The 144,179-nt window shown below is 38.2% G+C and overlaps 1 long non-coding RNA gene across 1 annotated transcript; it reads left to right on the forward strand.

Moving 5' to 3' along the window:
* The first annotated feature begins 8,919 nt into the window (after window positions 1-8,919).
* On the forward strand, window positions 8,920-86,977 carry LOC135416227 (uncharacterized). The gene is made up of 7 exons (XR_010431491.1): window positions 8,920-9,123; window positions 50,642-51,006; window positions 51,386-51,462; window positions 63,080-63,234; window positions 73,566-75,407; window positions 79,201-79,291; window positions 86,714-86,977. It is a non-coding gene; the product is annotated as an uncharacterized LOC135416227 (long non-coding RNA).
* Window positions 86,978-144,179: the final 57,202 nt, after the last annotated feature.

Consider the following 144,179-nt stretch of genomic DNA (forward strand, 5'->3'; position numbering starts at 1 on the left):
GATTGAGAATAATATCAGTATGAGCGACTTATTAGAAGAAAACAAGTTTGGACATTTGTTTATAGGTTTGTTTTCTTTGTAAGCTGTTGAGAAACATTTTAAATTAAACACAATTCCCCCACTGGTAAGCAAGAAACAAAAGAAAACTGAAAGTTGTTAATGTCACTCAGTAAAGAACCAGATAATTTTTATTAAAAAGGAAGTGCTAGAAACACTATATAACTTTTTTTTTTTTTTAAATACATTTTCCCACCCTTCTGAGGAAATGGGAGGAATCCTTTGTGATGGTACAGGTGATGCAATAACCTCAGTTCTAGCCACCACATATATTATGTCCCTAATTCTACACTTCTTCCCCTATCCCCACTTGACCTGAGGCAAGTGACAGTGAGGCTGAATTAGGCTGGCTTTCCTTTTCCTCTGCAGACCCTGACAGTGTTGCACATTTCTCAAGTCTGTTTGCATGGTTTAGGACTCTGAGACCACTGCAATAGAAGCAAGAGGAAATCGGCAAGCAAAATGAAAACAAACCAAAAATCTAAACATAGGTGTTTGTGAGCTCAGCTGGGGAAGGTTAAAGCTAACCACTTAACAAGTATTGAAAAGACTATTAAAGTAAAGGGTATTTTTATTTTTAAAATAGAGAAGCAGAAGAGATCACCAAAGACAAGCTCTACCTGGAGACACCTGCAGATGCTGACAATGAGAGCACTATAAAATGGGCTGGGTGCTGCCATAGGAATGGAATCACAAATAGGAAAGGGTCATAGCTGAGAACAGAGATTTCAAGACATACTTGCTCTTCCAAGCAGACAGCATTCAGATCTAATGTAGTTAGCTGGCTCCTACATCTATACTGCACTGGGGTAAACCTCAGACACAGACCAGCTCCAATTTTGAGAAAGTTCAGATCCCCATTTGCCTCCCCAGCTTCAAACCATCTGCAGTAGCAGAGACTGTCACAAGGAAAACTTTTAGTGCACTCTAGCTACAGGAAAGAGAGTTATATGTGCAACAGCTTTCAGAGCTTTGGAAGACCTGAAAATGGAAATGAATATAAAAATTTCTAAGTGTTTTTTTAATTGATAAATGATTAGAACAAGAAGCACATAAAAACCATTGAAAGGTGAGCCTTTAAAACTGTAGAGGTTCCAGAAATTCACATTGGATATGACTCCAAAAATTCAGCTCATGTGAATGGAAGCTCCAAAGTACCTGTATCCCCTCAGAATGGCAGTAGTTTGCAGGACAGGATTATTTTAGGACTCTAGGATAGCAGAAAAATTAGAGCATTTTATGCCTGGACAATATTTTACATCGATAAATTAAAGGGTGTTTATCTGAGCTCTTACAAAGGTTTTGGACTTGGTTTGGTGTTTGGATTAGCTTTTATTTTATCTGGCTTCTCTTAAGAAGGGTACATTTACATTTTGTTCCCTACAATATAGAAATATGTGGCTTCCCTAGGGAGCCTGGTAGCCTGATTGTCTCTGGGCACACTTACTGTGTTTGAAGAGCTTTTCAGGATAGCTGGCAATTGAGGATATTTTTCATGGACAGTAAAATCCTGAAATCAGCAGTGAGTTTTTTATCAAAACCAGATCACCTCTTCAAGACTGTGCCCTCTTCCACTGTGTTGTCCTTCCTTTGGCAGGTTTGTGCTTTACTTTGGGGTGGCAGAGATGTTAGTGTTTGAGCTGAGCTGGCTGTCACCCTGGTAAGACTGAGTTAACAGTTGTGGATGCTTTACTCTTAATGACTGTTGTTTTAATCAGGGGGTAGGAGGGCCATCTTGGTGTGATTTAGGGTTGTTCTTGTGTGCGTGGGTCGCTTCAGCTGCAAAGAATTTCATAAATATGCAATGCAACTGCAGATCTGGACAGTAGAATGTTTCCAAAGAGAATCAATACTGTGTCAACCTATGGCTTAAGCTGGAATCAGCCCTGCTCGTTGAATGAGTTTTTATCTGCTTTTACTGTCCAGTCATGTGACAGTGCAGTATATGTCATTATTTGCAGCTTGCTAATAAAAAGGTAGGAAGGTTGAATTTACTTTCCCATAATTTCCTTCTTCTAATTTACCTTCTTGTAGAGATTAGCCCTATAAAGCTTGGTAACTACAGGAACAGAGTCTACTGAGACCTGTGCAAAGATAATGGGGAAATGCAGAAGAATTCCCATTTAACTTCCACTTCCTGTATACACAGGGTGGACACAAACTTGAGCTGTATTTTTATCTACGAATACCATGTCTGCTACAAAGGAAAATGCCTGGAATAGTTTATTCTGTTCACAATCCTAAATCAGCTTGGTTATGGATTTTTCTCTCCTCAGGAAGTTCCATGGTTAAAAAACAAAACAAAACAAAACAAAACAAAAAACCTGTTTAGTCCCTTAAACCTGAAAGTCAAGATATTCACACACAGCATGGGCCAAATCCTGAAGGGCTTAATGATAGGTTTCTGCTGTACAGGGGTGCCAAACACAGGAGGAATCTCCACACATGCACTGCAGTGAAAATCTCTGTGGCAGCTGTTCACATTGCCTTGTGGAGGGAAGGAGGAGGAAGTAGGTGTTTTGGGGCCCGAATCAGTAGCTTTGGACTGCACACAAAAGCTTTAGAGCCAGTGACAGAGCAGGGAGCAATGAGCAGTGTCCACTAGTCCTCAGCCAACAGCCAGCAGCAGCCCAGCCGCGGGCCAGGTCTGTGGTTTGGAGGCCCCTGAGCTCTTGGGACTGAGGATTCCTTTTCCTCAGGCTGGCAATGCTTCAGGCACTGGAGCTTTTCTGACAGTCTCTACCCCATTTCTCAGGATTTGATTATGAATCAATTAGAAGGCAATTTTCTCTAAGACAGCATCCTTTGATTACATTAAGAAAAAACACTGCAATGTTGGGATTTTTTCCCTTTATGCATAATTTTTGTCTTCCAGTGTATGAAATATCTGCTTGGGGTTTTTCTTGGACATACATTTCAGTGGCATGACAGTAAAGCTGCCTGCAGAAGTCCAGTAACTTTCTTACACTCTGCAGCCTAAGTGGAAGCCTCAGTTGGGCAAGTTTAAAATGAAAAGTTCTGGTGCTCGTTACAATAGCAAAACCTTTTAATAGCACCAGAGAGGCAGGGGAACTTCACCAGATAACTAAATCCATTGATCTCTAATCCTTTGGGCCATACTTACTGTGGAAGACTTGCATGCATGGCTTCAATCCAGAACCACACGCTGCCAAAAAACACTTAGTACGTTAGCAGCCAACAAAAATGTAAGAGGTCTGCTCTGCATGTGGGAAACAACATAAAAAGAAGTGGCTTTTTAGCTTAGTCTGACAAACGTTAGCATATAACACTGATATTAAAATGAAATGGCAGAAATTCTCAATCATATCTTGGATGTAGGGGGACTTATATGTGCTAATTAAAAGGGACTGGGTGGCACTTTAGGCTGCTCTGTTGTAAGTTTCTTCTCAAGTACTCTAGTTCAAAACCTTCCTCAGGGAAGAAGCTGCTATTAATGTGCATCTCTTGCAGGCTGAAACATTAAAAAGAGAGATCTACTAAAGACAGATGCATTTCCTCCTCTATTTAGACACAAATACAGATGTTATGAATTCATATCAAATATATATCATTCTCTGTCTCTGGTGACTGATCTTAAGGAACTATAAAATCTAGCTAAATATATTTATAGCTTTATAGTAGTGCCTATACCCAGATAATTCTTAATGCACTTCTCTATAAATATCAATTAATAATGCACATCAGAGACAGGTCTATGTTAAATAAAAGTTCATGTTATGCCTTCCAGGTACCACTGACAGTCTCAGAGACTCTGTAAACACAGAGATAGTATTTTTTTTAATAATATCACTAAGTCATACTGACCCTTGTGATTTTCACTGCATACTGGTACTTTCCACTTTTCAGCTTACCAATATTTTATTTGTGTATGTACACACACACATGTATTGCATCCCATATATAGCATATAAACTCTGCATAAATTACCTTTCAGAGATTTTTTTAAAAAAATTCTTTGTGTATGTCAAAGGACTTATAAATGCAATTTTTTCTGAGCAAAGAATGGCAGGCACTGCATCAACTGACAAACACTCCAAACAGGACAAACATCGATTTTTTTTTTGTATCAGGGTGACACAAAACCTGCATGGATTACTGCAGTTCTCTGACTATGGCATTCTGATGGCTTACAGGCAAGTTCCAGCTTTTTGAGGGAATAGTCAGAACACGAGGTGAGGATGGCCAAGGTTGAGGTGAGATCATATCTTCCAGAGATACCCCTTAATGTGGGACCTATTCCCATTTGTACCAAGGTGACCTAGCAGAGCCAGGCATATTTTTCAGCAAGTATCTCTGATAGGTCTAGAGCAAAGTGGCTACACCATAATACCCAGAATTTGAGAAAGATTTGGTCTTGAATTTGTACAAATAGTAAGACTGGAATGTTTATAGCTACAAACTGGACATATCTAAATCATATTCTGAGCAAACATTTTTCACTCAAGTTCCAGCCTGTGTTCAGATTCACCTTCTAATCTATCATGTGGACAAAAGTCTTTGACTAGGCTTAAGGTCTAAAGCATACACAGGAATAAGCATGGTCTGAGCTACTCCCTGGCATGTGCCGAAGGCATGCAACAATCCACTCCATGGACGAGCAAGGCACACTCACATGACATGCACAACCTGTGCTTTGTGTCAGCTATTTCATCTCTGATGCCCTTCCACAAATGATTTGGAGGTTGCAGGCTGCAAGGCATGCAGGATTTATGGGTCTCCTGGGCTTGGATCACCCTAAGACAGAGTGATTGCACCATGCTGTGATCAAATGTCCAGTGTCCACTGATAGGAACGCACAGGGCTAAGCTGGAGAAAACACCAGACTTTACCCTGCTGCCTGAGCCAAGTTCTCAGGATGCTTTGTAAGGCCTGCTTCAGGCGCCTCACTTCCCAAATCCAACAAAACACACAAACTCTGTAGAGCTGATGAAATCAGGGGGAGGTAAATCACTTAGATCTTCACAGGAGGCAATCAATATCTCACAAGCTGGGCTTTTCAGTCAGACTTTTGGTAATGTATCCATAGGTTAGAATGGAGCCACTAGACACTGTTGAAAACCATGTCATCTGCCTCAATGTGCTTGGAATTAAAGACAGTTCACAGAGCAAAAGTAAGCTATTAATATCCTGTACTCATAATGGCTACATTTCTTTGCTTTTTTTGTACTTCTGAAAACCCTACAATAATCTCCAGTCCTAATTCTACCAGATCCCTTTCTTCTGGTTCATAATAATGAGATATTACAATATCCTCTGGAAGACAGAGGCACTGACAGAATGCACTCCAGCACTGCATGTTCTACCATACCACAGCACAATGGGACACCATTACTGGGAACCAAGACTGCTCAATCTTGTTATGTCCTTCCAGAGCCAAATCCTGCTTGACTTACTCATGCAAAAATCCTATTGAATTCAGTGGGCATTTTGCCTGAGAGGGGAGCAGTGAAGAGCCCTCTCTGTTGTTTTCCAGGCTTTTCCCTGAAGAAGGGCCTGAGCATTCAAGATGTTGAGTTTTACTGCTGGATGGCCCAGTACCATGTGTCTTCTCAGGAGAGCTCCTAACCCCTCAGACAAATTAATCAGAAACTATGATTTCTGATGAGCTTTGTATTTTAAGTTTTGTTTTGTTAATCCATTAAAGTAAAGCTTCAAACAAATCTTTCAATTATAAACTCTTTTGATATGAGCATGTTTGCACTATAGTCCTTCACATTAATTTCCCCTTCCCAGACTATGATGAGATTTTAGTCCAAACAGGGCATGAGGTAGCTTAGATGGTGGGATAAAAAAAACCAAAAAACCAACCCCAGAAAAACCAACCAACCAAAAAACAAAGCACCAAAACAAAACAAAAAACCAAACAAACAAATAAAAAGCCCACAGAAAAAAAAAAACAAACAAAAAACCAAACCAAACCAAAAACCACCTTTAAAACACATTAATAGCATCTAATTAGAAGGTTCTGACCTGCTGAAAACTCAGGGTATTTTCACTTTCTTCTGATTATTTAATCTAACAAGTTCACGTGTCTTATTTAATCAGTTATTACTTCCTGAAAAAATACAAATGAACCTATTAATACATGAACTGTACCTAGATAATGATCCATCAACCCTTCCTTTTTGAACCCCAAGATCCAGCCTGTCGAATATGTATTGATTTTGTATGATATGATAATTTGTCAGATTTCTGACAGAGCTCCAGATATGAAGCTCCAGATGAGACAATGGACTTGACATATCTGAGTGATAACTTACAACCATCCCTCAAGAACATTTGTATATTTTCACATGTAAGTTTCAGTAAAATTAGTCATAAGATCATATCTTTGATTTTTTTCTCCCACCAAACTTAACCTAAAGACTAAAATGGTAGATTTGTCACTCAGCTACATTTTTTGCAGCTCATCTCTTTTGTGCTTTTACAATGATTTCCAAGCATTTGGTGCCTGTTGCTCACCCAAGAACCTTAACAGTAACAGCCAACCATAAATCTGTTTCTTTTCCCAATAGCCATAAGAGTTTAAAATCTGTAAATTCTCCTTCAAAGATACTAAGGACTCTTTCAGAAGGTCAAGGCACCATCTGTAGACATATTATTGTTGATGCATTTTCCAGTTCACATTACCTAAGAAATAGTCAGTTGTTATCCCCATTTGACTATATCCTTCCCTTCTCCCTCTCCCTTCTCTCCATTAAGACAGGGTACATATATTGGGTTTGAGGGAAAATTTTGACAGAATTTCCTCTAACAGATCAGTTCCTTAGGAGATGAGTCTACCTTTTCCTTAGACTAAATATCCTCCAGCTGGTTCTGTGGAGAATCATGGCACATGTGCAGGGTCAACAGAAGTGTCCTTCTTGGAAGGTTAATGAATAAATTATATTTTTCTCCCTAAAAATTTTTTCTGATGTTTGAGTGAATGATTGCAGAAGTAATAATTAATTAATATGAACTTACATAAAGGAGGTATGTATCATGGCATTATATCTTCATGCCTATAAAATACCCCTTTTTTATGGGAAATGAGGTATTATTGTCAAAGATATTCATAAACAGGGAAAATAAGAGGAGCATGTCCTCTTCCCTCAGATTCCTTAAACCAACTTTGTGACACTCAAACTCCACAGGTAACACAATAGCATCTTACTGTGGCTTTTTTTACATTGTTTTGGATCCCATTTTTTAAGTAACTATACAAAGGGGAGGTATTTACATCAGAATTAGTAAGCAGTGTTTCAGAGAATTTCAAGAACACACAAGAAGTTCTTAACATCACATTTATTTAAGCTGTATCTGTATTTTCTTCCAAAACTGAATGTACTATCTTTCAGCACACTATTGAGAAAAACTGAATTTCCTATGGACTGTTGGACTATAGGATGGATGGGGTTTTGAGTGATCTCAGGCATTGATCAGCATGGCTACCCCATGAGTAACATTAAAGTAACCTTAACTGGTTAGAGGACGAACTCCAGAATACCTATAGACTTACTAAAACACACTTGGCTGGCATGCTTGGCTAGCATAGCTAATTGAAAATTAAGCTGCTGAAGCACCCAAGAATATACTTCCAACAAAAAATGTAGGTGTTACCACAGGACATGTTCACATAATTTTGTTTACGTTAGTTAGCTAGGACAGCAAGGTGTGGTGATACATGCCTTAACCCTGGCTGTATTGTCATGTGCTTGCAAGCCCAACTTCACCGTTGTTGCTCGATGGAAAAAGGTCGGGTATGCTTGAAAACATTGCCTTGATTTTGCTGGGTAGACACTCCCTCACAAACTTAGCAGCGAGAGCACTGTCTGTACCAGGCTATTTCCAGAGCCATTTCTACAGCTCTGTTTCATGCAGTTTTTGGTTCTAACTGGCATAAACAGCTCACTGAAATGATGGGGAAAAAGCAGCTTTGCCTTCATTTTCCTAAGGCGTTTACAGTAACAATGTGTATTGGTGGAGCCCTTAGATATGGTTTAGTCTAATACCCCAATATCTAATGTGTGTACACCTCTTCCATTAAACAGTAAAGTAAATACTAACCCAAAGTTGGTATCCTTAATTTCCACTGGGGAGTGTAATAATAAGTTCTTCATCTTTGGTTTTTTTTTTTCCTTTTTGTTTTTTCTTAAGCTGGTGAACTGTGACAGAGTTATTTTGCAACTTAACAAGTCTCCAAATTATTCTCATTTCCACTTTGGCATTACTCCTTACTGAGCTGATATAACTAGTGTTAAGTACAAAACACTTTAGCAAGGTAGGGTTTGTATATTTAAAAAGATAGACCAATGCACAAAAGTAATTTCTGGCATTGGTTATATATCTCTACCACTGAACTTTGTGAAAGTAGGATTGTTGAGTTGAACTATTAGGTGCTGAAGTGTAGAGCAAGAAGATACAACATCTTTTGTATGATAATTGAAATAATTTCAATTCATTTTCTTCTTGGTTGGGCAGAAACATGTTTTCAATAGTAAAGAAATCTTGAAGGAATCCATTGGCCTAACCAGTCATATAATGCAAGAAGTTAATGGACAAAAATAATATTCATCTTCAGTTTATAATAGCATTTTCTTTTCACAGAACTAAAACCATACAAAGGCAAAGTATATTATAAGAGCAGCTGCTACTCTGGTAGATAAATGACCTTTGTTTTATGTGGCGATTACTGGGTTGGTGGAAAAATAAAATAAAAAAATAGACAAATTTTTATGCTAAGATAATAAATTATAAATTATGAAAGTCTAAGGCACTAAGCAACTTGTAAGCAACAGTCCTGTCTCTTAGCAACGAGCCATGGAAAGCAGCTTGTGGATACGAATAGAGCAGACAGGATTGTTTTGCAATGATTACCACCAAGGAACTAAGAACAACATTTTAACACCTGCCTCAGGGCACTTCTGCACCTAGCTATCCATCTCTCCAGTGGCCCACAAAGCCTGGGCTGGATGCCAAGCGGCTTCTGAGTCCTGCCTCCTTCCCAGCGCTGGCCCACTGCAACAAAAAGGACCCCAGAGGAAAGATCAAAGAGGTAGAGTTCAGGTGTGTTGCACACTTATGCCAGCTTCTATTGCTTTAAATGCCTTTTTACACAAAATGCATGATCATTAGTGTAAATGTTTATTTTTTCCCTCTCTCTCTGCCCCTTTAGTGCTGTGTGTCTAATCTATAGTTAGCGTTATGAATGAATACAGACAAGCATTTGATATGAAGCCAACATTTTTTTTACTGTAGTTTTATTCTTAAATACCCAGCATTAAGAGTTGGAACAATGATGCAATCACCAGCACCTAGTTATTGTTTTGCTGTTGTGCTGGTTTCAAAAACATACAAAGAAAATATTTTCAGAAATAAACTGTCTGCTAAGTCCCTGAACTAACATTAGAGGTGGCTCATTCATTCTCTCAGGTAGAACATTATGACAGTGAAGGGAAGCTGTAGAGAAAGATAGTTAAAGTTAAGGGAAAAAAGGGTGATGTGAAATCCAGGCAGATGAAGCAAAAAATCTTAGGAGAGGAGCAAAAATAAAAGAAAGGAAGGGAAGGAAAGGAAATAAAAATGATGTGAAAGTAAAAAGAGTATGAAAACAAAAGACAGAAATGGGATAGCACAGAAATAGAAAAGAGAAAGAAAATATCATGAAGACATATACACAGCTTTGCTGTTAGCAGAAGTAATTTCCCTTGCAGAAAAGAGTGCAGGGAGAACAGCTAAAAGGAGAATTTAATTCTGATCTGCTGGAAATCCATCATTGACTCATGAGACCTGGCAATTCTTCCAGTCCACTCTAAGCCCTAAGTGAGTTGGAGCACTGATCAAAGCCTACAGGCCAGCTTAGCCTATAACCCCATCTCTCTCCACATTATACCTGAATTTATTAAGCAATGCAACTGTGCTAAGCACGTTTCTATCAACATAGCTTTCCTGCTGTTGGCTGGAATGCACATATGCCAAACTTTTTTTCTTTACTCTGGACCAAACTGCCCTTTACTTACTAAGGATACATGAAGCTAAGTTGAAATATATTTATTTCACATCAGGCATTTATTTGGAGGCCAGAGTCCCATTGCAGAAAGCCAGGTTTTTATTTTATTTTTAATTCCATATCAAGAGCAGACTGATTTAAACTAAATTTGCTAAATATATCTACTGCCTTTGCTTCATAAGCACATTAAATGAATGCTTGCATTGATCCACCTCAAGAAACTCTCTCTTTTCCCTGATGCAAAATCCTGAAGGATTTGGTCATTGTGTCTTATACACCGTTAAGGCTCACCAGGCAAAAGTGGGCATTCTCCTTCACTTTTCTTTTGGGTGATTGAATATGAAGTCCAGCTCACTGCACATCCTTATGTGAGATAGTTTAACACGGTACCTCGAGGCTCTGTGGTCCCAGAATGCAGCGCAGCTCACTGGCAGTAGTTCAGCTGAAGACTAAACATTTGGCTCGGTGACAGCAGAGCTGCCAAGAGTTGGCAACAAGAGACTCACAGGGAAGCAGCAGGCTGCTAAACCCTTTCACATTTTTAATTAGATCCACACACCCATGTCTTTGAGCTATCATAAATATACAGATGACATAGAGAGCATTATTTGGGGTAACGAAAAAAAAAAGAAAGAAAAGAAAACTGTAATGTGGTATCTCTTACCTTATTAAAATAATTTACCTACAGCTAGTCTTTGGAATTGAGGGGGGAAATAAAAGGGGGTTGTGACATTTAACTCAGATAAAAGTCTCTCCCTGCCTGCAGTTGAATTCACCCTGCACATTGAAGATGCAGGGCCCTGAGATGACTGACACGTTGCCTTAGCTGCAATAGCATCACCAGAAGAGGGCATTATTGGCAGCAACTCCAGTGTGTAATTTCCCAGAAGAGCTATACATTCAAGCTCTAAGTATTCTTAAGTGTGTATCTTACTATGATGTTGTTGTTAAAAATATTTGCTTTGTTGGGTTCCTCCCCCAGTCCGCTTGCTCTGTTGTCACTACTTTCTAAGCACACCTTGATATATTCAAAACACTTTCATTTATTTTTTAATAATTTCTGAAAAGACATTTTCCCAGTTCAGTTCTTCCTAACATTTCTTTCTTCCTGATTCTCCTGTTCCACTCCTTCCTTCAAAATAATGACAAGGCTTGGTTGGTTTTTAATTTAATTCAATTCCTTTTTTTATTAACTATTACACAGAACAATTCCCCTGCTGCTCATCACTTTATTCATCTGACACTGTTGAGGTCTACAGCAATAAAGACATATATCAAATACATTTTATATTGGCAATTGACATCATTATATAGGACGGTCCAATCCATAGGGTTAAAAGATCTCTTCTTCTGTCCAGGGACAGTGACATTCAAAGTATTGTCTATTATCTCGTTTGTTGTAATGCCTTAACATTTTATTCAGAGTAAAAACTGTAGCTTTATCATCAACCTGCAGCATAAAAACATGCACAAAGGATCTTTGCAAATGGCCTGGAAGGGCTAGGCTTCTCTTCTTGTATTTCTCCCAATTTTAAAGAAAATCTAATAATAAAACAAAATCCTTGAAATGCTGTAGGGGGAAAAAGGAATCACGTGTTGTCCTGCCTGCTAGCACAAATTTTATAAATAGACACTACAGCAAACATCAAAGAAATTGCTGTGCAGAGAAACCAACAAATCATGTATATTTTACATTGCCCATTTATTCCAAACTGTGTTAGCCACACACTGCTAGTTAACTGTGAATGTACAAACCACGGTCTCTCCATTCTGGATATTTGGAAAATCGTTTGTGTCATCCTTGCTTTCTTCTCCTGTATAAGTTAAACTTAGCCATATCTTACTTACTTTGATTTTTTTTCCTCTGTACTTTACCACAAACTGAGAGGTGGAGAGTGACCCAGTACTCTTGTCTGCTTTTGAGGCCGTGGGAGGTCCCTGGTACACATTTCAGCCCACAAGATCTGTGATCATCACCAGCAAATCTGCTCTGCCATGTCTCCAGGAGCTTTATTTCTCCCTTAGTATGGACTGACTCTGCTCTGCACCAAACAGCTGAATCTATAGGAGGTGCCTCTTTCAAATGGAGACAGGAACAGGGTCTCAGGAGCAGGTTGGCCCTTGGACTATGCAGAAGTGAGTCTACTTGAGGTAGTTCTCACTTCAGTATGTAGGGGAAATGTTCAGTTTTGACCTCTCTTGGCCTTGCTTTCCTTTACTCCTTATGTCCACCAGAGTACTGCAAAAATGCTTTGATGATCTACAGGGTAGCCAAAGGGAAAGGAATTATCCCCACATCTTGCTAGAGCCTCAGTTACTAGGAGGCATTTTATTGGCCAATTTAGTTGAAGGTAGACTGGGCCATTACAGAACTCACACTATACAGTTATGAAGTAAGACATCTCAAGGCTTTTAAATCATTGTGTGGGGCATTTTTTTAATATTTGTAAAATTCTTAGCAAAGTAGTACTACTCTCTTGCTTTGGGCTACCAGCGTACAAGTGAAAAAATAAAAATAAAAAATATATTAATAAAAATAAAAATAATTGATTGTCCTATCAGTTTGCTGTTGCTATTAATAAGGCACCCTTCTTAGGGTCAGATTCTACAAGAACTATTTATGTCAAAGTAAAAAAGAAATTAAAAAAAAAAATTTACAGAAAGATGATTAAAGAACCTGCCCTGAAAATTAACTCCAGATTTTCACCAAACTACCACATGACGGAAACTTGAGAACATTTCACAGGTACAGACACAGAAAAAACATCTGCTAATAATAGCACTAATAATACTGTTTCTCATTATTAACTATGTTATAAAACAGTTTTTTCTGATATCAAAACCATCTTGTTAATATCTTCTGTGTGAGTTGTATTAGGATTAAGTAAGCAAGTTTCAACATAATTAATACAAGTGATCTTGTACCTCAGTTACATGTGTCTCATCTGGAAGAAGGATTTTAACAGAAAGGTATTATTTAATGAAGCCTGGGCTTTAGTTTATCAAACATTCGAAAGAAGGAGTGGTACCTCTTTTCTTCCCTCTCACTCTCTTTCTTCCTTACTTTCCTCTGGAAGGTACCTATCTTGATACTAACCAGCCCCATGCATGTTTAGTATAACTGTCCAACAGTGGTAAATACCTGTGCTGATTCATTAAAATTCTTGTTCAGATCTGATCAAAACCCGGATGTCAAATCTGCCGTCTGCCCATGCAGGCTTCTCCACACCAGCCTTTTTCAGACCTGCCAAGTTACCAGGCCTCCAGCTATTAACAATTTTGTTCACAGGTTTCAGCAGAAAAATGGACAAGTGGGAATCAAGAATGGAAAATCCTGTTTAAATCATCTACTCCATCTCCATGTCACTGCTGGAAACTTTGCTAAATTTACAGACTTTGCTGTCATCAGTGCTAAAAGAGGTTTCTGTGCACAGCCTTTGATGCACCAAATCCGTGCAGCAAGCTGTTAAGAAAGATGGGGTAGATGGGTGTGATTTTGACCTTTCCAGAATGAGTTGTGCCTCTGTGGATATAGAAAGACCTAAACTAGAGTTCATGCACATTGGTGCATGAATATTTCCATGAGTTTCAGTGGACCCTGGGACAACCCTGAGGGGAGGGAACCAAGAATGAGGGTTTGTGTTTGTCCCTAACACCAACGTCCCATTCTTATATACCTAGACTGAAGTAAGACTGTGTAGACCTGGCCTTGGACTGTTTTTTTTGTGAGCAGATGGGAGAGATATTACCCTACTGATGTTTTGAACTGCCTAGGTACAAGATAACCCTCAAAACTGAAGCTGGATAGTGTAGCACAGTGATGCCTCTCAACACCTTTCCCTGCAGAGATCATTCACCTGAGCATGACAGGTAAAATTGTAAGCACATAATATTTGGTTCAGAGCTGGGTACCTATGACACTTGGAAAACTGGCAGAGCACTGTAAGACATTTTCAGCAAACTGTAAGTGAAACATGACCTTCTAATGCCCAAGCACAGCTCAGTTTCAGTGTTCCCCCTTTCCAGCACTGAAAATGAAAGGCAGAGGAAAACAAAGCAAAAATGTCCCTTTGTGCCATCATAAATCTGGTTTAGAGATGCTTTGCTTTGGCTCAGCCACCAATCAGTCCTTCTTGGACTCCTTTACTTACAAATATGGCTAAAGGACAGGTTTGGCACATCCTTCCTCTAGTCCAGTCCACCCTTCATATATCCCAGCCAGGAAGCAACCTAAATGCTAGACATTGTGATGGAAGAACTCAGCAGGGAGCACAGCACAGAGAGCGTGCCTGAGAGCCCATTACCAGGTACTGCTTGGTCCAGTTGCACTGCAGAGGTCAGATTTGTGATCTGACAGACGGTGCAATAGCAAGTGTAACTTATACCTGTCCTCAAAATTTTCGTGGTTGGGCTCAGCCACTGTAATGTTACATTAAATTGTTGGAAAGATTTTTTGGCTCTGAAAAACACGTTTCAATCATGTTTATTCCCCTTTGCTGCTCCACCTAAAGAGGCATGTCCAGGAAGTATTTATTTTAAAGTAAAGAGACAGCTTTCATAGTCTCTTTCATCTTTCAATGAGACACAAAAAATATACTACTAAATCAACAGCACTGAATCCAATTAAAATATATGAAAAATGATATCTGGTTTACTGTCAGACTTTGCAAATGTCTTGCATCTTACAGATAAAAAAAAATCCTATACACTTGCTTGTCAAAATAAAATAATTTAAATATTAACTTTTTTCTGGTTTGTTATTTAAAAAAATTATGTCTTTTAATTGCTAACATATATTCATATTGTCCTCATTTCTGTCAGTAAAATAGTTCTAAAAAACCTCATTTTAGCAAGCAAATTTATTACAGTTATAAATAAAGTGATTATGTTAGCAGCTGTAAAATGTTCCAATATACACTGCAACTGTCCCTCCAGTAAAGGTTCTAAACACATCATTACATGCTAACATTGCATGCTATAAGCATGTGTTAGTCCAGGTTAAGGAAGACTACTTTTCCTCAAACCAGCTTTAACCAAGCCAAAAGCTAAACTTGCTCCCACAGAAGTCACAATAATAAAACTCCACTCAGTTCATTCCTAACTAGACTTAGAGAAGAAAATTTTAAACAAATAAAATGGACACCAGAAGCTTGCTTCTTAATGCATGCAAGCAATACCCTGCTCCATCCTTCTCTAAAAATTCTCTCATCCCTAACGTATTTAAAATCAGGAAAAAAAATCAGGGACTTTCCTGTAACGAGCACATAATTTTGAAAATACAATCTAGGTGGTGTTTTGTTGTTTGTTTTTTTGGGGTTGGGTTTTGTTGTTGTTGTTTTTTTTTTTTTTTATTCCCATTCAGAAGTACTGCAAAGGGTTCATTTAGTATGCCTCGAGTATAACTAGGAATATCTGATTTCAGACTTCCCCTCTATTTTATCCTGAAGATAGTATTGGTACACTGAAGGCTGAGAGGGAAAAATCCCAAAGCCTGGGAATTTTGTCTCTGACTTCAGAGAGGCCAAGATTTGTCTCTCAGTAGTCTCTTGTTTATAGATCACAGTATCACCTTAGACCTTTTGGCCACAAGATTGCACTGGAAACTTTTATTCAGGTTTCATCCCTTTCTTCTCCCCTTGCCCTGCTTAATGCCCTTCTTTTAATCTGAGTTTAGAAGGGTGTAAGAGCACAGTCAGTCACCAAGGACAGGGCTTTGGGGTTCAGAGAAGGGAGCATTGCCCTTTACCAGAAGTATATCTCTGGATTAAATTTTGTGGGGTGCAAAGAATTCTGTCAGGACAAGCTTAGTTTGGCCAGCCTCAGCCTTTTCTCCACTAGAAAAGTTTCTTACAGATACTTCAGCTGCCAGTTCCAGATATCCTATAAAACTAAAGCTGAGCACACGCCTATGCTACCATACAGACACCACTGACTGATGCATGTAACTCATTGCCAAAATGTAGGAGCAGAAGTATGCAAAGTAATCATTGCAACAACTATGCATTTAAAATTTATCCTGTTTTCCACTAACAAACAGGAATAATATCCCATCCCACTTCCATCCAGGAGGTAGTAATACTGCCAGCTTAACTTCCTAAGATTTCTTTTCAGACATGAACCACAGAATGCTGAAACTAACAGGAACTTTTCCTATTCCAGTGTTTCACAAAAGGCAACTGCAAGTCTTCTCTCACCCACACACAGAGCAAGGTTCCCTCGTTTATGAAATGCCCATAACTAGTGAAGATGTTTTCATTCTTTCCTTCCCTGGCAAAGTCCCAGGTGCAAGCAGCAACAAGCGCAAGAAGCCTGATACATAATCTGCCGAGCCTGACTCCAGCATTCTTTGCTCCTCACATGACAGATCAGATACTTGGTCAAAACACCTCTGACAGTGCTATCATCCTGCAAATATCAAGGTAGTACGATTTTGTAGGGAAAAGATGTATCTATTTGCTATTGTCTTATCTATTTGCCCTGAATTGCCTCTAGACATTTACCATATTAATCACCTCTCTTTGCTTCATTTCTACTCAACATTTTCATCTTTAAATAGAAAAAAAAGTGCCTGTCATTGACAGGCACTTTCTCAGAACAAAGTTAACATGATTTTTTTCTATTAAAATTAAGCATGCTGTGTCCAGTTTTCTTAGAAATTGTGCCCTGGCTGAATCTGAGGCAAGAAGCATTAAGGATGCTCCAGCCATCCATTATATCAGTGATTCTGAAATGATTAAACCTGAAGCGAGAGCAGGTTTATGCAGTTTGAGGGTGTCAGCATGGACATTTTGCCTAACTCAAACTATCGTATTTACCCGTGTCATCTTCTAAAGTAACCAGACGCAGTTATATATTCTCATTTGAATTTGAAAGTACCATGCACCATGTTCTGTTTCTTACCCTTCTGTTCTTATTTCCCACATATCTCCAAGGTCCCCGTCTGACCCTTTTGTTTTGTTTTATTACATAAAAACATTACCTTCCTGCCCTTCTGCTTCCAGTCTCACTCCTTACTCACAAACACAGAAAAGATCATATCTTTCACTCCATGTTTGCCTGATGCATCCAAATGGAATGTTGGTGGAGAAGGTAAAACAGCTGCTGTATAATCTCAATGAATTATTTTAACACCCCTAACCCATGTAGTGCCATCAATGTTGGGAGAATATTGAATAAGTCAATGCTCCATTTGTATCAGTGTTCTAATGAGGAGGGAACATTTTCATCTTTCTTATCTGGTTTGTGTGCATGAAATTTAAAAAAAAAGAAAAAAAAAACTAGATATACTCTCATTGCAGTGTGGAAAATTCAGTCAGGAATTTCATTAGGTCCTTTTCCAGGGAAAGAAAGTCACTGGTAACATCATGAAGAAACACAAACAACCCAGCAAGACCTCTTCCTCTCTTTTCTTCCCCAAGGGTTGATGAGCACTTCACAGGCCATTTCAATGTCTGTTTGTGTTGAAAAAAGTGTGTGTACCTGTGACCTAGATGAATAATGGTTGTAGTGCTTTAAACCCGAATGAGAGGCAGCATTGAAAGCATGTGACATGAGGCAGATGACATAATGTTGATGCCACCACCACTGCAGCTGTGGGATGGCAGAGGGGTTGCTCTTTCCATTATTGAGCCAATCATTAACAATAAAGACAGAGAGCAACTGGTCAACACCTTGTATGGCCACCTCCATGGTGAATTCTAATAAGCAAATATTGAATCTGTCTGGTGTCTGCCAGTACTGCACAGCCAGGCCACTCGAATGTGCCAACTTCTGGCATGACTTCAGTATTATTGCCTGCTGACAGAGGGGTGCTGCTGAGACAAGCAAGAACTGGGAAGTAAGGGATAATGAAGATGCCCTGTTTTCGGGAGCTATACCAGTTTCATGGGAAGTTTGTTCTCCCAGGACAAAAGCTACTGTTGCATTGGCTAATAGCAGGAGGAGTATTACATGATGATGGATGTGTGAAAATGACACACCAAACCAAAACAGCACACCATGTTTCTTCCCTTGGGCAGAGAGTGGAAGAACAAACCACATGTGACAATGTCAGTCGTGTTGCTTAATGGACTGCTCTGGGACTTTCAGATATTACAGTGATGTGGACAACATCAGGTCCTGTTTGGGGCTGCATAGCGTAGTAGTAAAATGGTGAAAACTTGGAGGTCATGCCCCAGATTTTAGAAGACAGCCTGAAAAAGCTCTATTTCGTCTTTTTGGCATAGTAATTTTTGTCTGCATGTTGGTTTAAGAGTACCTCAGAGGAGTCCTCTACGTGGTTTCTATAGAAAATCTGTGAAACACGATGGGATTTATGAGGGGGGGAATTAGTCTTGAATTATTTCAACCTGAAAGAAGAAGAAAAAAGTACATTTATTGTCGTAATGTTCCATTTCTTTATTTTCTAAATTAAAACTGAGGTGTCTTATTTAGTGATAATTTTCTGGTTTGGTATCTTAATAATTTTAATATTAGAAAAATAAACAATTCAAGAGATAAAATTAAAGAAAATATCCTGGAATTGTTGAATGAAGAGTGTTGATTAATAGCCACACATTTTTTATCAAAATTATTTGAGAAACCTTTTTATCTTTCTGTTCTTATTCCTTTTTAAATTTTATCTTGATGAGGAAAATTAGTTCTTATCCTATTTGGCTCCAGCCTCTCCATTCTTGAGTCTCTGTGAGATAATGTAGAAAGCCACTGTAAAGATGACTATGTGGAGTCTAAGGTGTTTGAGGTCTTTACTATAGCAGAGCTGTCCTCCACCAGCACGTTTTGATTTGTTAGAGCAGTGTGCTGCATTTAAAATTAGCCTGAAAATTTGACAATTGATTTGGATCAAAGTTTGGACAGTAGACAACAGAATAAAAGGACTAAACAGAATCATGTTTCAGGTCTTTCACAAACACAAGAATTATCTAAGATTCACTTCTACTTTCAGTAAGGAAACTATGTACACAAGTATGTACTGTATTTTTACAGTGATATTCAAAATTTGGGGAAACTTTAGCATAAAACAGAAGACAATATCTAACAGAACATAATATCTAACATAAAACCCTGAACATTTTTCAAGTAGGAAAATCACAAAAGAAAATTCAGCCAAAGCTCAATTCATATATAATATCAATTGCAAATTGTTTTATAACAATTTCATATTGTTCTTTCGTCTTGTTCTTCTAGTCCTCAAACTCAAACCATGAATAGGGAATAAGGGACAAGAATGCAAACCACCAAACAACAGAATACACACATACAGGTACCTATGTATTTTAAAGTCTCTTGAATAAGTCTTTTAAAGGGAAACAATAAGTCAGAGTTCTTTTAGAATAGCATAGCATATGAGTTTCTGTGCACAAAAAGGAGAAGAAAGTGAAAGAAAAGCTTAATATTTGCTGTAAAACATTAACTACATTCCTTCCAGTAAAATATATCAAAAGGAAAATATCTAAGGAACCAAGCTCAGAGATATAACTTGCCTTGAAATTGTAAGGGCCACCTCTCAAAACGCACATTATCTGTTTAAAATACATTGACGTTATCCACCACCTTGATGGTATTTATAAACCCTTTTTCTCTTCTGTCATTTTATTTTGAACTCCTGCTTTTTCCCAGTCTTCAGTACTTGACTAAGGGAAAATAAAGAAATAAATAATTAAAAAAACCCAAACAAAACAAAAAAAACCTCCCAAACAAACAAACAAACAAACAACCCTAAACACAAAAAGCCTCAAAACTTAGAAAGCTGAAAATGCCTATTCAACCACCTTCAGCCTTATATGAACCTTTCAGCAACTTACTGGAAGAATAAAGAGCCAGGCAATCTTTAAAGCATCTTAATTGTTCTCTGAGTGTAATAGAACCCTCAGGAGACATGACCCTAAGTTGGCTGTAAATCACAGTGGATTCCATGGACTTTGCTGTTTCCCCCTGTCTGTGGTACATACATGACATTAAAGTAAATTATTAAATCACATGCATGTTTATTTTTCAAACAGACCTTATAAGTTCCTTCCTTTTTCTTCTGTCTCTTCTTTTCCTAAAGAACGGTAGGAAGTGGATATGAAAATGTCAGGGGAGCAAATGGTTTCTTGAAAATGGAAAGGGAGTGAGAAAACAGTAATTAATCTGCCATGGCTCTTACAATTTTTTTTAAGAAGGTCTAGTCAATCAATCTACTTCCAATCTGTCTACCACCGCCCTTTTACCATCAGTATATCATCCATTCACCCACAAACTCATTTACCAGTTGTCTCCATTCCTTTCCTGAATTAAAACTCTACCATCCTGAAATGGTTCAAAAGCTTTGTCCAAGTTGTGCCAAACAGCTTCTCAGAAACCTCGGGCACACACCTATCCTCCAGGCTGAGAACCGCTTCTCTCCTCGTTTAACCTTGCCAGAGCTCAGCACCACACCCTTGGCTCTGGTCGGGCGCCCTAACCACCTTTCTGTCTCCAACACAAGAGCACACTGGCACACTGTCCTCTAACACTAATAACCAACTCAGATGTTTTTGCTATTATGAGATAGTACTTACTGAACTTTAAAGAATTCATCTGCTGTCAGCCCATAACGATCCTGCTTATGTTTAGTATTGAAAAGTCAGGGAGCACATAGAATATGAAGAAAACACTGAAGGTCCTAGCCTTTGCTCCTATGGGGAAGAAAGAAAACTACTCTACCAAAGCTTATCTCTCCTCTGCCTTGTGTTTGTATCTGTAAGGTGAGGGGCTTTCTTGCCATAAGGTAGATCTTTCAAGGGAGGAATCAGCTCTACCCCCAAAAGTATCAACCAGTTGTACTACCTCCAAAAATATACTAGCAGGGTAAGGGCTGTGACTTAGTTTACTACATCCACAGTAGTTATCTGCCCTTCTTCTACTCTGCAATGCACATACCGTCTCTGTCCAGATCAGTGGGATAGTGAGGCACCAAACAACCAGAACCAGAACAATCAACCAGTCCTAGGTAAAATAATTGTGTTTATAAAGCTGTATGCAAATAGGTTTATGGACAAACCTGGGGCTAAATTTTTCATGCACATTATTGGCTGTAGAAACATTTTCTGGGAAACTGAGTTGGGATTATATGGCGAAAATCTCAGGTACTAATTACAATGCAGGAAATTACATTTAAACATAAGCAGCAGGTTTTCTACCTTTAGGGCAATCAAACACTAGAACCAGCTACCCAGAAGGGTTGTGTAGTCTCTGTCCTTGGAGATATTCAAACCCCAAGTGGACATGGTTCTGGGCGACCTCTTCTATTTGATCCTGTTCTGTGATGGGGTTTGGACTATTTGGCCTCTAGAGATCCCTGCCAACCTCAACCACTCTGTTGTTTTTGGTTCTGTGGGTGACTTTTGTGCTTTTGCACTTTCTCAAGGGCAAATGCATCTGCCATGAGGACAGAACATAGCACCATGCATATACAGTCTCTGCCTCTCCCACTATTACTGTGATGGTCAAAAGCAACCAGTGTAAGACAAAGATATTGAAGGTGTTTCTTTAAAGATTCTTGATGTTGAATGTTGAAAGGACAGATGGAGGTTGAAGGATGCAGGGAAATGTAAATATGCACATGAACTGCAAAGGTGCAAGACACTGTTCATTCCTGAGTCTTACCAGCTCATACCTGGTTTTGAGATCTACACTACAGCATGGAAGAAAGCTGTGACTCCACCTGTTTAGTGCACAGCTGAAGCAGTGAGGAACTGCAGCACGTTAAGCGGGGTAACAACATCCTGAGGCTGACCACCTCCTAAGGTGCCTTGCTCTCTCACCAACTCTGGAGGGAATCTAAGGTAAATTATTTCAATCCCTAAGACAGTTGCCTTACTGAAGTGCCTAAAGGCACTTGAGTAATGTGAACTGATAGGTGGCGCAAATCCTGCTAAAGCTGCCTTAGGGTGCTCAACTGCCACACCACACCGATGCAAGGCTTGCTTTAATGCTGCAACTTTGGCACCCCATTTCAGGAAAACAGTATTCCCATTACACACTCACAAACCAGGTGGCTTATATAGCACTAAAAAGTTTTTCTGCAAGGAAAGCAGAAGGGCGGGAGATGAAAAATAAGTACTGAAGAAGCATAAAGCACCCACCGGAGCTTCCTTAGCAAAGATTAAATGCCAGAGATGCAGTCAACACTAAGAACAGCTATGGAGTAGTATGCCTGCAGTTCCCTTAAAAACTCAGTATGGTCTGTTACAACTTTAATATTAGAATTAATTGAAGAAAATTGAGAAACCGACTCAGATTTGACCTCTGGGTATTCTGCTCAATAAGTCCAAGTGTAGCCCAAAGGCATATAAACCAAGGAAAATTGTTAACCCACTAGGTGCTGTCTTAACATGTGCAAGATACAAAACAAACATCTTACAGTTTTAAGGCAGTTTATTTTGGTCCTAGGAAGCATTTCCAGGAGGACAACGCAGTTCTATGACATGAGGTTATGGTACAGATGGAGTGCTGGTTGATTGCATAATGGTCTGGTGTTGGAGAATTCAAACATGAGCTGTCTTTATAGATTGGAAGTGCCTGTCTTGCACCATTTCCAGGTTTGTTGTCACTCGTCATATTTGAGGGAATGCTTCATGAACCAATAATGCATCTGTGCTGAAAATGTTCCACAGGAGCTGTCAACCATCCTATTAGCACACACACTGACACTGGCCACAGCTGAATCTCTTTAAACATGCCAGTCTTAAAATAAAAAATAGTTTCATTGAAGGATGTATTTGGCATTTTTCAATATAAAATAATAAATAAATAATGGCATGTTTTCTGTTAAAAATTTAAAATGCAGCTATATCTACCTGGACTCACTTTGCAGACATGCATTAATTTGTTTAGATACAATATCTGAAAATCTCTGAACTTCTCAATAATGTGCATCTCTTACTGAAAAGTGGATTTAACATTCTGTATTTTCAGTTGCTATTGACCATTAAAGACACTATAAATACATATTCTATATAAAATTTAAAAACAGATGGATTTTTTTCCCCCTAAATTTAAGCTTATTTCTACTTTGTCATTCATTCTCCAGAATATGGAGTTCTGAAGTGTTCAAGACACACCGTTCTGCTTCTAATAAGGCTAAACACATATAAATGTAACCACTTCAAGGAATGAGAACTGACGATCTTCCGGATTCTGCACTGTAATCTGTGTTCCTTCCTTGGTGCTGTGTTATTTCAAGTATTATCTAAAAATACTTTTATTTAACTGTCTTTACTAGTAAGTCACTGGGAACAGAGAAGACTTCCACTTCGAAGATGCAGAATTTGTGGCTGACCTCAGAGGAAAGGGTAGGAACTCATAGGCCACTCACCAAGCCATCTCTGGTTCCTGACCTAGTCAGTCCTACCCTTGCTATCCCTGGTCCATTATACAGAAGGTGTGTTTCTATCATGGAGAGTCATGATCAATACAGGAAAAGATGTATTTAATCAAGCCTGTGTTCAGAAAGCTAGAAGCTTTGAATAATTAGACTGAAGTTGGGTAGGAAGCTGTATTCCATTTCTGAATGTTCTTATTATATTAATAATTGTTATCTAAATAAAAATTAATGATGTGATGCCATTGCAAAGAGGTAACTTTCTGGGGTGTCTACCCTGTGTAAGGCACAGAAGGTAATTCTTTGATTATACTTCTCAAGCTTTGGGAGTACACTGAAGTATGTAGACTTCAGGAATACACTGGCAGACTAAAGAGATTTTTACCCATGAAGAATGTTAAAAGAAAATAAGTTAGTTTAGTTAAGAGCAGGCAGAAGGGGAACATAATACATTTATTTGATTCCTTAATTCAGTTCATCTTTTGTTCCTAGTTTAAATCAGTCACAAGCATTGTGATTTACAGGGCTTCTCCCACCTAAAGCAAAGCCCCCACCCCAGCATCTGGACACACTAGCTGCCAGACTGTCCTTTCCCTGTGCTTCAGCTAATTGGACCCTCTCTCAACCTACAATAGCTGTAGCTCCAGAATCAGAGATGGGAAAGAAGTAAGCATCTCTTTTTGCAGCTGTTGGGGAGTTGGGGCTTGAATATTAAGACAAAAGCCCCAAACCCAGCAAACTTCAATCTGATGATATATAGCAATAGGTCTCATACTCGTGGTTTACCAACTTCCTTACTGAGAGTCTTTCAGACCAAGTCACAATTAGAGATAGCATAGGCATAGCTGACTGTATGTCAGCTGTCCTCTTGGACAGGACAATCTCATCTGTGATCTTGGATGGGCAATCTCATGAGGAGATAAAGATGTTACTGTAAGCATTAAGTGTTCTTACATGCATTAAATACTCCTCTATCTGTAGTAGATATTCAAATGCATCCATTAAATAATATCTTTCCTCCCAGCGCTCTCAAACTATTTTGCAAACTATGGAATATCACACCATTGAGATGAAAACCCTTTTTAAGCTTTGGAGAACTTATGAAATGTTTCATGAAATGTTGTTTCCACCTTTAACTGAGGGGATGATCTTTGTAAGACCTTCTCTGTCTTGCAAGGATTAAGAACTGGTTTGGTCCAACTGGCATTTAAAGAAGCAGTTATGATCTATTCCCAACTCACTAAACATTCCATTGAGAATTCCAAATAGTTACAGATGACCCACTGCTCCTCTCTGCCCTCACCTTCCTGCATCCTGAGCAATGGTGGAAACTGAGACTCCTGTAACACCAGCCTTTTCCAATGCCTCTTTATATTAAGCCAGGTCAAATGGGGTCACTGGTCTTTGATCTACTCTATTTCTTCATTCTTGTTTGAAACTATCCAACCTTTCTCGCTTTCCCATAACTCATGACAATGAAAGCAGCAGCTGCCTGCTCCACTTTCTAACTAATAACTTCTCTTCAGAGTGGGAGGTAAAACCAGCTTTATTTTAAATGTGGGATTTTCTGTCCGAAAACCAAGCACTAATTGCTTCATGTTGTGCTCATCTCCCCTCTTACTCCAGGAATACCTACAGACCACCTCTGCTTTCCCTTTGCCAGTTTTTACCCCTCTTCATTTCTGTGCAAGAGCAAGAAGCAGAACTTTGCTGCCTTTGTGATTATTAGTGGCCCTGGGTTCATACTGATTAGTCCCAGTGGCACAGGGTTAATGAGTTAAGTGTGCTTATTCAATTAAGCCACCTCTTTGTTTTAGCTCACATAAATTTTAACCTGATCGCTTCAAAATTACCTTTGGCACTATTCAGTAATAGAATAAATTGAATAAATTGAATCAAAAGAAAAATGAAAGCCTTCTTAGTTCTTAAGTATGTGTGTACTTGATTTGCCCTCAGTAAAATAAATGGATAGAAAGCTTAGTAGATGTATTCTGATTCTGAGTTGATATACAATTTACATCATGGAACATGGGGAAACTGGCATCCTTTTGGGTCCTGGCCTAATGTGCGGAAGTATTTGGCACTCTTACAAATTTTAGGTTGTTTTTAGTGAAAATGATTCAGTTATTTATTTTCCTAAAAATGCCCTTGGACTACACCTTACTTACATCAAGCACTTCAATGCATTAACTTGAACAGAGGATAAATGAGTTATTTCACTCATAATACTGGAGCACCTTTTCTAACACAGCTGCAGAATACAGCAATTTAGTTTCCACAAAGTTGCATTTTTGGGACCATAAAAAGTTGTGGATACGACACTGCAGCATGGAAGATGGGCTGACGGTTACAGTGGAAGCACCACAAGATGTAGTGGAACAGTGGAACACAAAGATCTTTTCATCTGTAAATAAGATGCTGAAAGAAATAACACTGGATCCAAGTCCATACTTTCCTGCAATGAGTATTTGGCATATTGAAAAGGTATTTGATTTTGTATGCTGATTACCATTGAGAAGCATCACATTTGAATATCTCTGATTAAATGAAGGACTTTCATAATGGCATTACTAATTACATTTGTATACACACTGACTGCCCTTAAAAATACCCTCTTAAGGTAAGATTCACCTCATCTAACATTAATCATTTAAAAATTAGGCATCTAGTCTAAGCCAATTATCTCAGCTACCTCTGTATGCAGTGAAGAGAGACAGGCACCTCCAGAGCATGATTCATTCCACCAATCTCAGAAGGGGATGAATCTCTTGGTGATTTGTTCCACTTATATCATGATGTCACCAAGCACAACTAGATGAAATTACTTCTGCCCTGAGTACAAATGAGAATTTGGATGAAGAGAAAAAAAACCCAAAAACCAAAAAATAAAACCCACAGAAAAACCACTAAATGAATCAACAAAATCTTTCCAGTAATGCCATATGAAGTGGTGTTTTTTAAGAAAATTAATGTAATGTTATTCATTCATCAGGTTTTTTTTCACATAACAAGGATATTGTCCTTAAAACTGATGATTCTTTGATTATATTCAGTAGCATACAGAGTGCCCCAACCTGAAGAAAAAGTAAAGTTACTGTACTAAGAAACTTTTAGCAGGCAAGAAACTTCAATCTCTCTGCATTAGAATGATTTAAGTCCATTCTCTTGAGGATGACTGCTAAAGATTTCTACTGGATTGCAGTAACTACACCTTTAAAACTGTCTGATATATTTTGATGTCTCTTCTCATATTTGTAGCTAAATTTCCAATTGGAGCATACTCATTTTAGTTAGAAACTTTAGAAAACTTTGTTGTTTGGTGACTTCTGCTATTGGTAATGTCACATAAAGGGACATTTATCTGATTCACTCCCTACACTGCACATAACCAGCTTTTCTTCTGGATTGTGTTCTTCTTAGTTGTATGCCTTTAAATCAACTGTAACTTCCCGCAGGAAACATTCATAAAAAGATCTTTCACATTAAGTGTTTCAAGGGGCAAAAGAGAGTTGTGTGTAAAAACATAAAATAAAAATATATATTAAATTGTGTTAGGGTCCTGCACAGAATAAACTCGAATTAAAATAGTCCTAGAAATCACTTACTTATTTGGCAGTTTAATCTGGCCTAGGATCCAGAACTGATTGCTGAACTATCTCCTAGAAATGTGATCTTCAAACTTCATCTTATTCACTGAGAGACCTTGGCAGCACAAACAGGCAGTACATCACTCCAGCTGTATCTCTGCTGCATTGGCCTCTGGTTCTGAATTACAGCATCTATCACATTCTGGCTTTTGCTTGCCAAGCTTTTAAAGGTGTGCTCTTGCTCACTGTACCTTATGAACAGCTTTCCCTTCCATCATTGGGTCTGTTTTTGAAGTTTACTGATATCGACTTATAAAATATTCTTTCTCTGCATGCCTACCCCTCTGACTACTGTGTAACTGAGACATGCATGCATATCGCAAATGTCAAGTTCCAGTTTGAAAGTGCTTTGTCTTGCTCATGCAGACTGTGGAAACTTCTGCCCATAAATATCTGAACCTCATATGCTTTTAAAACTAGACACAACATACATCCTTCGGTTAAGATCTATTTATAATTAATAGCCTGGCATGGACTGGCAGATTCTTCGCTGAAAAGAATATAGACATAAAGTCTATGTGTATATATATATATACATATATATCTGGAGACAAGCTCTATTCCTCTTTTCAGTTTTAATACCATCATATATCATATTTGTTTTTAAATTATGTTTTACTCTGAAATTTTATTTTATAATAAATAGAGGAATTTTGCATGTTGGCAAGAACTGGTCTCAGAGACACTCAATTTTCACTCTTTAGCAACCTAATTATGAAGATAACCCTGTAGCTTTCAGTACCCCGTCCCTGCTTTTTTTGTATATTATGCTGTTGTGGTTTAACCCAGGCCAGCAGCCAAACCCCATGCAGCCACTCACTCACCAGTGGGACTAGGGAGAGAATCAGAAGGGTAAAAGCTGAAAATCTCATGGGTTGAGATAAAGAGAGTTTAATATGGGAAGCAAAAGCATGCACACAAGCAAAGAAAAACAAGGAATTCATTCACTGCTTCCCATGGGCTGCCAGGTGTTCAGCCATCTCCAGGAGAGCAGGGCGCCATCACATAACCGTTACTTGAGAAGACAAACGCCATCACTCCAAACATCCCGCCTTCTCCCTTCTTCCCCTCACATTTTATACTGAGCAAGATGTCATAAGGCCCGGAATATCCCTTTGGTCAGTTTGGGTCACTTGTCCCAGGTCTCCTCCTAGCCTCCCATGCACTCCCAACTTCCTCGCCAGTGCGGCAGTACAAAAAGCAGAAAAGGCCTTCACTCTGTGCAAACACTGCTTAGCAATAACAAAACCATCTTTATATTATCAACCCTGTGTTCAGCGCAAATCCAAAACACAGCCCCATACTGGTCACTGTGAAGAAAATTAACTGGACCTCAGCCACAACCAGCACATACCCAAAATGTTGAAAATCACTGAAATTAAATAACATGTTGACTACTCAAAAATTATTTTTTTTTTAAACACTAGTGTTGCAATTGAGGACTTTATATATACAAGGGATCAAATTTAAACAAGAGTAATTGTGAAGAGCTAAGCTCCAGGCCTGAGAGAAAATGTTGTAGTCAATGATCCACTATATTCTTGTCCATTGATATACAGCTATAGGCGATGAGAGGGTCTGTCACTATGACTGTGTCTGGGCATACTGCTCAGTTCTGTCCTCTGGGTTGTGTCGTGGGGCTGCACAACTGGGAAGTACTCAGAAGGAACAACCTCTTTCTTCATCCTCCCTGCAAAGGAAACACATAGGTGTACCCCACACATGAACCACAACACTGCCTGCAGAGGTTCTAATACAGATGGTGAGGAGTCCAGACTGCACCTTGCATTACATCAGATGGCCTGTTGACACATAGCTTTGAATATCTGGAAAGTAGTAGGCTGTTTAAGAAGGTCAACAGGGTGCTCATATCTATCTTGAGTAATTGTAAACAACGGAAAAATCAAACAAACTCATGAGACTTGTGATCTAGAACATGGAAAGAAAGCAGTGGAGCTGTCGTACACCATAAATGTTAGACCATGCAACTGTATAAGTTTAAGTATGAAGGTGTATCAGGGTGAATTTATGCTGATACTTTTGGTCTGTGTTTGGCCCAGACAACTGTAAAAGTTTTGTTCTTTCCTTACCAAGTTATGAGACAACAAGTTCTGATAAATGAATACCTCGTCCTTGGAGAGAGAGCTTCTTGCATAAACTGCTTTAATTGGTGTTCTGTGATTGGCTAATCATTCTCTAAGGTTGCTTGAAGGAGAGATTGAAGACTGTAGTGATGAAGCACGCCCCCAGACTCATTTGGAAAAGACCCCCCTGAGTGCAGTACGCAGGCACAGGGAAAGCCACGCGAGTGCAGAAGAGATGTACTTACATAACCAAGGGGGTGGGACCGAGGGCCTCTGGCTGGGCAGTGATGACCACACCTGCCCAGGCTGAGGTCACTCAGTTAATTGTATAAAAGCAGATAGTGCTTTCTTGGAGAGGAGCTAGCTTCACATCAGGGACAACGTCGCCTTTTGGTGGGGATGCCTGCCAGTTTGTGAACTTACTGACTCTCCAAGGATGCAGCTTCTGCTATGGGTAATTATAGGCATGCTAGGTCAGTAAGATAACTTTATGGGCAACAGCTGGGTAACTGGGGAGGTCGTGCTGGGGGCTTATTTCTCTCCTCCTTCCTCCCTTTTGGGTTTGTTTGTTTTGTTGGCCACCTCTTGATAATAAATATCAGTTTTGTTGAGCTTGCAATGGTGTCATGGTTTCAAGATTTCAGTCTGCTTGAACCCTCCCTAATACAGAAGGTTTGCTGTTTTCCTAACTATTTGATATCTGCAAATGCATTTAATTTACTTTAAATCAGGCTATTTTTCACCTACCAAAACCTTTAATGTGATTTTGAGAAAGGACAAGTGCTAGACCCCCTGTAGGAGGCACAAATTACTAGAGCAGGCTGTTGGGAATCCACTCTAAACAAAAATAAGAGAATTACTCAAAATCAGTACTGAAAAGGCATTGAGAGAGCTTTTCTTTTAATCAGCTGGGATATAAATATTTGAGTACACATTTCAGGAAAATTTTCATCTCTAAACAAAACATGCATTTTAGTGCAAGTGGTTTTGTCTTTCATTAATAAACTAATCGATTATGTATTCAGAATTATATTTTTAATATCAATGTCTGACAGTTTTCAATGATTATATAAAGAAGAGAAAAAGGTATTGCTAGCAGTGGTTGGAGAAAATGTCTTTGGAGCATGCAAGAGACAGGAATTCTACAGAACAGATTCTAAGGTCTAAGCAGAAATAGTCAGAAATCACATCTGTAGATTCTGACTCAAACTCTAAGGACTTCCACAACTCTTTTAAAAGAGAATGGAGGAAATAATTTTGGACCTTTCAGTGAGACAGACAAAGGAGCACATCTACTCTCACTGTCTTCTTTCAGAAGCCAACAGAAAGGCATTTGTGGGAAAACAGGAGATTTGAGATCTTAACAGCGCACCCTTCTCCAGAGCGGAGACAGAGTCTGGATCAATGAAATGTTTCATGAAGAAAACACCTACACAACGAGTGGAATTGCAGGCTGTTTGACCATTCAGCTAAAGAAGGTGTATGACTCCATTTAGTCATTCATTAGATGTAAAAAAATTAGATCTTCAAATTACATCAGTGTTGAGAAGGAATATTGATTACAAATTGTGAGTTCCTAGATAAAAATACTGGAACTTTATTCTATACTTTTAAAATCACAAAGCCTTTGGAAAAAGAAATGGTTAAATTTGTCCCTGGAGAATGAAAAGTACAACATGTGCAGGCTGATATATACTCAGTTAAGCCACCTTTATACACACAAATTAGTTAAAGAGAACTGTGGAAAAGTCTACTTCAACAATGGCAAAAATACACTGCATTTTTATACTGAAAAAATCACTGAATTACAGCAGCACAGAAAGCTGGAAGATATCATAGAAGTTCTGCTTTCTCATACAGCTCTTTGTTATATGCTGTAGGAAGGGGCAAACTTATGGTATCATTATTGTTATTATAAGCATCATTACTGCCACTTTTCGTTTTTGACAGGACTTGGTGATGTATTACTTTACTTCATCACAGTTTATGTTATTGCATAAATGATACAAATGGCAAAGTTTGGAGAGCACAGGTATTCCTAGAAAGTGCCAAGCAAACCATAAATCATATTAGAATGATCTGGGGACTTGAAAAGAATTGTGAGTTGAATAGCTTTGTGTGGCTCAAACATATAATGGTACTTTTGAGTTGTTCAATTTCTGGCTGCAGCATCAAGCACTGGAAAGGAAGTAACATCTAAGACAATGTATAAAAGAGACCTCACACCTTATTTTCTCCTCTATTAATCATAGAACCATAGAATGGTTTGGGTTGGAAGGGACCTCAAAGATCATCTACTTCCAACCCCTCTGCCATGGGCAGGGATGCCTTTCAGCAGAGGTAAAAGTACATATGTATTTGTTCATTATTGTTTATTTATACTTTAGATATAGCAAGTGGTTCCTGGAAGAGATCAAGTTTGCATTTTAATGAAGAAAAGATAAAAGATGCTGTCTCACTTAATTCAAATATAAAGTGAAAAACAACAGGTAGATACAATGTGAGAGGAGGAGAGGGAAAGCGACAGTGATAGCTACTGCAGTAAACAGCAGTCAACAATTGTGCCTTCTATGCACAATATAGTACAACTGTAAGGCTGCTAATCATTATCTTTAGATCTGTCTTTAGTTTCTGTAAAGTAGCAGTGTTCTTTACAGGTACTTGGAAAAGGATTTTCCCCAGTGGAAAAGCATAGAAAAATTTATATCGTGTCTGTATGTAAAAATATAAAATTAATTCACATATTTCAACATATTGGGACCTGAAAGGGCCAAGTAGATTATCTAGACTGACATCTCATACATATCAGGCAATCTATTTTCTTTTAATTATCTTTTTATATAATCAAAATAACCTATTTGAATCAATGCAGAGAGTCATCTTACCTTGATCCAGAAAAATCGGTACATGAATTATCCTTCAATGGCTTTTGCTAGTTTTTTATTCTGGCTAGCTACCCTGACTGCTAAATACTTTGCTATCTTTGGAGTTTAAGTTTATCTGGTTTCATTTGCCAGTCATTAGTTCTGGTTATGATCTACTCTGTTAGATTTAAATGTTCATTGACAGCTGGAATCTTCTTCCAGGAAGGTAGTTCAGGGCAGTTCTCAAACAGCTTTTAGATAAATAAAGTTTCTCAGCTCAAAATGCTTTTCTCATCTTCAGGATAAATTTTCTTTCTTTTTTTTATATCTCCTCAGTCTTCGGACAGCTTTTCCCCCAGCAGTGACACAAGAACAGGATAAAATAATACAGCATCCTTTTAACCAGTGTGTTACTCAGACTCATAACCACCTCCCCATGCCATGCCCTGTACCTAGCTTGTTGCTTATATGTCAAGGAGGGCTTTAGTCCTTTTTGCCATGGTATCATATATGCAATTTTACTTGCTTTTCCACTCTGACTTTTATATCTCTTCCTGGGAAACTAGAATCAGATTACACTGTCCATTTCTCAGTGTGATGTTGTTTACTCTAGATTACAGAACATTTTGCTGTTAAATTACACATCACTTGAGTAAACACACCTTGCTTTATCCTCTTGTGATCATTATGGCACAGGCTTCCACTTTTCTCAGCAGTAACTATTTTTCACAGAATAACAGAATGTTTGGGGTTGGAAGGGACTTCTGGAGATCATTTGGTCCAACATCCTTGCTAAAGCAGGTTCCCCCTACAGCAGGTTGCAAATGATCATGTCTAGACAGATTGTGAATATCTCCAGAGAAGCAAAACTCCGCAGCTTCTCTGGGCACCCTGATCAGTGCTCTGCATCCTCACAGTAACAAGGTTTTTCTTCATATACAGATGGAAATTCATGTGTTTGAGTTTGTTCCTGTTGCCCTTTGTCCAGTCACTGGACACCGCTGAAAAGAGTCTGGCCCCATCTTTTTGACACCTGTCCTTAAGATATTTGTGTGCATTGATAAGATCCCCTCTCAGTCATCTTTTCTCCAGGTTAAACAGACCCAGCACCCTCCACATTAACTCATAAGAAAGATGCCCCAGTACTCTGATCATTATTGTACCTCTCCACTGCAACCTCTCCAGTATTTCCTTGTCTTTCTTGAACTGAGGGGCTCAGAACTGGACACAGCACTCCAGATGCAGTCTCATCAGGGCAGAGTAGAGGGGGAGGATTACCTCCCTTGACCTGCTGGACACACTCTTCCTAATGCACCCCATGATATATTTTTTTTTATTTCCAGGTCATTGACAAAAATATTAGTATCTTTAGACTTATAGACATTGCCTTGAATTAATATTAGAAACCATTTTATATTTCACATTGACACCTATCCTATCAGATCTCTTAGACCACTCTTAGCATGTTCAATATCTACTCAATTTGCACTGTGTTGTGCTAAGCTTCAAAGAGTGACTTATGATATTGTGGTGTTTATAAAGTGTTTAAATACACTATGACAATCATATTATTACATTTGTCAGTCCAATATTTAATTTCATAAAAAGTATATCCAAGTTATAATTGGCAACAGTAATATACAATTTCCCTTGGGTTTACTTGTTCAAACATTAAGAAAGTATATAAACAACATGGATCCAAAAAAGGTCTTCATGATGATACACACAAAGTATGTCCCTTTGACAGTGTGAACTTAAAATGAACAACAACATAGCTTGTTTCTTTAGATAACAGTCTATACACTTGAAGCTCAAATGCACAAAACCACAAACTGATAATGATTATGTGGCTAAACACATCGCAGTTGGCTGGGGAAGATGTCAGGAACTTCTTAGCGAGAGGGGAATAGCTGAAGCTGAAAACCCCAGAAGTTGATTTTCTCAGACTTTCTATAAATACAACTGCTCTGTTCTGTGTTTAAACATTTTGGATTAGTAGCTACAATTCTCTAACTTCTGCAGTTATTTGTCTGAAGAAGGTAGGTGCTGGAAAAGCAGAGAGGTTGAATATAACTGTTTCTTCTGGGTTTTGTACTCTGTACTGAGGTCCTGCCATGAACAGATTCCAGCAGGGAACTAACATTTCAGTATCAAGACTTAGGACCCGATTCAAGTTACAGTCCAGTCTACTACAGAATGAAATCAGTTGCACTTCACACTTTTGCAATCTCCTCTCATCTATAAAGATCACAACCCTATCCTCTTTCATTCCTTTTTTGGGGGTTTTATCCTCAACCTTTGGGAGTTGACAGGAGGAATAACGGAGCTTTTCCATGCCCTCGATCCGTGTGTAGCTCCAGCATATATCTCTTGCTTTCCTTGTTTTCCTGTGAACCAAGAGGAAAAGTCTTTCTATTGAAATGCTAATGGAGGAACAAACTGTATAATAAGACTGCATCCCCTTTGGGCCTACATGTAATTTACACATAAAATGAAATTGCACATGGCCTTGTTTCACAGCATATTTGTTTAATTATCTTTCTTAAAAGCTTATTTCAATTAATTTTCAATATTTAAAAAAGGAATAAAAATGCCGATTTATCTGTGTACCTGATAATTAAGTACAGTTTGGGGAATAATTACATTATCTAATAGCAGAAATTTGTCCAGCTCTAATAACTGGCATTTTTTAACAATTCTGCTTGCTTTCTTTTTCTCCAACTACTCTAATTCAAAAAAAAATTACCTTCTACATGTGTCAGTCAGTCCTCACTCATCATACCAGACACTGAGGAGTTGACCAAAATGGCTCTGCCTTTCCTGACGAGTCAGGAAAGAGTGACAGATGCAGACTGGTTTGAATCTTTCCAAGAGGGTCATCTGTACAGTTCTGGTATATACCAGTAAAAGTATAACAATCAAGAGCTAAGAAACTATTAAGTTTTTCATGAGGTCTCACTGACCTTAAGAAAACCCAGTCTGACACACTGTGTTGAATTCTGATGATCTTTTTCCAAGAGCCCTGGAACACCCTTGTTCAATTGCAGTGGGAATAGATGCAGAAGAGAGCTATTCAAGAGCTAATCACATGACAGCATATTGGGGTGGGGGGGAAGTTGTTTAGCACAGTCAAGAAAGTACAAAGAAAGATAGAATTATTGTCTGAAAATACTTGTTGCTGGGACTAGTACCAAAGATGAAAAACTCTAAAGCAATGAGGTCCGAATAGCACCTTTTGTGCCAAAAACAGCCTGCTGATTTTTCCACTGAGGAGCAAGGAACAGCTCTTTGTGCAAAAAAGTCCTGTCTGGACATCCATTTCCTTCCTTCTCCACATAGAAGTGGCCATTACAGGTTGGTACAGTGCTGTAAAGGGGTTGAGGAGGCGTTCTCCTGTGGGTAAGATACCTGAATCTTCATTGTCTCAAGCTGCTACCATTGCGTCAGCTCACTGTAAATGGGGAAGCCCCAGTTCTGAGATCCAGCTGGAGCAACCTTATTTGAACTAAAGGGATACAGCAAATAGGATGAGCAAAAGAAGCAGCTTGGTGTTTTGAGGTAAATAAATGAAATTACCTCATTGAGATGGCTGGACATAGCTAATATTGACTACTATATGCATACTGCAGGCCAGAACAAGATGTGTTGGTTCATCAAGAACTCATTTAAGTTACAGTGTGGAACAGCAGTAGTAAAATGGTCTCTGCGCTGCTGTAGGTCCCTCTGCCACAGGAGGAGCTGGAACTTTGTCATATGGGACAGATATATAACATCAAAGATCTTTTCTATCTCCATAAACATAATTGCTCCTGTACTGCTTACCTACAGAATGATTATGCTGGAGTGTTGGAACTGTTTTATCATTTAACAGATTTAGTAAACAGCTGACAGAAAGTTTTATCTAACTTCATTTAGGGAGAAGATTTTCTGCCTATATAAGCTGTGATGCTCTGTTTCTGCAGCTGAGCTAGAGGCAGTAAGATGGAATTTGTCATGTATTTCACCAGTCTCAGGGCTGAGTAAGAGCTGATATGTGAAATCAGAATGGAAGATAACTGGAAAGCATTAATGAAAATTCTTCTCTGTCAGTTTTTCCAATGTCATTATTATTAGTCACCAGTTTCAGTCTCTGTTGCTGACTCATGTTAGGAATGCAAGGGGGACAAACGGGATTTCAGGTCAAGTACTTACAAGCTGCCTGAGAAGGTAAAGATCAGGTTTTATTCAAACTGCAAGCATCTGAAGGCAAAGCTTGTTTCTCAGCTAATGCTCTCCACTCCCCAACAATACAGTGCTTCTCTCAGCCTGCAGCCCTGGTAGAAGAAATAGTAGAAAATAAAAGTTGAGAAACAACCTTACTAGCCTCATTTAAACCTTTTTTTGCGCTTTTTCCTGCTTCTTTCTCTGCTTCTGGTTTATATCACCTCATCTTGTAGTTAATCAGACTGGTGCTGACAATTAGGCTTGTTAACACTTTCCTTTCAGAAGGCTGGTTCTCCAATTAGGCTGCCTACCCCATTCCAGACAGCCAGAAGACAAGGGGATTGTTTCCTGTGTTTAGTCCCAACAGCATCTGCAGGGACACCTGTCAACAAAGGGTAAAGCTTTTAACCCCTGAACTGTCAAGGTACTTTAGCAAACTGGACCATAAACCAGATTGATTTATAGTTAAAATAGAAACATTTTAATTTTTTTTTTCATCTTTGGGTGTTTTTGTTGTTAGTTTTTTGTTTGTTTATTTTTAAAGGAATTAAAGTTTCAGCTAAGTAGCTTGTAGGAGTCACAAAAGTGCCTGTTCAAAGTTTATTATAGAAATTTCTTGGTATCAAGTAGACATTAAATACCTAAAAATTTAGGCATGTAACTACAACTTTAGCTACCTACATATGCAGAAAATTTAGCTTGAAATGATTTCTGTGCAACTGAACACCCATAATCTATATTCAGTTGCTGGACCTGAAAGACCAGTTACATGTATTTCTTAAAAACATATACATTCGTCTTTATTAAATGTTCATTCACAAATCAAAAGTTTCTATTGCACCCGGAAAACCATACAAATCTGAGATTCTTTTTCTGCCCCGAGAACCATCTCTTGTTGTTTTATGCTTTAAGGAATGCCATTATAACCTACAGAAGCAGTAAACATGAAAGGTTGAAATAGATGATTAGCTGTGTATTATGCTGCTTCCCTTGCTGGTCCTGGAATGGAAGCTCTGTGTGACTACAACTGTAGTACAACTAAACTGTAATACTATCTTGACATATCATACATGCAATTCCATCGCAAATCATTTGCTGCCTTTGCTTTGCATAAGGTCTCACTGGCTAAGGTCTTAATTCTGATTGCAGCTGTTCTCTATACAGTCAAAAATATATTTATCCTCACAAGTTTGCACTGTGTTTTCTCTGTGCTGATTGCTCTCAGTTAATTTGATATATGAATTCTGGCTTACCTCAGTATAGGATCATAAGGTATATGATGATGATGTGGACCTGAGAAGCGTTTCATAGACAGTGGGCAGTAAACTTTACTTATGCCAAAAAATAGACTCAGACTGGGGTCATGGCACCAAAACTACTGTGAGGGGCATACTGTACATAACACAGCTTGATTTTCAGGTGTGTTTCCATTTGGACATAATAACAATAATAGTCAATAGAATCCATGACTGCTGATGGCATAAAAGTGGATCTGTAGACTGAGGGGTCATGAGCAGTAACTGTAGTTTTTATTATAGCACTACAGTTCATAGTTTGTCAGTGAAATGGCTAGATGTCAAATGACACCTGTGAAACATAGAAATGTTTAACTCCATTCTTGTGCTGGTATCCATACTACCTAGTTAATGAGACCAGTCCTCCTGCTGAAGGGCAAGTTTCTGACTAAGTATTTAGAGTCTTATTAAAAATAAAAGAATTTCTGAAAAACACCTATGAAAATCAGTATTTTTCAAATCAAAGTTTAGCAATTTTTTTTATTCCTTACCATACTTCCCCCAGGCTATGTACCCGGGGGCCATTTATTATGGAAATAATCACAGAAGCTATTGATAATGCTACCATACAAACATCAGTTGTTTTCCATGCTGCTGGAGACTTTATGGTTCACTTTCACAAGGACTTAATTGAAGAGCACTGCTGAGGAAGACAAAATAGACACTCCATAGCTTGGTTTGATGAGTTGAAGCTTCGGTGATTCTTTTGTGGAATACTAACAATAGCAAGAATACCATTTTGTACAAATTAAAATTTAAGAACAGCTACTCTGCTGTCTCTCAGTGGGTTAGCTCCCAAGTTATGTTTGGTTGAAAATGATATTATGATCTTGGCTTTTGTTAAAAGTAAAAAATTAATGACTGTTTTGACTCTTACAACTATGCAGTGTCAAATGTCCATCTAAATGACGTTGACTTCATTAGCTTCCAGAAAAATGAAATTTCTTCCAAAGTAGACTCTATCTTAACACCTCCGTAATTTAGCATTGTTCTTTAGGAATTGAAGCACTGCTGACAGGTTTCAGTGGACATTGTGTGCAACTTTTGACTTTGGTAACACATAGTTAATATGTTATAGAGAAAAATAGGCCTATACTCCCTGGCATCAAACAAGAACGTATGACCCTTCTCTTTTTCAGACAGCTATTCCTGTCCAACTCTGCTGCAGAGTGGCAGATCAGTACAGAGAGGACAGCACAGAAAAGTAGTGGATGCAGGGATGATGGGATTGCACAAGTATGTGACAACACAGAGAATACCAAGAGTATTGTAGAAGCTGAAAGCAAGGGGAATGGAGGTATGGAGATGTGGAAAGAGTATTATGTAGAGGTGGTCAAAAATGTCATGCTCAAATATCTTTTTCCTAAGACAATGGTTGTTTTGACAGAACAACAATTTTTGTGAGAAGATTTGTCATTTGGGGACACATTTTATATTTCTGACATATTTCAACAAAATGAAATACAGAAATTTTGATAGCTGAAAATTTGAGCAAATTTTTTTCTCTGCAAGACAGTTTTAAGGAGACAACATAAAGGACAGAGCTGAAAAGGAAAATATGAAAAAAAGAAGTGACATGGAATATGTCTCAGAGAATTTTGATGGACAGGGAAGTGATCAATATGAACAAATAACAAGAAGGCAAGAAAAGTAAATAAATGGGAAAAAAAATTTGGTGTAAAAACATATGGGCAAAAAGACATTTTTCTCATGACTCTTGGTAAGGATAGTAGAAGGTCTGGTTTTGGCACTTTAGGTCTGCCAAGAAATTCGTACTGTTTCAGCTAATCTTTTAATTGTTTTCCTCCAAATTATACTTTTCTTAATGGGGCCATCTTTGAAATCAATGGAAAGAGTTAACGTCTGCATATCAAATCACAAGAAGAAAGCAGGTGTCATTCTGTCTGTAGAGGTCAGGCACAGCTGGGGTGCAGTTTATGCCCACCCTGCTGAGGGATATGGTTTTTAGTATGGCCTTCAAAACTGTAGACTGCATTGCAATACAATGTGTGGGAAGACAGGTGCTGAGCTGTTGCAAACTTAGGGGAAATGCTAGAGCTGAGGATGGGATTTTTTTATTTTACTCACAAGTTTTTACTGACCAAGCTTCACCATGCTTTGCCTCACAGTATTTATGGTGCTGACACTCATCTATTCCTTCCCTTTTGTTTTGCCTGAGAACCCCACTGCTATAACTCATGCCCTTTCAGCTCTCCTTTCTCTGTGCCAGTTCTCCTTTGCTACAACAGTTCTGATCCCACCTCTGTGCTTTTCAGCAGCACTCAGAAGCTCCTCAGAGCCAGAGTTCAAAGGAAAACCCAGAGAAGAAAGGCTACCCAGGGCCATGCATTTGCAGGCTTAAGCCCAGTTTTTAGCTCCTATCAGGATTTATTTTATAATGTCAATGTGTTAAAGCAACACAGTCCTTTCCATAGCCTTCTGAATAAACCATCTCAGAGGAGTTTAAAGGTAAAAGCCTAGATCCAGTGTTTAGGGGAACTCCTGTAAGACACTCATTTGTGCTCTAAAAAAATAGGAAATTATGTTGTTAACAACTACAATGAAAAAGTGAAAGAGGAGACTAAACACTTCTCCTAGTTGAAAACTTCAACTGTACACAGCAGCAAAATAGAGACTACAACACAAGGGAGGAGCCACTGTAATTGTCTTTTGCTGTGATCTCTAGATTTTTGATTGAAAGGATCATGTCTGGGGTTCTATGCTCGTTCTTTTCTCATAAGCTCTCAGTACTTAGAAGTCTTTTCTTCCACTCTTAATTTGCCTGGAGCAAGGCTTTTATCTAGACTTTTAGCCAAGAGGCACCTGCTGAAATATTCATTGGTAGAAATTGTGCCATGGGTGTTTTTCCCCATTTGTCCAGTTCTATGTCATTAAAATAAGGTTGAGTGCAATGAAAATAGGATTTGACATAGAAGAATGGCATTATCTCAAAAACTTTATGTAATAGGCAATTAACCCTTTTCAGTGCAAGAATTGAAATACTCAAGACTGCTGAATAGTATCGTCTCTCAATGGCCCTTTTGCACCACATCAAAATGGAATTGAATATTAAAACTTTCCTTTGTGGAAGAATAAAATTTTATTCTGCAATCTTATATAAGGGTGATTTAAAGATTTTAATATTGTATTTTAATGCTGATCTCTACCTAAACATGATGGTCATTTGAAAAAAAGCAAAAAACATGAGCCTTTAAATTTTATAATATGTACCTAAAGTCCCTTCTTCTTTCCTTCTTGCCTGCTCAAAATACTCATTTGATCATATGAAATGATTCAAAAAATATTTTTGTTTGGATTTTGGTCTGGGAATGAAAATAGAAGTATTCAAAAATCTCAAAAGATAAAAAATTAAATTGAATCAAAGAAGACCCCATTATACACAATTAAACCTTGGGTGGTTTTTTTTTACTTTATACAAAGCTGGCCTCAAAGCTCATCTATTAGTGTTGCTTTGAGCATGGTCAGGTGAACTCTGAGTGAACTCTGTAGGTACCTTCTGATCAAAATCATTCTGTGATTCTATGTTATTATTCTAATGGAGACAGATACTTAATGTACAGAGAGAAGTAATTTTTTAAAAAACAGAGTTTAAATTTAATCAGTTTTTCAACAGCGGGAGGTAAAACAAAAGTCTCCAGTTTAATATTATTTCACCCTGTGTTTGAGGGGCTAATCCTAGGCCTGATCTGAGAGTCTTCCCAAGAATGCAAATCCAATTACGTATAAGACATTTTCTTGTAGACATACTGGAAATTTCTTTGCATTTACTTGCAAGGTTCCTGTCAGATTTTGTTATCTGATAACACAGACATAATACTTTAACAATTTTTCTCTTCTCTAAAGATCTCAAAGTACATGAAGAACAGTCAGAAATTAAATTGTGTAAAGCTCTTTTAAAATGGGGAAATATTTCATTGTTGCCATGTGTCAGTATAAAAACAGACACAAAGAAATCAAGCCATTTTCTCAAGATGTTGTAATGAAAATAATGGGCAATTACAGTTGTGCATCTAAATTGTATTACAAATGGCTTGCAGCCTGTGGGTAACAAAGGCTGGAACAGTTTCCTATGATATCTCTCTGCCTCCTCAGCTATCACAATTCTGGACTGCATAGAAAAAACTTTATTTGCTTGGGTAAGTGTTAGCAAAACTTCAAAAACTCAATGACAAGAATATTTTTTTCTCCTAGAAATGCTTATTTGTTTAAGTTACATTTTTTGAAAAGTTTTAGATATATACTTTTGTTTATCCTTATTCAACACACTTTCTAACGTGTGCATTAAAAAAAAAATAAGTCCAGCATTTATATATTTTAAAATTAGCAAAAGAGTTAGGCAATTAGAACCTGTTGGCGTTTGGCTGATGGGAAGAAATCCAGACCCATAATAGATAATCCCTTGGTATCTGTAATCTTCCCTAGACAATATCTGGAGGGATATATAAATAGATAGATAAATGGATAAATACATGGAAGACGCTGTTGAATGCCTCAAGGTCTCCAAAGTGAGGCACTTCCATGCCTTAGTTAGAAATTTCCATATCACAATTGCAATAATTCAGTGCTATCTGAGTCCTGTGTCAGTCTCTGATGTTCCTTTTTGAACTTGACCACAAGATTTCTCAGAGTAGAGATGGAGACCAGAATCAGGAGCTTTGAGGTCCACACATGCAAACTTCGTGGGAGCTCCGCAGTGCATGCTCTGCACTGTTAGGCACAGACACTGTCCATGCTCTGTCCTGCTTTATTCCAAAAGGAAGTATGTACAGGGAGAGATCCAAAAGCCAGGGTCCAAAAGCTTTGATTCTTTTTCAGCCTTTAGCAAGCTAGGAATGATAAATTTGGAATGAAGTCTCTAACCTTTTGGACTGCCAAATACAGAGAAAAAAAATTGCAACAACTTCAGTTACTTCAGATTTTTCCTAAGAGGCATGAGAGGAGAACTTGGCATTATAAGAGTAGTGTGCTAGGTTTCCCCTTTTTGGTAACATAAGATTCTATTTTAATCTTTCTGCAGTAAAAACCCTGAGAAAAGTCCTTGTCAGCAGGACCTTGTGTCCTATCACAAGGCTGTACCTGTATCACCACACTCTGCTCTCAGGTACCTTACAGTACATCTGGAGATATTTTACTGAAGTCAATGGCTGTGATTTCAGCTTTACAGCAGCATCACTGGCAGCAGATTTTGGCCTTTGGCTGCTTTTTTTCAGACTTTTCTCAGTGCTTAGTAGCATATGTGCTATTTCAAAAGAAAAAAAAGTCATAATGTTACCATGATAGAAGCACAAGTGCAGCCAAGGGTTTTAGAGAACAGTTCTTGATTAGATCAAAATTGCTTAAGACAAGACTAACTGCTTCACTGACTTAATGCAGCTGTAGGATCTGAAAGATTCTGATGGAAACAGCACCGGTGCTCTCCACAGCCTCCTTTAAAACCAGTCTCCTACATTCAAAAAAGAAAAAAAAAGGAAGTAAGGAATGAACTACAAGAAACTGCAGTAAATGAGAAGCAGAGTTTTAATGGATAAATTCAAAAATATTTTTATAAAGCAAAGCAAATAACCTGATAACTGCTTAACACCACTGAATATCAGTCAGAAAATTATAATCTAATAAAAAAGCAGTCAACATAATTGGTAACTGAACTTTCTCTACTACTCAACTGCAGTCTGTCCAACCTGACAGGGTAGTAGCAGAATAAGCTTCACTTAACCCTCAGACTGGGATTAGGAGTTAAATACAGCAATTCTGATTATGATAAATAAAAAGAGATGAAGAGTAGCAATAAACTACTTTGCATCCCAAGAGTATGCAAACATTTAAAGTTTATGGATCTGGCACAAGAAAGAATGATCACGATTACAGCTGGATTGCATTTCAGTATTTAAATTGTTATCTTTGATTGGACACAGTTTTTTAACTGGAAAAGCAAATGCATTCCAACTTTTTTTGTTGTTAATTCACTTATCAACCAATTCAGCAGTGACTTTTTCAAATATGTTCCCAATATTCAGCATGAATTTGTTGGTTTTGGTCAATTCTCCTGCCAGTGCATTTGGATATGCAGATATGGGTTATGCAGACCTTCAGAATGAATTAATGTAAAACTCCAAGTGAATATTTGTGGAGCTGTTGTGCAATAACATCCACTCATATTAAAATATATACCCCTTTCGGACAGTTGCAGGAATCCCATGTGTTGTATGGGTCTGCTTGGGAGAAAAAAGAAATCTTTTCCTGCCCCTACACCTCAGTCTCCAAAATGGCTTCTTGGGAGCACATGGTGTATACGTATGCAGGTACATACCACACAGCCTTTCTGACATTTTTACCTCCTTCTTTCCATCTTGTACTGACAAATTCACGTGAAAAAACTTACTTTTTAGTGGTTTCTAATGTCCTTTACTTTTTTATCCTAACAATAACAAAAAATGAATAGCAACAAGGAGAAAAGTTGTTTCAATACTATTATTTATTGTCCCTGTTATAATAAACTCTAAAGAGTAATTAGATAAAACACACACTATTACTGTTAGTGTAGCTGTGGACAAAATGTTCACTATTACACCAAATTTAGTCACATATTGCACTGACTCAAAAACTATAAAATAGTTTTGATCTTGAAAACTGAACTAGAAATTATCTTTAGCAGACTATTTCTAATACTTTCATTTACATTGAAGAAGCTCCCAGTAAATTTTTAGTACGTCTCCAAGCAGCTAGTTCTTAAAATAATGACTGTTTTTAAAAAAAATGCATTTTATTCAATAGCATTAAATGAGTCGTTTTTCTGATATAGATCAAATCTTGCATTCATAGTTCTCTCAGGTTTGTTATTTCCAAGAACTAAAGTGATTCCCTGTGACAGATACAGTTTGTCCTTCCTGCTCACTGATATCTTTAAGGCAGTTAGAATATAGGATCAATACAATACCTACACTTATCCCTGAAATTAGAAATAACTTACTATAGATATGAGAATTTCATATGCGTTGACAGAAGTACAACACAAACATCATATGCCGCTTCCTTACACAAAAACATTGAGACAAAAAAAACAAAACCCACATACACTCCTAAAAAAAATCAAGATAAGAGGGTACTATTAGTTAGTGTCCAGTTTTGAGGTTCCATCAGAAGCTGGATATAGAGCAGAACAACAGCACACCTGAAAAATCATTGAGATCACAGAGTCTGTAGGTGATTACTTGGCATGCTTGGGTTCTTCAACAACTTACATCTCAAAGGATTTACTCCACAGAGAGTGAGGATAACAGCTCTCTTTTGTATTGAGAGAGTTTTTTGTGGAAAACTTGGGCACTATTGTCTTGCCAATCAGCTCCTGAAAGTGCGAGGTCTTCTCTTTCATTAGGTTAAACTAGACTAAAAACCTACTTAATGTCAAGATCATGTTCATGGAGAAAGAAGTCTTACAGAATTACTATCAAGTCACCATTATCTTTTCCAGGGATGGAAAAACCTGTACAGATCATCTTGTCATATAGAAGTGGCCACAGAAAATTACAAATATTTCCCCACTTCCTTTTCCTGAAAATCCCTGTGGGTTTTGCTTTATTCATTTGAATTCATATGTAGTACTTCTCTAAAGTAGCAAAGATTTATTTAACTATTTTGTGTTTAAATATGGAGCTGAAAACCCTAATAGCAATTTAATTTGACTAAATACTTACATACTTTATGGTCAATCATCCAGATCTTTTACAAGGTTCCTTGGCTTTGGAATTACTAATCTCAAATGGTACTATATATGAGCCTTGTCTGACATGACATATATTGAAAGAGACTGTGGAACGATCGCTTAGAGATGAGAACCTTGCTACAGTTTTAGTGAACCAAAGCTAAGAGGCAAATTATTCAATTATAGTAAATTTACAGTAGCTTAATATTTGATAGAAGTGGTTCTTCTATCATCAGAGCATCATATTGAAAACCCTTGAGCAGCAAAATAGCTCCAGAAATGCCAAGGATGTTTTAGCCACTTATTAAGAAAATTCATCTGTCTTGATTTTTTTATGAACACTTTGGCTTTTTGTACAGTAATGGCTATGGAGACATTTTTGGTTAGTGCATTGATGTTCCAATTTCCCCTGGATAGCAATGCACTAGAGGGGATGAGAGAGCAGTATTAGAGCAGGTAGGTTATGGTAGAAACTGTGGCTCCATAATTAACCCAGGGGCTGTAAGTGCTCTGGGCAGTGCCTGTAGAAACATCTGATGCAAAGAATTCTGCTCTCCTCTTTCAGTATAATATACTGAGAAGTCTGCAGGGGGGGAATGGTGTCAGTCCTGAATTTTTTCCCAATGTACACCTCAGGTCACTGTAATTTGTTCCAGTCTGTTGTATGGCTGCCCCTATAGGTCTGACCAAGTGAGACAGGACTCTGATAGTGAAGTCAATCAAGAGAAATTGTTTTGTTGGGCAAGTGGTACACCTTCATGAATTTGAGAACACTGAAGCTTACAACAAGATTTCAAAGGTCCCTCTTTTAAATATCAATGATTTGTCAGTCTTCTCCTGAAGCCATATATTAAGCTTATATTCAACATTTGATTTAATGCTTGTATAAATACAAGAGTAACAGATTGCAGTGCCTTTCAGCTCACCAATTTATTCTATATTCAGCAATCCATATGCTTACTTTCCAAAATGGAGGATATTACCGTGTACACTCTCTGTGGTGATGCAGTTATAGCACATATATCCCAGAAAAACTTGTACAGGGTAACTACAGCTGCTGATGACAAAGTTGTGAACATCAATTTATTCTAAGGATCATCTCCCAAGTCACTTGCTGTTTTCACTACAGAAATTAAAGAAATTCTATCAATGGTCAGGAAAATGTAACATTCTGGGCTTAGATGAAAATATTTATTTACCAGTACAAATTCCTGTTCACCTTTAGACTTCTTAGAATTGGACAAATGGTCAGGCCTTTCTTCCTCTCCCTTTGAGTGTTCTAAAAAAAGTTTAGCCAAAGTTCATGAAAACCAGTATTCTATGTTCAGTACTTTAAGCGAAAGGATAATGCATAAATGAGTATGATAAAAATGGCTTTTTTTTCATAATACGTGCACTAAGCTGTTCTTTGGGAAGTTATTTGCAGTTAGAAGTGTACAAAGATTTCTAAAAGGCAACTACAAAAATCCCAATTTTCTTTTTTTTTTTGTTTTACTTTGGGTTTCTAAATTACTCTTGATTCATATCAGCAGCAACCAATCAGCGTCAGCAAATGATGCCTAGAGTGCTTAGTCATTTATCATGGAACTAACTCTGTGTTATATTTACTTCTGTGACACTTATAGTAAGTTGCATTGCAGTTTCATTTGATTTAGCTACTTATTTATTTTTAAATCTGAATATAGCAGACTATACTTTTGCTATAGTGCAAAAGATATGTACGATATTAGTGTTACTACTATTGTCACTTATTAAGATAATCCTTCACCTTTCTATTTTTCTCATTGTAATGGGCAATTTAAGTCTGACTAAGCAAAAAGATGGTATCCGTAAAGTGGAGAAGATAATGTGTTTTTCTTGCCTTTTAACCCAAGAATTGTCAATTTCTTTCCGTCATAGCAGGGCCTGACACATAGGGTAGCTTGAACCTGCTTTGCATATTGTGAATTCTTACAACAGCAGCATTAATTGTGACAGGGGCTAATTATAATTTCCACTCCCTCTATTCAAGTGTTACTTTTGATGGGTTCCAGAACCAGCAGAGGAAGTTTAACTAAAACCAGATTAAGAAATTATTCTACGATTTTCGAAGATAAGGAAGGAGAAGATATAGATTGTGACAGGTACTTCCAAAGTGTGTGTTTGTGAATGTGGTATATATATATTTACACTTTTATTCTTTTGTGTTCAATACATAACCGTTTGTGACTTTGTAACATTCTAGAGCAATACATGCAGTTCCTTCAAGGTGTCCATTCAGACCCAAGTGAAGCTAGGGACACTCTTTCTGGCGGCTTTATTTGATATTAACTTCTATTTTCATGTATATAGGGTGAAAGTGAGTATTTTTGCAATATGGAAATAAGGTATGACAATTAACCTCTACTCAGAGTAATCAGTTCCTTTTGATCTTTCTCACATGATATGTAAACCTTTCTGAAATCAGGTGAAATCCTATGGGGCAAAGATGCACACATCTACTGGGGTAGACTGTAATTAAGTAGACTCCAGTGTGGAGACTTGAACATACAATCTACATTTGTTATTACTATCCCTACTAAATATTTATATTGCAGTAACATGTAAGAGCCTCACTCAGAAACCTTGCCTGTTATGTGCCACTCGCCTTCCAAATAAGCCAGACTGTTCCAGTTTGCAACATCACACAAAGGTGCAGTGGCATTCATCAACTGAACTAGAAGTGAACAAGTCTGTTTAGTACCACTCTTGTGCCCTTATCACAATGCTGCCTGACATATTTATAAATTATGTTTCTCAACACAGTGCAATCCAGGTGCCAGGTAAGAGGAACATAACTTTGCAGTCTAATGTAACAAACCACCCTGTCATGTACCATTGGTTCCTCTGACTGAGAGATGATATTGTTCTTAATACAGGTACTCTGAATTTTCTCATAGTTGCCTTGTGCTCATGATCTGGCTATATCTATGTGTTCCATTTAGATTAAAACTCTCTGCAACTATATGTTTGTACAGCACCTAGCATGGGATGAGATCCTGATCCCTGATTAGGGGTCCTAGCCCAAGGTGCACTATGAATGAGCATCTAAAAATAGCACAGCAAGGACAATAATGACAATGTAGAAAAACAAACAAACAAATAAAAATAACCCCAAACAAATTAAAATAGTCTCAAATAACTTTTAAGTAATGATGATAAATAGTTAAAAAACCCCAACTTAAGATAAAAGAGCCAGTACTCCTATTTATTACAGCTCTTATGCATGTGTTTAACATTATGCATATGAAAAGCCTCAAGATTTCAAGGGTACTACTCGTTTACTTAAAAATTAACTTGAACTTAGCGTAATACAGCCTTAATGAGGACAACTTGGATAGTTTAATGTGCTCAATGAATTAAACACCTGACAGACTAATTATATTGTCTTGAAATGTTGATCCCAACTGTAATCATACCAAACTTGTCAAGCTGTTCACAACTGAGGCAACTTGTAGGGTTGTCTGTGCAGTATATGTGCACATATTCAGCCAGAGATCAGCCTGCCTCGAAGTTAGCAAAATTCCACTAATCTTTTGTGTCCACTGACTCGAAGGGGAAGCTTTTACTGTTACAGGCTCAAAAGATGAAGTGTTCTACTTTTGGAGCAAGGAGAGAGTTCCTGAGCATGAAGTCAAAGGGAATTAGTCAAACTGAGAGTGGGAAAAACTTCTAAAAGCAGTAGACTGTAATGAATTCCATCACCAGCCAAACTTGTGAGGAACCCATGAAAAGAGACAGTTCCTTCATTATTAGTTTCATATCAATATATCAAGACAATGGACATTCTCTGTGGTATGTTTCTCTGAGCAGTGTGCTTATTTTAAGAGGGATCTTAGGAAGATGATTTGATGGCAGAATCTTCTGGAGCTTGTAAGTGTTGAAGGAAGTCACTTAAGGTGTTCCAAAGCTATTCCTTTTACATCTCACTTTTGCATGCCTAATTTATTCCTTCGGTCAGCACATTCTAACTGTGAATGAGGGAACCATTTGATTTGGGTTATCCTGAGAAAAATCCAAGCATTCACTTCAAACCTGAAAAGCTAAACTTTTAACCAGAAATTCCATAAATTACTGCACATGGAAAGAGTATGAAATATATTTTGTTGCCTCAATCTAGACTGTTTCCTTTATAGGAATAACACTGGAGAGTCTTCAATCTTTTGTTCTCTTTTCTTGCTGATTTTTGTGTTGGTTTTACACTTAATAAGAATCATGGAAGGCAGACCTTCTGCTTTTAGCAAGCAATATCACAAATACAGCTTTGGTTTCTACCTGACTTGTTCTTTAATTACAGAAAATTAACTAAAAGAACTTCCCCTCACTCTACTTGTGTTTGGGAAATGTTCAGACACTCTCTTAAAAGTGCAGAACTTTAGTGCCTTTAGGATATAACAATGCTTTATTTGGATTCAAGTGATTAAAGAGCTAATTTTCTTAGTGGGAGGTTAGTACATTTATGCAGAGAACTGCATTACAGGAATATGGATACATTTGGGTTCCATGGGGGCCCAGGGAATTCCAAATTCCCCTCTCTCTGCTTGTAGCAGCAAAGACCATAAAAAAAGAAGGAAAAAAAACCTCTCAGTGTTTTGTATCTTCTGAGTCTGGTGTCTTCTATATAGCTGGAGACAGTTACATTCATTTTTCCCTAGGGGACTAACTTTTTCTGAAGTAGTCTGTTTGGTCTTTTTAATTGTAAAGTCATAGAGTTAATTTCCTCTGCACTGATTTTCAAATGATGCTGTAAATGTTAGGTTCAGATTCTGTTTCTGTCTAACTGATTTGGTTGCTTAGTACTTCTAAAGAAGTTTGATTTCATCCAAGCTAAAAATTTGAATAAAGCAAAGATCAGAACATAAAATCTGGGAAATGCTGCCTAGTTTTTTATTGTGCCATAGAATTGTATCCAATAAAAAGAAAGGGCCTTTGTAGTTCTAATATTTTCTGTTCTATGTACAGATCAGAATTGCAGAAAGTATTTGGAATAATTATTTCTTTGTTTTTATGCTGTACCTATTTGATGAATTAACTGTGATGACGCTGTTCATTTTCCTGATAAAAATGCTGTCTGAATGCTTTTCCGCAGTATTATCTGGCATGAGAGTTTTAGATGATGAAGAGTATGGTCTCCAGTTGAAAGCTAGGCAGGGATTTCACCAAAGAGGAATGGATCTGAGAATTAATACATTTAGGTTTGCAGCAATGTCACCTTCAATGCTTATTTCTCATTGACTTGGGTTTGTCTGAAGGAAGACATCTCAAACAAAGCTTCTGGTTCATGTATTACCCCAATACTGAGTTCGAGTGAATGAGTTGTTTGCTGAGTGAAAGGTGTGAACACCTTTAAGCAGATGTGGTTTATACATTTGTCTAACCAAAATCAATACTGCTTATAGTCTGTAGATGGACACAATCACTGCCCAAGCTGAAGTGAAGCATCTCCTGTCAACTTCTGGAAGTCTCATGATGCTCCTCTGACAGTGGAGCCACAGTTGCATATCCTGCACACTCCTTCAGCTGGGGATTCCTGTGGGATATCCAGGGTGCTGGCAACTGCATTTTGGGGAGGAATTTATTCCACTGTGATGCAGATAGATGACTGCACAGGATGCCGAATAACGAACTGGAAGGAGATTCCCTCAACAATGGCTTCTTTTTGCTTATCTACCCGCCACTGAAAAACAATTTATTTTTCCTGACAATATTTCCATTCATTCATGTTTAGGTCCTTTTGCTTTCCTCAAAGCACTGGCATTGGAAGGTATGACAAGTAGGTTTTTCAATGCATTTCTCAAGTAATAAATAACTGGTCTTTAATTTTCCATCTAACTAAGTGCTGGGCAGGTAAACCTTTGCTAATTACTGACTAGGGTTTAAAGAGCTAACCAATGGTGGGTACAATATCCAGGCAAATCAATTGTTTCAATCCCAGTCTGAACCCTATTCTGATTTTATAAGGATCGTTGGATGAAATAAACTCCATTACCTGGAGAAGAGACTAGGAAGTACTGTAGATATTTTATATTGTTGTTTAAAAGCTGAGGAGATTAATGTTAGATCCTTTATGTGACACAGAACAGTAATCTGGGTTCAGACAGTTGGTTTATTGAAGGGAAACCCTTTTTTTGTCTGCATTCCAGGATTTGAAAGAAAAAATAGAAGCTGGGATTAGAGCCAGACTGAGGAAAAACGATGCAGTCTGTCAGCAAGCCCTCAGGTAACAATATCATAATTTATAAATTCTACCAACAATAGGATAGTAATTAAAGATGTAAGTTTCCCTTTTCCTGTCTCTATTTTCAGCAAAACAGATTTCAGAATGCTAAACTGTTTGTGTGTGTCCCAAAGCAAGGATTTAAACCAAAAAAAAAAAAGTCTACAAAAAACCCTGAAGAATCAAACCATACACGAGGGCTCCATTTTTGTTTCTGTTTTGACTTGCTCTTCTTATTACTTATGCTGTAATAGGCTGGTGGCATGTTGGACTTTCTGACTTATATCACTGCATGATCCAGAATTACTTTCTTAAAAAGTCAAGTTGGAGCATTTTGTGATTTGTTTTGATATAAAATGAGAAGAAGCACACTGGCCCAGATCTTGTTTTGTTCCTTAGAGTTTGTGAATTTGCCCTGATGAGTACCATCCTTGCTATATCTAGTGTTTGGACCATTAATTCAAATAGCTTGGGTCGAATGAGCAAAGAATGGGGATGCATGTGGGGAACAGAAATAGTTGGATGGTATAACAAGACCTGCTTCCCCAAATTACAGCAACCCTGATAATTTCATACTCTAACTGTGTAGGATCCTGTTGAATAATACAGTGAGTTTATTGTTGGCAAATGCTGACGTTTTAGTAGCAAACAAGTACCACATCATTTTTCCTGGCAGTAATTAGAGTCTTTTCAATGCCTATCTAATTTCTACTTATTTCACTTGTAATGCCCTTGAGTTATGGACATTATTTTATGTAATGTTTCTACAGTGCCCTGGGCTCTATTTGTGATTGGGAATGAAGTGGTAGACTAATAATAAAACCAATAATATTAGTAATAATAAATTAATGATATCAGTTCGTACTGTGATCTTGTCAGCACTCATGAGTTAAGCAGTGTTGGACTAGTCTGATAGTTAAATGGCAGGCTGTCAGGGAACACTTCTGTTTAACAGATGGTACTGAACAAGTGCCCAGGCATGGTACTAGTACATTGTGTTGTACCAGGTTCCACCAGACATAAAATTGAGGTCTTGACCACTTACAGCCACAAACATTAAATGCTGTATAAAATAAGTACACTAACCACAAGGCTTGACTGCAGTGCCAACTAGAATCTGCAAAAGGATTTCTTCTGACTGTTGGTCGCTGAATCTGATCAATATTGGCCAGATCAATCTTTGAAATTCTCTCTCTGCTAAGTCTCCTTCTGTTGTGTCCCTGGATAAGGTTCCTTTTCACCTTGCACATTACATCATTTAACAATGTTGCCCAGTAGTGCCCCTAAACAGATCCTGTGTGTCACTCTGGGTTTTTTAATAGTGAATGTTGTTGTCTCCTTACGTACAGATCTGAGATAGCTAAACAGTACAATGTTCTTATGGCTTCCATGCCTAGGAATTGGCCTTCTAGCTTTTCTTGGGGAAATGCTGAATTGCAACTATTAAGGTATTTGAAATGGATTTGTGACTAAAAAAATGTGTGTCTTGCCAAGAGAGAAGTGACGTATTTGATTTTAACTTTCCTATTTTCGATATAACTCTTGATAGTAATTTCAATGGCTTCATTTGCTTTACTCCTCTTCTTTTACTGAACATCTCATGAAGAAAGAATCAATAAGGATAAAAAGTTAGACAGTCTTTACAAACATATCTCCTTTTTTTTAGAAAATTCTCCTTTTTTTTTCTCTTTCACACCAAAGGAAGAAAATCTGATTTTAAGGTCAGTTTGCTTTTCTTCTTTAGGCCTTAACAAGCAGTTCAGGAAAGAATTCAGATCTACCTAAATTTATATCCTGATTATGTAGCCTGAACCGAACCTAAACAGATGAGTAAGGGCTGTTTGGATTTACTATGCTGTTTCTTTGGTGGCTCTTGGAGGCACACTTGATGACCAAAAGTGTGACAGATTAGTCCACCTGATGTGTGACTTCTCAGTCCTCAACGTAGGAACAACTGGGAGTATATATTGTTGCACACAGCCACTAGGATTGCCTCTGACCCAGATATCCTGCAAAGCTTCTGTGCAGTTTTCATTCCCATAAAAAACAAGTAAGTATCAAAATACCTCTAGTATTTCCTTGTCCATGTGATTGTCTTCTGCTTCGATAGCTTGCAGTCAATATCCTTCAGGACTCATATATATGTCTTTTCCGGAGTTAAAGAAGAAAATACTAATGATTTTATTGGACAGTCCTTGCAATCATTACTACATTGACAGCACAAAAAGATATCTGAAAACTAACATTCTCTTAGATCCACTTGTTTTGCTAATTTCACTTAGCCCAGCTGCTTAGCCTGTATGTAATACCAAATATTTGAATTTAGGAAAAATGAGGAATGAGTAGGAATGTGTGTTGGTTAATGAAACAAAATCCTAAACAAATAGTGTCACAGGTTGTAATTATTTAAAGCTCCAAAAGATTTCTGGGAAGGCAATGAAATAAAAAATAATAGGTGAATTCATGAGCGCTGCCATCACCATGAATACCACCATGACCTCATCGACCTCCTTTCCAAACAGTGCTACTTACTCATTTTGGGATTCAGTTCACAGTCGCTCTCCTGGCCTTTAATGGAAGTGAATGACTTTGGGGTATAAGCAGGGCATGATTATAATACCATAATGAACTACCTCCTGCATCTGTATCCCTTACCTTGTACTAGAGGGAATTAGAATGACCTCAGCTGTATGTCATAGGCTGTTAGCAGTGAGCCCAGGTACGTGAGGATGAGCTTAGTCTGAACACGGGAATATGTAGTGAACTGGGGGCTAGATCTATAAAAGGACCTAGGTCATGCAACATACAATTTTTAGGTGCCTGGCAGCTTAGTGAAATTCGCTGTCCCAAGTGTTGCAGGCAACATGTGAATAGCAAGGAGTGAGGAACCTAGAGATGAATCCTTGAAAACCAGGATGCTTTAGGCATCTCATAAAGCACATACCAGACAAGAAGCTGATTTCTTCTCTCAGAGACCAGGGGTCTCCTGGGATTCCCAATCACAGTGGACCTGGGCACCTAGCTCTGGGTTAGGCTGTCCTTGTGAGGAGTCATATAGAAAGAAATACACCTTCAACCCAAGCCCTTGCTTTCAGACTGCTTTCCAAAAAGTCAGGGAGCAGTTTTAAAATTTTTAACTTCTTTGATCTGCAGCAGGGACTGAAGTCTTTTTTTTCCTTTAGGTCTTTTTTTTTTTCCACATCCAAAACCATTGCCCAAATCACTTGGTTATCTGGCATGCTGGATGAAGTTTTCAATTGCTCTTAGTGAAGAAGTTAAATACTGTGTATATAATTAAAGACTCAGACTTTGGCAACAGATGAGTGAGATGTTAAAGATCTTTGCAATGTTTAAAATTTGGATTGATTTGCCCCAAATCCCTCTGCGGACCTAACCCTGAGAAAGCACATTTGGAGCCTGAATCTAGTAAGATTTAAATTTTGTAGTGGCTGTAACAGGGAAGCTCTCTGAGTTGTGCAGCATAGCAGTGGAGTCCTAGATGACCACTGTATTTGGCATACTTATCTAATTAGCACAGTCTCACTCTTATTATAATACTGTAGGCTTCAGTAACTTTATAGCTGGATAAACTGAGGAATGGGTAAATTCTGACTTGCATAAAATCATGAAAATTGCAGAAATCGATGTATACATATGCATCCCTTTTTATTTGTATCTCTCCATTTTTCATTTATAACTCACCTATGTACATGTCTACAGGAAGGAAAAATATCTCTGGGACAATAGTTATTGGGTGTCACATAAATTTGTAAGAGATTCTCTTCTGAAGGTCAGACCCTCATGAAAATAAAAATGGAGGTTAGCTAGCTCACAAAACCAGGACTGTTTGCAGGATGCCCAGTCCTGTCTAGTTTCTTACTCTCAGGCACACACCCATTCCTGGAAATGTGTTCTCTCATGTTAGGAGCTCTGGTCTAACCATCCCAATATATAAGGTTACAAAAGGATTTGCTTAAGGCATTTTTATTTTTATCCAGGCAAGCAGTCAGCAGAAGAAGAGGGAGGCGGTAAAGGGGAAAAAAAATGATCTTGGCTTTAACGTGGATGAGAAATGTGAAAATGTGTAACTCTCAGATGCTTGTGCTTTAGGAGAACGTACTGCTTCAGCTTAAGAATGAATGAAAGAGACAAGTGATGTGTAGTTTCTTGTTTGGAATGAAGTAGGACAAGAAGAAAGGTTTGGGCAAGGGATTTGACAAATAAGCTCGAGAAATAGTCTAACAACAGTGGACTGGGCAGACTATGAAGAAAGATGGCACATTCCCATCTTCTCTAATAAGGGGGAAAAGCAGAGTAAAGATAAGATGAAACAAATGTATCTGTTGACGAAAGGTTTCTACCCAAAACATTAGACCAACAAAATTTGAGTCTGAGTCTCCCGAAGTCAATGCAAAGGAGAATAAGACAAGGTCAATGCATTTTTTTCCAGCTTTCATTTCAGCTATCTGGTCAGGCAGTGTGATATGCTAAAACCTTTATTTTCAGTCAGTGTTAAGTGAATGTGCAGCTAGAGATGCACCAAAATGATGATATTAAAGTAAAAAAATATCCCTTGAGAGCATGCCTCTGTACCTCCTTATCCCTCCAGCACAGTTAGAACTTCTGGCCAACAAAGCCAATCTATAGCTATTATATCTCTTTGTCTCTTTTCATATCTCCTAATAGAAGCATTGTTGTAGCTGCTGGCTAGAAAATTAACCAAGTGAACTCTCTCTGTCTGTCTCTCTCTCTTCTCATCAGATTACTGGAAAAATTTAACAGTCTCTGCCTCTCTCTTTTTTTCTTTGCAGGCTAGTAGCACACTGGAGGGGTTTAGACAGGAACAGTTTAACTCCCATATATCTCATGTAGTCTTCACTATAGTTGGTGGACACATCCTTATTCTCAGCCTCTAGGGGGAAAGATGGGTAGAGTGTATAGTTACTTCCAGACTCAAGAATTTGGTTCATTAAGAGAAAAATAAAATATAAAGCGGCAAAACTGAGACGAAGCCAGGAGACAAAGCAGTGATCCATGGACATTTTGCTGAGGAGCATTTTGTTTGGGGGAGGTTGAGCTACAGTGTTCCCATTCAGGTTTCTAGTTAGAATGGATGCAGCTGAGGATCCAGCGTCCTGTATACTTTGTTCTTGTAAAACCTGAACTAGTGTCTCTTCCTGTTTTGATTCACTGTCCATTCCATTGGAATCCAAAAGTTGTAAAAAGTATCATAGAATCATAGAATGGCTTGGATTTGCTACTAATGTAGCATTCCATCATAGAAGACCACTAGGTTGGTCAAGCAGGATTTGCCCTTGTCAAAGCCATGCTGGCTGTCCTGAATCACCTTCCTGTCCTCCACGTGCTTTAACATAGCTTCTAGGAGGACCAATTCCATGATCTTCCCAGGTGTGGGAAAAGAGGTTGGCATTGAAGACAGAGGCAAAAATGTTGTTGAGTACTTCAGCCTTCTTCTCATCCATTTTTACCAGTTTTCCATCATTCCATTAGGGGGTATACCTTCCTGACTTTCATTTTCTGGTTAACATACCTATAGAAGCCCTTGTTATTCTTTGTGGGGTTTTTTAGTGGTTTTGTTGTTGTTGTTGTGTTTGTTTGTTTGTTTGTTGTGAGGGATTGTTTGGGGTTTTATTTGTTTGGGTTTTTATAAGTAGGAAGCATCTTTCCTTGTGCTGATTCCAATGGGATGAGGTTCAACAAAGCCAAGTGCTGGGTCCTGCACTTTGGCCACAACAACCCCCTGCAGCGCTACAGGCTGGGCAGAGAGTGGCTACATACTACATACCTTTGGAAAAAAGTTCTCAAGCAATTAACTAAACAAACATCTTATTCTACCTGAGGGGTCCACAGACCTGTTTCATCTGGTCCGCTGATCCTCAGTGGTTTCACATAGGCTGGAGTGAGGAAATTTAACTATTACTGGCAGTTTCTGAAAACCTACAGCTGACAAACACTTGCTGGGACATCCATGGCTCAGGAATGTAGCCAGCCACTCATCTTAAAGGTAAAGATTGCCACTGCTTGTGACTGGCCAAAGGTGTCCATCACCTCTAGGGGTGCCCCCAAACAGTTTCTGTCACAAAGCATTGAGGGAAAAAAAAGGAAACAGGCAGTTTATCAAGAATTCTTTCATCTCTTACTGAAGGAGAATTGATGGACAATTTTTTGTGAAATCGAAATTTTATTAAAAATGTTCATGCATTGGCCTCAAAACATTCGTGTCCAAATTGCAGTAGTTTTTTTTTGAATTTCCAGTGTATTAAAGACAAAGTTCCCCTAAGGCACTCTTGGCCGGAGGAATGTTGTATGGCACAGTGACAAAAGAATGGTTGGAAGTTGAAGTGTTGAAAAGCATGAAGAAGTCTGGCATTATTCTTTGCTCATTGCTTTCACTGGCTTGATATCTGAGGTTGGACAAGGCAGGCCCAATTTACTCCGCTAAAAGGTGGGACTGATAATAGTATCTCGAGTGAGTTGTTGAGAGAATTATTTAATTAGTGTTACCAAAAGACTTCAAAATCCTTAGCTAGATAATATTCAAAAAGTATCACATTTCCTTCAATAAAGATTGTTTGCAAGCTGGGAATATCCATTTGGGATTCAGAATTTAAAATGTTGCACAATGTAGAAAGTATATAATAAGGAGAAAGAAGAAAAATCATTTTAAAGAACATAGTTGGGTGGATTTTTTGTATTTTTTTTGTTTGGTTGTTTTTTTAAAAAATTTCTTTGGGCTTGTGATTTTATAGATCTAATATAACAATGAGGACACTGAGAACACCATAAGAACACTGACAATAGTATTCATTCCATGTTTTAGAAACAGTACTCTAAAATATCTTCTTAATATAAATCAAATAATTTTCTTTCTCTAGCTTTATCCCCTGTTACAAATTACAGTGGAGCTCAATAATGAACGGATAGAGCCAATTTTTTCAGTAACAAAAGGAAGCAGGTGAGGTGATAATTGCTCTTGTTTTTGAAGGTCTGTTTTGAAGAAGCCCTCACTTAGGATCACAGGCTGAAAGAGTGAATTGAGAATGTGGGTAAAACTGTGAAGTACACTAAAATGCAGGCCAGAGAGCTTTGTATGCAAAGAGAAAGCATCACTTAGGAAAATCAACTTCATTATTGTCTTCATTTTGAATTGGTGTTAATTGGAGGGCAGAGATGTGAGGAATGGTGGCTTAACCTGGGCTTTGGTCTCTGCTGTAACATTCAGCCCTAGATTTTGTCTAGGTTTGACTCTTCCTTATCCTTCAAGTCTCATTCATTTGCTTGATTGCTGTCTGGGGGCTAATCTCCCTTTCCTGGTCTTTCTGTTCTGCCTTGGTTTTCCTCCCTCAAGGTCACTGCTGCAACCTCTCTTTCCATGGTTTTGAGAGGGCAGAAACATTCTCCAACTATAGTTGAATCTTTCAGTCATCTACAAGAACCTGGCATTGGTACTTCAGAGACAAACATTTAACTGCCATATGAAATGACTTCCTAAGGGCCAAATTCTGCTTACATTAGTAATGCGAACAGTGCCATTAACTTCACTCTGAATTGATGCTGTTAATTAACATGGTGTTATTTTTCTGTTATTAGTGGTTCTTTTCAAAAGTCGTTAAAAATCAGAACACAAAACCAATGTAATAATATTTAATACATGCTACAAATTACTTTAATTATGGAGTAGCATTAAAAGGTGTCTAAAAATACATTAAATATTTTCCTCGTGTTCTTCATACAGGTATGCAATGCCGTGGTTGCCAGAGGGTAGTTACACTATTGCAATGGAAGGACAAGGGTTCCTGAGACTGTCATGTTCTTAAATTTTTCTCTACACTGTATAAACTCTAAAAAAAAGAACAACACACCGCAAATCACAAAGAGGTATTTAACTGAATTTTAAAATGCTGACAAGGCACTTAATTCCAGCTTTTACCACGTGCTTTATTTTTTTTTCCTTTTTTTTTTTAATATATTTTATTTTCTGGCCATCTTAAAATCTGAGAAGGAATTGGACCTTGTTTTTTGGGGGGTGAATGATGTTTGCTTGTTCCTGCCATGAGAATATGGTAATACCATACAACTACCTATCCATAAAAATTCACTTTAGCTTCAAGAGTCTCAAAGATATTTGAAAACATAATGGACATTGGACTTAACTCTGTGATCAAATTAACTTTATTCATATGTAACATAGAAAGCACTGAAACTATCATGAAGAAGTTAAGTGAATTTAACTTAAATTCTTGTGACAGGAAAAGACTAAAGCAGAGCTCACTTAATAAGGCACATTCATTGGCTATTTTACTCCTTTTACTAACATTTTCTGCATTTTGAATACATCAAACTTATGGTGATCTTCAGCAGAAAAAAAAAGAAACAAATAAAACAAAAACAACACATCAAACAAGTTAATCTATCAATCAGGAACACCTAAGTTGTGTTAGCATCTGATGTCAAGTTCATATACACATTTGCATGTCTCAGTATAGTAACCAAGCCACAAAAAAAAGTCACAAATTAAATGAGAGAGAGCAGAGTAATATATTAGGCTTTTTCTGTCTAGAGATGGCCAAAAAAGAAGAACTAAGAGATAACCTTATTGAAAGGAAAACATCTGGTATAGTCTTAAAATGACACTTGGAAACAAATATCAGAAACACAATAAGCCTGAGAATTAAAGTCACTGCAGCATAAATGACAAAGGCCATCAAAATATAAAAGTTATGCAGAGCAGAAAAGCCCTTAAACAAGATAATGTTTTTATTCCTCTCTCCCAAACTGTACAAAAATCTACCAAATCAGAAAGTCTAATAAGATCAAGCATCCTTGTCCAATCATGTACATGAATATTTTCAGCATTTCATAATATTCTCCTTGGATCCTATATAGAAAATGAATTTGTCTCATGCCCCCTAAAACTGTCATTGATATTGATCTAATTAGGAACTTCTGCAAATAGACCAGAACCATACACACTGAAGAGGAGTTTAGGAAATCTGTTGCAGAAACGTAAAAAAGCTTTGCTGGGACCCTCTTGACTCCTGAACAATCAAACAACTGAATCAGATTTATTGACAACTCCCATGGTGCTGAGCTCAGAGCAGATTTTCAGTGAAATCTCAGGAGCAGAGCTGCAGGACTGCTGTGCATTCTGTTTCTGTATTTAATATAACCCATAGTTCAGGTCCATCTCTGTGACAGATTTTTCCAACAAGATCATATGTTTTATATGTATAATAAGCCAAAGGATGAGTATCAGCTCCTGATAGAAGGTCCTGCTTGTGATCTTTCACATTTGAGGATTTTGGGATGACCATGGTGCAGAGCAGAAAATTATGCAATTGTAGGGAGACTACCTGTTTCCCTGGCCTAAAACTTCCTCTTTAAGATATGGATCCTGATCTGAGACACAGCCTAAAATATCAGAGGACCAGGACAGTCTGTGGGGTTAGGTGCACTGGATTTTTAAATCCCTTCCACTCATGACAAATGCATAGATGCCAGTGTTGCAGAACAATAGATACATGCCTATTTTTCCCCATTTCATTTTTGCTCTTAATTTCATTTGAATGTAAGATTTCAAACAAAGACTTGAAAAATTTTACCTGAAAGAGGAAGAAGGAAAAAGCTGTGAGAGGAAGAAACCAGATTTCCACTGGAGATTGTTTAACAACCTGAACTAGAGCTGTCATCACCATGAACTTACCGCTATATGATCATGCAGCTCTCTTGTCATATCCTAGGGTATTTGCATGCTCTGCTCTCTGCCACATCTGAAATCCTTATTCTTGATCTGGTTTTATTTCACTTCTGTTCCATAAGAACCACATTTTCTTTTAGCAAAGCAGAAGATATTTGTTAGAACATTTTATAATTCTTTATTTAAAATGGCAAGATATTCAATTCCTCCTTGGATATTAAACATTATCCTCATGGTTACAGATGAGAGAGACACATGTCTCAAATACAAGATTAATCCTTTCCTCAGGTGATATATATAAAGGGAAATTTCCAAGGTTAAGTGCACATCCTATGCAGTTTTAGCTGATTACAGTTTTATGAATGCAATATTAAGAGGTGCCTAATTCCCACTGAAATCATCAAAAATTTCCATCTACTGTGCACATCTCACTGTTAAAGAGACTGTTTTCAAAATGTACCTTTATTTTCAGCAAAAAATGAAACTGCAGTTCTCCCATATCAAATTTGTGGGAACACTCCAGCTTTATGAATTTCCTCCCTTCTTTACCTCATGAACACAGGTAAATGTGAAGGGCTGTTCAATGAGCAAGCAGAGATTAGAGCACCTGGAAAGCAGCAATGAGACACTTGGCTGTTGGTGCTGGTTCACTACAGTTGTGCTTATCACAACAGATAAAACACATGTAACTTTGTCAGTCTCTACACTTCCAGCTCCATTTCCCCTCACAGGTAGGCCAGGTAGCAGTCTTTATTTTAGGCACTACATTTCCAAGGTGGGAGGGACCTGTGCAAAATTACACCTTCTTCACAAGGGACAGCCACAGTCTGGCAGCATCCTCTCAATTTTAGAGGAGGTAGGTGTCTAACTCCTCAAGAAAGAATATATTTGGGCCGGTTAGGATTTTGTCTACCCCCATATGCTCAACAAAACAAGCCAGAGGAAGTGCTGAGGGGATTTCAAGCTACATCTTTATCACGGGTTAGTAAAGTGCCGAAGGCAAGTGTAATCAACCTCATGATTCAAAAGAGGAGTGACTCAGACAAAACAGACTGTAAAGGGGATTTTTTTCTTGGAGGACTCCCACACAGGACCCTATGGTTCTCCCATGCTCCACTGTGTCTTCTGCACCATGAAGTGCTCCCAACAGCTAAAATCTTTCCCCCCCAAAAATGTGTGTTATTTCCTGTTTTCTTCAAGCCCCAATTCTGTGAGTGCTTATATGAAGTTGCAACCTGTTTCTATCTAGAATCGCAGCATAGAAGATTATTTTGGGTAAGACTGCTAATAGCAGAAACTCTCATGGTGCTGTCTCCCCCACAAGTAATTTCCTTTTCCCATTCAAGCATTCTTTCCTCCTTGCTCCAGTTTTTCTTACAGCCCTTCTATTTCCCAGGATGATGTCTGCCCTGGAATCTGTGTATAAAGTTCCTGAACTGTACGTAAAGTCATGACTTTATAATGTAAGAACTTTTGACATTCACAGAGCTCATTTACTCTTACAAGCATCAAGCAGAGAATCCCACAAAGCCTAGTGAGCTGCCTTGGAGAAGTAAGTGTTTATCAGTATAGCCTGTTTTACCGGTAAGGAAACTGGGACAGAATCTTTTTCAGACCTGACAGAAAGATCAACCGGTGAGCTAGAGATGGAAATAAGAGGATAATCCAGGAGTTATTGACTCCAGCCATGTGGACACTGCACCAGTCAACTCTGTTTCAAAATGGATAAGCTTTTTGCATATGGATTTTAAATATCTCAAAATCCAATAACAATTTCAACAACAGTGTTCACTAGTGCTTTCAAGAGGCAGAGATTTCTGACGTTTTCCAACCTTCAGTAAATGAAAACATCTCAGAATTCCCATTTACTTGTACAGTGACATTTTTTTCCCTCCTTTCCAGCAGGTGGAAGTGGTAACAGAGCCAAGAAAGAGCTATTCTTTGTTGAAGTAATTGAGGGCAGCAAGTACAACAGCCCAGGAATGTTCAAATGCTAACAAGAATGCATCAGGAATGCATAGAACATATAAGAATTCACAGAAATGTGTGGGTGTCTTGTAAGTATTGTAATATTTTATGTTATTATATATTCTGAGAAACCTAATGACCTAAATTAAACAATTCTTTCTCTGCATTTATTAGTTCTTTTTTCAAATTCCAAGAATACACTGTCTTGCAATTGAAATTTGCAAGCGGTGTGTGCCACAGGCAGTGGGTGACTAGAATTTCAGTTCCTATGTAACTTCTCTTTCAGTAATGATGTATTGAAGAGATAGTACACAGAACCAGTTGGGAGGTCTAGTGTCTCTGATAGCTTTGAGGCCACTCAGTCGTAAAGTCAGGAGTACTAGGATCTAATGTTTCTCAAGTTATTCAGGGTTTGAAAGTTGTGGAGCTCTGCTGGGATCAGTTTTACTTGAATGATCACTGCCACTTGAAACAGTAGATTCCCAGCAATGTGTAGTTTTTCTCTTGATTTTATTTATCAATGGTCTAGAATACAATTTTAATTATGTGACAGTTACATCAATTTGGGTTGGTGTTTTTTTGGCTAATGCATGAAGAAAGAATTTTTAGGTGCTACTTTGAACTCCAGTGATGCCTAGAGAAAGTTTTGCATCGTTTCATTTCATGTAGAATGGAGAGGCATAGTACTACTAATATATTTCAAAGGAAAATCTCATGAAATGTAATTAACTCTTTAAGAATCATGAATCCTAAGTGATATTTCCTTCCACAATGTATAGTAATAATATTGTTATTTAGCAAGGTTTCAAGAAGTCTTCCAGCCTTCTTACCTTCTGTGCCTGTTAGCAAATATGCCCTTGTTGCTTTCATCACCACCTCACACTTCCTTATTCTGCTCTTCCAGTTTGCAGTGTTTTATATATACTAAAACCCATATGCTGCCCTTAAAGACCTGGAAAACACAAACCTGATCCTTCTGATGTGGAAGTGAAATAAAAGCTTGAGAAAGAGGAGAAAATGAACGAACAAAGGAAATGACCAAGAACAACTGCTCTGAATGGATGTGGTGGACAGAGATCCTGGCTTTGGGGTGGCTATTTTACTGTTGTCCCTACGATGAGTCATACGGCCTCTGATGAGCCACAGGACTTTACAGTTTTCCTGCTGAAGGCATTTCTCATGAGGTGAGCCAAAGCAGGCAGCCCTGATGGCTATAGCAAGCCTCAGCTCCTGCTGGCCACTAGACAGGTGCTAGGTAGGTAAGGAAGCTGACATACATAAGATATGTGATCTTCAGTAGAAGCACTGGACCATATCCTACCTCATGTTTCTCTTCCTCTGCCTTCTCTGAAACAAAGTCCCACTTTACATCCCCAAGGGAGAATTTCATCCTAAGGTTTGCTAATGACCGCAACAATGGAGGAAGAGAAATGCTCATCTCACTTCCCAAAAGCCCACATCTGCTTCATCTTCAGTGAACTACAAACAGCTCACTCAGCTTTCCCATCAGCACTATAGCACTGCATGTGCAAACAAGCCACTGGGCTAACCAGCAGTACTAAACCCAAGGGTGTCCTGCACATGGCCCTACAACAAAAGGCATCTCACCGCTGCTGCTGCTGCTGCCAAAAAGCAAGGAGAGAAAAATCACAGGAAGAAGAAAAAGTAACAGCCAAATCCGATTTTCTGTTGTTTCATTTTATGAGTTAATATTAATATTTGGAAATACACCATTGGCTCATAGCAGGCTGAAGATGGCACAATACAACTATGTTCTTTTGAAATTTAAGATTCTGTCAAAAATGAAAAGCTTTGTGAAATTGGGCAGGTTTTGCAATAATTTCTTTTAGGGGAAAAAAAGAGGAAACTCTTCTGATTATGCCAAAACATCCCATACCTGCATTTTTGGAATGAAGCACTTGAACTTTTCACTTAAAAAAACCCCCAACTTTTTAAAATTCAGATATTTAATGTATCAACATTAAAAATTAAGGAAACACTATATTGTGAATGTCCTGAAATTATTACTTTCTAATTATTTCACTTCATGGAGAACTTGACAACTACTCAGTTTTTTACCCAAAGTCAGGCATATTTTTGGATTCTTAAAGTCTTTTTTGAGGCAGAATATCTTTTTTCTGCATAGTGCTAATGTTTTGAAAGGGGAAATGTTGTCAAAGCTTGATGAATAGGAGAACAGGACAATTGTGCCTCTGAAGCTGAATCAGTGCAGACCTATTCAAGCAGGGATATCAAACCCTCTGTAACTCGTTTTCCAGGAAAATGAGATGCACAGAAGGGAACTTAGATTTGTCTGAATGAAAAATTTTATGAATCTGGTTACATTTTATGGCAAACTCACCCTGAGCTTTGGGTTTCTTATGAAAAAGAAGTTTATGTGAAAACAAGTTTTGCATTACATACTATGTCCATCCAAATGCTTTGTTTCCTAACCCCAGAGGTGAAAACTTGTTTCCACTGGATGGAATTTAATCGAGTCCCAATGAGTTCTTGTCCCTGCTTTTCCACTTGTCCCTTTGTCTTCCTCTAGATCTCTTTTCTGGTAGTGCTATCTGATACTGGTGTGTTTGCCATTCCTGGGTGAAAAAAACTTCTCCTCCTCCTACCTGCAGTCGTTTGGAACAGACTCCCATTTTTCTGGCTGTCTGACTACCTATCTTTTTCCATATGTAACATAAATATAAAAATATGCAAAAGCTTTGTCTTCTGACTTTCTGAATTTCCTCTCCATCTTGTTATTAATTTTTTTATTCTTCTGTAAATATGTTCTTTAACACGGTAAAGCCTTTTGGGATAGACTTTATATTATAGATATTATAAAAATGAATTTACATTGTGTTGTGAATGATGATACTTAGACTCATTTGCCTACATTCTTCCTCTTGACCTATTCCTTTATAAGCAGAGAATAGAGCATACTTAAGGAAAACAAGATTCATTTCCTTTAAAACCTCTAAGCTAATGCATTGTTATGTTTGTTACTGTGAGAGGAGAGGCAGATGGATAACAATGTGGATGCTTCTAAAGCAAAGCATTTCCAAAGCAATGCCCAGTGGCTGCTTTCTGCACCAACTCTTCCTTCTTTCTCTTCCTATTTCTGCTTGATTCATGACAAAATGTGAGGCCCTACACAGCAGGAAAAAATAATTTTCCCACATGGAGAAGTTTTACTGATCTTGGAGTTTGATTAGATATGGCTACACTCTCTATTAAACATGCCTAAAAGCCCGGGGAAAATCCAGACCTACAGCCACCTGCATGGTGTGAACACAAAGTGATACCAAGTACTGACATCACTTTCCACAGGGACAACTACCAGCTGCAGATAGTGTGCACTGGGGTTCACAATACAGCAAGAACCACATCTTTCAGGCAACAACACTGATTTTCAAAGCCAAGTAGACAGTCCAGGTCCATGTTATTACAGTCCTCTGCCTGGGCTGGCCTCCTCACAGCCATGTAAATCAGCTGTGAGAGTTGCATATGGGACTACACTTTTCTACCCTGTCTCCTCCAGAACAAAGAAAGGCGAAGCAAAACAATGGCAATGGCTTTGACTGTCCCTTCATCAGCTCACACAAAGTGGAAGTATCCCCAGGCGAGGTCTAGTTTGGTGCACTTTTGTGTGTATGAACAGAGAAAGAAGTTGAGTATGTGGTACTCTTTACACCAGTATGTTTTGTCTGTGTTGATGTCCTTTAGAAATGAGACAACTACCATGAAGCAGACATAAATTCTGATGCTAAAAGTCTACGATCCAAAAAATCTGTGTCTTTTAATAACTGGAAAATTAAGAGACTTCTTTTTTAAAACCATGATCACCAATACGTGTTACCTAATCAGACTCCAAGATCTTGTCACTAGCCAGACTAATAATCTAATACTCTTTCAACAGTCTTCACAATAATGGATATATTTTCAGCTTTCTCAGGTCGGGCAACTTATCAAAGAGAACTATGTGGCTCCATGCAGAGCTGCGAGTGATTCTTAGCAGCTTACCCTACAGTACCTCATGCAGGGACTTGTGCTACATTCCCGTGGATTATGGACTTCATCAGAATCTTTGAAATGAAGTAGCTATCCAATATATGCAGGGATCTCACAGGCAACTAAAACTTTATTGACACTGAGGAAGTGCACACATTTATTTATTAAATAAGAAAATGTCTTATACACATGCGCAAAGACACACGAACACACACGTGCCATCGGAGAACATGGGGATAAAGAAATCTGCAACATTATCACCTGAGATAGAAGAGATGAGGGAAAGAGACTTCTATGCACCACACTTACTTTACCCCTGTTTTTCATTATGTGGATAACCTTAGAATGGTTCTTGTTAGCATTTAGAAAAAGGGAAAAATCCAGCCTCCTGCAGGGGAGCTATTATTGCTAGAATGTACTAGCATTATCTTGCTTATGGGGGGGCATATTGTTTATGCAGTCTATTTATCAGTGTAGGAATACATCTACCAATATAGCAATATCTCTGCAGTAATGGCATACAAGAATAAAAGAGTTTTCATGAACAGAGAGTTCCTGCCTGTAGCATGTACATCTGAGATACTAAAGGATTATTTACCTATCATTAAGATATGGATTTTTTTATCTAGTCCAGTTTTTCTTGCAGCCGAAATCATATTAAACTCTCTAGCTATTATATCTAACATCCATTGGGCACCTTTTCATTCTGGGTAACCTAATATAAATGAAGAAAATAAATCCACGTCAATTTGTTGAGCTGCCTTTTCCCCCCTCCTCCTCCTCCTTTTCCTGAATTAAATTCACATAATAAAATCCAAGGGTTGCATTTCACTCACATCCGCTTCAATTAACGTGCATGACATTGTATGAAATTTTTAATGGAAGAAAAAGCTAAAACATAATATTTTTAAACCATTGTGTAGGGTAAAAATGCTGCATACAACACAATGTGCTTATATATTGCACTACAGTCAGCTGGGCTTTAAAATTCAGCATAAGCCTGCCCAGTGTTCCATTTCTCTCATATTTTCCCATTATAGGATGTCTTTTAAGAGACTTTAGTATTTTAATTTAATGAAATATTATTGTATGATGTTGCTTTAGGAAGTGTTTACTTGTTTGAAACAACCAGGACTAGTAATAACAAAAGCGTTAATAACAATAATAGTCATATAATGGCTGAAGAATGCAGTCAGTTAAGAGACTCTAAAGCAGTATTTTTTTCTCTCAGATAATGGATTTCTGTTCAATGGTAAATTTATTTATTTATTTGTAAGATTACTTGTTTTTAAATTTCCCATTTCTGCTAAAAGACTAAGGGTAGTTTTGATATTGATAGAAAAATTTCACTAGAAAATTGTAAACAATGCAAAAAGTTGGTTTGTTAATATTTTTCACTAGGGAAAAAATATTTTGTGACAATATCAGGTGAGGAGTAGGTGCAAAAATTGACTGTATTAATCCATTAACTGTATGTACAAATCAGTTCATTTACATAGTCTTTCTGATACCCTAATTTAGTGTATCCCCCATCTAATGGAGATGGGTCCAACAGGCCACAATAACACAGAGACACCTGATTACAAATTACATTCTGCCTCCCTTCTGAAGTTTGTGGTGTTTGGCATCTCAGAGTAGCGATGGGGAAGCAGAGGGAGAATGAAGCTACACGTGCTACACACAAGACACCTACAGCTAGAAAATAATCTAAATTGTCTCTTGTGTCTCACCTTAAATTGGTTGCAAAATTGTCCTATGCCTTATAAAGGCATCATCCTCTATGCTTTTATGCTACTGGAGCAAGAAGAAATCATAGTTATAGTCAGAGGCATCTGTTCCTGCAGGTGAATAACATGGAAGCAGGTATTTTGTTTGCTTCATGTATTAATCTGCTAAGTCATGAGTTTTTCCAGCTAGGTATCTCACATGTTGGCTTCAACCCACCTAAAATAATTCAGAGGGGTATAACTTTGCACATAATTTTGCTATGTCCTGTTGGGTGCTTCCCTCATTAATTCATCCATATAAGGGTCTCAGCCCAAGTCCTTCACAGACCACCCTTTTAACTCCTTCTGGAGGAACAGTGCCAATGACCTAGGTGGTACAGAAAAAAAGCTTGGACCAAGCACCTCCTGAGAGACAACAAATATGCTCTGCACAGGTCACAGGAGAAAAAGGGGACCAGACAACACAGGATCGAAATGCAGTGGCTTAAATTAATTTTTCCTTCAATTACTGAAGAGATCTGTTTGTTCTTTATTGACCTTTCTTCATCTTAATCTCTTTCTCTTTTTAAGAGATTTCAGGAGAATAAAGTGCTCCTAATAAGGCTGAATTGAGAAAATTAGAGACTCCACTGACTTATTTAAGGGCATGTGTTAACCTAAAAGTTATCCTATCCAAACCTCTGCTGCAATACAGTTATATCTCTTATAATAACTAAACATCACTGAAATACTACAGTCAAGTCTTGTGTTCTACTTTTATAGATGCATAATACATACAATGATACTATGTTTATTCATTCTGTTTATTGGTTCGAACATGATTTTTAATGTGTATCATAAAAAGAGGTTTTCAAGTTTAATTGGACTGTCAACCCCATCATGCTCATCTTTATCTCTGGACACTTTTACTTCCAGACTAGCATTTTTTATAGGATATCCACACATAATAAAGCATCCAAACAACTTTTTCACGTCATCTTCAATGAATTCAGAGGATGCAACAGTTTGCACACTCCTCTGCACACATTTTATTACTCCCACTTTCATTCTACAAGGCTAAAGCGAATCATGTCATAAATATCTGTCTTGCACTCATGAGTTGATATACTATTTTCTTCCATGATCCTATCTCTACTCGTAACTTAAAAATCTGGTAAAAAGTACTCCACGTTCTATTTTCTCACTTTAGTAAAATTTCAAAATGTTACAGAAAATGCTGTTCCAAAACTGACAACATCTCTCAATCATAGGGTGTTATTTTTAGAAAATCAGAGAATATAATTGTGTACAATAAATACATAAGATCAGGCTCAAAGCTGGTATAAAATAGACACTGAAATAAATGAATGTATAGGAACTTGCACCTATCAAAGTTCTTGTCCAGAGAGCATAGTACTGAAAGACTTTTACAGCATTATATCATTCTCAGACCCACCTAACTGTGACTTTATTCAATATCAACTATATATCAAGTACCTTATTTTTGAAATTAGACACATAAATATTCACACGGTTCCAACTGGATCCATATGTAACTGTGTGCATGATGTTGTGTGTGTGTAAATTAAATGGTATTTGTGAACTCTATCTGCCTTTGTTGACCACAAAACTGAAGACAGTCATGTTCTAAACTGACCAAAATTGCTGTTCAGAATCAGTTCCACCACATTATATATCTACTATGAATCTATCTTCTTCTGCCCTCTTTCTTCCCCATACATCTTGTCACAATAAAGATCTGGGTATTTTGTGTCATCATTAGTAATTTGATGCTGTAAACTATTGGGGTATGAAAATATACTACTCTCTTTGTACTAGGATTCTGCTTTTGCCATATTTTTTATTTGAATGTTTATTTTTCAGCCATTAGGTCATCAGTGATAGCTGTGACAGTTGGTCATCAATGACAGATGTGAGAGTTACTCTGAGGAGACCATATTCCTCTTGTGGTCAGATTTGTGTTTAGATTTTAAGTCTGAGGGTAAAAGAGCTTGGAAATTTTTATTTTTGGTTCAATAGCCCGATATTTCTTTAGATTGTTCTCAGCAGATTTTTGGCCCTAAGTAGTGACATGTGGCACAAACTGACTTGTGAGATTTTTTTCTGTTTTGGATGTCGGAGGTCTTGTGAGATCATCTATTTTTTCCTAAGATTCCTGCCATCTTGAGCCAAAACCTCATGAGGATAGTTGTTCTTGGAACGTTATTTTTAATATGAAAACCAGTATGAGAAAAATAGGCCTCTCTTGGTTTTGGATTTACCCCACAACAAAACCTAATACTTTCTTTAAATACACGTATTCTGATCTGAGGTCTCCTTGCTATCCCCCCTCTGTCAACAAGCATAAAAGGTGCTCTAATTTCAAGATAAATTTTAAGGCTCTTCTTGCAACAGATTCTGAATGGAATCATATTCCATGGGTACTTTCTAGGCTTCATGAGTTCTTTCTTTTTACTGTTTTTGGTTTTGTTGGTTTTTGGTTGATTTTTTTGGGCACTTTTTGTTGGGTTTTTGTTTGTTAGGCTTTGTTTGTTTGTTCGTATTTTTGTTAGTTTTTTTAGTTAAGAGCTAAATGTTACATACCAATTTAACACAACACCTGTAACTGTGTAACATGGTATTTGACACTTTCTGCCACCCAAAAGCAAACAAATTGTTTTTATTGCCAGCTATTATTTGTTAGTTATGAATTCTTATGAGAAAATGAAAAAAAAAGACATTCAAAACTTTTGAGGAGAGACAACAGAAAACTGACAATAGATTATTCTTTATCAGACAGCAGAAGCTAATGTCACAAGAAATATATTTGGCCAAGAAACTAATTTTTTTAAAGGATCATGCTACGTATATAGCTAACAAGACTATCTCAACGTAATGTTACTATTAACAACAGGTTTTGATGCAAAAGCCGAATCTGCAAGTAAGCCAATCTGTGGGTATTTAAGAGAGGAGGAAGTCTTTATTTGTGGGAGAATTTTTTTTCAGTAGCTGTTAACTATTTATTGCAGAACTTTTCTCTTTAAGTTAGCTTCTATACACAAATGTGTTGAATTAGGTAGACATTCACCTGATCCACAAGCTCATTTTTCAGATTCCTACATAAAAAACAGGAGAATACTCATAAAATAACCAGCTGAGAACAACAGCCAAACTGCCTAGGACTTCTACACTGAAGATGGCCAACTTGTCCTTTGAGCTAAATTTGACTTCTAGTCATTCAGGTGTGCCTTCAGTGTTGGATCTAACTTCTCTGACCACGGACAGGTGCCCACTGATGTGGAGGGTCTTCTCTAAGTTAAATCTCCAGCTCCAGCTGACAGCATTCTGAATGATCAGACTATCCTCAGTGGAGGAATGGGAATTGGACTACTGTCATGGTCAGTTCTGCTCCCTAATCAGGTCCCAGAATTTCCCCACTCTTTGGCTCTTCAACAATTACAGCTTGGGCTGTGGGGAGAAAAAAAAAAAAAAAAAAGAAAAATGAAAAAAGGAGCTTTCTGTGTCAGGAAAGTTAAAATCTTTCTTCTAAGCCATAATTACCAACAATCTCAGCCATTGTTCTGTAATGAGGCTTGATGTTTTAAAATACAAAGACGCACGTTTAAGATATAGAACACTGTTGCTAGGTTTTGTGTGTTTTTCTTTTAATTCTAGAAATTGTTTTCCTTTATTTCATATAAATCTGAAGGCAGGAACTCATTCTAGATACGCAAGTGCATGCAGGATGGACATATCAAAAGGAATTAATCTATACAGGTATAGATAAAAGAAGCAGGAATAATTGTATATAGGTAGTGGATGTGAGAGAGAGAAGACAAAAGGAAAGGAAGAAGTCAAATGCGAATAAAAGAGAATATGAAAATACTATTGTTTTATGTTAATACTATGGGAAACTAAAGTACTTTAAGATCCTCAAATGTAAAATACTAGGTAAGGATAAAGCTTTTTTTTTTGTCTAAAATTTGAGTTGAGTCAATGCAGTCTGGAAGCAGCTTCTAAATATTATTATATGAGACTATGGACACAATTTCTGCCAGGTAGCATGAATTTCAGTGTATTGCTGTGTTATTAAAAGCAACCAGCAGTGTGAACCTGCTGTATTATTAACATGCTACATTAGCCTCAATAGTTAATCCAGTATTCAGATTCATATTGTGGTCTCTTCTTCTAAGAGACAGCAACAGCTTTCTAAATGCTTTTAAGATTTCCAGGAATAAAATTAAAGCATGTTTAAGTACTTGTTGGAAATTGTGTGTAGAATTCTGAATAAGGAAGTTATTGCATTGTATCAGGACCTTAAGAGATTCAGCTGAGAAATAAATTATGTAAACAATGCAATATGTGTGTGTGTCTACAGCTGTATATCAATATCACCTATATCTATGTATACAAATATCCTATCCTTTTCTGTCAGTCTGGAATGTGTTATACTGGAGACACTGAACCTTTCAAAAGAAAAGCAAGACATGTTTTTAATGTTGATTCAGAATTCAGAAGCAAAACAAAAGCTGGATAAATACTTCATTACATTTTATAAACAATCTGCTTTCTGATAATCATTATGGAGCAACTTTTTATTCTCTTTAATGAAGTTTGACTCTGAATGCATATGTGGGAAATTAATTTTGGTGAAAGAATTCAATTCAGAGTAATGTATCCTGAATGAGATTTGTTGAAACCCACAGGGTGCCTGCAGTTACAGTGAGAAGGTCCAGTGACGGCGCAGGAGAGGAGGACAGTTGCCAGTCGGAGGTTGCGAGAACAACCTACCTCTGCCCCTCAGCTCTGAAGGGAGTTGTACTGGATCTACATGAAGGCCCCACAGTCAGCTTGGCTGTAGTTTTGGATTGGATTTCCTCTCTGCAGCTGCTCCACGCTCCACTTGCACGAAGTCCAAACATCTGGGTTTAATGTGAGCAGAGTGGATTTCAAGCTTAATTCTTCTCTTTGTCTCTCTGTGTCTGAGTATGTGTGTGTGTGAAATAATCTTTCTAGAATACTTTATTGCTTTCCTAAATCTTTCATTAATTTTGTATCCTTACAATTTATTGTGATAAGAGGTGCACAATCAGTAAAGAGCCTTGTATCCTGCTCTGCTTTCAGAACATACAATTATTTGCATTGTCCAGAAAACAGATGGATGTTCCTAACTGAAATAGTGTCAATCATTAATATTTTTTTTTACAACTTGTTCTAACGTAGGTGCTTCAGGTGCAGAAATCCCGCCTGATGACATTTTTTTTCCCTCCAAAAAAGGATTAAGTAGGAAAAAAAATCATTTATAGCACCATAAAGACTGATTTTTTAACTCTGCCTCTTGGCAGTGTTATATCTCCCCCTCCATTTATGATGTTCTATGTTTTATATAGATTGGGCACAATATTAAACCTCACGAGAGAGAATGGAAGAAAAAAATCAGGGAGTAAATAGCTGGTTTGCTTATCATGCCTCCCAGTTTGATTTTGGTAGGTTCCGGAGAACACAGGTGGAGGATACCGAATTATAGCAAATAAAAGACTTAAACATAACAAAGCTACCTGAGGGTTTGGCTGAAGTCCCTGTGCAAACTGTGATTAACTGAATACCTGCCCTGGAATGCTGGTTTGGCAAGAAGTTATACACACATGAATGAATCTGTCTGCATACTTAGACACTGCAGTTAAACTTCTTTCGCATAAAAAAAAAGGTGCTATTTCCAACGTTTTTGAATATCGTTTGAGTCTGTCTGTTTTGATTTAAGCTCCTCATCCTCAGAAGAAAAGTAAGGTGACAAGTGCCCTCCATGTGTAAGAAAGAGAGAGTAGGAAAAAGGGAAGCAGCAGCCAAGGACATGTTTGGGTGCATGAAGACAGCTAGGCAGGCTTTCTTCCCAGAAGTCAGTGTTCCTCTGGGAAATGGAGACTGATATTCCCGGTGTGAAGTGATGAAGGTCTATTGATGTAAATTTACCTGAGCTTATATCCCAAAAGCTACAGGACCGACAGTGAAGAACTGGTCTTATGTTAGTGGTACTTAACACATAATACACTGAATATACTTAAAAGACATACAGTGGATTAAACAAAAAACCAGAATTTTCAGAAAAGCCTAAGGGAGCTGAAAGTCAGTGTTTTGCGAGCACTTGAGGGATTGCCTAAGTGGGAAGACGGACCAGCATACTGGTAAAAGGTCGTTTCTACTGTATTCAACTGGTGCAGACACACCCTTACTTACACTCACAGCTCCCTTTAAAATGCTAACTATAAATTACACTTGTAACTTATTTTAATGTCAATTAATCCAGTCTTGAGATGGCTAGACAATGATTATGTGTTAGTGTCTGTTAGACTGGTTTCTATATGATACAAAGCTGTGTATTATTTTGGGGGGCATGGTATAGTCAGAGGGGAAAAGTCATAGCTTGCTATCAAAGAGCTTACCCACTGAGTATATTTCCTGTCTTTTTGCTTTATTTTTTGCTTCTTTCCATGTATTTTCCATACATTATTAATAATTTGGATGCAAGACATTAACCCTACATCTACAGGGTAAGTCCAAAGCCATTTTACTCTATTTTCCTTCTTCCATTAGAGCGGGTCAGAGAGTATCTGAACATTTATTTGGGTACATTTCCAGCTGGAAACACCATAGCAAGTGTGTCCTGCACAGAAGAGCACACTATGGTCCTGGCTGCCTCTGGTTCACATGATGTGAGATGGATAGAAGTTTCCTCTGTCTTTCCTTATGCAGACAGGTCGTGCATAAACTTGCAGCAGAGAGGGACCTCGCCCTTGATTTATAATCAGGTCATGAGCTCATCTATGCTCTAAAAGAGTCTATTGTCCAAATCTTCTTGGTTTTTCTCCAGGAAAGTTTTGCTGATATGTAGAGAACTGGCCCCAAACAAATAACTTTTCCTCTCCCACGTTTATATTATTTCTGACCATTCCCTAATTAGAATGTTTTTATCTCCTCACCTTTTTCTTCTAATTTTCCTGGAAATTCAAGACTTCTCAACAGCAATTATTTTCGCCCATGCCGGCATGTTGGGGGGGTCTGGTACTTGTGGCTGTCAGGAGGTTAAGAGGAAATATTTCCTCAAAGCTGTTGTATCACACAACCTGATTTTTTATTTATTTTTGTGTATGGTGGAAGTATCACAAAATATGCTCTTTTTTTGGTCTATGCAGGGGCAGTGGTTATGTGACAGGTGAGTCCAGCAGTCCGCTTCCTTCAGCAGTTATGCCTAAAATTAGCCTCACTAGGAGATCACCAGGTTCATGTGGCAGCTACTGGGGAATCATTTAAATTTGCATACCCCGATCAGTAACATCCCTGTGACATTGTGGTTAATTAATCACCATTGTGATTATTTTTTTTAATACAAGATTTTCCTAAAGATTTCCAGACCTCCTTCATTTTTTTATTACAATGGGCACTGAAATCTCCCCATATAGGTGCACACCATCCCTAGTCTCCACATACAGTTGCACATCATACATAGTAAACTTCCATATAGCAATTAAATTCAGAGACTTGGTGGAAAATGGCCAGTTTGTTTTGCTTCTACTTGTTTTGAGAAAAAGACTCCCCCCTCCTTCATCTGGATAGGCAAGATTGACATAAAAAAGTACTTCAAGAGCTGAACTCGTCTACTGAACACAAATACAGTGAAATTCTGTATATTTTAAATGTTTTATATGTCCTAGTCATATATAATTTATTGTGTTGTGAAGCTGAGCCCTTCTTTGAATGAAAATTTTACTGTCAGAGCCTGGGGTACTTTAGTCTGATGATTTAAAACTCTCAATGCGCTCGTAGCAAATAGCACTTTTTATTACAGCGTGTTTGTCCAAGAGGTCAACTTTCAGCACAGCAGGATTTCTTCCTACTGTAGAATTATTTCTGATGGCAAGACATCTCCCATCCTAATTCATCTGGTGCTGAATGCAATAGCCAACACGTTCTTAGAGGCTCATTAGACTGGACCTGACATGCACAAGAAAAGTGTGGAAGCTTCACCTTTTCTTATGCAAGCATCCTTGCTAGCAGATTATACAGCATGTTAAATGCTGTATGCCTGCTTACACCTCTTTGGTTTTAAGATTCCCATTTATAGTTCTGCTCCACTATTTAATTTTCTCAGAGATGATGTTGAATCTAACCTGCCTTGTGATGATGTTAAATTCATTTTGGAGATGAGTAAAAGTGACTAAAATTATGTGCATGATTCCTGTGAAATATTGTATACTGAGCAGGTCCTAGATTAAAAGACAAGCTTGACTTTAAAGGTAATGTGATTAATTTCCTCAGCCAAAACCAGTTAGATAGTTTTCATGCTTAGGTTGATACAGTATAGATGCCCTATTACACCCATTTACAATCTCCATCCCTTTGCTCAGCCCCTGCTGAGCCTATTAAGTTGGTATCAAGTCAACTTGTCCCTTAGTGATAGTACACAAACTCTCAGAGTGCTGTAGAATTCTGCATCTGTCCTTTTACCTGTCACTTCAGCCTCCTTTTACTGATGTTAAAAGAAATCTTTACTGTCAGTCATATAACCAATTCACTTTGTTCACAGGCTGTGACAACCTTGTTGTGTTTCTCCCACCACTGAACCAACTTCTGTGAATTAGTATTCTCAAAATTTAGACTAGCTCATTAGTCTGAATAAATTTGAAAGGTTGCTGTTCACATTTTTTTTTAAATGTAGCTCAGCTTTGCTTGGATATAATTTAGGCATCTTTAGAAAAAACAAACAAACAAACAAAAAAAAGCACAAACACAAAAATACCCCAGCCCAGCTCCCAAGTATTTATGATTTCAGAGCTAAAAGGTCTTTCAGTGACTTCATTTGAGCTAATAAAAATTAAATCAAATGTTCAAAGTTTTTTCCAGTCCTCACCTCTTTTTTTTTCTTTTTTTTTTTTTTAATTACTTTGGTAAAATTGGGAAATTGGCTACACTTCCAGAAAAGAAAACAAAGGTTCAAATACCAATCTCAACCAGCTTTGTAGCTGTGTCCACCAAACTTGTTTCCACATTATCACCAAAAATATAGCATAAGATTTGTCCCTCAAATAATGAAATTTAACTGCACCTACCAGTTCTGTATACGTGACTGTCAGTGCACCAGTCTGACGAAACAAAGGAAATTTTTTCCCTCAAAAAAATTGCCTATGATTAAGCAAAGAAACTACCGTTTTTGCTCTTATTCTCAAAGTCCTACCGCAAGAGCACTTAATTTTGTACTTTCATGAAATCATTAAGGTATTTGCACTCTATCCTGTCATTTCTTTGTAAGGGTTGAAGACTGACTACCAGTGGATGTGACAGAAGATGCGTCTGGTCTGCCCCAGCATGAACCTCATATGGAGCAGGAATACTTGATGACAGACAACCAAAGATTCTGTCTTTATGAAAGTTCTCAGGTACTGATGATAAGAGGGTATAGGGACACCATTTTGTATTGTGCTTCCTTTCCAGGACATTATTATTAGGAAACCATAAGGGGCAGGGAAATTACTTTCCAGAAACAACAATCTATGCAGTAAGTTGTATCCGTTGAGTACTTTTCCAGGAGGATTTCAATATTTTATAAACAAATTAAACGTAGAAGGAGATGATGATGCTACTTTGGGTTTGAAAAATTAAGTACAGGGGACTAAGTTTTTCCCATCAGATTCCAATTTCTAGGCTGAAATTCCACAAATTTCACTGGAGCCCCTTCTGAGTCACCCTCTTAATATAAAAATCCAATCTGGAATCCAGGGAGGTTGAGTAATTTACCCAAGGTCACATCACTAGCACCTGAGCCTCAGAGTAGAGAATAGAGGTCCTTAGAGTTTCACCTAAAAGGGGCTAATGAAAACTCCACCATTAGCTGTAAAATAGAAATATAAAAATGTCTTTGCATTAACATCAGCACCTTAAAACTAAAAATGAGAGAGCTTGGCCAAAGAGGTCTGATATAACTGACTACAGAGTCAGGGTGGAAAATTATAAATCAATTGGATGAAATGATCCTTTGCTACAGACTAGAGAAGAAGTTTGGCTATGTCTCAAGAAATGGAGAATTACACTAGACATTAAGGGAGCCAGAGATACTCTCAACAGTTCAGGGTGGATATAACTGTGCAGTGGAGCAGAACAGATTAAAAATCCCAATCTAAGGAAGCATTAATATATAAAACTGCAGGAGAAAGACATGGTGTGATAGAAATAATGTGATGGTGCTCTTCGTATGCATTTGTTATGTTCTGAGTCTTCATATCTTGCCTTTTCCACTGTTTTCTCAATTCTTCCTCCAGCATGTGACAATATTGTTGCTTCTTCTTTCAGTACCAATGGCTTCTTCTGACACCACCGACTCATTGTGCCAGAAGCCACAGATACCCAGCAATTCCTAACTTGTCTTCATAGAGCAGAAGAGGTCAGTCATGTGGAATACAATTTTTTTCATATTTATATCTTGGTTTGTTTACACAGACCTACAGTAAGTAGTGCCCTGAAAGAGAGATGGAGAGAAATACCACAAGGTGATACTTTCTTTTGGGCATTGCAGTGCAATAACTCCACCCTTTCAAGGGATTTCTGTCAAAGATTAAGGTATTGTTTGCTTTCTTCAGAATATTGCATAGAAAAGTAGCTGAAATTCACTGTTCAATCATATGAATGATTGTCTTTAGAAAAGTAGTACAAAGCTTCTTTTCACCTTCTCTTCACACCACAGCTACCACTTTCTTTCTCTTTCTCCCTTGCTTTTTTTTCCACATACTCTTAAGCATTTACTTCTCCAAATCTCAAGTCCACTGTTCTCTTCTTCACGTACTAGATATCAATCCTTTTGATCTAGTCAGAATAGTGGGCATAAAACCTCATAGGGAAAATGCTGGAAATCACTAGGAAACAGCTATTTCACCACAGTTTTCCTGTCTTCTCTCATTCTAGAGCACCATTGGAATGCATTAGTGGGCAGAAAATGTGCGCAAACACACACACACAAAGACTGTAAATAAGAGTAGAGGCACATTTATGTATGAGTTTGAGAAAAATAATGATACTGAATTGGTTATAAAAACTGTATTCCCACCCTTTTTTTAATTATTATTTTTTGCCCGAAATTTTACCTGAAATTTTGCCTACTTAGGTAATAGTATTCACGTTCTCTTTCTCTTCTTTCTCTTTTTACTATCCCATCTTTGCTTTCTGGCCAACTTTCTCTTCATCCCTGGCTGCAATCCCCCAGTAAATTGTAGACATCATTACAACAGCTGCTTAGGAGTGGATGGGATTTGTCTCTGCATATCAAGCCAGAAGGGTCTACAGATTTCTTTGTTGTAGCTACAGTCATAACAAGGCCAAAATGGTCTGGGAAACACCTCATCTTTTGGATTTGCCTTAGATAGTCTTCTCTGGTTTATTTGCTTCCTCTTTTTTTCTTGTTAGTTTTTTATCTTTCCTTCTTCCTTTCTCTTCTCATTTTCTCTCTCTGTATTTCATGCCTAATTAATCTGGTTCTGTCCAGCACACTTTTATAGTAAGGAAGGTTCATGAAAAGAACTTTCAGAAGAAAACTGAGCCAATTTCCCTGGTAACTACCAAAAGCAAGTGAAAATGACAAACTGATTGACTACAGTGGATTGATTGATTCTGATTTATAGCTGAAAATTGGATCAAGTGCATCCACATACACTTTCTCCAGGGACTAAAACAGAGGCAGACTGCTTCTGTCAGCAATCCTATACAACCCTCGTCATGTCACCTCATCTCTCCCTTTCTAATCCCGTCTTCTGATTAAATAAAGATAGTTTTTAAAATACGGGTGCTTGTTGCCTTATCCCAGGCACATAACATGAATTTGAGGTTACATATGGCTTATGCTTTATCATGCAATAGTGGTCAATTTTCTATACATTCTGGAATCACTGCTCAACTGTGCACACCTGCACCTCCCCCTTCACGTGCCTGTGTCTGCCAGGTGTCCTCAGGTGGCTTTGCACATCAGCTTCCTCCTACTTACTGTTTTACTCCTGGATCTTACTGTTTTATTACTGAGTGGCAAAGGAGAACTAGCAGGACCTATTTACCCTAAATCTGATCCGGAAATTCTTATTTATGATGGCAACTCTTATTTGCTCATGTGCACATGTTCCTATTGTCCTTTTTAGGACACCTGAATGAGAGGGGTTTGGAGGGCAATGCTCCTGTTTAAAACTGCTATCTTAGTCAACTCATTCCTGAGTTAAGCAGAATTATAATTAGAAACATCAGCATGTCCTAACCCAACTAGACTGTCAGAGGAAAAAAGGACTGAAAGATATTCACAGAAAATAGGGAAAAAGTTACAAACCTCCTGTTACAAATTTCAAAACTTTGAGACAATATGAAAGGTAAGGGTTCATTACTGTAGTATTCAGTTCTTTATAACACACTAAAACATGATTTATTGAAGAATTATAGTCTTACCATGAAAAAAAATGGGGCAGCAGATAACATGATACCATCAGATGCATAGACCCCTGTGTTAGAAGGACTTTTATGACTTTTGTTTCTGGAGAAAACTCACACATCCTGGAAAGCCAGGGTGCTGCCCCAGGAAGCACCATGGAAGGGGCTACTTGTGTACAGTTCTGCAGAGAGCAGCCTTGGTGGCTACCTCATTTCTGCAATTGTCAAAGTCATTTCTGGGCTAAATCCAAATTTCTCTGCTAAGGAAAAGGGCAGGTAAGACTTATATTTGAATATATGTTTTCCTGTCTGTCATTTTATTTTGGGCCTGGTCCAACAACCTCTAGCTATGGCTTTCATTCATGCTATGTGGTTATGGGTCTGAAAAAGAACAGGCAACAGCGTTCTACTTACAGTCCCATGGTCTTTCACAGTAAGTCCTAGATGTTGCTTACTGACATTGGAGGCTGGGTTTTGCAGACAAACTGAGCTGGGGTAAGCTGAGGCTACTTTTGGCAGACACATGACAATGAGAAGCAAAGTCCAGGGAGCACATTAGGCTTCACTCCAGGAGTCACCTCACTCAGGTAAGGGGTGTGCTGTTACAAAACCACAAAGTAATTGCTTGCTCAAAATCAAACAAAGAAGCTCTAGCAGGATAAAAAGCTGAACTCAAACCTCTAATGTTCTGGGTTAAATGTTGTAAACATGAGAAAGTTCTTTCTCCTGTAAGCTGATCATTATTGAAATATCAGTGTTGATAGGCAAAATTACTGATAGCAAGCAGGTATTTTCTGCTACCTGTTGAGTCACCGCAAAGTCCACGGAAATTTTGATGCAGTCTTCATCAAATTGGATTGAGCCTTAAATATAGGCTTTATTATTTTAAACATCTCAAATTCAAGGACTTTCTAGTTCTACAAAATTGAACTCCACTGGCTAACAACAATCCTTTTACAATCAGGTCTTGTACTAGAAGGCGACTAAATGCCAGGTGCCCATGAAAGCTGCTCTGCCACTTCCCTCCTCAACTGGACAGGGGATAGAAAATGTAAGAAAGGGCTCATAGGTTGAAATAAGGAGAGGAGAAATCACTCACTGATTACTGTCAAGGGCAAAACAGACTTTTATTAGGGAAAATATATTAATTTATCATCAATCAAATCAGAGTAGAATAATGAGAAATAAAACCAAATCTTAAAAATACCTTCCTCCCACCTTTCCCTTCTTCCTGGGCTCAACTTCACTCCCAAACTCTCTACCTCCTCCTCCCCTCCAGGCAAAGGGGGAAGGAGAATGGAGGTTGTGGTCAGTTGTCTCTGCTGCTCCTGCCTTCAAAGGCAAGGACTCTTCACACTCTTACCCTGTTCCATGATGGAGTGACTGCCATGGGAGACCATCCTTCACAAACTTCTCCAAAATGGGACCTTCCCATGGGCTTCAGTTCTTCATGAACTGCTCCAGCATGGAATCCTTCCCATTGGATTTAGTCCTCCAGGAACAGGCTGCTCCAGCAGGGGTTCCCCACAGGGTCACAAGTCCTGCCAGCAAACCTGCTCCAGTGTGGGCTCCTCTGTCCATGGATCCACAGGTTCTGCCAGGACCTTGCTCCAGCATTTTTTTCCCATGGGGTCACAGCCTCCCTCAGTCATCCACCTGATCCGGCATGAGGTGCTCCACAGGCTGGAGGTCAATCTCTGCTCCACAATGGATCTCCATGGGCTGCAAAGGGACAGCTGCTTCACCATGGTCTTCACCAGGGGCTGCAGAGGAGTCTCTGCTCTGGCACCTGGAGCACCTCCTCTCTCTCCTTCTCCACTGGGTGTCTGCAGAGATGTTTGTCTCACAGGGTGTCACTCCTCTTCTTGGCTGCAGTTGCACAGGGTTGTTTTTGGTTTTTTTTCTTCTTCTTAAATAAATTATCCCAGAGACTCTACCACTGCTGCTGATAACCTTGGTCTTGGACAGTGTCTGGTCTGTCCTGGAGCCATCTGGCATTGGTTCCATCAGACATGGGCAAAGCTTCTAGTAGATTCTCACAGAAGCCACTTGTTCAGTTACCCCACTACCAAAACCTTGCCACACAACCCAATACACAATTCCCCCCAGGAGTAAAAAAGTGACAAACTTTAAAAGGGCAGATTTTAAAACTATGAGGAAAATGGTTAACAGCAGGCTGAAGGGCAAAGTAAAAAACTTTAAAACCACAGAAACAGCCTGGAGGCTATTCAAGAACATTGTGTTAGAGGCACAGATGGTTTGTGTATCATTGAGAACAAAAACAAAGTAAAATGGTGAGAATAAAACTATGGTTAAGCAGAGAAGTACAGGGGTTTATTGAGGTTAAAAAGGCATCCTTTAAAAGCAGAAAGTCTTCCTGAACAACCCAGGCAAATCAGGCCATCAGTCATGCTGGTGAAAGGCAAGTCAGCAATGATAAGAGTACTAAGGAAGAGGTCAGCTAAAAGCAACGAGGATCTGGTAAGTAAGGACTCATATATATATATATGTACTCGTACTATGTGGTTCTGGCACATTAAAGTTTGCAACAGAAATGTTTCATTGTCCTCTTGAGTTTCCCTTGAATTTCCACTCTTTTTTAAAGAAAAGATGCTATTATCCAATCAGAGACATGAAATTAGGAAACAAACAAAACAAAACGGTTCTGCAAAAATGCTAATGTAGCCTCAAATTTCTTGCCTGGCTATATTCCATCTCCATCTTTCTCTCCAGGCCTGCTCCCCTGGCTGCTAACATCTTATCCCTTCTGCCCTGGCCAGAGGGCAGGCCCTTTTGCTCTAGTATTCACTGGGAGCTCTAAATTCTCTCTGTAATAAGCACTTTGAACAAACTCTACTTGGATATGTTGAATTAATTATTTGCTAAGGATAGTCTCAATCAAAATAAATGTGTTCCTTGAATGTGTCTATATGCAAGAACTAAATTGCTGAGTAAAATTAAAGACCTTCAAGGATGCAGAGAAATGGTAAAATATAAATTCTTTTCAGCAATTTTTCTTCCCCTAAAAGACAATAAAGGATGCTTTCTGTGTTGGGTTAAAGGACTGAGAGAAATGAAAGGTAAAAAACTGGACACTATCCGTTAAGCTGAGAAATTTAAGTTTAGCAGCTCTTGGTGGTTTATCAATGTGGTAACATAGGTAGTATGAGATATAATAGCAATTCATTAAGGCTATTGGTCAACAGCTGCCTGAACATGGGCTAGCAGTGTGCCTAAGTGGCCAAGAAGGCCACTGGCATTCTGGCCTGTATTCAAAATAGTGTGCCCAGTAGAAAGAGGGCAAGTGATGGTCCCCCAGTACTTCGCACTGGTGAGACCACACCTCAAATCCTGTATTCAGTTTTGGGCCTCTCACTACAAGAAAGACATCGAGGTGCTGGAGCATGTTCAGACATTGGCAACAAAGCTGGTGAATGGGCTGGAGCACAAGTCCTATGAGGAGCAACTGAGGGAGCTGGTGTTGCCTAGCCTGGAGGAAAGGGGGATCAGGGGATATCTTATCTACCACTACCTGAAAGGAGGTTGAGGCAAAAGGGAGGGTCAGTTTTCCCAAGTCACAAGTGATAGTACAAGAGGAAAGGGTCCCAATTGTGCCAGGGGAGGTTTAGATTGGAAATCAGGAAAATTTTGTTCCCTGAAATGGTTGTCAAGAACTGCACACAGTCTGCCCAGGGAAGAGGTGGAATCAGTGATGGGTTAACGGTTGGACTTAATGATCTTAAAGGTCTTTTCAAACCTAAAAAATTATATGATTCTATGAAATCTGTGTGTAGCACTGCCTACTTAGAACCAAATCTAAGAAAAGAAATTTTAAATTGTGGCTTTTTAGTGACTTGTTCCAATGATTTCAGAAGAAATGGTTTCTTTGAAATGGGATGGAGATGGGAAAGAATAAGTGCAAGAAACATTACTTAAACAGAGAAGAGCTGAGGCAACTTTTCTTCTTTATCTCTGCTGAGAGATGACAGGAAAGGGAGGAAAAGATCGAAAAAGATTATTCTGTAACCATCTCACAGAACATCTCCTGAGATTGTGTTTGTCCTTTCTCAGCACAGTTTTTGAGAGGACATGCTGAGTACTCCCCATTGCTTCAGTCAACAGAATGTCTTCCAGAGAGATGGGAACAGTATCTGGAAGGAGGGAGCACAGATTGTGGGTAGGGAAAGAGGGAACTGGGGACAAGGCAGTTGGAGGTATGGATCAGCTAAGGAGGGGCTGTGAGTAAGGTTTGGTTTATATGGGCAGAGTTTGAATAAACTTTTAACACTCTTGACCTCCAAAACCCCTGTGTACTTCATTAATCATCCTGTACACAGACAAGAACTTTCAGAACATCTGGCGCTTTCCTGAAGATCTCCGGTGTATAGGAACTTCAGCCTTTAATTTCAAATCACTGTGAACTTTAGATCAAAAGTTGAGATTGAGATTCTGCGTCACTCGCAAAAAGAGAAATTTTACATCTCCAGTACTTAGCAAAGAATATTTTTGGTTTTGGGGTTTTTTTGTTTATTTGTTTTAGGGGTTTTTTGTTGCTTTTGTTTTGTTTTGTTTTCCTAGTTTAAAGGAGAAATTACAGGCCACTAATCAGCCATGGCACATGCACACACATACACTATTATATGTGAATACTTCTGCAATGTTACTTTATAAGAACCTTAGACACTTCAGTTTGATTAACACTTTGATAAAACATACATTTTCCTTGAAGAAAGTAAGGCCATGGGGATTTGTTAAAAATTCAGAGAAGTAAGATATTGCGAAAAGATTTAATTCAGTTACAGTAAGTAATACATTCTACCAATGTAATATGGACACAAAAAAAATGTTAGATCCCTTGAGAAATTAGGATAATATTGTTTGATCCTTTTGAATGTATATAATTGCATTTATGTATGTGTCTCTATGTATATCGGTATTTATGGAAATGTTGTTATGCATGTCCCTGTGTATGAATACATTTATAAAACAAACCCATGACCATAAATCAGCTCAACAGAAAAAGCATAAAGTAGACTACTGTACATCTTTATTTAAAATACGTAGGATGCCAAGACAGAAAAACACTAAAAAAGAAATACATATTGTTTTTGAAGCTGAAGCATCAATATGGTTGTAATTTTAATGTTTCTTGCTGGAAAAAGGTCATCTTTGGCGAGGTCGGGTTTTTCTTAAGGTCATTTCACATTGAGATATCTGCCTGCTTTTGACATTTCATCTAGAAGAGGCACAACTATTCTGACACATGAAATGGGTTCTTTACAAACCCAATGGCTATTTCTATCAACATCTGTTATTCTTACACAAAAGGGGAATATGCATTGATTGCAAACAAGGCTCCGCATTTTTTTGAGAATATTAATATATATATATTTTGTGCTTAAAGGTACAGCAATGTCCATTTGAAATAGAAGCAGAAGACAACACTGATCTATAAAAGACTGAAAAAAAAGGACCCCTTGGATGGCATTCTTTGCTCTTAAATAGAATTAAATAAATTTAAAGATGTTAATTGTTGTTAGTAAACTGTCACACTGATTTCTGTAAAGCAGCAGGGCAGTGAAATTCACTAAGCATTTATGTAATTACTTTGTGATATTGACACAGAAAAAGCACAATAAAAATCTCTTTTTTTGCATTTTGTGTGGGATTTTTAATTGCATATTCATTTGCAAATTTCAATTCCCTCTAGCACTGAGTATGATAGGAAAAATCTGTTGCCATATAAATCTCCCGCCTTGTACCCCCATATTTTCAAACCCCAGAATTGTGTTTGTGGAATAACATCTATGTAATTAAAATAAACTCTGTCAAAGTAATGCAGACTCACAGGGACAACTGAATTTTCCTGTAAGACAATCCAGGATTCCACTGGCTGAACCCTGGCCTAGTTCAAGAGCGGTTCACAGAATTGCTTTCCCAAAGAATATCACAGGGAATACCATAGTTTGTCCTTGCTCCTTGCTTGCAGACAGCTCAATTAAGCCTTGGACAATCCAAAGCAGAAGCATTTACTTGATCGTTCAATAGTTAGGATTCACTAATGGAGTGTTGTGACCAGTCATGTGATGTTATATCTGTTCCCATATTGATGGTCTGTTCTTTATGAGCCATTGCTTTCTCCCAAAATGAATGCCATTTTATCAGAAAACAGGTTTTGTTTTCTGATTATATTCCTTTGGCAAGTGCTCAAATCTGCTGTTTGTGGATGTTTGTAGGAACATAGCTTTGCTCACATAAGTATTTGAGAACAGCGAATAATAAAGGACATGAACAGGCTAAATCCAAACCCCATTTTCTGATCTAACAAGCTGCAAGTGAACAATTTTGGTACTATCTCTACTGGCTCACTAATCTTGCAGCATCAGTAAATTCTACGTGTTTGGAGTCAGCGTGCTTCCCTACTTACTGAAGGTGTCATATTTATCTTCTCTGCAATATGAGGATGTATGGCAGACATTCATAGTGAACTACAGGTGCTGCTTTTCTGGATTGAAGCCATATGTCCATAGGGCATTGAAGAGGTTAATATCCAGGTGTAAGAGCTTTATTGTTGGAACATGTTCTTCGTTTCTTCCAGACTTTGGCCTCAAATAAATGTCTTTAACATATTTATTAAAGTGTCATAATTAGATTTATTTAATGTACTGGGATCCAGAGCATGTCAGCTCTGTGGATGACTGAAAAATGCTTCATCAGCTTTTGATGGCTTCATAGGACAGCAGGGCAACCTGCTCCTATTTCCCACTAATGCATCTCTGTTTGAAAACAGGGCTTGAACATTCTCAGTTTAAGCATTTACTGATAGAAGGAAAGTGAAAACACTCTCATGTTCTGCAGTATTACATTTGATTAGAAAATAATGCTTGGGGTATGAATACACTGAAGTAATGTTAAGGAAACATTAAAGCACCCTTAAATCTGCCATTTTGTGCCTAGGGCTTTACAGTTATCATTTGAAATGTGTGGCCTTTTTTAAAATGGTTCCACAAGAGTAGCAACTGCTGCATAATGGTACAAATAAAAATAATACTGAGGTGTAAGTAGTGGCTCTGATAGTTGTACATATTCTCATGTAAAGCCTGGAGTGGCAAAATAGATAGTTTTCCAACTTTGAATAACATCATCAGTACACCTTGCTTAGCCAGACCATGGAGCAGAGAAGTAAGGAAGCACAAAAAATAGCAGCTCGAGTTGTGCCAATGTGTATATAAGTACAAATTTGAACTCTCTGTTTTTATATAAATAGTACACATAGAATAAATAGGAGCCAGATGAGACTATGGTCTATAATGGAAAAGCAAAACAACTTCATGTCCCACACTGATTTATCACATAGGACAGCCTGAAGCTACTTTCAGCAATCACACTGGTTACACATAGACAAAAGGGGATTTTGGGGAGCTGTCAGCTGATAACTAATGAGAATTTCAGCTCTGGGCTTAGAAATATAGGGAGTGTTTATTATGCTGGTAGGTAATCTAGCAACAAAGAAAAATTGTGCAACAGGGGTCTACGCATGTTTCACTTAAGGAGAGGTAGAAAATACTTCACACCAGAGCAGACCAAGCTTTCTACCAGGCCAGTTTAACATTTCCTCCATACTGGTTTGCACAGTTGTCCCCTCTGGTAGTAATCCCCACAGCTTCTGGATCGCAAGCAGCATAAGGGCTCTCTCTTCATTGCACTGTAATAGTATAAGATTGAATGATGATTGTCTGTCCCACCTGAGAAATCCATATTTATTTTTGCAAGGATAAGCCTAACAATGAGTCACATGGCTTTCAAAAATAACTGAAAATATATGGATGTAATTTTCCTCCAAAAAGAGTTGATCAGGTGTTTCACTGGGCAGAAGATACACAGACGAGGCAATGGGCCCTGTGCTATTTGCTTGTCTTTATTCTCCTACCCCAACCAGTTAAGAACAAAATGTGAGTAGAAAAGGGGAAAAAGGGTATGTATCTACTTGCATTGATTTGAATAGCAGGATGATAGTTATCTTCAGTCACTGAGGTGGGTGGGAGCCTGACACTGAAAGAATTTGAGGAGGAAGTGCTGAGTGAGAAAATCACTGCCTAAGAGAAAGGTTGCATACTCGGCACACGGAAAATATGCACTCTGTAGGTGGGTATTTAGTAGACTAAGGTAAAAGAAGGAATATGCAGAAGGAAAATTGAAGAAAGATTACACAGAGGAGAAGAAAGTGAGCTGTCTGAAATGACCAGCAATGGTCATTGGTGCCTTTGCTGATGCCACTGCATATTGATCTGTCTCTTGGTTTGGGATTTAGACTTCCCTTACTCCTCCATATACAACCTCCTATTGAAAGGAAGGACCAAAGAAATCATTCTGAATATCTTTCTCATCATAAACCAGTGATTCAGATTCTTTCTTCCATTTTCATCCTTTGTTGATTGAGTTGTCAAGCACCCAACCTTGGCAATAGAAGCTGAAATAAGCAATATCTTCATAGCTTTGCCATGCTGTGTCAGTACTGAATAACTGAGCCTTATCGACTACATGCTGGGTCCAATATTCAGCTGACTTCCTTTGGAATTTTTATTACCAGTTTTTATATGACACTCAGAAAGGCCTTACCCACAATGAACTGTAAACTTGAATTCTGCTTTTCCTAGAAACCTGTTGTATTGAGTTTTGCTGAGATGGAGTTCATTTCCCCACGGTAGCCCTCAAAGTGCTGTGTTTTGCATTGGTAGCTAGAAGGGTGTTGATAACACAAGAGTATTTTGGCTACTGCTGAGCACAGCATCAGTACTGTAATATTCCTTCCTCAATCGAAGGCAAGATCCTTGGAGGGGACCCAAGTAGGCCAGCTGACCAAAACTGACCAAGGGGTATTCCATACCATATGATGTCAGCTCAGAAAAAAGGTTAAGGCAAGGAGCAGGAAGGGGGACATTCATTGGAGCAGACAATGGCTGCCTGCTAAGGAACAAGCTGAAGCCCTGCTTCTGGGAAGTGGCCAACCATGGTTGCTCATAGGAAGTAGAGAATAAACTTTTGCTTTGCTTTTGTGCACGCAAGCTTTTGCTTTTGCTTTTTATTTTGCTTTTGCTTTAATTAAACTGCCTTATCCCAACCCATGAGTTGTTTTCCATCTTACTGTCTCCCCTGTTCAGCTGGGAAGGGGAGTGATGGACCAGCTGGGTGGGCACCTGGCGTCCAGCCAAGATCAACCCACCACACCCATAGAAAGCAGCAGAAAGAACTCTGGAGGAGTTCTGCCTATAGCAACCAGTACTTGAGGCCATTCTCAAACTGTGCTCTGCAAGTTGCACTATAACATGTCAAAAACTCTTGGAGTTTCACTGGAGATTTACTGGACATGAAATCTAGCACATCGATAATCCTGTTGATGGCAGTAGAAATAGAAGTAAAAATGTTTTGGTATGCATAGTGGTATGAGAACATTCATGCATACATTGATAGCTCTAGTTCCAACAGTGGATAGAAGAAAACCCTTCCTGACATCTCCTATTTACTCATATGCACAATACTGAGACACAAAAGCAATTCACCTGGAACTCGTTCCAACACATTCCCTAATACAGTGCTGTTTTATGGGCCAATTTTGTCCTTTATCACATCCCAATAAACTGATACAGTTGATAAGTTCAGAATTTTAATCTTTTTGGCCCAAATGGAATTCACTTCTCTTATTCCTCAGTTACTGATGCTTCAATTCAGTGATGATAACAACAGGAAAACCTCAACAATCCCTTGATTCCTTTTTCATGGCAGGTGGTGGGGAGGAGGACAAAGGCTAGAAGGAGAGACAGGAAGGAATCCCATTTCATTTGGCTGTCATCCATTTTAGATGTTTCTGGATATGATGCCTCCAGTATGTTTTCCATCACAGCTGTTTGATATTGAATGTTATAAAAGTGTATTTCCACTACTGCTCAAAAAAAATCCCCAAGGCTGTTTCTGGAACAACGTAAAATGTCTTTACGTGAAACATTCAGATGATCTTATAGTTTTGAAGTCATTCTAGTAGGGAAACACGCTCTAGGGTCATGGATTCCTAATTTTTGCCATCCTTCTAGTACCATATGTTTTTATAGTTTCTGTGAATGAATTAATCACACACTTGAGGGCACACAGGTTTTGCATATGATTTTACCTAGATAGCATTTTACTAAGTTATCAAAATCTAGCCTTTTTTAGGGAAATCAGAGATTACCTATTATACCTCTCGGGTCAAACACCACTCCTTCATTAATGTATTCTGGTTGTTTCTCCCAGTAATGTATATATATACTTTTATCTCACTTTTCCAATACAGCTATGAGAGAGCATCATAACAAACCACCTCTGGCACCTCATCTTCAATCAGAAGAGGAATGACTATTCTCAAGAGTCCACAGCTCCACATTATTAACATTCTGTCCCTGCATATCCACACCTAACCTTATCTTATTTCTTGTTTATGTGGAGTCTTTCATCTTTGCATAATTTTTTTAAGCAGGAAAGAAGAATAAAACACTCTACTGTATAACTGATTTTACCCCAGAAGTAGAAAGACTAACTATCTTTTCCAACTTTTTTAGAAGCTACTCTTAAACTATTAAGATATTCTGTATGGATTGGGCCAAACTATCCTCTGGAGTAAACTTGCAATAGGAAAGATCATGAACATCTACAACCAGTTTGTGTGTTGTCTACCTGATTTTTTTTTTCTGAATCTGTCCTTCAATACCCAAATTCTAAATTATGTGTATGAGGAAAAACAATGACCAATAACTATTGTTATTTATCACTGTTGACACTACTTATTTTTATCCAGTTACACATCCTGCATGAGGGAAAGAAAAAAATGAAAACTAAACTGAAGTTGTGCTTTATTCAAAATGTTATTCACAGCTCGTTGAGAGGTAGTGTGAAAATTCAACATTAAAACAGGACTAATCCTCAACATCTTAACTCAGTCAAAATTATGTGTTTAATCTCATCACAAATACAAAACTATGTTGTTTCTATTAAAGAATTTGCACTTGTCTTTAACATATCCTTTTCATCAGCATTTGATGGAAAGAGACTGGAGACCTCTGAAAGCTACTCTGAGAAATAAAGTTGCCATATGTCATGTTGTTGAAAGAAACGTATATCGGACTCAATTTTAATGAATAGCACTAATTTCCAGTTGTTATAAAAACATTTTTTGGATACCCTGCCATCATGCCTAAGGACCATGAATTTCTTCAAGCTTTCTTTATTTAAGAGGTAAACCTTATTAAAATACATGGTGGAAGTGAGCTTGAAGATTTTTCCAGATATTATTTTTCCTGCAATGAATGTATAATAAAATTATTTGTGTTTTCATTGACTTTACATGTATTCAGCAAAACAATGTAAAAGTCTATGCTTTCATCTTAAGGTTTTCTTTAGAGGGCTTTTAAAATTTAGGCTATTGGATCATCAGAAGACAAGTCCCACAGCAAGAGACCCAGACACTTTCATTTCATATTGTATATGTTTTCATTGTGGGTGAAAGAGAGGCAGCTTTATGCTTGCTAGTGTGGATTTTACCTGCCGATACTTCCCTTGAAGTTTGTGGCCAGAGGCTGGTTGATTCACTTTGCCAGTAATGATGGCTTATTTGTGGTTACTGAATCATGTAAAAAAAAGTTATTCTTGCTATTTTTAACATATTTTTTGCTTGCCTGGCATTGCTACCGAATTGCATTAACTGTGCTATTGAATCTACATACACAAGAAGCCTGCCTAGTTTCAGCTGTAAACTCGGATATTGTTATACTATAACTGGGTTTGTACTTGTCTGTGGGCCTTCTACCAAGAAGAATTGGGTTTGCGTGCATTTCATAAATAATCCATTATTATTTTCATTGTATTAATGCAATTTTTATTGTTTAATCTATTATCGTTTATCAATAATAGATTTTGATGGAATGATTAAATGAGAGATAGTAATCTTTAATTTTTTATTGTATCAAAAAATCTCCAATAAAGGTAGCTTGCTTTCTTCCATACATCGTTACTCACAAAATGAGTAGTCCTTATTCCTTATTTTACAAGGAGTGTGCTTGATTTCTTTTCCAGAAAATAGTTGAAACACCCACATGATATGATTTCTTGTTTTCCGCAGTTGATGAACCAATATATGACAGAATCACAAGAAGCAAAATATTTTCTCAAACTTTTTCTTCTGAGATAAAGTTAGGGTAAGGAGCATTTCTTTAGAACAAAGGTATGCTGTACAGAAATATCTTTTTCAGCAGGGACAAACACAGTATCTTGTCTTTAGATGTAGGATATATTTGGACAGTTTCAGGCTAAAATGTCTAATGTGAATTTGGATAAATGGATTTGTAGAGATATTGGATGTGAACCATGAAGCATAGCTTTTTTGTTTGGTTTTTTTGTCGCATTTGTTGCCTTCCTGCATAAAGGAAGATATTCTGCTTTTTTTTTTTTCCTGTGGATGAGAAATTAATGGTCAGCCACTGATGCCTAAATCTGTTTCCAGAGGAAGGGGAATGTTAAGCAAAGCATTCTGGAAAATTAGTTTCTGAAAGCAGCTGAAGGATTTCAGATCTAGTTAATTCTTTTTGTTTGATAATATATCACGTAAGTCCATGAGAATCAGTGTCACGAAAAGGATTGTGTTTGAATTAAGGCAAAAAATTATGGCTTTGATTGTAAATTCAATAAAATGTCCAATATTAGTTGAAAATTTTTGATTTTGTTACTAATATGTTTGTTTCTGACTTTGATGAAATGTTAATGATTTTCTTCTTCCTTTTAATTTCTCTATATATTTAGTTTTATTGCAAAGTTGCAAAACAGTGAGCAAATTGGGTGAAAATACAAAGAAAATCTCAGCAATGCCTTTTTCTTTCTCTTCTTTTCCAGTGGGAGAAATGACAAAACCAAAGCAAACCAAACCAAAAGTAAACTGAGACATCATAGAATCGTAGAATCATAAACTCATCAAGGTTGGAAGAGACCTTTAAGATCCTGAAGTCCACATGTCAACCCAGCATTACCAGTGTAACACCTAAACCACTAAACCACATCACCCAGTGCCAGGTCCAGATGCCTCCAGGGCTGATGACTTCACCACCTCCCTAGGCAACCTATTCCAATGCCTGGCCACCCTAACAGTGAAATCTTTTTTTCTAATATCTAGTCTGCATCTCTCCAGTCTCAGCTTTAGGCCATTTCCTCTGGTCCTCTCACTGCATACATGGTAGAAGAGACCAGCCCCCAGCTCATTACAATCTCCTTTCAGCAAGTTGCCCCATGAACCTTCTCTTCTCAAGGTTAAACAAACCCAGCTCCCTCAGCCATACCGCATAAGATATGTTTTCTAGACCTTTCAAAAGCCTTCTTGCCCTTTGCTGGACACACTCAGTATCTCAAAGTCCTTTTCAAAATGAGGGGCCGACTGAACACAGTGGTGTGGCCTCACCAGTGCCCAGTACAGTGGGACAGTCACTGTCCTGGTCCTGCTGGCCTCACTCTTTCTGACACAGTCCAGGCCACTGGCCTTCTTGGCCGTCTGAGCACACAGCTGGCTCATGTTCAGCCAGCTGTCGACCAGGCCTTCTTCCACCGGGTAGTTTTCCAGCCACTCTGCCCCCAGCCTGCAGCATTACATGGGATTATTGGGTCCAAAGTGTAGGACTCAACACTTGGTCTTGGTGAATCTCATTCCATTGGTCTTGGCCCATCTTTCTAGCCTGTCCATCAGTTTGTGAAAGACCAAACAAAAAATTCATCTCCAAATGCAAATTTCTTTTCTGTTTTTGTGTTTTGTTTTTTTTTTTTTCCTGTTGATTTCTTTGCCAAATAGTGGATGACATACAAAGTTTTACAAAAGTAGTGGGATGTAATTAAAAATGTAAGTTAGGAATTTTGAGTCAGCTCTAGTCTTTTGTAGCTTTTAGATACCAAAGATCACGCTATTATTCTCATTATTATTTTTAACAGATGTACAGAGTAGAATGCTGTTAATTTGCAACTATTTTCTTTTAGTAAATATGTTGTAGGGTTCTGCTCTGCTAGTTATAAAGTTCACTACAGTAAGCAGCAGTGACATAAATATTCAGGTTTGGTTCCTGTGATTTTGAATGGGCATATTTTAACCTAAGTTACCAGAGCTCAGCAATGCTGGGCAGTGCAAGAAACAATTAAAATAAATGACAAGAATCTAACCCCATCAGTTGTTGTTTTCCTTTGTCAGGAGTTACATCTTTGGATGCTTCCTAATGTCTAAACAGCAGCACTGACCACTATTTTTTCACTTTTTTTGTTGCCAGCATTAGGCAATTATTCTTCCTAGATACTGACCATGCTATCACCAGCCATACATATGTCACATGCAGGTAGGATCATTACAGCGCATGCTTGAGGAAATTATATATGTATGCATTGCTTAGGAAACAAACTAGTGCAGAATGTTCTTGTCAACTTCATTAAGAAGTAATTTTCCTTCAGAGAACAAATTCCATTCTAGGCATTGTTTGACATTAGTTATGGACAAACAAAATATTTATTGTGAATTAGCTAGTAAGTGAGCACAGCTTTTAAATTTATTTCTATATTGTTTCTGGGTTTTTTTGTTATATTTGTGTCAAAATTCTTATTTCCAGGTACTCACAGACTAGTTTAAGCAAACAAATTACAGTCTGTCAATTGCTTGTGAACTATTCACACTGACTATTGGTTAATTATTGCTTCAAAACTGTGATTGCCACTTAAATCATATAATTCTGCTTTTTCTCCTTCAAGTCAGTGGAAAGACCACTTCTGAAAATGGAGGCACTCATTAAAGTGCTTAATGTAGGTGAAGAAGATAGCTAAAGGCATCATTTTGGTGTGCTTTTTCTTAAAAGCTATGAAGCTGAGTTCGTTAGAGACACAGCTTGGATGGGACAATGCATTAAAATGTGATTTAATTAACTTATATAGAATAAATAATTAAATATTCACAAAATACCTCAACTTTGGCTCTTCTATCACTACCTTGCTTTCAAAGTACTTACTTTTCCATTTCCTCAGTCAATCTGTAATCACTAGTATGGCTGCATGCGTGACAGGCAGTGGTTATAAGTAAGCCACTATAGTTGTCATCAGCTCCAACTTGTTTTTCCTTCCATTAGGATTTCCTGATTATGCACTGAAAAGATATTTGATTGATAGTAGAATAGAAGACGTTTGAAGAAAAAAAAATTAAACTGAATTCGTGTCAGTGGGGAGGGGAGCTACCTCATTAACAAAATAATTGAGCTGTTAGTTAATTTTACTTGTTATTTGTTGAAAAGGACAAAAATCTTCCAATGAATTAATATTCTTCCCTCAAATGATTAAAAGAACAACAAAAGGATTTGTATCTTAGATGTATTTAGTAATTATGTCCCTGACACCTTTTTTCATATCATCCAAAGGCAGATGTAAAAAAAAAAAAACAACTGGTAATTTACCTAACATTGTAAGTGTCAGCTTTTCCTGATCATTTTTTCACTGCCTCTCCCCCAGAAATTGCTTATTAGAAGCAATTTCTGCTAATTGATAATTAATACCTTTACCTTTGTTAAAAACAGCTACTTGTGTATCAACACTCCCAGTTTGACACAGTCAGTATATTTTACTATTGATGTAAATACTGCATAAAATTAATAGTAAAAAATATTCTTGCAATATAAATTTTACATTTCACTTATTATTGTCCCTTCTTTTTTTTGTGGTATTCTACAGTTTTTCTCTTCCTTTAAGTCCAGAAATATTTTAAATAAATAACTTTTAAATCAATTTAGTAAATATATTAACATTTAAACATCATTAGACGTTGGACAGGAGTGTGGAAGAGTGACACAAAAGATGTCAGGTCAAACAGTGCAGTGAACTTTGCCTTCTTTTTTATAATTAACTTCAGTAAACTTAACTTTGTCATTGAAACTAAATTTTCTTTCCCTATATAAGAAATCATGATTTCACTAAACAACATATTATTTTTCATTATGTTAAGTTCAAAGAAATTGGTGATATCTTCAAAGGTCCTATGGACCTTTGTCCATAGGAACACAGGGCAAAGGAGTGTTATCTGAATGTGTTACCCATGACACACCATTGGAAAATTGCCCCAGAGCTTCCTTGCAACCTTATTCTTTCCCTCATACCCATTTTCTTTCAAGGCTCAATGAAATCAGTCATACATCAATATGATTGAAGCAAAGATTGCCATTTTATTTACATAACATGACCTTATTCAGGATTTCAGTGATGAACAACTGTCAGATTGTTGAATGCAGAGAGAAGAACTGACTCATGCTTTCAGTATTTGTTCTTATCTAATACCTTATTTTGATACCGTTTTAGCAAGGAGAAGCCCTTTGTGAAGGGATATGTTTGAGATGAACCAATATCTTGTTACACAGCAGAAAAGTTTAGGCACCCATTGCTGCATGTATGCAACAGAGATGTAAGCAAAGTGCGTGCTGAAGGAACCACAGCCCCAGTGCAGCCTGTCCTGGCTGACGGGGCTGAGGGGTAGCTCAAGGCACACAGCGTTGCAGTTGCACCCTCATCTAATACCCAACACACTAATTGTGGTTTGCTCCCTGACAAAAGTACCTCTGCCCTTGGTGTGCTAAAACACCATTGGCCTCCTTCTAGACAAGAAGTGCCATACAGCAGGTATCTGTCTGTAATGCTGAGAACTGAACCTGTGCCATAGCAAGAAAAGTCTGAAGAACCATTGTAAGTTCTTGGCATGAACTTTCATTTGAACAACCCTGTATTTTCAGGGGTTTCCATATAGTTTCAAGCTGCAGAAAAGGAGAAAACACTTCTATTTCCAAGAGTCAAATCTTGGACAACCATATCAAGATCTACTTTGGATTCAAGTGCTGACAGGTAAAAAGAAAAGAATTTGTTTATTAAGCCACTGTCTCAGAGCTCTGGAGGGTTTGAGAACTAAAATAATTTCTTAGTTCCACATACAAATGGACACCAGTATTTCTGAACTAGGCATGTCAGAGTAAACTTAAAAAAACTATTCTGGTTTCTTGGCCCTCTATTCTGTTTCCATCACCTCAGTCTTGTAAAAAATGAACATCAGTCTTTTCTCTATGCTCTGAGCATTGATGGCACATAGACATGACATCATCCACTCTGCAGTCATAGCCAAACAGACTCGATAGACATCAGTATACAGAAGATATATAAGACTATATCTTCACACCCAAAGAAATCCATTCGTATTTCACTGAAGAATTCTATTGGATCACATGGCCTTCTCAGCATATAAAATTATTTACATTTTACCTGCATTTATCTGCACTTGCCATGCAGAAAGGGGAGGAAATAAGATGACTGTTTTGGTTTCTCCCAACACCAGAATAAATACTATGTCTTGGTTTCAAAAGAACAATATACCTCACAACATGCAAAGAGAATTAATGTTAAGTAGTGATGCAAAATTCAACTGTTCCTTTTTCTATTTTTGACTTATGTTTCAGTGGTATAGTTACTGTCTTCTCTGAACTGCAACAGAAGCTCAGTTGGTTCATATTTTTGGGAACCAGCAGACAGCCATCACTAGTGTATCAGAGTGATTCTGTTTCCTGATGTACAGTGATTCATACATACAAACAGTTGCTAAAGGACTGTAACTGGTTAATTTGGGTGGGTATCTTTCACACAAGACCTCATACTGCTCTTCAACCTGCTGAAATACAAAGTGCCAACTGGCATAACACTGTAAAACTATACTGCTAATATGAGACATATTAAGCCAAAAACACAAGCAAGTCCTAGAAAGGAAAATAAAGCAAACAGAAGGCAAATATTCATTTCAGAATAAAAGAATATGATAAAAGTAGCAAAGCATTGGTGATACACTAGACAAAAATGAGAAAAATAAAACTAAAAATAATTAAAAAAAATTAAAAAAAATCCTGATTACATGTTTTTGAAAGCTTAGTTTTAATATCCTTGTGTAAGCCAATACAATGAAATATGAAGACGTGGCTTGCTCAAGGTATTTGTTGCATCCTAATTCTGTGAGGTCATCATATTCAGGGACATTTAGGAAATTTCATAACTAGAGTCTGGTAGGATGCATTTTGCCCTTCTGCAGACATTTTCTGATACTCTGATGAATACAGTTTGTAAATAAACATCCACTTTTGGAAGGGAGTCGAGTAAGTTGATATATATTTCAGAATCTTAATTTTTTTTCTTCATAATTTGTCCTTTCTCTCACATAAGTATACTTACCTTACTAAATAAAAAGTACCTTTAAATGAAAAAGGGAATTTTTAATTTCAAAATGTTGAAATGGGTTGTTTTAGTTATTTTGGTTCCATTTGTTCCTAATTTTTTGGGAAACAGGAAATTAGCCAAAATCAATCTTTTACAGCTTAGAGTTTTGGTTCCAATGAATTGTCATTTTATGATGAAGATATGTTACATAAAAACCCTCCCAGACAGGTTATAAGAGAAGAAGGAAAGGAAACAATATCCTTTTCCCCAAAACTGCACATTGAACAATGACTCTTCAACCACCTTGAATGCTTTATTTTTAGAAAGGCGAATATTCTATAAATCAATACTGCATTGTCCATGGAGGTGTTCTTTGGTTTAACACCTTGATTTTGTACTGTTTTTTAAGGAGAAGACAATTTCTGGCAGAGTTGTTCTTTCCTAGATGGCCCTCCTGTCAACCATATACACATTCAGAGAAGTCTTTTTTCTGTAATGCTTTTCTTTTAATCAAAATTCCAAAGAAGTGGACATTGATATTTCCCCCAGGCCTGTGCCTGCTGGACACTTGGGAAGTGATTTGAGAGGTATCCACAGGCTACTGATGGCAGCAATCTCTTCTAGAAGTGCTGAGCTCTGAAGAAGCTTTGCTTTCTTCTCCGCACCTCCCAGTGCATGAGGTGTCACTGAACATCAGTTTTGACTAAATATATTCTTTTATTTACTTTCTCTGTTCTGGTGTTTTCTACTACTGCTCACATATCCACAACATCTACCCAGGACACACAAGATGGTTTTCCTACGCCAGAACTGATATCCAGCATCAGATGGGATTAGTGTTTCAGTCCATCAGTGACAGAGACTGAGCACAAACATGAATAGGAGAGTTAAACATAATTTTTGTTGCCTCTTTCCAATGCCTTCAATATCTGATTCAGGCTCTCTTTCCCACTGGTGACTGGTTCTGCTCCTGAGCATTTTACAGGGGTCTCTAGGTCTGCAATAAGCTCCGAAGATGTGACCAAAAGACATGGACAGCAAAAGAGCCCTCTAGGCCTGATCAGTTAAACTTCTCATAGATCCATTGGATCCCAGATCACAGGAATATATGTGTATATACAGGAGTTATTTAAAATAGACCAAACCAGTGGTGCTTGTACAAAAAATAGAGGTATAAATAAACAAATATACATACATTTCAATCTTGATTTTTCCAGAACAACATTCTAGGAGTGCTTTGCATTTCAAATGGGACCTGACTATATGGAAAGTACATTGTACAGTAGAATTAACTTTTTTTTGTTCAGCCATTTTTTGCTGTTCTAGATACAGGTCATGACCTTTCACCTCCTGTTTATTTCTTCTCATGTTGACCTTTCACTGAAGCACAGGGCTAATTTTTTGCTCCAGTGACCAAGAATAGGAATTTGTCACTTTATTCAAAATGGAATGAATACAGGTATGTCTGGCATTCTCAGCTGGGCTTAACCCTCTGCATGCTGAAAACAGTCAAATAGCCAAGTGATCTCTATTAGGAAATATCTTTTCTGAAGTTGTGCTATTTTTTATAACAAAAGAGTTTTGCTTCTTTTGTCTGAAAAAGGGTTTTTCTTTTTCTGTGCGCAGCCGGGTACAGTTTTCTTTGTTGCAAAATACAATGAACTAAACAGAAGAAAATGACAGGTTAGAGGTCCATAGAAATTTGCAATGGTTCTAAGGGAGAACTTTCATTAGTGTTAGGAAATAACCTCCATATTAATTGTCTGCTGCACAAACAAAGTTTTATGTGTTATCTTTGACTGAGAAAGAAATAACTAATTTCTCCAGTAAGATGCCAGTAATGAATTCTTATGGACTAATCTTAATAAGTATGTGCAAAGTAATCTATGCTTCTCATGTTGAGTTATAAAATAGAATTCTTTTCCTTATGCAAATACTTTCACTGGTACTTATCCATCTATTCAAATTTTCTGTGCAGTAGGGCTCCTTTCTCCATCTCTAAGTTCTGTAAAGGGAAAAGACGTCATTGCATCCATCCAGGATTTGAAGTTAACACTTAAGTCCTGTGCTAGAATTACAAAGGTGCCAGCAAAAAAAAAAAAACAAACCAAACCAAAACCAGTAGGTCTCAAGTGACAGTCAATAGATTCAAGCACTACCTGTCAGAATGGAAAAAGTTGTTCCATGAGCAATGGACTTTCAGAGTGTGATTTCCTACAAACAAATCCTTAGTGCCCCTATGGTCTCACTGAAGTTACTATTGCCTCACTTTTCCTCTTGGTAGCTATATTACAACATTTTCATTTCTTCATGATGTGCCCATATCTTTTCTCCTAAATACACATTAGCATTGTTGCCTTCCCAGATCTTGTCATTACCTGACAAGTACGTGCCTGAGGTCTGCATGTGCCTTTTGGCCTGCCAGTGTGTGTGAGCTGGCTAGCCAAGAAAACAACACTGCTGAGCTCATGGCACTGCCCTTCCTGCAATGGAAACACTCGCTGGGGCCATTAATCTCATAAAACTTGTCAAGTATTAACATATATGAGCACTTTACCACATTGATTTAATTTACTGAAATTATGTTCAAAGAGACAAGAGATGGGGAGAACAAAAAATATAAACGGGATGCTCCTGCAGGCTTTCTAAACCTCAGGAAACCAAGATAAAAAAGACTCAGTGGCTTCAGACCTTATTACAGGTCACAGGCTGAACCAGTCCTGTGCTTTCATCCAGGAGAGAGACCTCCCAAATATGTGTCCAGTGATGCCAGTGGTTCTGATCTCAGAAACATGAAGGAAGCCCCATTTGAGATAATTTGTATGGCAGTCTTGTCATACAAGTTAAAATCAGTAAAATAATATAAAAATATAAATTGACATATTTTTTAATAATTTGAAAATACCTCTAAAATCTCCAAATATTTGGTATCTTCCAACAGTGTCACAACCATATAAAGAAAAGGACCAGAAAGGTGATTTGTAAGGTCTGCTATGTGGACTGGGATCTTCTCAGAGGACTGCAATTTTAGTGCACTACAAATTAGAGCCAAATTTGATGTGCTGTTTTTAAAAGTAAAATTTCATACCCTGGGGGAGGTTCTTCACATACCCTCGCTGAATGGGGAGTATCCTTAACCCTCTTTCCTCAGTGCTGAGCTGACTGCTGAGCTCAGTGCTGACAGCCTTGGCACAGTTTGGCTTCCCACAGCCCCCTGAACAAAGGATGTCCTGAGTTGCTCACTGTTGGGTCCATTTGTGGGTGGGTGTATGCTCTTGGGACTGCAGGCAGATCATGGGATTCAGAAGCATTGTAGTTTGTTCACTTTCCACTTCAAACCTCAAAGTGACTGTAGATATTTCCAGTTCTGAGAACAAAGAATACAGATGTGGGTGAAGTGTGGTACATTTTTAGAGGCAATCACAGTAACTGTAGCAATAACATTCCAGAGAGGCACAGCCTATTTTTGCCTTTCAGTTAACTGAAAAGTCCCTGCTTTATACTTTCCAAGGCAGAAAGCTAGATCCTACACTTGGATAAAACATGATTTCCAGATTCACCTGAAGAATGCCAGAAAAAAATATCCATGTGACATAACAGAAGGACATGAAGAATCCTACAATCAAGATGACAGTTTCAACTTTTCTGCAGCAAATACAGTCTCCTGACAAGCACATGTTTGGGAGAATAATGCTATGAAAGCATTTAAGTACAGCAGAATCTATTTACTGTAGTAGTTACTGGTGGTTAATACTAACCCACCTTTGAAAATTCTTCCTGCTCATCCTATGTAGGGTGTTTTAGTCACAACTAGAATCATATTCTTCCTCTTCTGGACATAAATCACGTCATTCACTGTTTTCAGTCCTCACCTTTCAAAGTGCAAAGCATGATGCCAGAGGAGTGGGAGTCAGTGAATAATATATGATTCCAGACCAGTAGACCTTTAATAGCTTACAGCATTGTAATTGGGGCTGCAATTCATCCATTTGTTGACAAGTTAAGGACTCATCTTTTGCAGGCTAGTGGAAGTTATGCTCACCTGTGCTCTGGCCCAGGTGAGCATTCATTTGTTCATCAGTATCTCTATTTTTTAATAATTTATTCCTCCCTATTATAATATATATGTACATAGATTATTGTTTCTCACTGACCTACACTGTCCATGGAGCGTAGGTCAGTGCTACTGCTAGAATGAGATCAGCAGCAGTGTCCTGGTCTGATCAGGGACTCTGGCTCCTTTCCTGAGCTGTAAGGCTTTGTGTAAGTGGCAAAGAAGAACCAAAACCACTCCTGCTAGTCCTGGCATTTGCATACTTAACTGCTTCTATGGTGACCACTTAAATACAAAATGCTGAATGCTGAAGGGGAAAAAAAAATCACAACCTTAACAGAACAGAACAACATCCCTAAACAGCCCAATACAATATTTTTCGTGCTGTACAGTGTTTTACATAGGAGTTTTTTCTGTAGGATCATGCACATGCTCTGATTTTGATCTTTTAAAATTTCTGCATCCCTTAGGTTGTATCCTTTCACTCTAGAATAGCTCTCGTTGTGATAGATGAACTGGAACAAGTGTGGGCTTCCTCACAGCCACTTCCCGTCAAAGTGCCCTGTGCTAAGCAGCAAGCTGTGCAGTCAAATGGAAGGAAGCACAAAAGTCCACTTTTCCCTTATCCCTTCCCCATGGCAACCTGACCAAGAACAGTGACCCCCAGCAGCACAGCTGAGGCCTGAAACTGTGCTGAATTACTTAGAAAGAGCATCTACTGACCCCAGCCATCAGAACCCAAAGAAAATATGTGACCTCTAACTGCAGAATCCCTTGTCCAACATTGCATTTGTACTGTACACAGCTAACATAGGTCAGACCTTTTCAGGAAGCTGACTTAATGATTCTCAAATCTAATTTAAAGTGAACCAGTGAACCTAGAACTATTCAGCAGACATGTTCTGCAATTAAAGGGATTTACATTAAACAGTCAAAAACCCCATAGAAATATCATTCCTCCTTGAATTAGGTATTGAAATCAAATAGTTTTTCTCATGGCTGACCTTTGTTAGTTACATGTAAACTGAACTGATGATGAGTCATTGAGCTAGCAAATTAGTACTCATAGTTGTTGACAGGGTCAGCAAGAAATCTACCACATTTTTAAGCAAAAATAAAATCATCGTGTAGGTATTGTCATATGTACTTCTTGTCCTTAATGACATTCAGAAACCATTGGCAACGAGAATAAGAAAAACAGGAGATTTTGGGGTTTTCGCACTCTCTACCGAGTGTAGTCAGAAATTTAACACCATAAGCTTTTGTTAAAAAGCTCTAACAGTATCTATTTGTTGTGCTTTCAACCATATAAGTAATGGAATTGACCTCAACAGTGGGTAGAAAAAGGACCAAGCTCACTAACTCTCTATCTTGGTTAATATTGTTTCAATAGTGTTATAGCCCATTTTATAATGCTTCTGCACAACCAACTGTTTGGCTTGTGACAGCAAGGTATACCAATAAATCATTACAAGAACATTGGTTCTGTGATTAACACTTAAGACCATATGAGTAATTTGGAGCACAGCTAAGCAGGGTCTTGAATGTGTTTTTGAGTGAGAGCACCTTAAAATTAACAACTCTAACAAATTTATATGAACAGCATTTTAAACCCAGAATGAATTTCAAAGGTGGTTGTTTAGCAGACTTGACTTGTTTTAACATCTGTCTGTTCAGGCTTCTCCCAAGGCAAGGGAGTTGCAGCTGATCTCCACAATGAATACATTACTGTGGCCATTACAGGAATTCAGAATAGCTGCATGTTTGATATTGGGTTTGGCCATTCCGATTTCATTCTTTCTTATTGTAGTCAACATTCCGCATAAGGCTCCAGTGTGCAGAGCACAGTGCCCTAAATCAGTAGAAAACACAGTCCTATGGAAATATTTAAGATGAGAAACCAAGAACCTAACAGATAAAAATATATTCTGCTACAAATACTCTTATTTTTTAAAGCAGTTTCTCTTTTGCCTATCCAATTTCACCTTTTCTCTTCCATTGAAGGCCTTTTGGCATTTGTGCTGGTCCTCTGAATCTAACTATTTTGCCTGTCTTCCAGTATGTTACCCAACTCTGTTGTTCCTTCCAGTATTTGGCATTTGCTTTGGAATTATGTTTGTCCATCTGTTATTTGTCCTTTTGGTGATGCGTTCTGCCGATTCCCATTTGTTCCTCTCAGCTTTCTCAACAATTTGAGCTTCTGAAGTGTTGTGGCATCAGTCAGCTCTATCTTGGCCCAGGACAGTGTTTGTACAGAATGACAGAAACAGCAGAAAGTAGCCTAGACTGATGGTTCTTTTTCTTTAGGAATTCACAGGCATACCTTCTTTCCAGTGGTCATTCCCACTAGATGATTTCTCTGGTTCAAGGAACGTGTAGTGTAAGGGGCTTTCTTCTCTTTTGGTTTCTCTTTTACTCCTTCCATTTTTCTGGATGTTTGTAAGCAGTGTGAAACCATAAAAAAGACTATAATGTCAGCAGATACTCTTCCAATCCTCACTGAGCTTGCACTTTTCTGTTACGTGTTCCTTTCCTTGTCCTATATTAACTCTCCACAAAGCTTTCTGGCCTGGTCTGTTCTAAGGAGAACAACATTTCCACCTGTTCCTACTTTTTTCCCCAGTTATATCTTTTTTATCCCTTAAAACAAACCACAACCCCTCCCATGCATTTGCTGAACATGACCTTCACTTGGCATGACTTCATTTTTCAGGCTTAGAACATTATGTAGACAGAATTCCAAATTTGTCAGCTCATAAGTTGCCTGTGCACAGCAGTATGGCATGACTAAAGGGATGCTCAGCTATTGATCAGTAACACAGATTCTGTTTTTTTTCCCCACCACAGCTCTGAAAGCCCATTTTAGGTTCACACTATGACAAGCCATAATATACTGGCTTTATCAATTATACTGGGTTTGCAGAGCTTTGCTTGGCAGTCAGTCTCTAGGTAGGATGATGTCTCTTTCATACATTTCTTTTAGATTTAGGCTCATTCAGGAAAGCATACTTACTAGAAAACTATGTTTCTTAGAAACATAGGACATCCTCCTAGAAAACCTTACTTTTTGTGAGTGAGGATTTAGTTTGTACTGGTGATCCTTGGAGAGATCTGAACGGTGTAGGTGAATGAAGGGTGCATTATTTTCAGCTGTTAAGTAAGGCATTAGTTAAACTGTTTACTTAGATGCACTGAACTCATGTAATTTCTGGCCTCAACTCACTGAAAGCCATGTGAATTTTGCCAATAACAGGAAGATACAGTTATTCAACAGCACTTGTCAGAGGAGGCACGTCTTTGAAAGGACGGAGCTTCCTTTTCTTCCCTCTTTTTCCCTTCCCACCCCCAACGAAAAAGCTCCCAAGCTCATGGTTTTCATTACATAAATATTAGGTATTAAGAATAATTCATGAAAAGTTTATGATGTGGGTAGGATGCTGGTTTTGATCAAATAAAAAAATCAGGAAACCTAAATTAGTAAGGAAACCCTGAACAAAACACCCATGGTATGTACAAGTTCATTGGGGTTTGAAGATAAGTGCTTTGCACGTGCAGAATGAGTGGAGTATGCAAGTCCTTTCTGCTCCTGAACATCCAAACCAGTTCTGGGTCATGCAGAACAATCAGACCACTGTGCCTACAGAGAACAGAGAAACTATCATAGCAGCCTTAGATTCTTTCTGAAAATTTGACACTATCAACTAGATCTCATCCAAGTGAGCCGGATTGCCCTTGAGCTCTAGCAAAGGCAGGTGGAGAACGCACAAGCTGCTTTGGGATCATCTTGCTGGCCAAATGTGCCAGAATGTGGAGCACATTAACATCAGCATTATAATATAACAGGCATGAACATGACAGGAGGGATGAAAAGGAGTCAAGAACTGCTACCAGCACTGCAGATCATCACCTCCTGATTGAAATCACTAATCAATTGTTGCTCTTTAATATTTTGATTCTAGTCTAAAATCATAAAGTGTGTGCCCACAAAACACTCCTGGACACTCAAGACATGGAAAAGCATAAGTGCTAGGTAACACATTTACAGTTGCAAGAAAGAGGTGTGAATAGTGCAGTAATGACAAATGTATTCAGTTAATTACAGTTTCAGTGTTGATCATAGAAGGTCCTTTGGTAACAAAATTAACATAGCGACTTTCAAAGGAAAGGCCAGGTATAACCAGACAACAATTGACCGTTCGGTCTAACATGGTCAGCAGTCATTAAATCACATCTCATTCTTATTCTTGTAATACATCAATCCAGAAGTTGCCATCACAGTGCGAGATGTCAGTTTATGAAAGTACTAATCAGCTGATACATGCAAATATAATTATTACACATCCTGCAATGTACAAGGAGAGAGCCACATTGTCTCTCTAGATGCTACCCTGGTGAAATGTACAAATGTAATAATTTTTCTCTGCAGGAGGCTGCTTACCTTATATCATCAGGTTACAAGATTTTACACTTTTAAAATAATTAAAACATTCCAGTTGCAGCCATGTCGCATTTAAACAGCAGCAGCAGCGATGGGAGGATTACAGTCACAGCCTCCCATACTGCATACAGGCTAAATTCAAAGGCTTGCTGGCTGTAAGCTAGTTAGAAGCATTGAAAAAGTGGGATTTAACTTTGCTGTTTAGTAAAGGGGAAAATAGAGTAATCTCCACAGACTACTAGCCCTGTAAAGAACACATTGTTAGTCAAAAGAGAGAATGGCAATTCTGCATTATAAACAAGAGAGCATTCCTCTCTTTTTATTCCTAAGAGCTACAATTAAAGGATGCAAGTCATAAAACAGTGTATTATGTGATGCATTGTTTTTAATCTCGCTGCCTTGTTTTATATATCAGGTTCATATAATTCTTCAGACGGGAAAAGGCTTGTTCCATAAAAATACAGAGTACTGCATCTGAAATATAGGTTCACGCACAAGCAATGTATATATTGCCAAACCAGCAAACTAACTCACTTAATATACTAAACTTCAGGTTCTTCCTATATTATGTGAAATGGCTTGAAACAGGAGGCAGCTGCCAGGAAACATCACTGCTTCTTTGCTCAAGAGAGACAAGGGAAGGAAGAATGAAGAAAAAAAATTCCCTCGATGGATGCCACAATAGCATGTCTTTCATTATCGCCCTGTGTCAAGGCACTGTGTAATGTTCATTGTGCATGCATAGTAAATTACTATTTACCTGCCAGTGCCTTTGATAAGTCAGTCTTTTCTCCCTCTTTTCGTCCACACAGCATGGAACAGTGAAACCTCTTTGCCTATAATTCTTATTAAGGTGATACCTTTTCTGAATAAGAAAGTACACACTTCCAAAGGAGGCATTCTCTTGGGTTTTTAAGGGCCATTGTTTTTATTGTTTTCCTTTTATTTCTCCCACCCTGCTGTGTTTTAATGCTATAGTGACTTCTGTGTATACAACTCTCATATTGAAATGTCTGCCGCAGATATATGCAATATTAAAGAGTGCTTATGAATTTTTGACATCTAATTAGTCGCTACCCAGTTAACATGTCAAGACTCAGAGGGATTAGGGAGTCAGCCCTTTCTGAATAAGTTAAAGCTATGCCCTGTCCTTTTCATGTATTATTCTTTAATGTAGGTGGTGATTATTTTGCTGTGATTAATTGATGAAGCTCTTTGGTCTGGCAAGTGTTACAGAATTCACCATTCCTCACTTTTATTTCTCTCTGTAGGGCTTTCCCACTTATTTGAAAGGAATTGGTTCTATTCGGTCTGTGAAGCTTCATTGTCTTTCCTCAATACATGCACATTGGTTTCTCTTAAGATTTTATCTGTTTAATTTTATATCTTTTCTTCTATAAAGGAAGAAGGTAATTAATAATGCTTATCTTATTCTAAGTCACATGTTTCAAATGGGGTTTCTGTAACGTGTTGTTTATTTTTATTTTTGATATCTAGTTTTAGACAAAATTACAGACGTGTATTTTAAAGGATAAAAATAGATTTGAAATTTTTTTCTTAATGCTTTACAACATCCCCCACATTCAACAAGGTTTGGAGGATTTCAAGGTTTCTGGTCCCTGACTACAAGCAATATTTCACCTAAGCAATTTTTTTTTTTTAGCATTTTGAGTGGTTTCTTTTTTCTCAAAGATGATATAATATTCTCTGTTGTCAGTTATGGTGAATTATATCAATTTTAGAATCCAAATGGAAGCCTTAATTATACAATCTCTGTTTTTCATGTGCACGTTCCTTTATAAAAGGAACAAAAAAAAAGAAGAAAAAGGGAATGTTGAGGCAAATCTTTAAACACCTGTAGAAATCTAAGTGATGCATATTTAAAACAATGTGATCACTCATAAATTCAGCTGTGTGTCAAGGTTCCTGCTGACCTGTGGTGCACTCCAAAGGAATGTTCCATTGATTATATACAGCTGTGGATGCTCAGAAAGAAACAGCACATATGTGTGCTTCATGGTCTGATATATTTGTTGTATCCCCCTCTGTGTAAGTGATATTGGGTTCTATATAAAGAAACAATAAAAACGTATGCTGAGCACATAATGGCTGTGCCGTTTGCCTACACAGGCACCACGCCACCAGTATTTAACTCACTGCTTTGTAAAGCACTGGAAGATCTACCTTAGCTATGAAAGGCACAGTAAAAACATACACATACACAAAGTTCTTTTTTTCTCTTTTTTTTTTTTCTTCTCTTTCTAAAATATTGTGAAGGAGCATCCTGCTCTATTGCATTGTGTTTTGTTCATCATTTCAATGTAGTCAGCTCAAGAGTTTTGGGCCTTGTAAAAGTGCAACCCAGTCAGGCAGCTTCCCTGAAAGGATAAAACCAGAAAAGGAATTTTCTGAGTACAATGCAAGAGGCAAATGTATAGATATGGTTATGGAAATATTTAATCATGCACTGTGGCTACTGAGAACTTTCTTCCATTTCCCTACCTCTTCATTGCAAAGGAGCTGAACAAAAGGCTGTTGCCATCTGAGTTCATTTCTGCAGCCTCCTGGTTTTATGGACAAATAATTACTTTTCACAGAGCAGAATCAATCCCATTATGAATTTCCACTATTCAAATCTGTAATTGGGACAATAGTGGAGCTCTGGCTGGTTTATCTTGTTCTGAAATGAACAAACTCATGCACACACTCCTAAAAATTTGATTGTTATAAATAAGCTTTCTCGTGCGTAGAGAGAGTTTTTAATTACAATCCTATGTGCCAGTCAGGGTTTGTGCTTTTTAATGTACATAGGGAGGACTGTTTCTAAGGTATTTAGTTGGTGAAAATACATGAACAATTCTCTCTTATCAGGCTTTAAAGGAAATTGCAGTGTGTAAGGGAAAGAGGAAAGTGAAGGGGGCCAGTAGGTTTTAACAAGGTGCCTCTCCTAACCTCTCACCTGGGCCTGGAGGTTACTGTGAAGAAGCTGAAAAGAGGAGTCACAGCAGCCTCACACGGCACCAAATCACAACCTCTTAGGAACAAAAATTGACATTGACCCTGCCACGGAAAGGAGAGCCACAAGGCAACAAGGAAGGGAAATAAAACTGAGTGGGGTGGGTGGGTCAGCTGATATGTACGATGAGGGGGTAACATTAAAAGAAATATCAATCAATTGGAGCATATTCACTTTCTCCTGCACAGTAGATTCTATCTCAAGAAAACACTGAACTTTGTAGTGTTAGCAGCAGCTGAAATTTAGAATTATTGTTTCCTCCTAACAGAAGACTCATTTTCCACGGCCGCATTTGCAGCATAATAAGCTTTTTGTTATTTTTTCAATTAGAGTCAATTGACCTAACAAAATGGTTGGCAATTAAGTGATTTTTGTAATGGTCCGGGGGTAATTTAGTCGAGCTTGTCAGCTGTGTTTCATGAAGCCGAGATGTCTTTTTTTCCCACTGCCTCTCTCTCCCTCTCCCTCTCTCTCACTTACTCTCTCTCTCTCTCAAGCATAATGGCTCATAATTTCAAAATCTTTTCCTTCTGTTTCCCTCACAATAATTCGCAATTACAGGAAGTTGTTGGAGGTGATTTTTTCCTACCTTGCTTTTTGAGTCAGTAATTTTAAATAAAATGTACATACTTGTAAAAAGGGGGCTATTACAGAAATCACTTTTTGTGTAAACTCAATTATTTTATGAATAGTGACACCAGTTTCTGCTGGGTTCAACTCCTAAAGGCTGATGTATTATTATTTTCAGGGTAAAAGGTGTTGAACATTTAGAACACTTTTTCAAATCAAACCAGTATTCAAGGAGGTAAACAACAACTTAGACGATGAGAAGCCTTGTAGTAAAGCTGACAGGTATATGAGAAGAATAAATGCCATTAGGACATTTATACAATAATCTGCAGCTTCTGGACTTTATTTTCTCCTGTTATGATTTATGAAGAGATTCCTCATTTGTCTAATTGATTCATTTTCTTAAGACAACATCTGGAGCTGCAATTCGTATTAAAGTGTTGTAGTTAGATCTGATGACTGCATCAGATGTTCTTTCATTTGTATTCTTTTTATTATCTGTTTTTGTAGCGCGCACACACACACAGGCTGAAAGCCGAAGCCACGCACCCGTCCACCAGTGAATCCGTAGACTTCCCAGCATCTGCCTGCAAACGGCTGTCTCCTACTTTTTTGATTTTTAAATCCTTTTTCCTAATCCCCTAGCCGTGCTCAACATTTCCCCTGCGTCTCGGAGCCTCCCCCTCAAGCCGGCGGGATGCGAGGGATGCGCAGCTGCCCGCGGCTCGGCGCGGCTGCTGCACCGGGAGCCGGCAGGAGGGGGCGCTGCTGCCGCGGAGCAGGCGGTGCTGGGCCCCTGCCCCCGCCGGCCCCTGCCCCGACACCTCCCCGGCAGGGTCCCTATTGCCCCTTCCGAGCGCTCTGCCTCCTGCCCCTGTCCTCTGCCCCGGCCTGACACCCTTGCCTGCCCACCTATTCCCACTCCTGGGTCCCTGACTCCTCCTGACCCGCACCTGCTTGGTCGTGACCCCCTGCCTGCCCTGCCCGGTACCTGACCCTCTATCCACTTGACCGTTCCCATCACAAGGTTACATTGGAATAACTATCAAGCAGGGCTCAGAGGTCCCCGGTGCAGCTGTTTTAGCCCCACGCCGGCCTCTTAAGATAGGGCAGTTGCCACGGGGCTGGGGGCTGTGCCATCCACCGGTGGAAAAACCTCTGCACTGAGTGCTCCCGGCACAGTTTTGCAAATGACAAGGGATGGCTGCTGGGGTTTTTTGGGTTTGTGTTGTTTTGTGTTTTGTTTTTTTGGTTTTTGTTTGGTTTTTTTTGTTTGTTTTTGGTTTTTTGTTTGTTTGTTTGTTTTTTTGGTGTTTTGTTTTGTGGGGGTTTTTTTTGTTTGGTTTGTTTTTTTGTTTTGGTTTTTTTGGGGGGGGGTGTTTGGTTTTTTGGGAGGGGGTGTGATTTTTTTTTTTTTTTTTTTTTTTGTGGTGGTGGCTGAATTTTATTTATTTATTGTTTTAATTTTCCTTGTCTCATATTCTGAAGGCTTCTCATCCTGTAGTTTTGAATCACAATTTCAGCTACAGTCTGTGGGCCAAATTCTGAGAGGCATTTTTATCACCTTCTTTCTTTCTTCCTCTCTTGCATCCAGCATCTCTTGGAATTGGGTTGTGAGAGACTGGCCTTCCATCTTGCCTATTGGGACAGTGAGATCTGTGTGTATTATCCTCAGTAAATATTACTTTTGCATTTGGATCTCTGCTCATTTCCCTTATGACCCCTGACAGTCTTCTCCTAGGGTTTGATTATAAGTCACTATAGTCTGGACTGTGCTGAAGCCTCGTAAGGCTTCGATTAATCCACCGCACCTAACATTGCTGTGACTATAAAAGGAAAAGTTATGATTCTGAATAAGCATCATGCGGAAGAAAGAAGCAAAAGCATAAAGTATTAAACTTTCATCCAGCACCATAGGAGAGATGTAGTTATTAAATTTCAGCTGCTTATCAAACTGATATGAAAGTCATTTTGCATGATTGCTTTGCATCCTCGAATCTTCTGCTTTTATTTGCAGTGCATCTCTGTGCTTTCTTATTAGAAAAATACTCAAAGGATAAAAAAGCTGATAATATTATTCAGTTTTGACAATTAGGTAGAAAAAACATTTTAAGAAGTGCTTTTTTTATTGCAGCTAGTAATAATAGTGGTGGTCCTCCTGGTAGCAGTCTCTTCTGATGCTACCCAGGGTGATGCTAGCTTTACCCTATAATGGCCAAAGCCCTGATGGTTATACTGGTAAAGTTGTTAAGGAGTGTGAGCCAGGATGTCATTCTCAATATCACAAACAATGTACACAGTCACAGCTTATTTTGCCTTCAGAGGTTCATAGTTTATGGTTTTTCACTCCCCCCTTCCTATTTCAAGATTCACAACCGGACTGTGGCTAGTGCCTGTGCTGAGTGGGGCAGGGGGAATAGTACCTTCCCTGTCCTGGGCTTGCCTGCAGCTGCCGTCCATTCCCTCAGGATCACTATCACGTTAGCCACTTCAGCAAACCTATCTCTGCCTATTTATAGTCAATCTCCCATACGCTTTAGCTGCCCAGCGACTGCCTTTAATTATTACCTCCCCACATTGTGGTTCCCTTCCAGTTCAGCTTAATCTGCTCCTTATGCTTTGCGTGTGAATTTATGCAAAGCTATGAGCATTCATGGGAATGTGGAGTCCTTAGAAGATGAGAGAAATCATCCCATCTCCCACAACTCTCCCTTTCCCCACCATGGGTTTCCACAACTTGATGCCTGGTTGTTTTGTTTTCCAACAAATGTTCCAATCATTTCTTCAGTATTCTCCCTGCCTTCCCATTTTCTGTCAATGCTTCCCTATCTCCTGCTGAGTTTTACTCCTCTATGATTTAATTCACTCTCACCAACTGTCACAAAGCTGATGGCTCCCTAGTATTTATCTCTTTATCTTTGGTTGCTACCTTCTGTCCAGTCCTTTCATCTCAGACTCTCCACTCATATCACTGTCCAGATGTCTGGTCATAAGCCCAGTACAGCAAAAATGTAACCACTTTGAGCCATTGTTTCTCCACCATTGTACAGAATTATTTCTCTGTGGCATGATGCTGGAGACTATTAGCACCATACCCGCTCTTCACAGTTTCTCTTCTAGATTTAATTTTTACAAATCAAGTCACCGTTTTTCCAACCTTTACAAAACATATCTCTGTCTTATTAAAAGACCTCCTTAAATCTTGCTGTCCAGATTTGAGTTATCGTCTCCAGGCTATGGAAACTTTTTCCCCTCTGAATTTTTTCACCTCTACAGTGCTGTTCTCTCAGACAGCAATTTGCCCCACGTACCAGACAGCTCAGGAGAACAGTCTTACATACTTCTAGATGTTGAGAAGATCTAGAAAGGTCAAGTTCTCCTCCCTGGGAGTGGAATTCCAGTGACTATCCCCATGTAATGCATGTCTTTTAATTAGTTTTTGGGCTGTCCTGAATTCAGAGTAGGATAGTTCAGACTGTAGCTCAGGAAGGTAATTTTCTTCGGCCCCTAAATGATAACAAATGCTTTCCCCAGTACTCAGCCGCCCACTATAATCTTGGTCCTCCTTACAGGGGTGGCTCTAACCTGTCATTAGGGAGCAATGGAGCTGTCCCAGGGATGTGTAGAAGCTGAAGGGATCTGAGCTGAGGAAAGGGATGAATTGTAGAGGAAATACTTCATCTGGACGGAGGGAGAGTCATAGTATTAGGAAAAACATGTGAGATGTGCTAAGCTGGGTGGGGGGAGGACGACATCTCCTTTAGAGGATTCATAATCAGAATGTATTTTTTAATGTGTTGTCCAAAGTACTTTACAAATTCTAAGATATGATTGCATCTTACACCTTGGCGAGGAACAGAACAGATGTCCTTATAAAGGACAATTTAATCAAGGAAAAATAACGATTAGGCAGGAAACTGCTAAAGGAATCAGTAACTGTTAACTCATGGTCAACCCAAAAATATAAAAACTATTGGGCTAAGTTTTACCATGCTGACCTCTGACTTCTCAAAGTCTATATTTCAGTCTTATGTAGTTTATGCACCAAATACTGCCTTACAGAAATAAAGTGAAAAATACTATCTTGTTTCACTGGCTCTGGGCTAATATTTTCTCTCTGAAAGCTGATAACTCTCCATTTTCAGCACAAAAATCAAAGGCAGGTCACATGTTGAAAAAATATATAATGTCCTCTGCAGAGTGCTTTAACATGCCCAGCAGTATATTCCCACTTTATTCCTAGAAGAGTAAAATTACAGTGTGTAGCAAGGCTGGCACCATGCTTCCATGCCGTGCAGACATTAGAGCAGAGGGAATAATTCACAATGAATAGTTTAGTCAGTAAGTTTAGCCCTTTTTCTGCTTATGGGATCTCCATGGGCAGACTGAGGTTTCCTTGAGTTTATTATGCAAAAGAATTCAACAAGATCCTTTTTTCCTCTCTAAGTACTTCTAATTGCTCAGGAACACTTCTTTGTGAACATTCCCCAATCACTTCTTGAGCTTTGTTAGATAGGACTGCTTTGATGAGTCACATGGTGTTGATTTATTTTTCCAATGTGTTGAGCATGCACATATTCATGTGTGTGAATCTAATACCTAGTTTCCATCAATACTTATGTGTGTGCTGTTCTGAAATTCTCAGTGAATAGCCACAATAATAATTGAATCATACAAATGTCCCTAGAAAGCAAACACAACTAGAAGACAGTATGGTTGAGATGAATCCATTTGCAAATTCCAGTGAATGAACAGTGGTTGATAGCAATCCATTTCCAAATTACAGTGAAGGCACTTTTATTTTTTGTCATATCATTTAGCCTGCTAAAGTAGATTCTGTGAAAAATATTGTGAAAAATATTTTTGTCTCTCTCTCTCCATTCATTCCGTCCTGTGCTCCTCTCTTCTCAGGAAGTAGGCATGGAAAGGAAATAATAGCAAACTTCTCCCGCCCCCACCCCCCAAACAAACAAACAAACAAAACCCAAAACCAAAAAAACCCAAACAAAACAGAACCCACAGGTTTAAAGTAAATATCTTTGAGCACCAAATAGCTATTTCCTACTTTTCAAGCCCAGACTTAATACATTGCAGTAGTACCTGGGAGGTCTAGTTTGTTCAACACCTACTTGCCTCCAGGATGAGGATTCAATTAAGAAATATAAAAGATAATATGGTGCTATAGGGATAAAACGAGTTTTGAAACTCTACCCAGGCTTTCTGTAAGCTTTCACTTCTTTGAAAGCAAACATTTCCTGTTAAAATGCAGCAGTTTTCAGTTCTGTCATCCTCCCTTCCAAATTATAATAGAAAATATATAATGAAGCATAAAAACTAACAGATGAGAAAAATGCACCTTCAATGTGAATTTCACCTCCTAGCTACAGGGCTGTCCTCAAAAACTTCACTGTAGTTGCACTGTTACTAAAGCATAAGTTAACTAACCCTCACCAAAATTCTTTATGGTTTTCTAGGGAAACCTTCAGTTATGTCTCCACATTGCTGTGCCTTCTGTCTGTTTAAACCATGTGTATGATTTAAACTGTTCCAGCCCCTTCAATGGGTGATGGAAAAGATATTCTGTCTAAATCCAATAACTTGATTCTTGTTTGCCAACCCCCAATATCTGTGACTCAAAACACCTAGCAGAGTGACCTGTGCTTTAAGGACTTCCTAAGCTGGGACTAGTTGTACCAGTGCTTACACTGACCATGTCTAGAAACCCACCTCTCTCTTTTTTCTTTCCTCATGGGCTTTTTGCTTTTAAGACTTGATGAGCCTCTCTTTATTGTAATCTACCACTGAAGGCAATGTACTTCACAGAAGAATAAGAAACACAGGATCAGGTTCTTCTTAACTTTGATTTGAAACCTCTAGCCTGGCACCAACCAGCCTCGGAAGTCATATTGTGCAACAAGTTCTTGAATCAAACACTGTGCATCACCCATTTGCCATGCTCTTTAACACCCACCATAGAGGACTTATCTCCTGCATAACCTGTTATTAAACAGGGAAAAATTTTGAACAGAATTTACAGTTACTTTGCTAAACGACGCAGTGAAATCAGAATTCTGGACTAGCTATTTTAAGTTTAGGCTCAATAGAGGAATATTGAATATTCCTCTTCCTCCTTCCAACTTTTAACATCCTTTTGCTCCTTTTCTTACCTCCTTTCTGATGGCACTCATGCATACCTTTCTTCACATTTCACTCTCCCCCATATGCTCATATCCACCTCCTGCTCATTTAGTCACTTTTCTCAAAGCTGGGGCTGGTGCCCATAACCCACAGGTTGCTCCTTCTTAACCAGAATCTCAACATTGCCGTGCTTCTAAATGTTCAGGCCAATTTTATACATCATGTTCTGGACCCACTTTTTTTTTTTCTATTTTTTCCTTAATTCTCAGAGATGGAGTTTATACACATACTGATCTGTGCATGCTCATTAGCTCCATCTCCAAAGCAGATGTTCTTTTTTTTGTTGCTAAATAGAAGCTTTGTCAACCCCCCCTCACTTAGAGCTCTCCATTCCCAGGTTCCTTGCATCCCTTCCTTCCCTTCTTTTAGTGACTTTGTGTCACTAAGCTTTTTCCTCCTGCTGCATATCCTTTGGAGTCTATCAGGACCAGGGAGAGTGAAGCTTTCTACTATTAGTCTGGGATCCAGAGACCCAGCCAACTCCAGCAAGCAGGAGTAAAGTCCTGCTCAAGTGACAGAGTTGCATATCTTAAGGGATGTGGTGCATCTGTGCAACCTGATTGACAGATAGAAACTCTGACAACCGCAACAAGCATCTAATGTGGATAAATAAACTTTTTTTTCCAGAAGCTTAAGTGTTGACCAGTTTTCAAGACCCATTTTTAAATTGCAGAGCTGTTAAGGAAACAAGCAAGAGGTATACTTATTTTTAAACAATGGCAAACAACATATTTTCCCTAATACTCATTCAAAACAGAGCCACACAGGAGAAAACTTCTGACCTCAATGTTAAATTCCAGAAAAGCAATATCTGCTGTAAGCGTATTTTGCAAAAGAAAATTTCAAGCCACACTCATTATAATTGTGGATATTTGAGAAAAACTAAGTCTCGCGCTAAAGAAAGAAGCTGTATTAACAACCTTTGAAAATTAAGTTATCTAATTAATTATCAAATATAAACTGGATGATTTCCTTTCTCTGGGCTTGGCCTATCAATACATAGTATTTCTAACCTACTGGTGAGAGTGAATTTCTATCCACTTCAACCTTTAATATTTTAATTGCTTACCAGGATTTATCAGAAGGTAAACACTTTTCACTTCTTTCACTGATGGAATGAAATTGTCTCAGTATAAGTAAGAAATATTCAGTGTACAAACTGTAGATCATGCAACACCCTTCTGAGAATATGCTTCTGGACATTGGTCACTACCTGTAAGTGTTGACTTCAGACAGGAGAAATATAATTATCCCCATTAAAAATCTATACAATTAACAACACTTGCCACACAGTGGAGTCGAGGTTACCATGGTACCGCCCTATGTCTAGAGTAGAAAATAACTGTGGTATATCAGATTCCATCTCATGGTAATTGTTACTTTTTTGCTGACCACCTATGTGGCATTAAAAGTCTCCTGCTCAACTAATTCATCTATTTGAAAGCATATTATGGCTATATTTATTCTCCATTCCACCTCAAATCACTAGTGTTCCAAGTACATAATGCTGGGTTTTCAAATATCTCAGAACATATATTTATGTGATGAGTAGGAAAGAGGCATTCAAGGTGGAAGAGGGAAATGGAATAGACACATATTGGGGGTATGGGATTCAGGGGAGTGTCTGAAGTGCCTCTGCAGTAGAAGAGGATGGGAAAGGAATGAAGGTAAATGTGAAATATGTGTATCAGTGATGATTTTTTGACTGCAGAGAAATACTCTACTGGAAGAGACAGGAAGAATAAATTCAGTAACATAAGAGATGAAGAAGACGGTGAAATTGTGGCTAATACGAAAGAGGGGCTATCTCAGAACTGAAGAGAAAATTTCTTTCATAGACTTCTCCCACCAGCAAATAAAACTTGTCCCCACTGCAAGGAGAGCTAGGGACTGGTGGAAGATGAGTGTGTGGTGGGAACATGTTTGGGAACAGAAGGGGGTATGTGAATTGAGGAGGTCAGTGGGGAAAAGAGAGAAAAAGGGGAAAAAAACCAAACAGCAAAACAGGGAGGTGAGAAACATGGGGCAGTGAAAAGCACTTTGGGATACTGGTAGGCAGGAAAACAAAATGCATGTGGTTGAAATTTGCACTTGAAATGACTCTGCCGCCTTTATGAGTGACTTCTCCTTAGACATGTTGATATTCCAGCAGCCAAAGAAAAGCTGTGACACACTTTCAAAATGAAATACGAATATATACTAGATGATTAGTTCACCTCTTACCTGTCCATTCTGCCTCCCCACCCTCCCCGGATTTATAAATGTTTTCAAGCTTTGGAAATGGTTTATACTTTTCTTTCCAAATAAATATTTTTTTTTTAAGCATGTGTATTGCTCTGAGACACCCTGGTTTGAAGGATGATTTTCTAGGATGTCTCGTTTTTAGCATCCTAGGTTCTGGTATGTGTGATATCACACAAAGTTATGTTTGGGAATGTCCTTATCAGAGGGGAAACTGCCAGATTATTGTACAGGAGAAAAAAGAATTTTGAAAGCTACAGTAAAACTTGCCTGATAGTTGAGAGATTCAGGACATATTTCTGAACTTAACATAATTTTCACTTCAGCTTTACAGTTCACCTTTAACACATATCACCTTTTAAAAACATTTCCACAAGCATCATGCGTGCTACCGCCGGAGTGTCAGCTTTAACTGTGAATTCACTGGCTTCGTTATCTGTTTGAGTTTAGCTGCTTATCACTGAGGCACCGCAATGGTGGCCATGTTACAATGCGCAGGTGGGGAGGCACCGAGGTGCACAGGGGGACTCTGATTGAGCAGCAGATTCCTGCCGGTGCTCAGCTTTGCACACACAATTATTGCCATCATGCACAGAGCTGAGGCACGAGGTATATTGTCTACAGGGTGGGATTTTGCAGGATTGGGCCCCACAGCCAGTTAAAAGCGGTAAGGCAGACAGATAAATCTGAGTTGGTCTCAGCATTAGTTTAAATGTAGCTCTTTGTATTTATAAACAGCAATATGCTGCTGTTATGAAAGCTATTTCATTTAGTGCCATCTTACATTCAGCAATTTAATTATTCTCTTAATTATTGAAACATTCATCATAGTTTTCCAATTGATTCATGAGGGGCTGGCTGCATTTCTTTAACTCATTAATATAGTGACAGCAAATTGACAGTCCCTTTGCTAACCTCCTATCTCTGCACGGTAATACTGGGAATAGAAAACCTTGAATCTTTTTTTTTTTAATTTTTAAAATTTGTATTATTATCACCAGCAATAACGGTAGTCATAAAAGCCTCATTTAGTAGTGAAGGAACAGAACCATATATGTGGAAACCCTAATTATCAATGGTTTTGATAGTAAAATCTGCAAAATAATATCTTCCTGAGACCAGGTTTTATTATGAAATGGGTGATAAAGCAAAGATAATTCTAAATCCAAACACATATTATATGAAATAGATAAATCCAAGATAAAAATTAATAGTGACCTTGCATGCCTGGATATAAGAAATATAATCAAGCATATATATCAGTCACAGCTGGCAAAGGACAGGGAGATGCCCACAGGTGAAAGATTAATTTACAGAGTTTTAAAATGTGTTTAAAATAAAATCATGGCATCTCTCTTCCCTCCCTTGTCCTGATTCTGAGTGTTTTCATTATTGCCTGTCTGCAAAATTCCTACTTTAAAACATGTTCCTAACTTGAAATAAAATAAAGACTTCATCTTTCCTTTTTTCTTTCATCCTTTATTTACAGGCTGTTTAAGTAAAGGGACAATACTCTATGTCTCTATAATTTTTTTGCAACTATCTGCTGTTTATTTCAATTTTATAACTTCTAAAATGTCAGCTGCTACCCTCAAAGACCTCTCTCAAATTCATCTGTTTCGTCTTAAGAGAGGTTGTCCAGAGTTTGAAGCATAAAAGGTCTCATCTTAATGCTTATATGAGTACTTCTGCCCTTGGATATTATTCTCATCTACACAATACTATGTAAATCGACAGCTACTTCCCTGTGCTTCCAGCTAGGACTTCTGAATATAGTGTGAGTAGCTGGAAAATAGCTAAAAAGAGCTTCAGAAATATAAAAGTTCAGCCCCGATCATGTCTATATGTGTGTGTATATGTATGGATGTATTTGTAGATGTGTGTACTTAGTCATATACTGTAGTTTGAAAAGTGAATCTGTGTAAATCAATGCATTTATTTAGCTCTCTCACCAACTCTCTCCCTGAGTTAACACCCCAGCACACACAATGCTAGCGAAGGTGATTATCTCTGCTAGCATAATTCCTCCGTAACATCTGCTTTCGCCCATAACACTCCACTAATTTTTCCCTCATTTCATTACACATAATTTTCTTTCAACACAATCTACATGTATTAAGTGGTAATGACTTTCCAGTTAAGAGCAAATCGACGCCAAGGGACCCCCCCCTCGATTGCCTGCCGTGCCTGACTCCGGCTATTAAAGATAAATTTGGTGCCTCAGAAAGCTGCAGTAAGCTAATCAATCAATTAAGCGGTTAGGACATACATTATCAAAATTCCACAGTGAGGGGGTGCATGACAGCATGCTGATATACTTGGTATGATTTTAGGAATAAAAAATAAAATTGCAAGCTACTAATGAATACAATTTGAGGTTGAAAGTCAGTATTAAGTGTCTTCTGAAATGAAAACTCAAGCTACTGCACACTACCGACAGCAACTTTGGTGTCTGTGCTGGTACTAGTTCCATTGCAGCCTTTATACCTTGTGCAGTTTACTAGTGATGCCAGAATGGAGCTGATGACACAGTAAAATCTATTTTTAAGTGATATGAGGATTCTGGTGCAGAATAAAGCAATTGCTATTCACAGTTAAGCTGGATGTTCTGTCCCTAACTTGTCATTGTGTCTCTAGGAACTGACACAGCCTTAGAACACTGATTAATATTCTGCATTATGTGTGTTGCAAAAAGGTGGTTTAAGGACAGAATGGTAGCCATCACATCCTGTTGTGTCAAGTTTTGTCTTCAACATTTCTTTAAAATTCATTCTGAGTTTAATTTTTGAGGATATTTAAAGCTAGTAAAAAAGGTTCTAAAATAAAGTGAAAAATTGCTTTGACTTTTTTGTTTTCTAAAAAGTAGCTCCTAGTGAAGTAATGTCCTTTACAGGACTGACTTAAAAAACAGCTTCAACCCAACCAGAAAAAGTTGTGTTCACTAATAATTGAGTTACATTTGAATGTAAGGAAATAGCAAAATTTAAGAAGTATACATAGTATCACTAACAAACTCTTCATTACTTTGTTTTTCTTTGTTATCTTTGACATTGTGTTGTTCTTTATATGGACAAATGACTTAACCAGTTAAAGGCTTTTTAAATATAAAAATGTTTTCTCTTGCATTATGATGAACAGCCTGTATGTCAATATTTGGCCAAATGCAAAGAAAATTGAAACAAAACCTCAATGACCATAAGAATTATACAAGCAATCTTTATAGCTCTGTCAGGACTAATACAAAAGGAGAGTTAAATGAACTTTATAGCAGGATTCTGAATAAGACAAAACATGGGAAAAATATAAAACTTATATTTTTGAAGCAATCTATAAATCTATAAAATATGAAATATAAATGGATCATTACAAGACTTTGCCATTTACTTTTCCTGTCAGTTTTAAGCATATTGCCTAAAGCTTTGTTATCATAGTATTGTAGTTATCAGATAAAACAACATGGCAAAACTCCCTGCTTACTTTTCCAGAGTGTTTTCCTCACTTTCTGCAAATTACACTGGAGCATATTCAGTGCATACACTTCTAGTAGTTGAAAGAACCATAACATCTTTTTACTGTCTAAATAAATATTCTTTAGCAAAAAAGAAGCAGGTTGTTAAAGATAAAAAGGGTAGTTTTGTTTTGTTTTAAAGTATAATACAAATAAAGGAGGTAACTCAATGACTTCTTTCTGATATGTTTACACAAGGAAAAAAGCCATGAATAAACTCTAAAAAGAGCACTATAAATGTACATGATACAGGCAGAAGACTTAATGCAAGCCTTGCATGTAGAACACAATTACAGAGAGTTAATAATGGCAAATACAGTGAAATAAAAAAGCTATCCACAGAGACTATACAAGTGCATCTTTCAAAAAAACCCCAAACCAGCATGTTTCAATAATATGATGCCGTCCTTTCCTTTGTAGCATTCTTCATTGACTAGGCTGATAATGAAAAGATGTCAGGGAGATTCACAGTTTAGAGTTGTATTTTCTTCCTTTCTTTTGTGCTGTTTCTTTCCTTTTATGGTTGTTTTCCTGCCTTTGCTCTGTATGGAGGGTATGAAATATTTCAGAGTTATGTTTTCTCATGAGATGTAGGGCTGAATTTGACTTTATTATTATTACTAAGTGCATACAAGTTTAAGTTTACTCAGTTGAAAAAGGTACAATGATGTTGTTCTTCCTAATACAGAAACAGCTATATTGGCTTTTATAGGTTTTTTAGTGTAGGCTTCTTCTTCTGTCCTGCATTTGATAGCTACTCAATCAGCTGGAAATTTTTTCTGGCTTTTTTTTCTTACCCATTCTCTTTTTGAAAAAAAATCATTCTGATTTATCTAAAAGCACATCAAAACATCTTTATTTGTTCATAGTGAGTGAGAAATTCCTTCAGATTAAGGGGGAGGGGGAGGGAGAAAGGAGGGAAGAGAGGCAAACAATAAAAAAGCTGAAACCAAACCAGTTTGCCTTCTCCTTTTGTGCAGTGCATGTAATGACTGAACTTTTGACTTTAAAGTTTTTCTCTGGTGCAGTACTGTAGAAAAAGAAACAAATAAACAAACAAACAAAAAAAATTATCCCCTTAGTGCAAAGACTGGTCTAAGGCAATACCTGGTGAGTGGAATTTTATTTTTTTTGGTTGTTGTTGTTTACTTGAAGCAGATAAAACACCCACCTTAAACCCGCCCTCTATTCAGTTCAGCAGCACCTCCATACTCCAATAAACCGTTTTCATTCCATCTGGCGTGCGTTTGCTCTGAAGACATTTTCCTGTCAATCTCTCCTGCCACATTAAAAATCTGTCATTACTATTGCATTGCCGCCTGGCTCCTGAGATTTGTCTGACTGCTTTATTGCTCCGCTCATTTTTTTTTTTCTGCTACAGCCGAGAAGCAGAAATAAAGGTTTGTTGTTGAAACATGGCCGCAAGGAAAGTAGGAGGCACACATCTGTCAAGGTATTACCTTTCTTCAACCAGGGATTAAGGTGTTTTACTGCTCTCGCTACTGAGCAGTCACACTGAATAAATTTTCTCAGTAGAACATAAAAATGAACTCATACATTTTGAACTGGGTTTCATTCTTTCAAGCCAACCCATATAATTATGCAATGGCATCAGTGTTCGGGGGAAAAAGAAAAGTCAGAAACGTTTGTGTGCACCCCCCCCCCCTTCTCCCTCCTGCACCACCCTTTCCATTTACATTATTTAAATGTTTATTAGAAAGGCAAGACTGAGGCATTCAGTATTGGGGAGAGAAATGTTTTTTTACTCTTTCTTGTTGTTGTTACTGGATCCCTTGCAAGGTCAGATGGGGTACAGGGCTTTACTCCCCATCTTTTGGTCTGTTCTTACAAAATATACCTGGCTGTGAATATTCACTGTTAATTCACTTCAAAGCAAGCCAGTAGAATTGTGATTTCTGACAATATTGTCTTTTGAAAGAAACTGGCAATATTAGCTACCATGTAGCCTTCCCATTTCTGCTGCAGACATTAACTTTACAGTCTCAATGGTACAAATGAAAACAATTTAGAATTAAATATAACCAGTGGAATGGTTGTTACACTAAGACAGAGCATGCCAGACCATCCTCCTCAGTCCTTTGCTGGGCAGTTCTTCATCGTCATCATCTCAGTCCAGTTATACAAGGGGTTATCTAACAAAATAAGCATTAAAGTGTGGGCAAATGAAGGATCATGTCAAACATGTCTGTGAAGGGGGACAATATGGTTTAGTTTTGGGTTTGTTTTTGTTCGGTTGAGTTTTTTTCTGAAAAAAAAATAATACAGCTTTTAAATATGACAAGATGCCAGCAGAAAAGGACTAACCTCAGTGCAAGAACCATAAACCTGTCCAAGTTTAAGGGAAAAAATAGCTGAAAGTATTACGTAGAGTCAGAAATCACAGCTTCATCTGTATAAAGGTATCTAAAGCTCCATTTCTCCAGGTATCTCTGCAGCCTGTCCCCACAGTCAGTTTGACTCACTTTCCGTTTTGCCCTAGGGTCCCTGTCTCCCAATGTCCACAGTGCCTCTTCTCAGGCTCCCCTTTGGAGCAAGACAAACACCTCCCACCGGAGAAGCTAACTCGTGCCATTGTTGACTGACATATTTATTTAGCAGTAAGGTAGCTCAGTTCAACAGAGAAATATTAGGACCTGCAGTTCTACTGAAAAACTACTGCTGGAACAAAAGCAAATGAGCTATCCCACAGGTCAGCAGATAATCTGTCACTCACTTATTTTTCACAGTGTCCCAGGAAGGTCATAAATCACCAGGATATCAGTTCAGTACTGTATTCCCCCAATATCCACTTTCTGCTGGCTATTGGCTCTTTTCCATTTCAACCCAGTGAAGACACGAGGAAAACTGAGCATTGTGAAATCTTACACTCCTCTCCTCGGTCCCACCTCCTTCCCAGAGCTAAGTTGTATGACTGAATTTACAGCTTTCTTATGCCAGAACAGCACCTGGAAACGTGTCAGGCTGAATAGTGAGGCAAAGCTCCATCCCAAACTATTTCCAGGTTTTAATTCTTCAGGGAAAGGAACCATCTTCTTGTTCTGTGTTAGTGTAACACCTCACACAATAGGGGATTTAAGGTTGTTACATGGTGTTTCAGTTCAAATGATAAATAATAATGTGCCTGTGGAAATATAGTTCCTTCCAATGCTTTTTTTATGGCATTCCTCAATGTGCCTCTTTGGCATAGACTGTATTTGCAAGTAGCTGGTGCATAGGCATAAACAGATACAGTGAAATAATTGGTGCTGAGGACACCATGTCCACAATGTATGTCAAACTAATTCTAGTCTGGTCCCATGGATTTGATGCCCATTAACAAGTGGAATACATCAGGAGTGCTTCCAGAGCACAACTTCTATATTAATTTCATCTGAAAAAACCCAGCCTCTGCTCCCTGAGCCCACTCTGCAGTGCAAGCCACAGCACTCTCAAAACACTGGTATAAAATGCAGATGATGCCTTTTCAGGCACCTCTTGTGTTTGATGGATCCTGCTTGTGATTATGCTCCTCCATGTGCCTCAAAGACAGGGTGCTGTTTGGTGGTGCAGAGAAGCAGTGCAGTAATCTGATACACCAGGTGAATTCTGCAATGCATATTTAGTAGAATACAAATCATTTGCAGATAATCAACCAAAAAAGGAGAAAGAAAAATGTATACCTGTTCTTACTCTTTTCTCTTAGTTTTTCTTTTTACACAAAAGCTTTCTCAGTGACTTTTTCCAGTACAACTCTCAAGAAACTTGAAGCCTGTAGCAGTGTCACACTTGACTGTAAATGCAGATAACTTGTACAAGCTGAAGGGTTTGGGGGGTTTTGGTGGCCTTTCAAAACCATGTTTCAATTCTTTCCTCCAGAGATGTGTTTGTTGGTGATGGCCCTTCACCTACTGACTTCTTCTATCCCAGAATACATAGTTCAGAGTCAAAAATGCTGTTAGGAGCTGTAGTTTCATTTGCAAAGCCTGTCTGAAGTGGGTAACTCCTTTATACCATTGGGTGTGTTTAAGTTACATATCAGGATCCAGATCAAAGCTGGCAAATGGCCTCTTGCCAAGATACTTTAAAAATCAGTTCATATTTATAGGAGACAACCATAAGAGGCCAAATTTCCAGAAAATGTGACGCTACTGACAGTCCTTTTGGGTATCTTTGTTATTTCTTCTCTAAAACAAAAAGCCATGATTCCTATTTTTATTTGAACAAGTATCCAAATAAAAATAGTTGAAAATAAAGGGAACTTCATATCTCTCTCCTCATTAAATTGACCACTTGATTTTAATTACCCAGGAAAACCATGACAATATTTTCCCATGGATGAGGAACCTTCACATCCAATCAAAGCAGCTTGAAGCTTGAATTTAAATATGCATAGCTTCTGGTCCACAGAGAGGGATATAGCTGATAAGTATCTGAGATGAGGATCTGGACTATACAGTTTGATCTGGTTCTTGGGATTATCTGTCTAACCATGGGTGCATCTCATCCAGTCAGGCAGTGGTTATTAAAGCCTTATGTGCAGTCCCAGTAGAACAAGTAATCTGTGTGTATTATCTTCATTCCAAGAACCAACTCCTGATACACAGGGCTTTAACAAGTAAATGAATTTTGCTGCCCACAACTCAGTAATTAATACATCCTCTTAAAAAGTTAAATTAAACTACCTTCACGTGACAATTTTAGCCTCCATGCTCTCATCCCCACTAACATAGAGCCACTCCCTGCTCTATGAACTTAGGTCATCCCATCTTTACCTGCTTTTATTCTTCTGGTATCAGTAAAATTAAGTTAGATTCACCTCAGGTATATACAACTAATGAAGGGGCCTTTTAAAACTAAATGTATTCATCTTCTTCCTTCCCAACAGGAATTTAGAATTCACTTGTCCTACTCTCATAACTGTCCCTATCCCACCTCTCCACAGAGCAATGTCAGTTAGCGCCAGCTACCCAAGGACAGATACTGCTTTTAGCGTGGGAAGAACAGAGGAAGTCTGTTAAACCAGCACATTTTAAGGAAAGAAAGGGCACAGAGCTACCCAGAGTCAAGGCTTGAATTCATTTTTTTTTCTCTGATAAAAGTAGCAGCTTAGCCTGTTCATTTCTCATATCACCTGTCACTGAAAAAAAAGAGCTTCTGCACAGGATGCCCAACACCTGAACCAGAACTATAGTGAGGAAGTATTTCCTTTGCTTCCATGCATCAAGGCTTTTAACATAGATATGGTTTTATCATGCTTAGGCAGACATAAATTTATCAAGAAAGTTCCTATTCCCTTTAACTCCAGCCAAAATAGTACCTGCTCCCATGCTTTGTCAGTGGTCTGTTGAGACAGCAGCTGTACCCATCATTTGAATGCAGCAGGATGGACAGAAAGACATCACAGAAAGGAAGGACATCTACTGATCATCAGGGAGCTTTGAGATAGATATTTTCTACCACAGGCCTCCTAAACGAACTGAAGAATTTCATGTCCACCGTGGAGCATCTGAATGTGGAACCAGGGAAGGCAGCACCTCCTCTGCCCATTCTCTCCCAGAGCCTGTGATACTGTGGTCACTGACCATACAAGCACCCAGCAGCAGGAGCAGTGAAACAGGTGCAGTGATGTGTGCTTGTCAAACCCACATGGGATTGCTCCCAACAAGACTACTGCTCACATGCTTACAGTTGAAGCATCTTCTCTGTCATTGTCTCTCAACTCTCTGCTGCCAGGGAGGAAGTACCATGAATGATTGATGCAGAGAGCTGTGGGCAGCTCTCTCCCAGGTCTGTTTGCTTCTACAGAGCATGCACTCGTGGTTTACCTTGTTTTTTCTGCCTCTCTCTCTCTGCGGTGGTGGTTTGAGAAGGCAGATATTTCCCCTCAGGGAGAATTTGAGCTGCTGATGCACAGATCCCAGAAAGCTACTGCATACTACATTGTAAGAATGGTGGCAAACATCTAGCATCATCTTCCAGGGTCTGCAGTTTAAGATTTTTCCCCCAATATCAATAAAAAATGATATTGACATTCTTCATTGATCAAAAACTTCATGTGGGTATTAACTTAATAAAAACTCCAATCAAAATTTGATATTTTCATCATATATTCCCCCACATCCCTGCTTCGTTTGTGCTCCCCACATGACAAGTGCTGTCTCCTGATAAACCTTGTTGGTTCCCAAATTAAACCAAAAAAGCTGCTCCAGCCCCCTGGCACTGTACACAACCAGGAGATGTTGGGAAAAACAAGAGAGGACAGAGAGGTATTCTCTCTTTAAGCCTGTCCTGTGCCTCTCAGATACCACTACCATCATGTGTCAGAACAACCTCTGCAGCAGATCGTGCTCCAAGTGGCCTTCAGGATGTGTTTCTTTTTACAAACCAGTGAGTACTTTAGAACCCAGGGCTGTTTGAGCACCTATCAGGATGCCTTCACTGTCTTCTGTGGATGGGCCCTGTGCTGCACTGTGCTCAAATATTTATGGATTACTATACAGAAATTGCAAGGATAGATTGGTTTCCTCTTCAGAAGTGGGAAGAGCAGAAGCCCCACCAAGCATTCTGATCTCTGCCTGTGCTTGGCAACAGGAACAAGTTTTATTATGAAGTGTAAGAGCTCTTACCCCAGAACACAGAGGTGAAGTGGCTGCTCTTGTGTCTCAGCTCAAGCTGAAACCAGCCTGGAAACCCTAAGGTCAGCTTACCTAGGGAAAAGAGCCAGCTACTGTGACATTTCCCTCTGGAGGGTGACTGCAGCACCTCGAGGGGCACTGGGGCTTGGTGGTTGTTTATCTGTGCTCTGTGATGCCGTGTGCTGCAGGGCGTATTAAAGTCCATGAAATAATGATGAATCAGAGGGGTAATTAAAAGCCACAGTGACATTGATCTGCTGAAATTTCAGAGGGAGCTCAGGGCACACAGGGAGACTATCCATCCTACCTCACACAGGGCCAACTTGATTGGCCTACTGAGTATTGCAGACAGAGAGGCTGCTCGCCTGTGGCCGGGAGGGCTCCCTGTGCAGCAGCCCTAGTGGCTTCACAAAACAGAAAAACAGGAGGATGGGGAGCAAGTGGTCACAGCTGCCACCCTCTGCCCTTGCAGAGCAGCAGAGAAATCTTTTAAAGACACAGGTCTGTTTTCCAATTCTTCTTTTATCCTCAAATGGCAAACCCCATATTTTTATATAAGGACATTTTCCCCTAATATGAAGCATTAGGCTTCTTTGCTGTGAGAATGTGGTCACCATCTAACAGTGATTCACAACTAACTTTTGGTTTAATCTGCCTTCCATTAGTTTATTTTCTTAATTCAAAAAATTCCAGGGGACATTCTACATCAAACTCTACCTCCACATAGAATCTCATTTCATTTTCTAATTCAAACAGGATAAATAAAAGTTAACTTGGGATCAATGACTTTCACTCAGATAACAGGCTTCCTTTCTTCAGTTTGGACTTTGAGTCCTTGGGATCATTTCTCAACCTGTAGATTAAAAATTATGGGTTTCAAACTACTTCAGAAGCTGTCTTTATGTCAGAGCAGAGAGAAATATGTAGCCCACTAAGTTAACAGTGATGTCATAGCTTTCTTTGATAGCTGGTGTATTGTGTACATCATTATATAATCACAGATTTTTACATTCTTTTTATAAGTCACAACCTATTTTTCTTTCTTTGCTTCCTCCCACTTCATTTGCTATTGATGGCTGCTGCTAAAGTTCCCTTACCTCTTGGAAAGGAAGTAGGTTAAGAGCAAAAAGGAGAACTCTATCAGATTAAGGCAAACATGTGGGCCCTACTGAGAAATGATGCATCTTACAATAGTACCAGCAAAACAGCTTACGTTGAAGACTAAATTGCTAAATATATCCAGAGACTTCTGTGAGCCAAAAGCAGCTGTCTTCTGCTTGTTTTCAGTTGTTAGACTCCTGATGTCTCAAATAATGCAGCCTCATAAAGGGTCGAAATTGATGCAATCAGGATAATAAAATCACTCTGACAAGGCTACAGCTTATACTTAGTTTATAATTAGGAGTCTGCTTTCTCAGGTTAAGATACTGTAAAGTTCCAATAGATTGTTAAGCTATTCACAGCACTCTGCTGCTACCAAACTAGGAAAATATAAAGTCCTAAAAATACCCTCATGTAAACACTTCAGAAATGGAAGGATGGGAAATCCAGTGGAAAAAAACCCTCAAAAATATCTAGAGATGTCTTCTACACAGGAAAATGGTAAGATTTTGCAATGTTTAATTTAAAGATGACAAGGAATTATCTTTAGAAATAAAATGAACCAGAGCCTTAATTAGCGTGGATTTCAAATATTGTAAGGTGATCTTTACAAATCACAGATCATGTGTTTTGTGCTTTAAAATTGACAAGAACTTATTATGATCAATCAGTTTTTTATCATTCTAAAGATGAATAAAGAGATTCCTTGTGGCTTCTAATCTAGAGGCCAAATTAATAGATTTCTGATTTTGGAGTGAATCTGATTCTAGTACCTTCTCTGCCCAGACTCAGTCACCTTTCTTCACGGACCTGTCTGAATACATCCAGCCAGGCTGCCCTTTTCTTGTCTAGAGGACATCTCATTTTTTCCCAAGATCTTCATGCATTGATCAGCCCCAAATAATTGCTTGCCTACAATCAAAGTTGCCTAGAAGAGTATGAATTTCAAATACCTCTTACCCCCCCCCCCAGTGAGAAATTGGAAGTGTTTCCATAATTACCTGCTACCAGGGCCAGAAAGCTAAAGTAACATCAAAACTGGAGAAACCTGCTACAAACTTGTCTGAATTATTCTCTGTACTAACGTTAAATTGAGCAGAATTTGGGAATCTTCTAGTCTGAAAAAGCTCAATACCAGAACTAAATCTTGTGCAATTCTATTGTACTTTGACTATGTTCATTAAAAAGAAGATTGCAGAATTACACTGGTTTGGATTTTTTACTTTCAGCTGTGTTGGAAGAATAACCTATAGGTTACAGATTTTTACTTTTCATGTTCATAGAAATGTAGCACTTTTTGTGATTTTTTAAATTTATATTTATCATGTCACATATTTCAGATTTCTCCAGTACCTCACTTACCTAGCTAAGGATGTGAACTGCATTCAAGTTTTGTGTCCAAAACTGACAAGCATCAAAATTCAAAAATCCAGAATCAGCTCCCAAAAGAACATGAAGCTAGTGTAGAAATCATATTTTAAAGCCCATCTTAAATATTGACTTTAAAGAAATTACTTTAAAACTCTACTGAACTTTTAAAAGTTCATTTTTTCAAACTGTTTTTGGCAAACAGGAGAGCTAGAAATTATCATATTGTTAAAATCAAATAAAGAAGGGGTTTTTTTCTTTAAGTCCTACAGGTGTTAATAATAACACCAAAGATGGCATGATTCCTGATGAAACCTGAAAATTTGACTACACTGCCCGTTTAGCTGTCCACAGTGAAAGGCTTGTGGCATTGACTTCTACTCTGTGTCAATATTTACTGCTCTTTACAGCAGAGTGGCTTGGAATTAGGAACCTGATTTTTAATTATCAGCCAAGCTCGGTATTTTGGGTGGTTCAAGTACTGTGCTGTACCAGTTTTCTGTACAGAGCTGGCTCAGGTGTGCTGAATGCGCAGATTTCTTCCACTGTCATTATCCCAGCGCTTACTTTGCGATGACGCACCCAGGCTCTTCCATTGGCACTGTGTGCTCACAGCTGGCAAGTGATTACCTTTCTTCTGAAAATGTCTTCAACCAGTTAATAGGGGGAGCTTTGCATGGGCACTAAAACATGCATTTATACAGACGTATTCATCTCTCAGTAGCCTAAAAAAGATTTTTCCAAAGTTAACCATAAACATTCAGCTCACAGGTGGAACGCATGGGACACGTGCAGTTGCCTGGAAAATCACTTTCAAAATTAGCATGTCTACTCTGTAATATATTATGTGTGGGTTTTTTCTTGCCTTAGATGGAATGAAAGCATAGACTGTAAGGGCCAAATCTTATTGTGCTGCACAAAATTGCTTCCCTAAAGGGCAGGATTGGTAAAAATATTGGTTTCACCTTTGCAGCACTTCTTTTTCTCAAGAGGATTCTCCCAAAGATTTTCCTACTGAGTCAGTCCAAGTAACTCTTTCAATGGCCTCTGGAGAGAAACACCTCAACACATCCACAGAATGAAGGTTCCAGCTGCAAAAGTCAGAACTTTCATATACAATTTCTTTGTATACTAATCAGGCTTCATGTCAATTCCAGAGTCCTATGACACCTCATGGCTTATATTTTATCTGTCACACTGTAGTTATAAACCAATGAGAAATATCTAGCAGCTTATACATTTTGGCTATGGCAAATAAATTAAATACAGATATACTAAAAAATTTATTTTGATAGTGATTGTTTCCAAGTCAAGAGGAAGGACTACAAATTGAAAGATCTTAACCACGTCCTCTCATAGACTGATGTTAAGGCCATAGACAAGCCAAGGAAATGGTCTCTGATTGAGAAAGTCCTCCGTCTGTGGCATATTTCCAGAGGTTCCATAAAAATGTTAGAGTCATTTTTTTGAGATGGTCAGATAATTTTCAGATAGTGCAGTAATAAGTGTTTATTACCAATATTATTTGCATATATTACTGACTCAAGGCTTAACTAAGCCTTGGTATAGAGTGCACAGATAAATGCATAGTCCTTCACTGACAGAAAGAGTTTACAGTCTAACCAGTCTGGAAAGAAACAAGAAAAGCATATTCATCCTGTGACCATTATTCCACACATACAGAACTGAGAAAAGCTGTGCAGTAGCACTAGAACTATGCAAAAGATTTTTGGATTGAGAATCAGCAAATAAAGTCCCAGCTCAGTGTTTCAGCCTCTACTTCATTACAACTTCCCCACAATTTGGGCTCATAGCCCTCCCTGCTATCTTGGCAACACATTTCACTGGCAAATGCCATGGATTCAACAGCTCAGTGACTGCAGTGGCATTGGTGAGGATATGATGTTTACTATATGGACAAGGCCAAGTTCCTCTGGTAAGGAACTAGACTCCACCACCCCGAGGACTTTTCTTATTCTCATCTCATATCACCCATGTGCTCCTCTACCCAACTGTCTTCCCCCAGGGACTCTGCAGCAACCTGAGCTTTCTCTCCTGAGGTGATCAGCCCCAGTTTCTAACTGACCAGAGAAATCATTCTGAACTCCATGTGCCTTTATCCTACTAATGAGCTCCTGTGGTTACTGGAACCCACCCACACAGGCCTAGAGGAAGGACTGAGAAAGAGGTGCACAAACATCTTTGGGTTAATCTGTACTTCACACAGAGCACTGCTGTGTGTGACATATGTCCTAGGTGTGTATGGAGTTATGTCAGTGGAAACCTATGGCTCATTACCAATCTGCTCTAGTCCTGGAGGAGAGGAAGTGGAAACAGAAGGGGGAAAAAATACCCAGATGGGCAATGAACCTGTGCATCTCCCATGGGAAAATGCATTTCAGTCATTCAAGCAACAGCCTAGCCCATGGAAAAAAAGTTGTTCTTTCCAGCTGTTATGCCAAAATAAAAAATAAATTTAAAAAGGAGAAATGCATAAATTGAGCATATTTTTATCACATTCTTTCTCATAAATTGCTTATAACATTCATGTTTCTTTTGAGGAGCCATTTTTAATATTAAAATAGTCGTACGCTTTTCCAAAAAGTGTTTCCTGAAAAACCGAAACCATTATTATGTTGAACTCCCACACAGTTTGTTTAAAAATATCTTTAAATACTATTAAAGAACAATCATTATGTAGGTTTATATCTTATGTGTGGGAAGCAGAAACCATCAATGAATCATATTATTTCTCCAACTGTAACAACAACACGATCAACTACCACAATAACAAAAAAGTTTACGCTTACTGTGTATCTGTTTTGCAGGCACTTTCCTGCCTTGAAATCTGCATAATAGGTAAGCTGTGGTAAGTGTAATGTGCTATTTACTTCCGATCCACTACAGATAGTCAGGCATGCTTGGGCTTGTGCATTGCTCCTCCTTCGGGTACAGCTCCTTACTGAAATGTATGGCAGCCCTGAACAAGAAAATAAGCTTCTACAAATTCTGGGATCTGCTCCTGAAAGTCGCTGTCAGATATACAGAGCTAGATATTTAAATTATTTCATTCTCATCCATTATGTTGCTTCTTTTAGTTAAAGCAATGTTTTTAGTTGTAGAAAATATTAGTTGTATGCTGCTTTGGAGAGTGACAATGGAACATTGGTGAAGGAAGAGAAAGATTGCAAGAGACATGGAAAAAAACACCATGGAGATCAATATTTAATCTATAATTATGAGTGTACAGTGTGTACTGTACATTTTTTAAATTTAACTTGGCTTTTACCATTACTCAGTAGGAGGGGAACAGATACTGAGAGCCCTGGATAGCAACCATAAGAAGCATGTTTAAATACATATATTTTCAGGAGATCCGTGAGTACGAGAAGGAACCGATTGTCGTTTCTCTGATCTTTTTCATGTTGCAAAGTCTGAGAGCTTTACCTGGGGGATTTAATTTTAGGTAAAAGAATTTGTAAAACAAATTTATGTTGCATAGAATTACAGCACATAGGAAAAAAATGTTTGTGTCACCCTATTCTTGAATAAAGAAGCAATGTACATATCACTTTTCACAGGGAAAATACTGATGGTATGAAGAGCTATAAAAAAGTCCTAAGTCAGGAATCTGTGTGGGAAAGCCCCCATCCTCTTTGTGGTTTCAGTCAGGAAGCATGCAGGTAACACTGACTAATTCTGCTCAAACAGTGCTACGAGAAATTACAGTATTCCTGGCAGCTTGTGTTCATCATGATTTTAACAATGCTTTGAATGTATGCATATACATATCTCAGTGTGTATGCCCTCTTTTATGGGCATTTATATGCCACTTCTAAGTTTTTCTGAAGGCCTTTGAAGTTAGCTGGCCAGAAAGGATTAGGCACCAGGGGGAGGAAAATTATTTTAAGAATTTTAAAATTATGTTATCAGGTATCATCTGCTTGCTAATGAAGCTTCAAAGTTATTTCCAGGGCAGAATTCTGAAGATTGCTCCAGAGAAAGAGTTCAACAGTCTATCTAAAGACTTCATTCCATCATTAATGAGTGCTTAACCCCAGCATATTTGAACTTGGACTACATGACCAGTAGTCAATTTTCACTAACAGTTTTTTTTTTTGATCCTGAAAATCTGTAGCCGTGTCATCAGCTCCTTCTTAATTATACCGTATTCTTTACATCTGTCCTGCTAAATAACTCTAATTGAAATAGCACCGGCGTGAATTTTCGTAATGTTCCCCCCAAGACATCCCAAAAGTGACTCACACGAGAAAACAGACTGAAGTCACAGCTGGAAGCACGTCAAGGATCATTTCCATTTTTACATGATTAATTTGAATTTAATATCTTAAATCAAAACCTGATTAATTTAAATAAAATTTTGATGGTGCCCTGCTTCTAATATACATTGCAGTAATTAGATTCAGCTTAATGTGATTTTTTTTACATAATTAAAAAAAAGAGCAAGTCAAGTGTAACAATGCCGAGTTGGTACAAATCTGTCCATATATACACATATACATACACAAGGGACTTTGCTGAGTTGTTGCTCAGGTACAGGAAAGATCACAGCTGGATGGCTGTGCTATAGCTCAGCTTATGGCATATGTAGAATATTCCACTTCTATTTCACTGCAATATGAATGGTCATACTTTAAAACAAAAACAAAGCAAAAAAAACCAACAGAAAAAGTACAGCTGAAATCACATGAGCAAATAAGTAAAAATATTAGGAATGCAATAGCCTGGCTCAGCTTCTCAGTTCTAGTTCCCCTCACTTTTTAACCAACTATTCTTTACCAATTAGCTCTGTGGATCCTACAAGTACATACCTGCAGTATATTATTTACAGCAGTTTATGGGCTTCTGTTTTTCATGAGACTTACAAAAATTCTTTATAAAATAAATTGTTACTGCAAAAAAATAAACCCTGTTTCTCTGCTTCCTCATCTTATGTGACCAAATTGCTGATCAAATTATGCTTCAATAATTAGATCTTTCTTCAACAAGGCAGTGAAACATCAACCTGACTTTTCAGCACAAAGTAATCCCAGCATGTATCAAACCCCTTGACTTTTTTGGGACACTCCACCAGCTTTAAAACACTGGGCATGTGCTTAGCTAGCAGTAAATCACTATTAAACAGAAGACAATGATGGAGAGTGAAAAACTCCTTTCCTGCCTGGGGCTAACAGCTTTCAGGGAGGCGCGTGCACCGTTCATCCTTTTATGAAGGCAAGTAAAATCATTCAGGTGTATTTGATAGCACCCAGCTTTCCAAATCCTTTACACACACTATGTTATGAATATGGTGTAATGGCACACAGTTCATTTTTAATTTTAACATTTCTTTGAACAAAAATTCCTCCTTGTTGGTGAAGCTGGTAGATCTTTGCTGGTAAGTCAGACAATTCAGGTGGTCTGGACATCCTCCTCATTTTAAAAAAAAAAAAAAAACAAACAAAAACACAATATCAAATAAAGGCAAAAAACACAACAGGTGACAGGTTCAAGTCAGTTTTCAGCCACTTAGGTCAGGTTAAATGCTTCTCAACAGAAATGAGAAAAAGCCCACAATAGAAATTGAAGAACTGGGCAAAAATAAAGAGAATCTTAGTCAAAAAACAGAGAGAAGGAAGGGAAACTGATTTACAGACAGTCATGAACCAGATTTAGCTGCTGAAAAAATGCTACCTATAGTGATTTACAACAGCTCTGTCAATTTTTCAGGCTCTTAACTATCTCTTTACATTATTGAAATTGTCAAAATTCTCATTCTCATGCAGCATTGGACCCTCACAAAATGACTGTCGCAGCAAGGGCCCCATGCCTTCCTACTTGGTCTCCTCAAATTTATGGGCATGCTACCAGTGGATCACTGGAAATGTGTAGACACAAATTAAACTTGTTCAGTTTGACCAATCAGCCCTCCAACAGTGTTAGTTCTGTGGATTTTTTAGACAGAAGCCCGTGAAGTTGAATACTGACTCCAAAAGGATTTCCTATTTATTATTCATTTTGGATAACTAATAACAAAAAAAATGCCACCTTTTATCTTACAGCTAAAACTTTTGATGACAATCAAATTATTTTTTTCATTCTAAATTTAGGCTTCTCTCAATGTCTACTACAATATGATCCAAAAATAACAGCATAGTTGCTATCTGGGGAGAAGCTACTTTACAGCTTATATTCTTACTCAGAAGTTAAAGTCAAAACAAAATTAATCGGGAAGGTTTATCTATAATGTATCACCATTCATTTCAGAAAAAAAAAATCTTTGCCAGCAGCAGAAGGAAAGTACTTTCAAGCAGTTACATTAGACTATAGATTCTAAGGAGAAGATTACAGATCTTTCATATTCAGCAACATGAATCAAAACTCTTAGGAACTAGTCTAACTTTCTTTTCTTTTCTTTTCTTTTCTTTTCTTTTTTTTTTTATTATTGCAAGGCAGCAGGGATTGCTTTTTGTATAGGCTATGATTTAGATGGCTAATTGAAAGTAGGCATTGGTGAGCTGCTTCTTTGGTAAAATATTACCAAGACAATCTTATCTGAGTTTACAGAGTTATTTTCAATTTGTAAATGCTGTATTCATTTCTACTAGATAAAACACCTTTAAAAATCCTAGACCCAGGCATGACTGGATTGCTGTTGCAACTGCTCTGCACTGTTTCACCCCACACAAATGCCTTCCAACCCACAGATATATATAAACTTCCTCTCCTTATGAATAGTTTTACTAGTAAAAAAAACCTCAATCCATTTTATGGTAAATAAATTTAATGATATACTGAATCCTCATAACTTTCAGTTGATGTCATTCTGGCAGTTACCTGCTCTGCAAGAGAATCTCCCTCATTAGAGCTTTTTAGAATCTCACCTTTGCAGATTTATCTCTTGCCTATAACAGAAAGAAAATCCTGGGCTTTGTTTCACTGTTATAATAGATGTAAATTAATGTTTTGCCATTGTTTGTTGCTGTAATCATAGAGGCAAGTATATATTCCTAACAGCTATCTTATTTTCAATTTGCAAAGCATACTGTGCTTAATCCCATGAGGCAGCCTGTGGTTCTAGATATGAATTTAAAAATGTAATTAGACCTTTCGAGGGGGGGGGTGTTCCTGAGATAGAAAAAGCAGGTTCCTGCCAGGTCCAGAGGGATCTTTAAGAGGTCCCAGGCTGGTCACAGTTCTTGTCCTAGTTTATTCCATTGTGTGAAACAGCTTATTTTTCATGTAAATTTAAATCTTGTTGATACTAGTAGTAGGTGCTTTGTTGCTACTTTTTGTTTTCATCTAGAAAGGTCACAGAGTTGGGGTTTAGTGACTGGCAACAAGCTATATTTTTCCCAATGATCTCTGCATTTGTATAGCCAAATAGATAGTAAAAGTGACATATTGATAAGAGTTTTAAGGCATCTCTGGTGGGCGGCAGTAATTTTAAATATCATACAATCATCATTAAGTCATTTATGTAAATGAAAAGTACTTGGCAACTCTTTGTATGGCAAGAAATAGCACCAGTTTCTCTGCATCTCTGCTTACTTTCTCTGTTCTTTCTTCCTTTTGCTGGCTCTAGCGTAGTTCACACTGCACAGATGAACTCTTTGCTTTAGGGCTCTGTGAAAACTTTCTACAGCAAGGATCACACACCTGTTTGAGGCAGCATGTGAAAAGTAAATATTACTGGGAAAAAATCAAATTAATCTCTCATGGAGAATATCTAAAGGAATTTCTATAAGCTGAAATCAATGTGATGTATTGATGGGTTAAAAAAAAAAGGGAGATTTATGGATTTATGTGGGTTTGGATTAGGTGGGTTGTTATCCTGTTCCCAGTCTCATCACTTGAAACCTAGATCCAGATCTGAATTTTGAGGTATCAGCACAGGTCTGGTTTGTATCCTGTGAATCTCAGTTTGAGTTGATGTCTGGTTTCAAGTTAGACCACAAATCTTTCTTCAAAGGGAAGTGAGGGTAAGGATCTAATCACTCACCTAGGCTTTATTTTCAAAAATTGACATTGTCAACTGAACACTTTCTGAGCAGGAGAAATGGAGGCTGTTTGAGCTAAACTGTTTTTGTTTGCCCAGATGTCTAACAATATTTAAGGGCCAGATTCTGCCCTCAAGCTACTTTGGTAGGCAGTGTGAGCACTCATTCTTGGGAAGATTCTGTGCCTAAATTTTCTCACTTTTCAACACATTGTTACCCTCCCACATATCTATTCAGGCAGAAAAACAGAACGATGAACCTCCCTCAGGGGTTTTTAATGCAAGTCTGTTGAGTCACCCTGCTTTTTGGATTGAGTTAGGGGTATAGGATTAGGTTGGAAGGTGATAAACATGCCAGGAATGTATGAGGAAGATCCTGTTCTCAGGCCAGTAGACAGAGCATAAACTCTATACCCATGTCTGTGCACAGAGGCTGTTGCTAAACCTCCAGAGGCAACTAGCCAGTAGGAAACATTAGGCTCAGAGACTCAGACAGTTGCACAGCCGGTTGCCTCGTTGTGTTGCTGTGTACTGGGCTGTGCCTGTGCCTTCCCTGATGGGAATCTGGGAGTGTACAAAGCTAGCCAAGGCTGCTACAAACAACTTCAGTGCATCAATATCTTTGCACATGGCTAAGGCCACCAGTAGACACAATAACACAGGATTTACCTAATTCGCCTACTCTGTATCTTGTTCTTTGCTCACTGTCTCTCTTTGAGCAGAGCATTTCCAGGAAAGAGGGTCCTGTACATACCTGTAGTCCAAGCTTACAATTCCATACACAACATCAACTCTGCAGGCTTATTCGGAGCTGGAATTCTCTTGAAGCTTTACACCACTCTCTCCTGGCAGGAAAGTAAGGTGACATCACAACTTCTACTTTCTGACAGAACCTCCCTTGAAGATTTTATTGAGGATCACTTCCCATAAACACCTCCCAAGAATGCTTATTAAAGAAATTAGAAACTATGGTACATCAGGACAGACATTTGTTTTAATCGAATTGAATTATTTATTTATTGAAAGCCTGTATTGTTCATAATGCCTAGGGCACAAGTCTCCTTTTGCTAGATTCTTGCCAATGAATGTAACATTCATTTTAAGGGAGATATTCCTGACGTTTGCCCAGTAATCAAGAACAGAATCAAGTGCTGTGTAGCTAGTAAATACAGGTGATAAAATTCCTGCACGAAAGTACAGTACAATTTGAGTAGATTCAAGTAGTAATGTAGTTGAAATCCAGGTTGGTGGCTTTGTGAGGGCTACAGCCAGTCCTAGTAAAAACTGCAAGAAATTTAGATCATGATATGATTTTATTTTTTTTTAATATTTGTCCCCACAGATAAAGTAAAAATTAATATACAGAAAAGCAAAATGCCCAGCTAAATATATGACCTGAAAACTGGCAAAACTGAATTCTAGTAAGCCTGAGATCTGAAAATGCAAAAGTGCTACTCGGAAATGGTGAAACCTGATTATTTAATTAAGTAAGAATTGGAGAGAGGTGACTGATTCAGAAACCCTAAGGTATTTTACAAGTTCACTAAGAGTTAACTGTCAGGGCTTAGCATGAAGTCACCACACTCAGAGAGGCCCCCACATAAGCATGTTAAGATGTTTGCCTCAAAAAAGTTATCAGCTGCTCTTGATTTCCCTTATATGAAAGAGATTTCAGCATAGATTCATCAAAATTGTCTTGTCCGTTTCAGACACCAATAGTACCCCAATTCCAAGATCAAGTTTTTGCTTCCTTTTCAGCAATGATCACAGCTTGACCTAAGCATAAATATTAAAAGGAATTAACCCATTAATTCTGTCTATTATTCCCCATAGTTGCAGAATACCATCATATTCATCACTAGTAATCCAGCTGATTTCAGGCATTGGAGATAAACAGAAGGCGTGTGGATGAGGCTGAATGTTGTCTACCCTATTCCAAAATGCATGGCCTGATCCTAAAAATGCAAAGGTAGAAAGCAAGCTACCAAGTAACACTCTAGCATTTTGTTCCCTCCTTACAATGTATTAAGGCTGGCTAAAGAGGCAGCCTCAGAAGTTAGGAAATCCCCAAACAATGTAATCAATCCTTCCATGCCTGTAGTGAGCAATAAAAGTTTATATGAAACCTACAACACTTCACACTGAATGGCTGAAAAATAGCACACATTTATCAGAATGCCTGAAAACACACCCCATTCTGGTAGAGCAAAGCAATCAGTGAAGCCATTCTTCACCTAAAAGATTTCCATTCTGTTTTGCTAACACACTATATTCAGTATTGATGTGTCTCTGCGTACAGTAAAGAGCAGACTCTGCAGTGCTGGGACAGCTCATTCACATGACAGTGATATCGCAGCCATGCATTGCTCTGGCTGCACAGTGCCACTGGAGTTCCTTTATTAAAGCAGCACCCAACAGTGCTGACAGACTAAAGGAGCTCGTCAGGGTTTCCACTGGAGGACTTCATCTTTTAAGGGGCTTTAAATTTGGTGGTTTTAACATGAACCACAGGTCCATAAAGGGATGTTAAAAGGATTAATTGAAGGTGTACCTTCTAACAGCCCTAATCCAATCATTGTGGATAGGACTGAATTGCAAATGTGGCTGTGATTTTTGGGATTTCCCTAAACAGCAGTGGCAATTGTGGTGCCTGGGGACAGAGCACTGGGCTGGATAGGCTGATGATTGGTCTAGGAATGCTTTCTTACAATCTTCCATAAAGAAATTGCAAATCACATTGGAATCAGATGCACACCTATATCAACATTCAAAATGGCTTTCAATCTTTGAATCTCTCCATTAGAAACATCCATAAAATTCAGCTAAGGAGTTTCAGAGCCTTTTTATTAATTTATTTAGTATTTATCCTTGCTTATCAAATCAGTGATAGTCAACCTGTAAAAGGTACCATCTGAGTTTGGAACACTGGCATATAAATCTCATATTGTTAGTCTTTCTTACCAGATTTTTTCCCCTTCTAGTCAGAAATATCATTAAAAAAAAAAAAGAAAGCCACATTTCATGGCATATTTGCTCTTGGGATTCTGCTTAGTATCTAAAAGTAAAAAAAAAAGGCAGTAAAACAATTTTTTGGATAGTTGACTGAGCACATCAAAAACTTTAAATGCTTCATTCAAGATGAGCTTAAAAAAAAAAAAGAAAAAAACACTACCAAACAGCTCAAGAGTTTTCTTTATAATAAATCCATGGCCACTTTCGAACTTCACAGTTCTCACTGTCCTGTACACAACTCCCACTCAGTACATCACAGCAACAGTACAGATGGAGTTGTGATCTTCTTTACTCCAAAAGCACAGTCTTGTAGCTAAAGAAGGATATCTGTTAGCAGCTCAGGGTCTATATCATAGAGCTGAGCAATTCTCAGTACAGTGGTACATCCCAATTAGACAGGCAATTCGATTCTCTGCTTTTCTCTGCTGCACACTTTCTCCATCAAAAAGGTTCTCCTCAT

The sequence above is a fragment of the Pseudopipra pipra genome, chromosome 6 (assembly GCF_036250125.1).
Source record: "Pseudopipra pipra isolate bDixPip1 chromosome 6, bDixPip1.hap1, whole genome shotgun sequence".
NCBI lineage: Eukaryota > Metazoa > Chordata > Aves > Passeriformes > Pipridae > Pseudopipra > Pseudopipra pipra.